Here is a 144,179-nt window from a genome sequence, read left to right on the forward strand (position 1 = left end):
CCTACCATCAGTTCTTCCCAACTGAAATCGGGGCTCTTCTGACCAGGTCAAATTTTTGCAGTCATCTATGGTACAACCAATAAGTTTATGAGCCTGAGAGGAGTGCTGCAGCCAATGTCATGCTGTCAGCAAAGGCACTCACTTTGGTTTTTGCTGACATAGCCCATTAACACGAAATTTCCTAGTGAGTATGTTTGCCCTACATCCCACACTGATTTCGGCAGTTATTTCAAGCAGTGTCGGTTGTCCGTTAGCTCTGACAACTCTATGAAAATGCCGCTGCTCTTGGCCATTAAATGAATGCCAATGGCCGCTGTGTTGCTCATGGTGCGAGGTAATGCCTCTAATTTGGCTCTTGGCCCTGTAGATCTTGGAATATTGAATTCCCTAACCATTTATTAAATGCAATGTCCCATGCATCTAGCTCCAACTATCATTCCACGTACAGAGTCATGCGGACCGAGCGAGGTGGCGCAGTGGTTAGCACACTGGACTCGCATTTGGGAGGACAATGGTTCAATTCCGTCTCCAGCCATCCTGATTTAGGTTTTCCGTGATTTCCCTAAATCGTTTTAGGCAAATGCCAGGATGGTTCCTTTGAAAGGGCATGGCCGATTTCCTTCCCAATCCTTCCCTAACCCGAGCTTGCGCTCCGTCTCTAATGACCTCGTTGTCGACGTGACGTTAAGCACTAACCATCACCACCACCACCACCACCGTCATGCGGCCACAATCACATCAGGAACCTTTTCACATGAATCACCTGAGGACAAATGTCACCTCCACCAATGCTCTGCCCTTTTGTACTTTGTGTTTGCGATAATACCGTTATTATTACTTATGCATATCATTGTCCCACGACTTTTGTCACCTTATTACATTGCCACATATTGGAGCACAGATTGCATCATACAGTAGAGTGATGATTCTTCCAATGGATTACGAGTTTGCTGAGCCAACTCTATCAGATTAGTCCACATTTTCTCATAGAATCTGTACACATCTGATTGTAAGTTTGCGTGTCTCCCAACAACATGCAGGATTGTGTAACTGATGTAGTTAAGTTTCTAAATGTCTGCTCCTGTAGATTATTTACTCTTTCTCGGTATAAATTTTAATTGTGCCTGTGAAGTTCCTTATGGTAACTGTATGGTCGCCTAGTATCACTGAGGGAACTTGACCAGTTCCATTGAGCATAGCAATAATCTGTATAGAAGTTTCACACAGGCGAATCCGCTCATCTACGGATATTATGACTTTGGTATCACTATATCAAGGATCTTTGAAAACCAGCAGTGGCTAAAACTTGCAATCTGAGATCATCCTCATACTAACGTCTGTGCTATTACTCATGTATTCTAATGTATTATAGCATCACCTCGTCTGCAGGAAGACAGAAATATGTTAGATGCACACATGTATGGGCACATTCTTTTTACTAACTCTGTCAGGCTAATACTTACCTGCCATCTGCTTTGAGGAGGAGGAGGACAGTTGCAATCTTTTAAGGATTCTTATTCGACTGATGTGCTATTTTAAACTGCCATTAATCTGTAGCAGTCGCAGCAGTGTATGAAATATTTAAAAAATGACAAAGTACACTGGTGTCCAAAATTAAAGTAATAAACCACTATTTCCCCTTCCTGTGTCTAATTCATGTTATACCCGTACAAATTGTCAACTATATGTCGATAAGATCGTGTTCTGCATAAAAGATGGTATTCTGGTCAATGGGCAACCACGCCAACGATGACATCAGGGCACCTATGAAATTAGGTAATGTTTGCCGCATAGCCCCACACCCGCAATCGCTGTGTGCACAGTCACAGACAGTGCAGTATGGCACAGAGAAGATGCCTACCAGACTCTCTGCTGTGTAGAGCCACAGAAACAAAGGAAGCAGGACTGTCGAAAACTAATTTGGTCAGATTGCTTAATGTGAATCATTCTGTTGTTTCTCAGATGTAGTGTCAGTTTATAGAGACTGAAATTGTATCCCAAAGACCAGAGCTGAGCCGACCATGTTTGACTTCAGAAGAGAGGACCGTTATTTGGCTGTAAGGACACGACATTGCCGCCTTAGTACTGCATCCACAGGACGTCTTGTATCTAGGCAAACAGTGCGCAGAAGGCTTCAGCAGAGTGGCCTTTACTGTCAGAGACATGCTGTATGTCTACCTCTGACGCATCTTCACAGAAGGGAACGTCTAGAGTGGAGTCATCAAGATGCCACCTGGACAGTAGAAGAGTAGCCCAATATTGTTTTCACAGATAAGTCCCAATTTAATCTGGAAAGTGATCCTCGATGGATTCGTATCTGGAGGGAACGTGGAACACGATTTCGGGACACAAACATTATGGATAGATCGAGTGGGATCCCTAATGGCCTCTGCAGTGATTATGTTTACGACTCAGACCCCTCTTCATGAAACTGTATGAGTGAATCGGCAAGGATTAACTGCTGTCAGGTATCGTGACGAGTTCTTGCGACCTAATACGTGGTTGTTGCGATAGTGCTTGACCTCATAGAGCATGGGTGGTTGATGTTATCTTGGAAACGGAAAGTATTGTGTGCGTGGTGTCACCTGCTCGCTCTCCCAGTTTGAATCTCATAGAGCGTGTCTGGGATGCACTACGGAGATGGCTTGCATCACGTCAGTATCCACCAACCAGTCTCCAAAACTGCCAGCAGCTCTGCAGGAAGAATGGGCATTACTGCCTCAACATGAGACTGATGACATCATTCAAAGCATGCCCCATCGTTGTCAGGCCTGTATTCTGCCAGGGATAGTCACACCACATACTGAGCACATTAACCAGTTGTCAGAATGTGTGTGCAAATCCGTTAAGTTGGAAAAGAAAGAAGAATATTTTTGTCTACCATTATGCACGTTGCAGTCGTTTCCATTCCGTATTATTTACATTGTTTATACTTAACTGTCACATGTTTACACTGTTGTGTGACAAAATAAACGCAACCTAGCAAAATTTCCATTTATTGAGTTCATTTTGGACACTAATGTATATGTATTACATATCATCTTTGGCTTAAGGTCTATAAGAAGAAGCATGCAGAGAGCTCCACAGTCAGTTCATTGCATGACATACAATGGATAAAGTCCTGTTACTAGACACTAAATGCAATAAGAAGAGAGTAATGGTATTAGTCGTTAATTTGCATGCAGGCAGACAGTGTAGGTTGTACTGCAAGTTCTCAGCACCGATGCATCTTTCAACACTCTGCCATCTACCATTAAGACACTGTTAACAGAGAATGACAATTGCAGGACATTTGTGTTTTTGAGGCTCTACTAAGTCCAATCATCCTGAATATTCTAGGACAAATTGTACCAGAATTCATGAAATAATGCAACTAGAAGACTACAGACTCCACCAGATGGAGCGTGTTGACATATTACATATTCAGATGACTCCAAGATAAAACTGTGGGTAATGTGATTTTTGAAATTAATAAAAACAGCTTATGGAATGCAGAAGATAATTATGTTTCCTAAAGAACTGTCGTTTACTTTGTGTAATATTGCATAGAAATTTCACAACCCACCACTGGTGTTTCAGAGTGATGAGTTTATTTCCAAGTATGACTCTTGTGGAAGTGTTTCAGTTGCACAGAGATTGCATGATTGATGGCCCAACCATTAAACTGTGGTATGGATGTTGTAGAAAAGGGTCAAATAAAAAATAAATATTTTTTTAAACAAGTCCTCTTATACTTTTTTCACATAACATGTGTGACTGATTAGCACAACCAGTTGGTAATGGGGGCCACTCTCTGTCCTCTATTGATAGGCACCATACTGATCGTATGGACGTCTGTCAGTCCTTTGAATAAGATGCAGATCATGCAGTGGCGCCATGTGTTTGTGTGTTTACTCAAGGGCAGGGTGAGGAGAAGGGATTGAGAGCCAGCGGTCTGCTTGCTTGCATCAGCAACCACTGCTCACACTACATCCACAGGTCCACAAAATACCTCAGCACTGAGTAGAGCTACCCCACCTGCTCTCATTGCCCCTGGTGGGTAGCCGAACCAGTGTGTGGAAGACAGATAATAAAGTGCGTAGCTAACCTATCTCCCTGTTATTTACTATAACATTAGAGTAACAAATTGTATTTTTAGTGCAATGTGATGTTAGTTAAAGATTTTTAAGCATAACTGCAGGTTACACACTGTGATGCTAGTTGTTAGGTGCAGGAATGTTATTTACTCTCATATTAGAGTAGCAAAAGTGTATTTTCTATGCAGTTTGGTATTAAGTTCCTTATTTACCACTCTATTCTTTTAAAAAAATGGTAAATAGGCGGTGTTGTGGTGATGATGTTGCCCACGCAGTGTACTGACTATGAATGACTGTCTCACGACATTGGAGACACTAGGGATGGGGCAGTGGTGGAGGAAGGATCAATAGGAGAACACTGCAACAATAGAGAATGGGAGATGCCATTTTTAGGGTCCTAAATTACCATTATGATAACAAATATTACTAAGCATTTGACATGAATGCAAATGCCCTATTCGGCCGCCAAATTGTCGCACAATTATGGTAATTATACTGACAGTTGTTGACCATTAAATGCTGTTATAATGACAGTTATTGCCAATTAATTATGTGCTAAATAAACAAGACATGGACTGTGACAACAAGCTGGTTTGTTTATGTAAGTTGTACAATGGGGCCTCTGTCACAGAAATCACATTCGCACACTACTTACAAATCTTACATTCCAAGTTCGAACATATAAAGCCAACTTACACTTCATCTTTCCTTTTCTTCTCTTTCCATTTTTTGGTTCTTTACTGTTAGTTTTTTATGACAATTATATTATCATTAATAATTCTGGAGTTCTTTTGTTGAAGTTTTGGAAGGGATGTTTCTTTTTGGAGCAAGTTCTCAGCCCTACATCCACCCTCTGCCAGAGGGTGGGTGGTTTTTAATCAGGGTTTTCTCCCCTTCCTGTTTGGAGAACCAACTCCATCAGCTGCATAGCAGCAGCTTCTCTTTTTATTGACTCCAAGAGAAATGATGCCTCTTCTGGCAACTATGCCATTTTATAGGATTCCTTTTCCACTATAGATTCTGCTGGAGTCTTCGCTGTATCCCTGGCTAGAGACCCTTACAAGATACAATTATTAATGATGTACTTAGTTACGCTAAACTTTTATGGAAGAATTCTCATAATCAGAAAATTGAGAACTTAATTTGTTGGTGCGAAATCTCATTCATTTAATGTGGATTACATTGCAGTAAAACTACTGATCAGTGAAGTCTAACCATTAGCTGCGTTAGTTCATGGTACAAGATCCTTCTGGTCATTTCACTGACAACATAAACGATTTTCAATTTGTCATCAATGAAATGGAGCCATTAAGAACGTCTGTATCATTCTACACCGGTACCAATTTCGTTTGACAATTATGCACAATCAGGAACATACACTGTGCAAAAAGTATCACATTTTCAAAGCCCCATAATTGTCTCCCGTGGCCACGCAGAAATCTGTAATTTGGCTCAAAGGTGTCTACATCCTTCTTCTGTACTGATGCAAAAGCGTAGCGTCCTGCGACGTCACACTTGCATTCGGCGACACTTAAAACAGCAAGATGCCAACAAGTGTGAAAACATGTTCACAGCTCAGAAATTCATGTGAGGTGTAAGATGGGTTAATGATGTCACGTTGGCACCAAATTGCACCACAATTCTGCCCAACGCCATCGTCAACGCGTCACATGATGAGATCATCGTTATACCCCTTCTTACTGGCATTTTCCCCTCCTTACGATGCTTCAGAGAAGGAGATAGAACCTCGACACCCAGCACTGAAGTCACACTGTTTTCTTATGGGTGACAGAGGAAAATATTTCAGACACATCGTCGCTCATAATAGACTCGACAAACCTTCGGGAAGTGCCATGAAGGGCATCAATTAAACCGCCCATTACCTTGGGTCGTAGATTCCCACACATTTCGCGGTCGAAAATGACAGTTCGCAGTGTGATGAGCAGGTTGACATTCCTGAGATCGTTCGATATTGTTGACATCCTTTTAAGCACAGTAATACTCTCTTTCTCTAGGTAGTTTTTCTGCTGCGATCCCTTGAAAATGTTTGTCAAACTAGTACTACGCTTCTTTAGACGACGCCTGCCAAAGAGGTTTCATTTTTCTTCTTCTTTTGCATATTTGCCTCTGACACACAGTTTTGACTTTCGCTTGATGCAAGCAAAATAGTCATAAGTGTTGAGTCTGGGTTCAGAGGCACATCATTTGATGCATAAAATTACTAAAGCAGTATGCCACAAACGTTGATATACAGAAATTATTACTAATTTCAGGAGCAGTGATTCTCAACCTATACTTCACAGATACGGAAGGATTCTGTGAGCTCCTCCCAGAATTTCAACTACTACTGTAAAATAAGTAAAAACTGAATGTCTTCTTCCCTCTCTTCTTTGTAACACTATTATTAAATACAACTAACAAGTGAGAAATAAAGCAGACTGAAGTGGTTTTGCTACAGAAAATAGTTGTAAAAAGAACTCCACTGCCGAAGAAAAAGTTCCGAACCAGAGCACAATATGCTTGAAGCTAAACGTTAGCTTTACCTTCTTGGGAACGTGATGGCTCGTTATCCTGTTCATTACACCTCACAGATGTCATTTCAGGTGTTTATTTCTTCAAAATAACACCTCCGTATGGGAACCTGCAACATTATAATGCTTGTTCAGAATGCAGCATATGCTATACAGTCTTCTAGTCTGACTAGAAGTAAATAACGGAATACTACTTCAATTCTGCATAAACAGCCAGATTTAGCTGTGTTACACCCTATCACTTCTGCTTATATAGGTACATACATTATACAACCAACTGATATGTAAAGGGCTTTCACGAAATTTGCCCACATATATATTAGCACAGAACACAACAATGACATACAAACAAGAAAATCGTATGTTGAAAAACAGGAGATAAAAGTTCCTTCCTGAATTAGGTAAAGACTCTAGCATTAAGAGAAAACATTCAGTGCACTCATATCTGCTGCCATCGCTAAAGAAGACAAGTCTACTATCACCAAATTTCATCCAATTCATGAAACACTGAACTATTACAATAATTTAAAAAGCATCTAGTACTGGTACAACATACACTCTGCAAGTATGAAGGAAACAATGGAAAAATGAAAGACATGGCACCTTCTCTTATCCGACCACATTACAACAATCTTCGATCAATATCGACTTCGAGGAAATGATGAAGACATATTCTGCTTCAATTTGATGCTTGCCAGTCTTCACATTGCACCATCTTTGTCCATAATCTTCTCAGTGTGGTGTCCTTCAGGATCCTATACATCACAAAAACGACAATAGACGATGATGAGTCATAAATAAACGCTAAGAAAAGTCATTATTTAAGCCATAAGTATTATTTTGCTTGCAATATTTACCTGTAAGAAGTAGCAGCTAACTTTCCGGTTATAGTTGTGCATATGTAGGTAATGCCGTCAACCATTGTTTTCGGAAATCAGTATTAATACACTTTCGACACCGAATGTTGTGACTCTACATATGGTGGCGTGTAGGCAGTGGTGTCTTCTATGGTATAAAGCTGGGTTCCCACAGGCAAATAATGTAACTCAACAGCTCATGTTACCACAAGCTACCGTTCACACAGAATGCCACAAGTTCTATGTAGTTATAGAGCTTTCAGTATAGTGTCAACTGAAATCATATGGATGGGTTTAAATGTTTTGGCATTAGTGCTGTGGTAAAGTTAAATACAAGGAAGACGAAACCCAAATGTTGGATTTAAAAATAGATTATGCATAGGGAAAATGAGAGGCCAAAAACATATTTATAACATAAATAGTACTCGGAGAGGAAACTGCTGTTTGCTATGGCGTAGTAACCAAAAGTTGGCATGTAAATATTATCTGCAGACACAATACTCTTCGAAGATTTTGGAACCTTATTGTATTCGGTGATGTAGACATTTGAATAACTTGTTTATACTTTAACAGCTGTCACATCACACTTGGGTACTATTTCTCACATGCTATCCAAAATCTCTACAGTGCTTTGTCTCACGAATCACGAAGTTTATAGCCCAATTAACAATATCCATCATATCACATCACATCCCATCAAAACATTCTGCAATGCCTTTTAAGTGGCGCAATCCACACATGATGTCCCATTGTATCACATCATGTCATGGCACCACAAGATGTCTTGGGAAGAAAGTTTTGATGGCTGAAGTTGTAATATAGTGTGGTGAATATGTTTTTGGGTGGTGAAGTTTGGAATGTGTATCGTTGCTTAACATAAGAAAATCAGAATACCACATCAGATTACAGATATCCTCCACCAAATAAATAATATGTATATAGTGTAATCCGGGGTGCTGCTTCTTAATGCTGCCATAGGTTCATCTTTATGTTACTGTATTGTCACTCAGGAATCATGCAATGGCAGAAATAAGCTCCAGGAATTCGTGTTCACAAAGAGTTTTATTTCATGTGCTAGATGTACTGTGGCGTTCTACATGCACAAAATTGACTTAACACTGTCTCATGACTGATGTAAGATTGACTTAGACTGACCTCAAACTGCACTGAACTGAACTGAACTTATGACAGTATACAAATTGCCTCTATTTACATGATTTTAAACAATTACTAACATTGTCACATATTATATTTGCATACTTTACAATTAAAAATTTTCATACATCTCCCAAATCACATTTAATTTTACATGAAATAAAAGTGAATAATTTCATACAAAGACAGTATAGAATGTGTTTCTATAAAGATTATGAATTAAATGTTTTAATATATTTCGTTAATTTGCATATATCATTTTATTTACCAAAAGTATAATCACCCTATCATTTTCAGGTGAACAGGGGGATTAATTTTAGTGAATGAAAGGCTTAGATTCAGTTAATTAAATTTTGTATGAGTAAAACTTTACGTTTTTATGTAGTTATAATTACATTTCCATTAACTAACACCAATTAAAACATGAATATTCTTAATTCTATCTGAAAAATTGTTATGTCATATTTCTATTAGGAATACAATTTGTTTTTAGCTTGAATACAAAAAAATAGCTGTCTTTTGGTAATTAGAAGGTCAGAACTATAATCGTTAATCACTCCATAATTACAATAGTAAAATTATTCTTACCCTGTGCCTGAAGGTTGTATAATGTACAAAGTGTGATGGCATATCAGCCTTTAATCCAACATATTTCCTTGATTCTGCATATTGACGAGGCCCAACGTAAACAATGTCAAAACAATAGCTTAAATTCGTGCAAATTACTAATTTGCTGGAAAAGAAAATCTTCAGTGTATTCGAATCTAGGTAATCAGAAAAGACAAAATCAAAGCAGCGGTTTAAATTGGTGTAAATTACTGATATGATACATATGCCCCCTTTGGGAGGGTTTGGATGACGCTGGAAAAGGGTACAGGATCCCAAAAGGGTTGAGGTATTACAAAGTCATCTATCTGATGTTGATAACGTGACCGCCAAAGCACATTTCCAACCGATACACAGCCATGTCCAGGTCCCCATATTTCATTTCGTCGCGATTTTTGATGTTGATATCAGTTGTTTGTTGTTCATTATTTGTTATAATTTCTTTCAATTCATTATTTCTTTCGTTAAACTTTATAATAAATTATGACAGATTAATTCAAACAGAGAGGTGCAATCTGAATTGACCAATATAATGTACTAAATTACTTCCCAACCACTATATTTATGAAATGGAATTTTGTACACACTGGTGCTGTATTTAATATTTCACAATGAAATGGATTGTAGTATGGCTGCAACTTGAAGTAAAAAAGTACTGTGTGCAGAATCAGACTGATTGGTAAGTTGAATTTATTTGTATTTCATCAGGCATTTGTAATATTTGATAGAGACATTGACTGATATCTTGAGACACTGCAACAGTGTCTACATTCTCCTTTTGTCAAGCATGCATTAAGTAATATATTAGTGTTGTTTGTTTAGATATGTGTTTATAGCAGGCTTGTTTGTTATTAGGTAGCTCTCTGGATTGTTTGTGAAACAGTTTTGCAAACATTATATTTACATGGTTTCGCTAGCTAACCCCCAAACAAATAAAGCACTTGAACTATTAAGAACAAAACACAAGATGTAAACAAAACCTATAAATCCTCAAAGGAAAAATATTGAGGGACATGTGACTATTGCACAAAATTTTCATTGGTCTTTCTACTGAACTTAACATTAAACAAACTACTTCTTCACAGGGTGTGATGGCATCTTGTAACACTGTGTTCCCTTAAGTAATTCTGGGCACAGTCTGAATAAAAAACATGTAAAATAATTGATACTTTGACCTCCGGAAACACTTATAAAATGCAGATCCTCTTCCTAGATCTCCTTGTGTAGTGTGTGAAATTCCCCTTCTGCAGCATTTAATATCAGTCTTTGGATTCATACACTTTCTTTTGCCTTCTTTTGCACTTCTGTCTCCTTTCTTTAATATCGGAAGCTATCCTTGCAAGGTGCAAACCGTTTAGTTTCAATAAGTGTCAGCTCCTGCATCCGCTTACATAAGCTACCGTATTGTGTATGTGCATTTCACTCGTAAACATAGTTGAAAATTATACTGTGAAGATCTCAATACCCACTAAAAAAAGCATTAAGGGCCGCCATGCGAGCTGAGGTTACATGACTTGAACTGCTTTGTGTGCCTTGATGTGACAGAAGTGTGATTACAACTTGACATGGTGGTGTCATGAGGTGGTGGTGCTGTGATGGACTATGTGAACTGGCCTTAAGGCAAATTTTACACAACCAATTTAACATATAAAAAAGAGTATGAAATAGGTGTCGAAAATTTTCATACTCAAACAAAAAGAATGAATTTCTTTTATTTCCTCTAATATCACAAAACTTTTAATCCTTAGACTACCAGTTTTGTTCACCAATGACGATCTTCAGATCTATTTTATAACATGTCCTAATATAATGAAGCCATCATGGCAAAGCCACAAAATATACACAAAATCAGCATAGCATCACCACACATATTTAAAATATGATGTGTATACTTTGTGATGATACAACTCTGCCTGTATTATATTAGGACATGTCATGAAATAGGTCTGAAGATGCTCATTGCTGACCAAAACAGGAAGTCTAAGAACCAAACGTTTTGTGATCATCGGCAGAAACAAAAGAAATTCATTCTACACTCTCTGGATCACTGTTTCAATCAACAACTTTGTGAACAAAAAGGAGGCTGCTGAAAATAGTTGTACTGACACTTTGATAACCAATGAGAGTGATCTGAATTTCTTGGAAAGAGTGATAACATGTAACAAATCTTTGTTTTCCCCTAATGATCCAGAAACTAATCGCCAGTCAATACATTGGAAAGGCTCATTTTCACTGGGAGTGAAAAAAGCTCGAATAAGTAAATGAAGATTCAAAATTATGCTGATTTTTTCGATATTCATGGAATTATACGTCTTCAATGGGTTCCTGAAGGTCAAGCTATTAATCAGCAATACTATATTGCGGTTCTTGCTCAACGCCTTGAGAAAATAAGAAATAAATGACCTGAATTGTGGAAGAACATGTCATGGTCCTGCATCAAGATAATGTAACTGCTCATACAATATTGTTTCTTAAGAGATTTCTAGTGAAGTACAGCAGCCCTCGTTATTCACCTGACCTAGCACCATGTGACTTTTATGTATTCCACAAGGTGAAATCTGCATTGAGTATAATTTCAGTCCCTTGAAGCAGTGAAGGAAAAAGTGGCAAACGTCATCAAGGAGTTGACAGAGGAAGACTTCCATTGCTGTTTCCATCTATGGAAAATTAGCATGGATTGTTGCACGTATAGAGGAGGGGAGTACATTGAGGGTGACATTAACTAAATATGAATGTTTTTGAAATAAGATGTTTTACTGTATTTGTTCTGTTATTTTATAGCCACATATCCTACAGCAAAACATACTTTAACCACATTTGGATTTTCCACCTTCATTATTGTATAGAACTTCCATGCTGGCGTTTTGTGCAACCTGTGGTTCATTATTAATTTATTATTTTTATCCAAATCTTGTTTGTTTTGAGTGCCTATCTGTGAACATCCTTGATGTTGCTTTAAATGTTGCAGCACTTCTGGGTACTGTGTGGTCATTTTTTCCTAATGCTGTACTTTATCAAAACAGTATTCTTCCTTTTTGCTTTTTTCTTGATGTTTCTTCTCCCATACAAAGCTGGCTTGAACAGAGCAATAATAGTTAATGTTGTTGTGTGAACCACAAATTTATTTCTTCTGTTGGTTCTGGTGGCAAGTGCTTTCGTACAGTTTATGTCCTTTTTCTTTGCTGAAAACTCTCTCACATTATCATTGACAAAGAAATCCTTCGGTGTTATTCTCACTTTAGGTCTCTCAAAAACAAAGCGTAATTTGCATTTATCGACTTTTGCTTCAACTGGCTACGAGTAAATATCGACTTTTGCAAAAACAAATACTTTTCAACACTCTATCACAACAGCAAATATTGGCTTTTGACCAAATTATTTTAACAAAGTGCATGGCAAATTTTACTTTTGAACTACCAAGCTTTTATCAACCCTTGAAAACCCTTGACATAAAGAGCACACCAGAGAAAGTGAAAACAACCCATCTACATTTTTTCAACATTTACAAGCTGAGAAACACTATGTAAAACCCATAAACGAAGCACTTGAAACCCTACATATCACGCAAAAGGGAACTCTGTTGAACATCCTGGAGGAAATAGAGATATATTCACATGCATACAGCAACCCAACAAATTTACTGAAAGAACAAACCGACCTAAAGCACAAAAATTATATAGAAAACTTTATTCACATTATAAATCGGGAAAACGGGTAAATTTAATATCAGCGACTCTAAACAACACATATCCATAGCAACAGCGATAACATGAGTAGTGCAAAACAGAGACAGAACACCAACATAAATCATAGATGACAATTATTACGAAAAATTAAAAACGTAAAATAAAACTAAAACTAACTTTAGGCAAAAACGTAATCAGAAACAAACCTACATGAAAAGTAGTTATAATAAACAACTGACTTTCATACAACCTTTGTTTATAATGGTAACTATGTAAACATATGACATCGCTGACCCACTGTCATCTAACTGTCAGAAAAGCAACGTAGTAACATCTGATTTATATGTCCACTCTACACCTGGAAGAATCAATAATTACAAAACAGACAGGACATGACAGCAACGATGTCACATGTAAGGTAAAACACCTAAGAATATATTATAAATTCTCAGTTCGTAGTTACAAAACCATTATAATAAGACCATCACTTATCCATGTATTTACAGAGCACCTGACGATGGCAAGTTGCCGAAATGGGCTCATTGTGAATAAAATAAAACACAAACAACTTACATAACAGTGCACCTGGATATTTCATAAATAATTATGTCTCTATTGCGTCTGTGTCAAGAAAATCACCAGGCAGGTGCAACATCGCACCATAAACCAATTCTGCGGCTGACTATCCATTGTCGGAGTTGAGTAGTGTTACCAAGCGAAGTAGTATTACTGGCAGTGCCACCAACCAGGTCGCTTCATGGCACATTAATGCTGCTGTTAGCAACAGTGTCAGCATTTGATCACCCTTTTGCACGCCAGGTGGTATTTAGTGGTCTTATGGTGTATATAACCACAAAACTTCGCCATCTAAACGAACATGTCTGATTCAAAATGACGCCCATGGTCCGTGGTAGTATGCAGCAGACATATGAATCTCGCCAATCATGTCGAAGCAGAGATGGACACTAATGTCTTGGCAGTGATTATATATCAATACTTATTCAGGCCAACATATACGATGGTCAATCGTTATTAATACGTACCTCTGCATGTTTGATGATAAGGGAAGTGGTCAACAACATCCAAATTTACATGGGCGAGGTGAATGGTGGCATTTGGTAAGTCGGCAATAGCAGGTAGCTCTGCAGTGTTGACACTTGAGACAAGGTTTGACCCACTCCTTGCCGGCCGTGGTGGTCTCGCGGTTCTAGGCGCGCAGTCCGGAACCGTGCGACTGCTACGGTCGCAGGTTCGAATCCTGCCTCGGGCATGGATGTGTGTGATGTCCTTAGGTTAGTTAGGTTTAAGTAGTTCTAAGTTCTAGGGGACTAATGACCACAGCAGTTGAGTCCCATAGTGCTCAGAGCCATTTGAACCATTTTTTTGACCCACTCCCGACAATATTTCTGCATTCGTGGTCACACAGAACACTGAGACACTAGGAAAAATGTTGGACACAACCATGGGTGAGACAACTCACGGACAGTGTTACAAGCTAGCCCTTCTGAAGATTGGCAGTAGGAAAGGATGAGGTCGGCCATACAAGACATAACAGTACAGATGTGTAACTTTTCCTGATACATCCATGAGTTGTATTTTCCTTGCTGATGCAGTGTCGTTGACATACATACTGAGCTCCTTACCTTCCTGTTGCACTTCTGCAAGTACGAAGAAATCTGTTGGACTTGAAACACTGCTGACCTGTTACAGTCTGCAATGACATTGTTAACACCAGACATGTGTCTAATAATTGTCATGAATTGGGCCAAAATTCGAGATTATTAAATTGCCTGGGTAACCAGTTGGCACTGATCCGCCTTAATGCAAATGGCAATGGTTTGTGGTCCATATAGACTGTAATGATTCGAGCTTCAACTTGCAGATGGAAATGTCTAACCGCCTGGTACATAGTTAAGAACTCATGATCGTATATACTCCATTTCCTTTGTGAAGGCGAAAGTTTGTGGGAGTAATGCGCTAGTGGGTGCCAGGTTTTATCCACCCACTGCTGGAATACGCACCAGTGGCTGTCTGGCTCTCATCCATGACAATAAATAGTGGTGTGTCAAGCTTTGGGTGTGCTGAAAGTGCTGCATCAGCCATGCTATTCTCTGCAAACTCAAATGCAGAGCATATATTATCTGTCCAGTGCACTAGAGATTTACTATTAACATTAGGACCCGATAATGCTGCTGTCAAAAGTTCCTGTAACTCTGCTGCATGGGAAAGGGGCCTCAAATACATCATGCAGGTGTTGACGATGCAATTTCAGTGTAGCAGAGAACACCAGGATATCATCAAAGTAATCAAAGCTGAACAGTAGTCTTTGAAGAACAGATTCTCAAATCTCTGCCATGCTTGAGCTGCGTTGCATAAGCCAAAGGTCCTAACCATGCTCTCATATAAACCAAAAGATGTGATTATGATAGTCTTGAGTATGTCTTCTGTGGCTCCTGGTATCTGAGTATATGCCTTCGCACATTCCAGGATGGTGAACGCAGTGGCACCAGCACTCCGTCATCAGGCCATAAGTGGCCCATCGGGACCATCGGACCGCCGCGACATCCTCAGGTGAGGATGCAGATAGGAGGGGCGTGTCGTCAGCACACTGCTCCCCAGGTCGTTACGATGGTTTTCTTTGACAGAAACCGCTACTATTCGGTCGAGTAGCTCCTCAATTGGCATCACGAGGCTGAATTCACCCCTAAAAATGACAACAGCCCATGTCGGCATGGATGGTCACCCATTCAAGTGCCGGCCACCCCCGACAGCGCTTAACTTCGGTGATCTGACGGAAACCGGTGTATCTGGTGCCCATGTAGTGTGTAATTATAATCCCTCAAAAGGGAATCTGTCAGAAACTATTCGAGATTTAAACATGTGATAGTGGCTGCATGGGTGCCAGGCTCCACCTTTCCTAGGCACCAAGTGCAATGCCAAGGATCACAGGCTTTTAGACAACCGCATTATGCCTTCATGTATCATAATCAAATTTGGCCTTTCCTACCAGTAAGCAATCGGGATCCAAACATCTTGGCTGACAGGTGGTCCATTTCTCAAATTCATGTACCTATGTCCTCAACTCAAGAAGCCTGCATCATCTGTTAACAGCAGCGCTGTGGTGGAAACTGGTAACTGCTAAGCTGGTGACACCACCACCAAACGAGCTTTCTTGACATGTGTAACTTGTGCTGCAGTACAAGTTTGAGCTCTATCTGCTGAATACCATACATAATGACTGAGGAGTTGCTGGGGGCTGTCAGACGGAAGTTAGTTGATGGCCAACAACGATGCATGGACGCTCAAGGCAGGATGCGCCGATCTGACCTGGTATCTATTAACAATGTCATGCAGGAAGCTCTATCAGTGACAAACAAGCAGTTGAAAGACGTCTGGCAATCAGCTGAACCTGTTAACCTACCGACACTTGCATCTGAGTGAGAGCACGGCGATGAAAATTTCTTTGTCTGATCACCAAATCGAGGATGGCACATCTCTGCATTACTTTGTGGATTCGTGGCACCACCAGAAGATGGACTGTTTGAACATCGTTAGTATCGGCCTCTATCGTTGCTGGTACTGTCTCGTGACAACAGTGCACTGTCCTGGGTGCACAGCAGTTTGACCTTTGCTGCGAGTGGTTCGTGATCAGCCCAAGATACTGTTGCTGAAGTAGTTGCACTGTTGTAATGTGCTTTGTGCACTGATCTGTGAATTCACAACTGCGTCTTCTTTTCGACTGGCCAGCTGCGCAACAGTGTCCAGAGTTATGTCAATCTGCAAGGCAACTATGGCTTTTTTCTGCAGGGCCAAGTGACTACTCCATAGCGGGTGCAGCAAGTTATCTGGTACAGTGACTGTGTCAATCTCTCTGCGTAGGTCTTGCAGGTACTGGGATGGCTTTCTGTCGCCAATCTCTCCTTAAGTATGAACTTGCTGTATGTGATTCTTTCGGGAGGCGTCCACTTGCTATATCAATTCTAAATTGAGCTTGGTGTACATCTCTTACACCTTCTTTTGGGAGGTGTCCACTTATTACTTCAATTCTAAATTGAGCTTGGTGTACATCTCTTACACCTCAATGGCGAATCGATGGTCGAGGTGACTTACTGTGAGTGAAAACTTAGTCGTCTCTGCTGTTATTCCTCTGCAACAAAAACTCGCTTCTGGTTGCGTGAATCAAAGGATGGGATTATCCGACGAGAGCAGCAGCAGCCAAACTGCCATTCTTGATGCTGTTGGTTCTTCGGTCTTCGCGCTATTAGGCTGAGATACCGCTGGTCACATCGGCTCTACTTTTGGCTAACCGACTTTTGCTTGACGTGTTCATAGCGACTAAGCGAACGACACTTGCACTGATTCTTTGTAACTTGATCAACTCTTATAAGTAGGCAGGACAGAAATGTCGTAATTCGAGCTCTAATCCTTGTCATAACAAGGTGTTGATTACAAGCTACAACTCGGTAACAGCAGATAACAGAAAGTTGGCAAGGAGCATATATTACCAACAAAATTCACAAAACAACGAATATACAGAACACTTAGAAAACATATGTTGTTGTTGTTGTATTCAGTCCTGAGACTGGTTTAATGCAGCTCTCCATGCTACTCTATCCTGTGCAAGCTTCTTCATCTCCCAATACCTACTGCAGCCTACATGCTTCTGAATCTGCTGAGTGTATTCATCTCTTGGTCTCCGTCTACAATTTTTACCCTCCACGCTGCCCTCTAATACTAAATTTGTGATTCCTGGATGCCTCGGAACATGTCCTACCAACCAGTCCCTTCTTCTTGTCAAGTTGTGCCACAAACTCCTATTCTCCCCAAACCTTTCAATACGTCCTCATTAGTTATGTGATCTACCCATCTAATCTTCAGCATTCTTCTGTAGCACCACATTTCGAAAGCTTCTATTCTCTTCTTGTCCAAACTATTTATCATCCACGTTTCACTTCCATACATGGCTACACTCCACACAAATACTTTCAGAAACGGCTTCCTGACACTTAAATCTATACTCGATGTTAACAAATTTCTCTTCTTCAGAAACGCTTTCCTTGCCATTGCCAGTCTACATTTTATATCCTCTCTACTTCGACCATCATAAGTTATTTTGCTCCCCAAATAGCAAAAGTCATTTACTACTTTATGGGTCTCATTTCCTAATCTAATTCCCTCAGCATCACCCGACTTAATTCGACTACATTCCATTATCCTCGTTTTGCTTTTGTTGATGTTCATCTTATATCCTCATTTCAAGACACTATCCATTCCGCTCAACTGCTCTTCCAACTCCTTTCCTGTCTCTGACATTTTCACTTCAGTCTTCAAGTGCTTTCTTTGGAATTGGGGTTATAATATTCTTCTTGAAGTCTGAGGGTATTTCGCCTGTCTCATACATCTTGCTTACCAGATGGTAGAGTTTTGTCAGGACTGGCTTTCCCAAGGCCGTCAGTAGTTCCAATGGAATGCTGTCTACTCTGGGGGCATTGTTTCGACTCAGGTCTTTCAGAGCTCTGTCAAACCCTTTACGCAGTATCATATCTCCCATTTCATCTTCATCTACATCCTCTTCCATTTCCATAATATTGTCCTCAAGTACATCACCCTTGGATAGACCCTATATATATTCCTTCCACCTTTCTGCTTTACCTTCTTTGCTTACAACTGGGTGTCCATCAAAGCGCTTGATATTCATGCAAGTGGTTCTCCTTTCTCTAAAGGTCTCTTTAATTTTCCTGTAGGCAGTATCTATCTTACCCCTAGTGAGATAAGCCTCTACATTCTTACATTTGTCATCTAGCCATCCCTGCTTAGCTATTTTACACTTCCTGTCGATATCATTTTTGAGACGTTTGTATTCCTTTTCGCCTGCTTCATTTACTGCATTTTTATATTTTCTCCTTTCATCAGTTAAATTCAATATTTCTTCTGTTACGCAAGGGTTTCTACTAGCCCTCGTCTTTTTGCCTATTTGATCCTCTGCTGCCTTCACTACTTCATCCCTCAAAGCTACCCACTCTTCTTCTACTGTATTTCTTCCCCCATTCCTGTCAATTGCTCCCTTATGCTCTCCCTGAAACTCTGTACAACCTCTGGTTCTTTCAGTTTATCCAGGTCCCATCTCCTTAATTTCCCACCTTTTTGCAGTTTCTTTAGTTTTAATCTACAGGTCATAACCAATAGATTGTGATCAGAGTCCACATCTGCCCCTGGAAATGTCTTACAATTTAAAACCTGGTTCCTAAATCTCTGTCTTACCATTAAATAATCTGTCTGATAGATTTTAGTATCTCCAGGGTTCTTCCATGTATACAACCTTCTTTCATTATTCTTAAACCAAGTGTTAGCTATGATTAAGTTGTGCTCTGTGCAAAATTCTACCAGGTGGTTTCCTCTTTTATTTCTTAGCCCCAATCCATAATCACCTACTATGTTTCCTTCTCTCCCTTTTCCAAGTCTTGAGAAAACATATAAAAGCATAAAAAACAGACATAGCGCACCTGGGGTCTGCTCGCCGGCAGCCTTGTCGCATGTACGCTGCAGGCACCTCGCTGCTCGCCATGTGTATTCATCCTTCAGCTATTACATTAGAGGAAAGTGCACAACTCCAGTGGCGTCAAGCGCAAAACATGTTCTCCACATCGTCTGACGACAGTGACACTGATTCTTTCGCTACAAAAATTTGGTTGTTGGAAAGGAGAAGGAAGAGGAAATACGGAGTGCACCCTTTGAATGCTGAACATCCTCAATACAGATACTTTCACAAGCATTACCAATAGCTCAAAAACTATCCAGATCTCTTTTTCAGACATTTACGAATGTCGCAAGAAACTTTCCAGTACATTCGAAATCTCGTCGAACCAGGAATAGCTAAACAGATGAAGATTCGGCCGAAAATTGTTAATGAAATTTCTGTGGAGGAGCGCCTGGTACTCACTCTGAGGTAATATTAGTCAGATTTTATTTGTGGCTACTTTATCTACTGCATCTGCCATCTGCTTAGGGTTGTCCTAATAGTAAAATTTATAACTTAGATGTAACTATAACTTTAAAAAATATTACAACTAATTACTAATAACAGATTGTATACAATATTTTTCTGTTGCATGATTCTGAATTACAGGGATATGAAAGACTAACACGATAGCTACGAATAAAAACAATAATAAATAAATTTCTGATAGTTTTATTTTATTTTAACCAATTCTAACTACATTTCAAAAATGCTTTATGATGTTTATTTAGTCCCCTTTTTAAGCTCCGTTGTAATGCGGTTCCATCACATTCACAAAACTTACTTCCACTTCAGCTGGGCGATCGTAGTCTGTACCACCAGTTATCTTCTCACCTGGGCTTGATGTTTGTACACCATTAACTGTGCAATGTTGGTTACTAAATGCTGTTCCCGGTGCAAATCCGATGGATCCGTTCTCAGTGCTAATATTTGAAGTAGATGGATGAGTATGTATATACTGTTGCGAAGCTTCATCGTATCCTCTGTAACTTTGATCTGAAGATCTGTATACTCTTTCCATAACTAGTTTGTGCACATCTATTCTGAACGACATTTTGTCTCACGTGAGGAAGAAGAGACATGAAGAAAGCTACATCTTCATCGTTTTTTTCTGACAATACCGGCTCTTTGTCTTTGAGCATACGCAATTTCTCTTTTTCAGTTTCTATCAGCTGATTTGCTATTGGGTCTACAGGTGGTGGTCTCTTCCTATAAGCCCCATGTTCAGCAGGTGTAGAGTTTGGTGGTGTCTCAGCGTGATCAGAATACACTGGTGAAAATAGTGATGCTTAAGATGTTGTTGGTTGGCTATGAGCTTCATCAAAATGAGAACTATACTCGATGTTGTGTTCAGTCGTATCGCTGATTTCCACAGGATCCAAATTCTCACTAGTCGCTCTAGGTTCAAAATTATCTCGTAAGATCATCATAGCCTCGAAATACGGCCACTGTACTGGAGCTGTGTGAGCACCACCGACTGAGGCGTGTGTAGGAAGTGTGTTCAGCCTTTCTTTGAACTGCTGTCGAAGACTTTTCCATTTTTTTAACATCGCAGACTGCTGAAATAAGAGGAAAAATATCTTTGCAGAAACATTAAAGAATAACCAATTCCATTAAGTACACAATGTAGTTACATAAATACACAGTGGAACGTAACACACCTTTTTTTTTTTAATTTCAAGTTCTTGGCGACAGGGAACTCGAATGCAAGCCTAGCAGGAGAGTTTAGATTAGGAATAACTACTGTTTCTCAAATTGTAAAACAGGTTTTATCAGTGTCGTGACAAACACTACAACCATTGCATATGAAGCCACCAACGGAAGAAGAATTCAGAGAAATAGCTGAGATGTTTTGCAAGAAGTGGGGGTTTTCAAATTGTCTAGGTTCTACTGATGGGAAGCATATACAAATTGTAAGCCCTAAATGGTCTGGTTCTATGTTTTTCAATTATAAAAAATACTTTTCAATAGTTCTACAGGCTGTGTGTGATGCAGACTGTAAATTTACTTTTATTAAAGTTGGAGCATTTCGAAAACAGAGTGACAGAAGCACTTTTAGGATGTCTTGTTTTGTACGATAAAATGGTGAAATGCATGCTTCACATTTCTGAATACCACTTTCTACCAGGTATTGCTGTTAAAGCCCCCTTTGTCTTCATAAGAGATGAAGCGTACCCCCTTCTCAGACACCTGATGAAACCTTTTGCCAGGAGTAATCTTGATTACTCAAACGAAAAGTTCAACAAAGTTCTTTCACGAACTGGAAAAACTGTTGAATGTGCCTTTGGAATTGCAGCTGAAAAGTGGTGATTACTAAACAAACCAATTGAAATGAAAGTAGAAACTGTAGAACTGATTGTGAAAGCTGTTTGCGTTTTACATAATGTGATTGTGGACAAAGAAAATGTACTGAACAATGTGGAGTACAGAGATGTACTTCCTGGAGTTCAGCCATCAAGAAGAAACAATGCAGCTCCTGCTGAAACTATCGAGAAAAGGAATCTGTTTAAGCGTTTCTTTAATGAATAAAATATTGGGTAATGCAACAGACAATATGCCGCTTATGTTTCACATAAATAAGTAATCTGTTTCATTGTTCGTTTAATGAAGAAAGTATTGTGTGATGAAGTCAAATTTACATGCAACTTACGTGTTCCACATTTTATTGCAACATCTTTCCACAGTTTATCCAGTATGATGATCCGGATGCCTCTGGTCCCAGATGGCGTTCCGTTCAAAAAAGGCTGAAATAATCATTTGCTTCAAATCTTCACTCATTGTTTGTGGCCTGTACTGAAACTGCATCCAACAAACAGTATTGTGCGCGATGGGACACAAAAGTACCACGTGCGCAACAAGCAGCTAAACAGCGCTGTGCTAGAGTGACCTTGAAGCAGCCAATCACAGTACAAGTCGCAGGCCGGGCGGCGATGGCCGTAGCGCGAAACGCAAACCAGCTTGATATCATCACCTGGCGAGGATCGTAGCGAGTAGCGAGCGGCGAGGTGGTGCACGCTAAATGGGGCGGTAGGATTCTGTGGGTCTGATTCATCATCGCCGTGCAGCGAGGTGGCAGCATGAACGCGCCCTAAGACCACTTCACTTGACAGTACACTGCACAAGACTGAACTTTGCGTTAGCGCATACAAGGGTATCACACTGGTGCTGAAAGACCTGAACTGGCAGACGCTTGAAGGTAAATGCGAACTATCCTGTGAAAATCAACTTAAAATATTTCTAGATGCTACTTTAAGTAGATATATTACAACCCCATACGAATGCTCCCATACAGATCGCAAAGACAACATTAGAACAATTACAGTACAGAGACATTAAAACATTAATTCATCGCGCGATTCCTACGGGGATAGCACGAGAGAAAACCCTAACTACTGGTACAATGGGACACTCCCTCTGCTATGAACTTCACAGTGGTTTGCAGGGTATAGATTTAGATCAAGGAGACGTAGATGTTGAACATGTACACCTCCTTAAAATATAGAATGGTTTGTGTTAAAATAGTTTCAAGTGAATTTAACAGCACTAAAATGGTGCGTGTACAAAACTGTGTTAACTTTGAAAAGTCTACCTGATACAGATAGACGACGATTTCGCCGCACTGAAATATACACTACCGCACAAAACCAATGAAACTACAAAACAAGATCCTAAAAGGAAGGTAAGGAAATCTTTAAGTGAGAGCCGTCATAAAATGGATTTATAATATATAGCAAACGAGTAATGATTCGCCCGAAAGAAAATTAATTCATACTGGTGGCTGGTTGCTATTTTATATAGCCCTTATAATTTCACTACAGTCACTGTTCTCAGAATCTCTAGTTTCTACAAGATAACGTCTACCATTTTACAATGCACTGTGTAGATATGCAAAGGCGAGAAACACTAGGCTGGACAAATAGCTGATTCATACACATTACGTGCGTCAGAATTGCGGCAATATCGTACCCACACGGTACAATTTGTCTGCGCGGAGTTGGTTTGTGCTCATATATTTGAGCAATTTTACTAAAAACTCCAACACACCTATCTCGTATCTGCGCAAATCTTCACTCCATTCGCTAACCTACGCAAATTTAATGTGCGCAGGCTTTTGCGTGTGGACCGCCCTTTATCTCTGGGTGTACCTTTGTGCTTTCACCGACCATAGTGCCCTTTTTTGTTGTTCTGCTTTCCTTGTGTTTCTGATTCTTTGAATTGAACTCTCGCGTGCTGCTTTTAAAAATACGCCCCGTAGTATAGCTAACCGGATACACGGAAATCTAGTTGTTTTTTAATGGCTGTAAATCTGGATGCGTAATATCTGTGTGTTGGTGTCATAGAGATCATCTTTGCTATTTCGCAATCGTTCGTAAATATTACAAAAAAAAGTAGTAGTAGTTCTTGTGTTCGCACTGGCTGGAATGTTTACGATTTTAGTACTGTCACGCCGAGACAAATGCGTGGTGAATCCCGGTGTGTATGTTGCTTGAATAATACTGAACGGGATATGTTAAATGCTTGTATAATCTAGTAGTCGTAGTATCATACGAATTCTATCCGTAAAGAATTTGTGATACGTCGCCAACATGGGCGTGTTACGCTTTTTACGTCGTGTGAAAGAATGAACTTGTGAGCGCGATTACCGCAAGTAATTCAACTGCAAGACCTGTCAGAGTTTTACAATTATTCAGGAGCAACATCTCGTATGTTGCGTGGTACAGGTTGGGATCTTCATTTACTTGTGGTGCGTATAGGTGTTGGGTTGAGAATCACTGTTAACCGACGACCAGCAGTCGGTTATCGTCAAAATGTCAAAAAATAAGTTAAATCTGACGTTGCCATCAGGCGCAATAGAAGCATCGCAGACAACACCGACCTCTCAGCCTACAGTGGACCCACCTGTTGTGCCAGAGTAAGTATAGTGTAATATAATAATTTTAATGGTGAATTTGTATTCCCAGCAAATTTATTGCCCAAACTAAAAGGTCGACAGCCACCTGCTTGAACTAAAGTAGTGCTGCTACTATTTTCTTCAGCCCCAATGCATTTCGTAGTTTGTCAAATAAAGAACATGTAAAAACTCAACATTAAAATAGGATGTGTATAGAACCCAAGAAACACTTTCGTCTGCAAGATTATAATTTTAATCTTCCATATCTAGCTTTGTGTATCAGGACATAGTCTAACTGATCAAAAAGTGAGAAGAAATATTTTCGTTCGAAAATTTTGACCCCCTAAGCTCGATAAGTTCCCGTTTTAAATCTATTTTTAAGCCATTTATTGAACATCATGGTTGTATGCTACACAAAGTATATTGTGAAAATACACAAATGCCTGAAGATGAAATTCGTCAAAAAATTACACTGACATCATAATAATGTTGTAAATATTGAATGGGATTTTCGGATCCAGATTTACAGACATGTAAAGAAGCAAAGTTGTAGATTCAATTGAAATGTTGTGTAATGAAATGAGCTGACAGTATGAAAGACTTTTATACTATAGTGCTAATGCTAGTAATAAAATAAGATTATATACGTGCAAAGTTAGACAGACCTTGAGTTTATGACAAAGAGGAATTGGGCAGAACCAGATTCAAAGGAAAAGAAATGTAGAGTATTCACAACCAATGGCTCTGTAATAAATTAAATACAGCATTCCCTAGTGGAAGTTGTTCAAAGCTATTGAATTTACACAGAGAATGTTTTTGTATGGTTTCTGGCATATCAGGCACACTTCACCAAGTGTAATGAATGTACATAAACTTACTGTAGATTTCTGGATGGGAGATACTGTTTCATCAAATACTATTATTAGAGATAAGAAGTGCACACTCTAGAATGTTTGTGGGTAGTATGTATGTCTGCAATGATGGTATGAAAAGTGTAATGCACATTTATTTTATTTCATGTTACTGTTGTGTTAGTGAAGTAACGATACTTGGTGGGTTTCATGTTGATTTGTAGAACACACACACAGATTGAGGTTCCTGAATGTGCATAATTATAGACAGTTGGAGAGATATAAAATCTGTGCCAAGTCCTGGAATAGACAAGTAGGAGATTGGGGATACCTCTGAATATTGCGGCATCAAATTTAGTTAAAATACTGTTACTTCATCAGAACAAGTCGTGGACTAAGTATATTACAAATTTTAAGTCAGAAACAAATTGCATTGTACTGTAGTCAGGCTTTGTTACTGAAATTATGTAGGGAATCTGTAGAGAAGCTTAGCCACTCATATGTCGTACTGACAATGCAGTAGAATTGGTTAGAACTTCTAGGTAGAATAATTCCCAGAAGAATAACTGGAAGGCTTCAAGATATTTTTCAGCCATTTACATCAGTCAAAGTTGAAAGGGTATAGAAGAATTACACACACACACACACACACACACACACACACACAGTGTGCGCGTGCACTACCACTCTTGGCCGCTCCAACCAGAATGCAGCTTAAACATGTCAAATGGGAGCAACAGTCTGGAGTAGGGTGGGGGAAGAGGGGTGTATCAGGGTGTAGGTGGGGTAGAGGAATTGAAGCTGCCTAGAAGAACATGCAGCTGGAGGTGGTAGGACAAGGCTGCCATGTGCAATGTCGGGAAGCTTTGGGGTGGGAGGGGGGAAGGCTAAGAACCTAGCAAGTGGATTGGCAGAGTGCAGATCATGCTGAGGGTGAGTGGACATGTACTGGAAGGAGGTGATAGTACAGAGAGGGCACCAACAATTGGGTGCAGGGTGTGGGGATGATAGGTTACCATAGGATGAGGCTGGAGGAGTGATTTTGGCAGTGGAAAATATGTTGTAAAAATAGCTCCCATCTGAGCAGTTAAGAAAAGGTGGTAATAGAGGAAAGAGTCCAGATGGTTTAGGTCGCAAAACAGCCATAGAAGTTTATCATGTTATGTACAGCTGAATGTTGTACCACAGTATGGCCCACTCTTCTCTTGGGCACTGTTTGGCGGAGGGCATTCGTTCTGGTGGACAGCTGGTTGGTAGCCATACCAATATAAAATGCTGAGCAATGATTACAGTAGCGATGCTATACGACATGGCTTGCTCAACATCTGATGGGGTAGAATAAGAGTAAGACCCTGACAGAACTGGAGCAGGAAGTGTTGGGCGAGTGGATTTGGCCAGGTCTTGTTTTTGCGAGGAGTTGTGATTGATTGGGAATGGCATAGGGATGGACTAGGATGTTGTGGAAGTTGAGTGGATGATGAAACATCACATTAGGAGGGGTGGGAAGGGTTTTGGGTAGGCTGTGATTATCTATCATGTTGCCCTGTAATTAAGATCACCTTATCCAGTCTGTACTGTTGCTGCCATTTGACATGTTTCAGCTGCATTCTGGTCAGAGTGGCCAGAGATATTGGTTGTATGTGCAAGTTGTGCTTTCTTGTGTGAATGTATGTAACAGTCTTTTCACTATGCCTTTGTGAAGCTCAACATGCCATATTTACAGTGAGTAGCTACCCTTTTCTTAATGTTGGTGTTATTCCAACTTATACTTTTCATTGTTTAATTCAGTTTGTATAACAGTGGGAATGTCAGAGCAAATAAAAGGTTTAGGCTTGAAACATAGTAGGTTATTGACTGTTCAGCCGAGAGGAGAGAGGTGGAGGACCTCTGCTGTAACTATTGATTGATATGTGGACACTATTGTTATGTACAGTAAGCATTACAAACAAGAAAAGAATGTGAGCTTTCGAAATTTGATTTACAGAAGAATGCTGATGGTTGGGTAGATATATTTGACAACAAATCAGGGAGGAAGTAGCCTTATGGCGCAACTTGACTAAAAGAACATGTTTAAAGGATATGTCCTTAGCTATCAAAGAGGAGATAGTTTGGTAATGGAGATGAATAAAGAAAATATAGGACTTCAATACAGTAAGCATGTTCAAATTTATGTAGGTTTTACTAGCATGGAGAGCTGCATCAAACTAGTCTTTGGACTGGAGACTACAATAACGACAAAATGCAAACACAATACTACAGGTATCATGCAGTGGCAAAATTTCATCTCTTATCACTGCTTCTGAAGTTTTACAAAATCGTAATATCCAGAAGATGATCTTATGTGGTCAGTCTACAATTTCAGTTACCGAAACCAAATACTGAATCCAGATTAAGACAATTACAATTATATGAACTTGTAAGTAGTTTATTTTGTGTCAATACACAGTACTGATACATGACATAATAGTGTTTAATGAGTTAAGTAAGTGTAAAAATATTTTTGATTTGTCATGCTGATGAAATGTGTGATATTCTTTTGTCTTTTAGGAAAAAAGTAACAATTTCTGGATCAGGATGTTCAAACAGGTACACACTTCCAGAGTATAACCTGTCATATACTGTCATACTATTATATTTGCCATCTCTTTTTGCAGCATTTCTCTTTCAGCATGAGTACAATCTAGTAGAGTTGAATTCAGCTTCTGTAATGAATGAGTAATTATTTTTAAGTATACCCCACGTATTTTAAAACACTTATTTTGCTTCAGTACTTTCCCTTTGGTGACTTTTACTGTGTGTGCACTTTTTCTTGTCATTTTAGATCTGCAGGGTTCTGAAGACATCGGGTTTCTAGTTCATTTATCTCTGTTTGGTTATAAACTTAATGATTAAACAATATTCTGTATGACAACATTGTAACAGACATTGTTGAATATTTACAATGTAGGAAAAGATAGATGGTTACTTACCATAAAGTTGCAGACTGGCACAATTAAGACACTTTTTCAGCCATAGCCTTCATTGGAAATAGAGAAACACACCATTCACACTAGCAAGCAGACCTCACACATATATGACACCAACTTGGACAACTCAGGCCAGATTGCATTCTGGCCCGAGCTACCATAGTTGGCAGTCATGTGTGCATGAGGTCTGCTTGATAGTGTGAATGAATGATGTGTGTTTCTCTTTTTTTGAAGAAAGCTGTGGGTGAAAGCTTAAGTGTAAGTGTCTTTTAATTTTGCAGTCTACTACTTAGTATGTTATCTTTATAGTAAGTAGCAATCTATCTTTTCCTACATTGTTCATATTCCTGCATGGAGTTTCCATTGCTGAATATTAGTTCATTTCTCTGTACTGTATCCAGTTGCTTTATCATCGTGTGAATGATTAAATTCCTAAACACCTCGGTAAAGGAATAGACGGCCTGTACTGAGGGCTACTTGTATAGATGCCCAGTATGAAGTACAAACCATTTCCATTTGGACCTTGTTTGAAAGACACGAAACTTGATTCCTGTATACTCTTTGCCCACATCAAAATTTGTATCTAAGAAAAAGTGCATATACTCCGTGTAAATATTATTTTAAATATATTTAACACCAGACCTTTTGTTCTTCTATAAACTTGTTTCTTCATTATATAGGATGATGATTTGCATGATGTTTTGCTGCAAACTGATCTTGAATTTATTTTTGTCAGCCCTACTTTTGATAACAGAAGTTGTGTGACAACAATATTGAAGCATTATTTTGCATAAGGTGCAGTATAAAAGTGCTGAGAGTACTCATAGTGCAGTTTTTATTTGTTGTTTAGCCATTTTGCACTGTGGTATGACATAAGGCACTTCATTAAATCATAAATAGTCTTGCACATTATACGGAAGTAAGCTACTTATATGGAGAAAAAAGATGTATGTCTTAAATATGCATACAGACAATGAAACCCAATCTTCTGATGTTACATGGCTAATTACTTCTAGTTGTATATACATGTATACACTAGAAGTCACTTCTGTAACTTCACTCACATCATCAATTCTTTGCTATGCTCAGTTCTGATTATGTTGAGACAATTGAAACAGCTCAAGGAACATCCATTCATATAAGTAGGCTATATTCTTTTAAGAGGCTCATTTTTCGTCATTTTCATTTCTATTAGCAAAGTACCTTTTTTTTTTTTTTTTTTTTTTTTTTTTTTTTTTTTTTTTTAGGTTGGTATTAAGTACGTGTTTGATGCATGGCCTTTCTACACACTTACATATGAAATCATACTTATTTAAAGTTTTATAATTATAGTTTTAGCAATACTGTGACTTCCCATTTTATATTTGCTTGCACACACTGCTGTCTCAGTGGTGATCCTTTCTTTGTGTACTATTTAAAAATGTTGTTGTTGTTGTTCTTTATTACATTCAAACAGTGGCATTTTAGACAGTGCTGTAGATGAAATTTCAGACTTACGAAAAAAAGATTAGTGTGAAGGATTTTACATATCAGTAAAAAAATTCCCTGTGTACAAGGTGACATGAGGTGTACATCACTTCTCATTAGCACCACAGCTCTAAATTTGTGCATCACCAGTTACTGGTGTACACATTTCAGTAGGACCTTATCTAGTAAAGTACCACAGTGTACTAAACGAACTTGGGATTGAGATCAGCTTTACTTGTGCATATGAATGTATTAAGCATGACTGATTATGTTCTGAACTGCTGTTGAAGGATATTGCTTCAGAAAAAAGAAGTCATGTAATTTAGCAGATCATTGCTGCATTTAATAATGGAACATATTGAACTTTACAATATCTGGAAAACATACCGAACTTTACAATATCTGGAAAATTTGTTCAAAACAAAGTTTTCAAGTATTGCTCATCCAACAGTAAAAACATATGTAAAACTTTTGATTATGTGGCATTCTAACTGTTTAAATTTAAGAGTCCAAAAAATGAGTGTTAATGATTACATTTTGTAGACCTGTCTCAAAAACATACATTAGACAGTTATGATCATGTTGTCTTTCCAAGAGAATTGAAATCATTTTAAGTTCTTAGATTTTCATCTCATGAATTCATCAAAATAATGCAGTGTTTCAACGAATGTAACACCTATCATCTTCCGTTGACTAATCTTATAACTTTTTTATATTAGGTAGGTAATTTAATCAAAATAAATTTACGTTAAGAGAATACAAGAAAAATCAGGAGATGTAGCATAAAAATTAAGCACAACTTCTGTGCTTATGAAGATGATTATAGACCTACTGGCACCAAAGAAGAAACAATTATTTAAGCACAATTCTCAAGCAAACGGTGGATTATGGTATAGGTGTGACAAAGACAAATTAAAAGAAAATCTGAAAATAAAACAAGGCAACTATGTAAGTGAAGGCAAGAGTTTTAAGAAAATTATAATAAAGACAGAATAGAGACCTGTTAATTAAACAAATTGATTTGGAAATATCTTTGAGGAAATGTGAAAAGAAGCAAGAAAATTGGTTATAGAACTGATGGAAAACAGTGAACATATGAAGAAAACAAATTTAAGATGAGAGGTGACACATCATCTAAAAGTGCACAGAAAATTGTTCATGCAGTCCAAGATTTCTTTAAACGTTTCTTTAGTTGAAGAGGTAACTCAAAAAAACAGTTAGCGAACATTGACAATAATGGAAGTCTGAACGTTAGGCCATATAAGATGTATGAAGCCCTGTGAGGTACGTAGAATGGGAAGGTGTGTGGAAGGGTTGCTGCATTTAAGATGGTTAAAATTCAAGGTGAAGAGCTGCAAAAGGAACTTGCAAAGTTAAATGCAGATTTTTAATGTAAGTGGTATGTTACTCAGCTTTGGATGTTCAGCACATTGAATCTTAATTTGCAGATTTTCTGTGAAGGAAGACAATTTTCAAAACCTAGATCAGTACTGTACTTGTTCAATTTCACAAGAAAGGGCACTAACAAGAGAGGAAAAAAAAAAGAATATCCATAGACATATCTTCTCACTCCCCCTAATGTAAAAGATTCCACCAAATTTATCACCTAATGTACAGTAAAAGAAAATTAGCTTTTACTTAAACAAAAGAAAACCATGTTTATAATAATAAGTTGTACAGTGGTCCATTTGCAATGATGGAGTAGAATAATGAAAATTAATTAACACTTTGTGTGGAATTCACTTTTAACTAAATTTCAAAAAAATCTGTGCTAACAGCTCATGAGAAATAAGGTCTTACTGTAAGTTTTGATAGTATATTGAAGAATTTATGTATCAGTGCTGTTGATTTTATTGAATTTCATTGGGTAGAACGAATTAAGAAAAGGAAGATGTTTTAGGCAAGGAGATCCAATTTCACCAACACTGGTCTTGACCATCGTAGAGGAAGTCTTCAGATCCATAATCTAAAAATGTGAACAAGCAGAATACACTAATGGAACATACCTGAACCACTTTCATATTGTTTATGATATTGTAGTATTTGCCTCTAGTGCCGGTAAATAACAACTAATGGAAAAACTTTGAACAAGTTTGATGTGAGGTATGAAACTCAGTCACAGTCAGGTTAAAATAATGTATTATCACACCATCAAAAAGAAAATAGTATATATTAACAATTATGAACCAGTTGGTGAGATTTTGTATTAGGGCAATGGGCACAAAAAAGAGAGAGAGTAAATGTTCTGAAATGCTGTGTGTCTGCAACAGTGTGTTATCAGTTTCTATTTATAGCAGCAATACATGCAATTGTATGTGAAAACCATTGAAAACTAAGACTTGCATGGAAGAAGTGATTATGGCTGTAATGAATATAAAGATGGGGGGGGGCGGGGGGGGGGGGGGCAGGACATGAAGCCAGATTAATGAATGCTCGATGGAACAAGGAAATACTTTACTATATTACAAAAGATAGAACAAGTGAGGTGATGCAGTGGTAAACACACTGGCAGTTCAAGTCCCATCCAGCCTTTCTAATTTGGGTTTTCTGTGTTTTCCCTAAATTGTTGGAAGAATTTATTTGAAAGGCCACTGCCAGTGTCGTTCCACAATCCTAGCTAGTGATCTTAATGTTGGCAGGGTGAAAAACCCTTATTTATCTTCCTGTTTCCTTCCCACGAGATAAGAAAAGACTGATACAGTGACCTTATGAATGGTGGGCAATTTTATTTTCAGAGCTCCATTTAGTCATATTTGGTTAGATGAAAACAGAAAACAGGATGATGTAACTGGTACTGTAATCTGTTCAAGCATAAGCTTCCATATCTTAATTCTGAGTTTGTGAGGATGTTGTTTTGCAACAGGAGCCAAAAGTTAGTCTATAAAACAAGTTGATGTGGTCATATATGAGGAAAAGTTTTATTGCAGATAGCTTTGAACTAGTTGACACAGTCTTAATAAGGATACAGTGGAGTATTAATAAAAGTGCCAAAATGATTAAACTGAGTTGGAGGACCTGGTCAATTGGCATGAGTTAAGCTGGTTGCAGATGGGCTGGGAGTACTTTCACTTCTGGTATAAGAGAGCTTTACATAGAGCTGGATCTCCATTCTTGTTTGACTCTACTGTTGTAACTAATATTGTTAAGAGTTCTCAAATCTGATATATCCTGGTAGTATAGGAGATTGACCAAAGTCATTATGAAATATATTTTATTTGGTTGCTGCATGAGCTCATAGCCTTTTTCCATAAGTTTAATAAACATAGCAGAGCATTAAGTCATTAATAATAGATATTACTTCACCATTTACCACAGTCTACCAATGCTGGGATAACTTTTTGATTCTGTGACTGTAGAAATCATGTTGTTTTGAGGTGAAGAACTTGTTAGTCAGTGCTCGAAGGGGACATTCATCCAGAAGGAGACCTCTTGAAGAGAGTGGAAACGGTGAAAATCTGAGGGTGCAAGATCAGATGAATAAGGTGGGTATGGAATGCCTTCCCAGCTCAACTCCTGTATAGTATTTTTTGTCATTCTGGCAGAATGAGGGTGGGTGTTATTGTGGAGTAGCGTTTCTTCACACAATCTTCTTGAGCATTATTCTTGGATTGTGCCTACAGAATGTCTCAGTTGCTGACAATAAATTCGGCAGTGATGCTTACACCTCCTGGAAGCAATTCATAGTGCTCCGCATAATTACTATTCCACCAGATGCATAACATTATCTTTTCTGGGTGCATACAGGTTTGGTTGGGCTTCAGTCATTTGTTTCATTTTGTTATATTAGCATAAATACACAATTTCTCATCACCAGTAATGATACAAGATAGGTATGGTTGGAGTTGTTCACAAGGCAGTTGATTACAAGCAAGCAACGATACGCACTGATATTTGTGATTTTGGCTTGGAACATGTGGTAATAAAACACCTGATTTTTGAACCATCCCCATTGCATGCAAATATCGCACAATAGTGGAGTGGTCACAGTTCATCATACCTTCCAGCTATCGAGTTCACTAGCATGGATCATTGTGAATGAATGCGTTTAAATGATCTTCATTAAACCCCGAAGGTCTTCTTGAGTCACAATGCTTCTTGAAATGAGAAAACAATTTTCTTGCTGTGATCTGTTCAGTGCATAAACTCGATACATGGCACAAATGTTCTTAATTGCCTCTGCAGCTGTCACCCCTCTTCTGAAGTCAGCAGATGGATATATCAGAAATGTTCAGATTTCTCCACTTGTCACTCCATGTTCTAATGTCCACAGCTCCACTCACCATCTCCAAATGATAAAACGACTGTATTTAAAATCAAATAAAAAATTGCAATCAATAAATAAACCCAAAGCAACCAGAATACCATCATGTGAAACAAAGACACTACAAACTTATGCACTAATCTAATATTTGGCATTTCAGTGGGAAAACCAATATCCCAATACATAGTGAACCTCCACAGACTGTATTTTATTGGCAGATCACTTGGAGGGTGTAGCATGTCTACTGAAGACAAAGTGCACACTACACTTGTCTGTCCTCTGATGGAATAGTTCTATACAGTAGGGGATACTTACCAAATTCGATTGACAGAGGACATAAAAATTTTTTTAAAGGAAGACAGCTCATTTTGTATTATCTCAAAATAGGGGAGGGAGTATCATGGATATGATACACAAGTGGGGGTGGCAATCAATAAAACAAAGGTGCTTTTTGTTGCATCAAGATGTTTATCATGACATTTCAATCCCCATAGTTCTCGTCCAAAAGTAAAAATATTTTGTTGACACCTGTGTACATAGTTTGTTTTTGCTGTACGCTATTTGAGAGAGGAATGATAAAGAAATAATTTGAAAGCGCTTCGATGAACTCGCTATTAGGCACTGAAGTGTGAACTGCAGTGCTGTCGTGCAGATGTAGATTCTGTACGCCATAACTATTTTCTTCTGTGATGCAAGAAAGGTTCTTACATAGCAAGGTTAACATAGAGCTAAACTGTTCTGCTCGTCAGCCAAGTGATAGCAACTGTTGCATTGCTCCAGCTCATTTCATGCAAAGAGAAGATCTGAACTGTTTGGGCAGCTCATGCAGTTTGTAGGAGCATCTGGTTTACTACAGGTATCTGTTTGCTCACTTTAACTTGATAAGGAGTGATGGATACAGTAACTGAAATTATATTTGGAAGAAGCAGGGTTCACATCATCGTCATCATCACCATCTGACCATCCAGATTTAGGTTTTCTGTGTGTTCCTGTTATGACGTTGGGCAAATTTCCTCAAGGTATTTGGCCAGTCTTGGCTGGTTAGTAGTTTATTAACTAACAAAGGTTATCAGTAGTGCTTACACAACTATTGTTTATTGGCTGATAACCTTTATAGTCGTTGATGGTCTGCACCATTGACGCGGAAAATATGAACAAGTTTCACGTGCACATGGTGAACATCGAAATCGAGGATAGGTGCACTGAATTAGGATGTGAGAGTGTTAAAGTAAAACATTTAGTCCAGTCAACAAAGGAAAGTTAGTAATACAAAATTGTGTAGTCGCAATTTACTTATTATTTGTTTATTTATTTGTTTACAATTGTAGGAGGGAATGTCATGAACAACATACTAAAAGTCCCCACCAATGGGATGTGAGTCTGGGAATGGGAGAGGAGTTTAAAGGTCACTATTTTATGTTTCTCGTGAATAACTTGAAAACCACCATTTCTAGCAGAAATATTTTCTTGTGCTATATTAAACTACATTCAATTTCCGACAAGAATAGGGCAATTCATTTTTCCTGTAGCAGTAATAGTTTCAACATGCAATGGATGTAAAAATTTCAGATGATTAGATACAGTGCTTATGGCACAAAATTCGTATTAATTGTTAAATGAAATTTGTTGAGAACAAATATTAAATGTGTGAACCATGTCAAAGTGCATAGAGCTATATTAAGGCATAAATTGTGTTGCGGTCGTGTAATAGGGTGGAGGGTCAGGGGTGGAGGTTAGAAGTGCGAGAGGAGGTAGGTCACCAGATTGTGGTTATGCAATTCCCTCTTTTATAGGTCTGAAAACTGAAGAGCAAGCACTCTCTCAACTCCACTACATTACAAGAAAAAATTGCAGGGTGTTTTAAACAGTTATTCCAAGTCTCTGCAGCATACCTTATGTCTCACTGGTGACAGTGTGCAAACATGCCGAAGTCATGTTTATTTGCCAGAAAGTGTAACAACACTATGTGGAACACAGATGTCACTAATAATGCCTACTCAAGAAACACACGTGGACAGAACCTCTCTAAATCAGTGTATGCTGTACTACACTGTTAGAGAGTAAATTGATTTGTAATTATTCTGTATGGCAGTTGTAGCATTCTTCCATGAAATGCAACTTCCCCTATTATGAGTGCTGATTGCTTTTCATTTTACCTCCCCAGCATTTCATGTCCAGTTCTTGTACTTGAGTAGACAAAATAATTTTACTGAACTTGTGGTTATGTAGTGGAATTACTTTCAGTTTGTAAAATGAGCACTTTTTTGCACTTGTCAAGTGAGCTTATAAGTAAAATGTGTTTGTAGAAACGATGACTGAAAAGTGTATAATTTAATACGTGTGATATTGTCAGCGACTTTTGTAGCGTTGGGTGGTGGTGTCGCTTGATGTGTATCAATGAATGACCAGAAAGTTACTCCACTTCTCTCACCATTATTTGTGTTACTAGTAGACTGCATAAATCTCTTAAACTCAGGAGTTGCTGGCACTTGTAGAGTGGGCTGCACTGAGTGGAGCAACTTAGCTCACATCCACAGTGTACATTCCAATTTGAGTGTGAATACTTCTAAGGCAATGGGACTCATGATGTTCAAATCTAGAACAGCAATTGAGGTACATCTGTGCTTGATTTATGTTGAAGTATCTGAAGTTCCAGGTCACCTACTTCTGTTGCAGAGGGAAACAATTTAAGTCTCAGGGACTCTTCAGATGTTGGGAGAGCTAAGGCTGGGGTGATGCATTTGATACCCTACATTCTGTGAAAAGTATTCCAACCAGTGTGATAGTGGAGACGGTGATATCTATTTACAGCATGTTATATTTCGGACAGGCTCTTCAGTATGGTAGACAGTTGACAGCTCCAGCTGTTGAATTTTTACGTAATAGCACATTTATCAACTGCAAATAAGTACTAATTTAATAAATAACTCCACTATTTAAATACAAGCTTAATGAGGTTAGTTTGTCTACACACAGAAGAGAACTGGATGGGAAATGCTGGGGGAGGTATGATCAGTCAGCAAAATGAAAAATGAGGGTACTCGTATTTGTTGGAAGTTTCCTTGCCCAGAGAAATGCTGTAGCTGCCATACTGGAAGACTAAGAATCAATAGACCCCTTAGCAGTGCATCACCGTGTGCAGAGATTTATATAGATTCTGTCCATATGGATTTCTTGTGTTAGGATTATTAGTAAATCATATCTGTAGTTCATTCAGTGTTAATGTACTTTGTGCAAAATAAACACTCGTGGCATTTCTGTGCACAGCATTACCAGCAATTCATAAGGCGTGCCGCAGAGGGTCAACATAAATTCATGGAACTCCAACTAGTTGCTTCTTGTGGCGTAGTGGGATAGGTAGAGTGGGGAATCACTGGCTCGTTCTTCAGTTTACACACCTGGGGAATTGTATGATCACATTCCAGTGACCTACTTTCCCTTGCACTTCTACCCTCCATGAGATCCCCATTCCACCCTGTGACATTCCCAGAATATGATTTATCCCTTACCTTCAAGAGGGCATGCCGTTTTTCATAATACAAGCAAGCACACGGTGTACTTTATACACATTTAAAGAACAGCTGCCTTTATGTTACCAAGGTAAACACAAATGAGCAAAATCGGAGTTTGATTTTAGTTTAATTAAACAATGATAAAACAAACTTACATTACATGACCTAAGTCAATATTTAACTAAACAATAATAAAATAAGCTTTCATTAGGTCACTGTGTTGCCATGTGTAAGTGTTACCCAACACTAATGGAACCTCCCCCCCCCCCCCCCCCCCCCCAGTGGGTTCGGTGGTAAGAATAGGCCCCTGGTATTCCTGCCTGTCGTAAGAAGCGACTAAAAGGAGTCTAAACTGTTTCGGCCTTTAATGTGATGGTCCCCTTAGGGGTTTGACCACGACCTTTCCAAATTTTCCGTTAGTGCGTACCATTTGGGAAGGACGCCTGATGTGGTGTATCTTAAATTCATTTTGCCCTAAGATCTGGCACACTCGATATTGTCATCGAATTGGACTTACACTGAGCTTCTGGCCACATCAGCTGCAGTGTGTTCCGGGTAGCATACATTCCCTCCATTGTGCACTTCCATTTTCGCCCTCGTGATGTACATGGATATTCGATACCCAACATCCAGCATGGTAGCCAGTCTGTTGTAGTGGGGTCATCATGTACCCTCTTGGTGGTAGCCCCCTGACTACACAGGGATCGCACTGCTGATGCCTAAGCTGCTACCTCCCCACGTATGCCGAGGAGTAGATGCCTATCCCTCTGGGGCATCAGGACTCCCGGCAAAGGCCATCCTGCCAGGTGGTCTTTGCTGTGGCTGGGTGGCACCCGTAGGAAGAGCCCCTGGTTGGAGTGGGTGGCATCAGGGCGGATGACCCGCAATGAAGTGTGGTACATCATCTCTCGCTGGTGGGCCTCCACCAGCAGTCTCTAAGCAATCCAGGTCTAACCTCAACGGGAAGAAATATGATCAGAGATCATTTCCCTCGGTGGACACTCCATGGGAGGAACGTATGGCTAAAGAAGGCAGTGGAGATTATTCACCCGGTACCTCATCTGTACACGAGTTGATGGTGAATCATTTGTGTCGACCAAGACCCAGTTTTTTGTGGAGCATTTAGAGGACAAGTTCGGGGAGGTGGAGGGTTTGCCCAAAATGCGCTCTGGGTCAGTTCTGATCCAAACAGCATCCTCTTCCCAGTCACGGAGGTTGCTCACTTGCGATAAGTTGGGGGATGTTTCCGTTACCATCACGCCCCATAAGAGTTTAAACATGATCCGGGGTATTATATTCCACAGGGATCTTGTTCTGCAGTTGGACGATGAACTGCGCACCAACCTAGAACGATGAGGTGTTCACTTCGTCCAGCATGTCCATCGCGGTCCGAGGGATAATCAGGTGGCCTCCGGTGCCTTCATCTTGGCCTTTGAGGGTGACGTCTTGCCCGAAGAGGTCAAGGTGACGATTTACCACTGTGATGTGAAACCATATATCCCTCCTCCGATGCGGTGTTTTAAATGCTGTAAGTTTGGGCATATGTCATCCCAATGTACTTCTGGCATCATGTGTTGAGATTGTGAGCGTCCTTCGCGTCAATACTCCATGTGCCCTGCCTCCCATCTGTGTTAACTGAGGAGAACATCATTCCCCCTGCTTGCCGGACTGTAGGATATTCCAGAAAGAAAGGAAGATAGTGGAATATAAGACCCTGGACCGCCTGACCTATACCGAGGCCAGGCGGAAATATGAACGGCTACGTCCTGTGCCAATGCCATCAACCTATGCCGCTGCTGCAACACCGGTTCAATCCTCTACCGTGTCGTCATGTACAGTTGGCTCTCAGCTAAGTCAGAATTCACCGGCCCCCTTGATTGTGGGGGGCACTTCATTCCCTGTTGCTCCTGCTCCATCTACTTCAGGAGCAATACCATCCCAACCATTGGGGAAATTAGTTCCCACTTTCCAGCTGGAAAGTGTGAGACTTCTTCAGCTACTCTCGCCAGGAAGGGATCCCTTGGGGCCCTCCCATCCCAGGCTTTACCCAGTGCCAAAGCGGACACCCGCAAGTTTCTGAAGCAACCACCGGTCGTAGGGCCTCACAGTCATTGTCCGTCCCTGTGACTGACCCAGTGAGGCCCTCCCAGCCAGATCCACCAAAGGCACAGCGTGCAAAGCAGACAAAGAAAAAGGATCCCAAGCATCCTGACATTACAGTGGCACCCGTCCCACCACAGCCTTCCAACTCTGCGTCTGAGGATGAGATGGAGATTCTGGCATCCGCTGAGGACCTGGATCTTGCTGGTCCCTCAGACGCGATGGATAGCTGTTGCACAGGTAGTCAATCGGTGGCAGCAGGGGCCCAGGAGGCGAAATCTGCCTCCCCAGTCCCTTCCTGCCTTTCTCAGCCATGGACAATGTGGACTGACTGGGACAATGTGGAACTGCGGCAGTTTCTTCCACCATCTTGCTGAGCTCCAACAACTTCTCAGCTTTCACCTTATCTTCTGCATTGTTCTTCAAGAAACTTGGTTTCCGGCAATGTGAACCTCCACCCTCCATGGCTATCGCGGTTATTATAAGAACCGGGCAGCTTATGAAAGGGTGTCTCGTGGCGTCTGCATCTATGTCCTTCACTCTCTTGACAGCGAGTCTGTCCCTCTACACACACCTTTAGAGGCTGTTGCTGTTCGGGTGTGGATGCCACAGGCTGTTACTGTCTGCAGTCTCTATCTTCCACCGGATGATGATGATGATCCGCAGCATGTCCTAGCACTGCTGATAACCCAGTTGCCGTCACCATTCCTGTTACTGGGCGACTTCAAAGCCCATAACACTCTGTGGAGTGTGTCAGTGGCAATAGGTCAAGGTGCCACCGTTGAGAATGTATTGGCACAGCTCGACCTCTCCCTTTTAAATGGTACCTTCACACATTTCAGTGTGGCACATGGCACGTACTCCGCCATCGACCTTTCGATCTGCAGCCCTAGCCTCTTACCTCTGTTCTATGGAGTGTGCATGACAACCTGTGTGGTAGTGACCACTTTCCGATCTTTCTGTCACTGCGGGGCATCAGTTTTCTGGGTGCCCTTGCAGGTGAGCTATGAATAAGGCTGACTGGGACTTGTTCTCCTCCACTGCCACTATTGAACCTGTTTCTCAAGAAGCCAATGATGCGGTGGTTCACTCAGTCACCACCGGCATCATTACTGCTGCAGAATCTGTCATTCCCAGTTCTTCTGGTTCCCCTCGGCGGAGTACTGTGCCTTGGTGGTCGCCTGCGATCGCCGAGGTGATTAACGATTGCCGGCAGGCACTCCAGCGTCACAAACGGCATCCATCTTTAGAAAACCTCGTCGCCTTTTATACGGCTTCGTGTGCGGGCCTGCTGCATCATTCGCCAACACAAGCAGGAGTGCTGGGAACGGTATGTCTCCACCATTGGCCTCCATGTCTCTCCATCACAGATCTGGGCCAAGATTATACGCCTCTATGGCTATTGGACCCCTGTCAGCGTCCCTGCGCTCTCACTGAATGGAGAAGTTTGTACCTACTCCGACGTAATTGCAAACCGCTTGGCAGAGCATTTTTCTCTGAGTTCCGCTTCTGTGAATTACCCACTGGTCTTCCGCTCCATTAAAGAGCGGATGGACCGTCAGAGCCCTTCATTTCGCACCTACCATTCTGAATCCTACAATGTTCCATTCAGTGAGTGGAAATTTCACAGTGCCCTAGCCGCTTGCCCTGACACAGCTCCTGGGCAAGATCACATCCACTGTCAGATGCTGAAGCACCTTTCAGAGGACTGCCAACGACGTCACCTCGACCTTTACAACCATCTCTGGTTCGAGGGTGAGTTTCCGTCGCAATGGTGGGAAAGCATTGTTATCCCCATTTTGAAACCTGGCAAGAACTCTTTGGAGGTGGATAGCTACCGCCCCATTAGCCTCACCAACGTTCTTTGCAAGTTGCTCGAATGGATGGTGAGCCGGTGATTGAGTTGGGTACTCGAGTCTTGGGGTCTCCTGGCTCCGTCTCCGCTCTGCCGCCAACAATCTGGTGAGCCTGGAGTCAGCCATCCGTATGGCCTTTGCCCACCGCCAGCACCTCATCGCTGTCTTTTTTGACATACGGAAGGTGTACGATACGAGATGGCGCCATCACGTCCTCTCTACACTTCATGATTGGGGTCTTTGGGGTCCACTGCTGATTTTCATACAAATTTTCTGTCGCATCATACCTGCCTCGTGCAAATCGCGGCCTCACATAGTTCCTCCAAAGTTCAGGAGAACGGGGTACCACAGGGATCAGTCTTAAGTATCTGCCTGTTTTTAATTACAATTAACGGGCTCGCTGCGGCAGTGGGAACGTCTGTCTCCGCTTCATTGTATGCTGACGACTTCTGCCTCTACTACAACTCCATTGGCATTGCCGCTGCTGAACGTCAGCTGCAGGGTGCTATCTGCAAGGCGCAGTATTGGGATGTAGCGCATGCCTTCCAGTTTTCGGCTGCCAAGACTTGGGTTATGCATTTCTGCCGGCGATAAACAGTTCTCTCTGAGCCGCGGCTTTATCTTGCCGGTTAACTACTTGCTGGGGTGGAGACACATCGGTTTTTGGGTGTGCTTTTTGATGCCCGGTTGACTTGGCTCCCACATATTCGGCAGCTTAAGCAGATGTTAGCGGCATCTTAATGCTCTGCGGTGCTTGAGCCACACCAGCTGCGGAGCCGACCGATCTACCCTCTTACGGCTCTACCAGGCGTTAACCCAGTCTGAATTATGGGAGCCTGGCTTATGGTTCAGCATCCCCATCTGCGTTGTGGGTGCTGGACCCAATCCTTCACTGCAGGATCCGACTTGCCACTGGTGCTTTCCGGACCAGCCCTGTGGACAGCATACTTGTGGAGGCAGGTGTCCCTCCACTGCAGTTACAGCGCCAACTTTTCCTGGCCGCATATGCTACTCATGTTTGTAGCTTGCCTGGGTATCCTAATTAATGTCTCCTGTTTCCGCAGTCGATCATCCAACTCCCAGAACGTCAGCCTCGGTCGGGTTGTACGATCGCGGTCCACGTCGGAGAGCTTCTCTCCAGGCTTGGGGTTTTCCCTCTTCCACCTCCTTCCTGGGCCCCTCTGCGTACACCCCCATGGTGGGTGCCTAGCCCTTGCATTTGGCTTGAATTGGCACAGGGCCCGAAGGACTCCGTCCCACCGGAGGCCTTCCACTGCCACTTTCTTTCCATCCTTGCCATGTATCTGGGCTCTGGCGTTGTTTACACTGACGGTTCGATGGTCGCTGGTCGTGTTGGTTATGCTCTGACTCTGGGGGACCACTACCAAGAACATTCATTGCCGGCTGGCTGCAGTGTTTTCACTGCTGAGCTGGTCGCCATCTTTCGTGCCCTAGAGTATATCCACTCCTGCTCAGGCGAGTCCTTCGTTATCTGTAGTGACTCCCTGAGCAGTTTACGAGCTATCGACCAGTGCTTCCCTCGCTCTCGTCTGGTGATGGCTGTCCAGGAGTTCCTCCATACTCTTGCCCATTGCGGCCGCTCTGTGGTCTTTGTTTGGACCCCAGGCCATGTTGGGATACCAGGCAATGAAAATGTTGACCGCCTGGCGAAAGAGGCCACTAGTAAACCATTTCTGGTCATTGGCCTCCCGGCGACTGATTTGCAAGCAATCTTATGCCGCAAAAATTTTGATCTTTGGGGCACTGAATGGCACAACCTGACTGCACCAAACAAACTCAGTCTTATCAAGGAGACGACAGATGTGTGGCGGTCATCCATGCGGGTCTCTCGCAAGGAGTCTGTTGTCGTATGCCGGCTGTGTATTGGGCACACATGGATGACGCTTGGCGACTTATTGTACCGTTAGGACCCACCTCTATGTCTCTGCGGATCCATTTTGACGGTGGTCCACATTTTGTTGGAGTGTCCCCTTTTAGCTGTGCTCAGGCAGACGTTCGAGCTGCCTGACATGCACCTTGCCCTTTTAACAAATGACACTGCTATGGCATGCTTAGTTTTGCGTTTTATTTGGGCAGGTTTTTTTTATCACGTAATCTGAGTGTTAGTAATGTCTTTTTTGTTTTGAGTCTGGCCTTTGGCCTACGATTTTAGACAGAGCTTTAGTGTGTTTCTCGGTGGTTGGCTTTTCCTTTCTTATCTCTATGGTCAGCCAACCATTGTCACACTCTGTGTGATTTTAATTCGTTTTGTCTGATCTCTGTCTGCATCTTTCTCGTCCTGTCGTCTGTCGTTTTTTCCATTGTTCGTTTTTATTCTGTGTGGGTGTTTTTAAGTTTTGGAACAAGGGACCAATGATTGTAGCAGTCTTGTCCCTTTAATTCCCACAACCAACCAACCAACCAACACTAATGACCCACTCGAAGCATTGAACAGTGCAGCTGCAGCATATCCCTGCAAACTGCATGTCTTGTAGATGACTGCCTTAGCGTGAGATTATGCTGCTAACTTGGAACCTGGGTCATTTTCTTGCTCAGATCGTAAATTTTTCTTCATCTAGCTTGCTGTCTATATTACTGCTGCTCACTTGGATGTACGAGTACACAATTTGTTGCTGTGTTAACTGAATCAGTAATGAAGAAATAGGTAAAGGCTTGCAATTGTAGAACAACAGTGGAATGGTGCAAAGCAATGTTTTCTGTGACTTGGCACTTTATATGCAGGCCTGCTTGACCGTTAATATGGCTTTACTGCACTTAGATGTGCTATGTATGTTCAGTATTTGTTCCTAACCCACTTCAACAGTAAACATTAATGTTATACTGTTAAACACTATTTTTAATAAACTGTGATTTTTTTTTCATCCCCTGCAATGTGGATCTATTAGTCTCAGAGAAAAAATAAGACTTTTTTGTAGTAAATTTAATGTGTAATTTAATGCTTGGAAACACTTTTGCTGGTAGCCACAGTTGTTAAGTTATTCAAGAGGAACCTAAAGAAGTGGCCTTTAAACATGACGCCAGGTGGATACCCACACCCTATGTGTGGAGATTTTTAGTGTGTTTCTCATGACACTTCTTCCTACCATTGTACAGAAATTTACTACTACACTGGGGTAATTCATCGGCAGGCAATTTCTGAGATACTTGCTGTACCCCAGCAGTATTAGACTTGTTCAACTCTGCAAGGTTCTTTCTGCATTAACTGTTATTTCACTGACATAATGTGGGAGCATGTGAATCCTAATAATTCTTATTTATTTACTCATCCATAGATAATCTCTCAATGATACAGGACTTGTCATCGTAATACAGAGCAAATAGATAATTCATAATAAGTGTACAGATCAATATGGTTTTTATGAAGATAGGAGAGGGGTTGGCCATGGCCTTACTGAAGGACCCATTCCAACCTTGTCCTGAAATGGTTTAGGAATACCTAAGTTGGAATTCCCAGACAGAGCAAACTCCATCCTTCCGAATATGAAGCCAGCGTCTTAACAGTTTCACTGCCTCATTTGGTTGATTCCTGTTGTACAATGTTATTTTGACTATACAGAGTTCACAGTAGGTAACTTACAATATAAAACATTGTGTGTCACTGTGCACAGTGTGGACACCGGCTTATGACTCCAGGACAATGAACATGCTGCTATGCACTTCCTCCAGTTTGATCAGAAAATTCATTACAGGCATTTAAACATGCTACTGTATCCTAAGCACATTTTTTGGTCATTTCTTCTCTTAAAAACTTGAGGCTGCATCCCCCATGATGCATGAGATGCTGAGCTCATGAGAATGAAAAGATGTTGCTGTTGTGCACTATAGATCTTGGCAAATGATTTTCTTACAAAAGCATTCCATTGTGATCATGTATTGCAAGGTGACAGTATGTTGATGTTGTTGTTCCCTCCCTTTAATAGCCACTACTCGGAGTCGTCAAAATAGTTTTTAATTCTGTAGTATGCATTACTTATGAAGTATGCTTTAGCTGCCTTTCTGAACAATTGTACTTTCACTACTTCACTACTAAATTCAAGGAAGGAAGAAAGATCAGTTTTAGTGTCCAGTCAATATTGAGCTCATTAGAGATGGAGCACAACCTGGGACTGCGTGAAGGATGGGGAAGGAAATTGGCCATGTCCTTTCAGAGGAACCATCCCAGCATTCACGTGGAGCAATTTAGGGAAATCACAGAAAACCAAAATCTGGATGGCTGAAGTGTCATCCTTCCGAATGCGAGTCCAATATGCTAATTACTGCAACACCTCTTTCGGGCAAATGTACTTTAGAAGTCTTTTCATCTCCTTGGACATTTTATTATACAATTTTAATTCCTTGTATTCCCGGGACTGGATCAGACTCTGAATGTGGCTCTCCAGCAGGGATACGACTTCCTAAAATCCTGCCCCGAAATGAGATCCATCCTTCATGAAATCCTCCCCACTCCACCAAGAGTGTCTTTCCGCCGTCCACCTAACCTTCGTAACCTCTTGGTTCATCCCTATGAAATCCCCAAAGCACCTTCCCTACCCTCTGGCTCCTACCCTTGCAACCGCCCCAGGTGTAAAACCTGTCCTATGCACCCTCCCACCACCACCTACTCCAGTCCTGTAACCCGCAATGTGTACACGATCAAAGGGAGAGCCACGTGTGAAAGCACCCACGTGATTTACCAACTGACATGCCTACACTGTGATGCTTTCTATGTGGGAATGACCAGCAACAAACTGTCCATTTGCATGAATGGACACAGGCAGACAGTGTTTGTTGGTAATGAGGATCACCCTGTGGCTAAACATGCCTTGGTGCACGGCCAGCACATCTTGGCACAGTGTTACACCATCCGGGTTATCTGGATACTTCCCACCAACACCAACCTATCCAAACTCTGGAGATGGGAACTCGCCCTTCAGTATATCCTCTCTTCTCGTTATCCACCAGGCCTCAATCTCCGCTAATTTCAAGTTGCCGCCGCTCATACCTCACCTGTCTTTCAACAACTTCTTTGCCTCTGTACTTCCACCTCGACTGACATCTCTGGCCAAACTCTTTGCCTTTAAATGTGTCTGCTTGTGTCTGTGTATGTGCGGATGGATATGTGTGTGTGTGCGAGTGTACACCTGTCCTTTTTCTCCCCCTAAGGGAAGTCTTTCCGCTCCCGGGATTGGAATGACTCCTTACCCTCTCCCTTAAAACCCACATCCTTTCGTCTTTCCCTCTCCTTCCCTCTTTCCTGAAGAAGCAATGATCGGTTGCGAAAGCTAGTAATTCTGTGTGTGTGTTTGTGTGTTTTGTTCATTGTGCCTGTCTGCCGGCACTTTCCCGCTTGGTAAGTTTTGGAATCTTTGTTTTTAATATATTTTTCCCATGTGGAAGTTTCTTTCTATTTTATTTATAATCTCTTCAGGTTGATAGATGTACTCACTTGGTGCAGGAAGGATATCCAGTTTTTAAATAGATCCTTTTAATGAGACCAACAAATAATTTTAGTTGTTATTCTCACTGACATATCCTGCAGTTTAAAAACTGTGTGAACGTTTTGTGCCTTTGATCCCCAGAAAAAGAGTCCCCTAATTAAGAACTGATTGTACGTAGGAGTAGTATCTCACCACAAGTCACTGGCTGTTACAATTTGATCATAAAACCCCAAGAACATAACATGCTGATAACATTCTTCTTTCCAATTTTTGTGTGTTCAATCCATGTTCATTTAGAGTCAGTATTCATCCCTAAAGACTTTCTGTTTGTTACTTAAGCCATAGATTGATCACCTACGTTTAATGCAACAGAGTTGATTTCCCTCTTTATGCAGAAGTGCATGTTTTATTACATGCTGCCCAAATGTAATCATTCTTGAAGATTTCATTTGCGTTCTCTGCTAAAAGCTGTGGTGTTTTATCAGTGACTTTTATACTTCTGTCATCAACAAAGAGAACTTTTTCTCTATGTCTTACACAATGTGGAAAGTCACAGATATATATTAAAACTTGACCAAATGCATTATGCTGAGAAACATCTATATTTACGTTTCTTGTCTGACAGTTGTTTTACTAAAAAAAATTAACAGCAACAGACATGTGAACTCTGCCTTTTTCATCCTGTTTTGCAGGTACAAGGAACTCCTTTCTTGTTATTCCTTTTGCACGTAGTGCATCTAGCGTGTTTAGTAGTTCACAGTAAATGATAACAGCCAAACAGTTGCAGGATAAAGATTTATTAAAATCCTTGACCATGGTATATCTAAATATACCTTCATCAGAAATAAAATACACTAAAATCACATCCTGTAGTGGAGATACGTAAAATAATCGTTCCAAAGGAATGCAAAAGGAATGGCAAGAAAGTAGTTCCTTGTACCTGCAAAACAGGATGAAAAAAGGCAGAGTGTGTTCACATGTCTGTTGCTGTTAATGTTTTTAAGTAAAACAACTGTTTCTCAGCATAATGCATTTGGTCCAGTTTTACTCTTAATATATATCTGTGTCTGTTCACATTGTGTAAGACATAGAGAAAAAGTTCTCTTTGTTGATGACAGCAGTATCAAAGTACTGACAATGTCTTTGGCATGATTATTTTATGTATCTCAACTGCAGAATGTGATTTTAGTGTATTTTACTTCTGATGAAGGTATATTTAGATATACCGAAACTGTGGTCAAGGATTTTAATAAATCTTTATCCTGCGACTGTTTACCTGTTATCATTTACCATGACGAATTTCAACAGTTGCTGTTTAAGCCACCAAAGTCTGGTCAAGTGTAAGAATATGTCTGTAACACTGTTACCCTTGTTAAGAGTTTCAAGTACCACTTTTGTAAACTTCATAATGGCGTATATTGTACTTCCCTAGCTTTGGAAATCAAACCGCACCTCATTGAATTAGTTGTATTTTTTCATGTAACTCGTTAATCAACATTTCATTATTGATTCAGTCATTTTTGAGACCACTGACACTAGTGAAACAGTCCTGTTGTTAAATGTACTCTTCGCATTATCTATCTTTAGTAGGAATACAACTTGTGCATGCGTTACTTTGGAAAAACACCTGAACTAAAGCATTCAGTTATTAACTTTGCTAATGGTTTTTGAGGTGTGTGTGTGTGTGTGTGTGTGTGTGTGTGTGTGTGTGTGTGTGTGTGTGTGTGTGTGTGTGTATTTTTCCCATTTCTGCATTGTCTTTCCTTAAGCTCTGCTGTGGGAGACAGCATCATTTGCTTGTGCTGTGTAATTCTGTCTGTGTGTGCTACATGTGACTTAACAAAATTTTGTTGCAATATCCTACAATACCAGAGAAACAGTCATTTACAAAATTGGCTGATTCCTGAGGATTTTGTATTAGTCTACTCCTATCTTTGATTTACATGTTGTTATATTTGCCTGCCTTTTCAATTTTCAAGTTTTATAGCATCCTAAACCACTTTACTTTTGTATTCAGCTTAGTATTTTGTCACTGAACAATCTTTTGCAGCAAGCAGTGACCTCCTGTGCATCTATTTGCACTTCTGATAGTGATCTAGGAATTGTAGATAAATGTAATGCATTTGTAATGAACTGAGAGGACTTCGTAACACCAGCTGTTACCCATCTACTTTCCTTAATTGGTGCTGTTGAAGTGGCTACTTTTTGAAATGTCTCTTCAAAAATTATTTTGTGCAAAATTTAGATAGCAAAATATCTACATAGGTTTCCACATATACTTCATCTCAAGTTTTATTTGTCACTGGCCTAGAAAAAAATATTGCTTTTACATTTCAAGAAGATTTTTTTTTTTTTTTTTGTAAGTCTGCAGTTTTATGAGTTTTACTAAGCCTATTTTAGCTTTATTATCTGACAGTTATGACCAGAGAAGGCAATATTTATTATGAATACTGTACAGTTTTTCCTGTCACTGTTTGTAAGTAATGATGTAATACTTATGCTGAACTTTTTGAGACCCTGCTAGTAGTGTTTACCATTTGTGCCATACCCAAAGAGTTCAAAATGTTTAGGAAGTTAACACTAGTTTCACCCTCAACATGTGTGTTAATATCCACTTTTCCACATGTCATTATGTTTGTTTTGGTAGCTGAGATTCTTTCCAGGACTTTGTTGAAGAAGGTATCAACATTGCCACTAGGTGAGCAGTATACACACAGAATGATTAACTTCTAATGAATGAATAGCTTTGTTAGTTCAATATATGCCAGTCCAAAATGCGTGTGTAAAGTTGTGGTCATACCTTCCCTAACTTTAAAGTGAGTGCCACTTCTGATATCAATACGATACATTGTCCTGTTTTATAAATCAACAGCGGCAACTTGCACAGTCATGTGACGATAACACTGTAATGCATACCATCTAGCAGGCATATTTCATCATACAGGAAACATTTATGCAGGAAATTTCACAATGACAACTATGTAATCATAAAGGTGGTTACCGTCATTTTCCAATTTGTATTTCCTGTCGTGGATTTTCTGTGTAAGTGTTTCTTGTAATTATGAAATGTATATGTTGGATGGCAGTTGCTTAACAAAATTAGTAGTTAATAAACAGTTTCACCCAGACAACAGCTTTTGGGTGTTCATGAGAGTTTTGAAGATACAGTCAAGCTGTGGAGCACCGTCTTCATAAAATCTTATTGAAATTATGCTCTCAGATATTTAACAGCAAACATCTCAGTGATAGGATACATCTCTCTTGTTTTGTCTGCCACAGGAGTTGAATGAGTACCTCAATAACACTGTCCTGTTTGCTAAACCAACCTTTGACAGAGTTTGATACTCTTCTTTTGATATCCTCCATTGACTCTCCTGTTTGGGATTCCAGACTAGCAGGCTACACTTAAGAATCAATTGAACAGTAGTTTTAGAAGGGACCGATGGCCTTTGTAGTCTGGGCCCTTCAATCCCACAAACCAACCAACCAATAGTTTTAGATGCCGCCTTCTTGCAAGAATTAGATTCCCTTTGAATTCTTGCAATGAACGTATCTGGCATAAGTCTTACCTGCAAGTTGTTTTGTGTATTCATTCTACTTCAGATCACTCTGAATGTGCACTTCTGGATATTGTATGATAATGACTTTTCAGGAATGTATTGTCAGTTGTGTAATGGGACAATAGTGAGCTGTTCTGTCAATTTATCTGTAATACTTGAACTCGTGTTGAGCCTCTTAACAAAACTTTGCAGGCTGTTTTCCTTTTTCCTATAATCTTCTGACATTGAGACGTCTATGACCCATTGTTATACACTCTATGTGATATGCAGCATTTATCTAGTGAAGGCAGCACATCAAGTGGCAAGAACAGTGACACAAATCAGAAATGCAATACTTGAGAAAACTTGACTTAAAGAATTAATTCTATAAAACTTATATTGAAAAAAATGTAAACTACCTTTAAATTTAAAGTAATTATTGTTGATAGTAAATTCCGTTATATTTTTTTCATGCACATTGGATAGTTCACAGGTATTTTTCAGTGAGACACTACAGATTGCTGGTTTCCGGCTAATGCCTGTTTTCTTGCTGGGGTACGATATACCATTAAACCCAAGTGTTCAGTAGAATTTTACTTTGGTTAATTTAGTGGCACTTAGAATAAAGAATTTATACTACTTTCTTTGTATGATATCTTCAGAGGGTGTACTTGGTTACTACACTGAAGTGCCAAAGAAATGGTATAGGCATGCGTATTCAAATACATATGTAAACAGGCAGAATATGGTGCTGCAATCAGCAATGTCAATATAAGACAAGAAGTGTGCGGCCCAGTATTTAGATCAGTTACTGCTGCTAGAATGGCAGGTTATGAAGCTTTTAATTGAGTTTTTACATGGTGTTACGGTCGGCACACGAGTGATGGGACACAGCATCTTTGAGGTAGTGATTAAGTGTGGATTTTCCCATATGACCATTTCACAAGTGTCCCTTGAATACCAGGAATCTGGTAAAACATCAAATCTCTGACATCGTTGTGGCTAGAAAAACATCCTGCAAGAATGGGACCAACGAAGACTGAAAAAAATCCTTCAACGTGACAGAAGTGCAACCCTTCTGCAGATTGCTGCAGATTTCAGTGTTGGGACATCAGTGTGTGTCAGCATGCAAACCATTCAATGAAACATCATCAATATGGGCTTTTGGCATTGAAGGCTCACTAGTGTACCCTTGATGACTGCACTTCACAAAGCTTTACACCTCGCCTGGGCCCGTCAGCACCGACATCGGACTCTTGATGACTGGAAACATGTTGCCTGGTCAGAGGAGTTTAGTTTCAAATTGTATTAAGTGGATGGACATGTACAGATACAGAGACATCATGGATCCATGGACCCTACATGTCAACAGGGGACTGTTCAAGCTGGTGGAGGCTCTGTAATGGTGTGAGGTGTGTGCAGTTGGACTGATATCCCTGATTATCTAGATAAGACTGTGATAGGTGACATGTACATAAGCATCTTGTCTGATCACCTGCATTCATTCATGTCCATTGTGCATTCCAATGGAGTTGCGCAATTCCAACAGGACAGTGCGACACCCCACACATCAGGAGTTGCTACAGAGTGGCTCCAGAAACACTCTTATGAGTTTAAACATTTCCACTTTAAACACTTCTGCTGGCCACCAAACTCCCCAGGCATGAACATTATTGAGCATATCTGGGATGCATTGCAAAGTGCTGCTCAGAAGAAATTTCCACTCTCTCATGCTTTTACGTATTTATGGACACCCCTGCAGGATTCATGGTGTCACTTCCCTCCAGCACTACTTCAGACATTAGTCGAGACCATGCCACGTCATATTTTGACAATTCTGTGAATTCACGGGGGCAATACATATTAGGCAGGCGTACCATTTTCTTTCCCTCTTCATTGTACATGCGTTGGTGTCCTGAAGGAAGTGATGGTACACTCTGTATAATTGCTAACACTGATTGACATTGTACTTGATGGGGCCAATACCGCGTGTGTATCAAAATCAAAATTCGCTCAAGAAAATAATAAAATAATGAGGTAGAATTCTTGTTGAGTACTTACCCACAGGAGGCGAAATTTCAGTACTGCAGATACACACACATAAAAGCAAAACACTAAACTAGATTTTGGAACTAGAAAATGAGAAGTGGATAACTTCTGTTAGTTTAAAAAGGAAGATAGGTAACTGAGATAACAGGATGAGTAGGATGTGAGTAACCTGCCCTACCTTTTGAAGCTTCCCGATTCTCGTCCTTCTCTCCTTACCAATACTGAACTATTGGCTCCAAAACTAGGATAGCAATGATGAGCCAAAACATTATGACCAATTGCTTTATACAGTATTGGTCCATCTACGGAATGCAGTACAGCAGGGACTATGCATAGCTTGGATTCAACAAGGTCTTGGTACATTTTCAGAGATCAGAGACATGTATATTCAAATATCACAGAGTTCCCATAAGCTACAGGCCAGTGTTTTGTGGGCATGGACATTGCATGTGACCAGTCCAATTGCCGTGTATTGTTGGATTGCCCATCATTGTGTGAGTGCTGAAGAGGTCTATGTAATTCAGTAATCACCTATTGAATCCCTGTAGTGCCACATTGAGTGTCCTATTCATATTTGGTTGTACATATGGTCCCTTTCATTTTTGTTTGTTCTCATAGCTGCGTTGCCCATTCGATTACTGAATTCTTGAAGTAACCTATAAACTATCTTTATACCATCCTTGCAAATTACTATAGTTACTGTCAAAGCTTATTTATATGCTGTATGGAACAGAATCGAGACCTCTTGTTTCTCATTAGTAGGCATGTGCTTATCATAAGATTAGTTTCTTTCTAGTCTCCCTCAGTTTTGTGGGCCTGTGTAACACAAAAATTTTAAATGTCAGGAGTTCAATCCTGTTTAACCATAAGATTATTTGTTGCCTCCCACTTACGAGCATTTCAACTCCAATAAGGTTTTGTGTATATTGTTAGTGGCAAGTGCTCACAGTCGAGATGCTGTGTTAAATTGGAAGTTCCTTGTTTTGTTAAGTCCTGGGTGGATTTCTTTTCAGCTCAGAGGAGCATAAGGCTACGTTATTTTCAGTAGTAGCCTACCCAGTAAAGCACTAAAGCTCTGTTACATTCATACTGTGCTTCAGTTTAAAGACTGTTTATTTTGTAAGGCTCCAAGAGCCAAAATTCCTTTCAAATATGTTTGACATTTCAGCAGATTGCTTATGTTTTAACTTCAAGGTATATTTTGTGTAGGTATTACCTGATACTCAGGATCTAAGATCTACCTTATTTTAAATATGTTGTACTGTCATTGAGTCATTGAAGTGTTAAAAGATCACATTTTCACTGTTGCTGTATTTGTTTATAGGCGTAGCACATTGACGGGGAAAACAAGCATTGAAGTTTTGCAAGAGAGACTGGAAGAATTGGAAATGGATGACACTCAGAGGAAACGAATGGAATACTTCCTTGTTCAGAAAGAAAAGATTGGTGAATTATCAGATGATGACTTTGAGAAACTGGGAGAACTTGGAGCTGGAAATGGAGGTGTGGTGATGAAGGTCAGACACCGATCCAGTGGTCTCATTATGGCTCGTAAGGTGAGAATAAAACTGAAAGCAATAAATTTTAGTATAGCTTGCATACTGAACGGTTTCCTCAGATATTCATATGAATCTCATAATACTATTGACATGGCCAGTGTTCAGGTATTTCTTCAGTTCCACTGATTCTGAGTGACTGATTAAAGTAAATTTTCTATTTACTTTTCTTTTTTTTTCCCTTTATAGTCTCTTTTAGTATATTTCTGTTGGAATTTTAGTAAATTCAGAGTGCATTTCTATAGGCTTCAGATAGAATCTCCCGAAGGGTTTATAGGGCTCACCAATTTGTATCAGGAGATTAGAAAACTAGACCCGGTTCAGAATAACAAAGTTGATTGACATCTAGCTGTTTACAGGGCTACTACCATAGCAATAGCCAATCGAAGAACACACTTGTCTGTGTCTCCTGTTCCATTCATGTTGTCAAAACTCTCCCCTACTGCAGGTAGAAGCTGTAGTTGCCAGCTGTAGATGACAGTCGTGATTGGTAATGCAAACAGTCGTGGTTCATTTCAATTTATGCTTTATTTCATTCTGCAGCGAGTTTACTTTGCGCTACAGAATATCTGAAGCCTGTAGTGGAAGTGTGCAAAAAAAGTGTGGTTGCTAAATTGAAAGTTCATCAGTCTGCTCTTGTTTTGTGTGGTCAGACACCTGAGTTTGTGTGCGAGTATTCTGAGAAGGAGAGAGAGAATGATGTGACTGTATTGCCTCTAACAAAGATAGCTGAAAGAACTTGTAATGTTCGCCTGCTTTATTTCTTCGTTGATAGTCCTCAGTGTCAATGTACTGCGTTGTTATACTGGCTGAAAAATGGGAGGTGGAAGTTCAACACTGATTACTGTAAATGATATAGCCAACAGTTGCATAGTTGCTTTTCACAGATCTTTACTTTCACTGTTCACAACCTCGCAGTATTACACAGTTACATGGCCAGTTCACTATTGGTTAACTTTTGACCAGCCTCATTAATAGTTTGAATACAAATGTCAGCATACTGCTACAATAGTTCACTGTCGAACTTCTACGAGCAGTAAAAACATAACCATACAGTTATTGTAGAATAATATGATACATGCGACACTATTGAACACACACTCCAATTATTTTAACACCCTGCCTCTTTGTGTTACACCTATTTCACAGTTAAGTTGATGCATTGTTGCTGATCTAACGAATACAGGTTTCTCATTTGAAAATCGGCTGTGGACTGACTGTCTCAGGACTAAAAATCTGGCCTTTACATATCCTCATAATAATAAGCACTGAAACTAATTAACATACAAATAACTGAATATACAGAAAAATTCCTTCTTTGTAACAGTTTCTTCTACATGGGTTAGGCCAAATTATTTGTTTAAATGATGAAATTAACAGATATAGTTATACAAACAATACTTTTGACAGACCTGGTAATTATTTTGGAATTAATTAAGGGCCAGTTTTGCTAACTTGACTTCGAAAAGAGCCAAATAAATACTTAAAGAATGCTAGTGGTTCGTCTTCCAAATGTTTATAATTAGTACAGAATTTATATTGTTTGTAAGTCAACAATAGAATATAAGTCATGAAACAATTACTGATTTCACCCTATAACAAAACATATTAACTATGAATTGTCAAAATAAATTAGGAAATTGATTACATACACAAAACTAAGCACAAAATTAGATCTATTGCTATATTTATTAAGACTGATGGCCAACCTTTCTCTTTTATGGAAATGCAGATTATACTCATGTATGCTAATGGTAATTAGTCAAAAGTGAAAAAAAATGACTTTAAGGAGGTAGATGGCAAAACAAGAGAAGTAGTAAAGAGATCCCAGCTTGCTTCATCACAAACTGCAGATGCTTTGAGATATATAAAAATAAAAATACGGTCCTCGAGGTTTGTAAGGAGAAGTACAGTACAGAAGATGAAGAACCTGGTTCATCTAAACAGCGAATACCCAGCAAAAAGGAAAAGACAGAACCTCAAGTAACAGAATAATTATTTTTTCAGAAAGATGCTGTTCCTCATTTGCATGCATGGATGTTATAAGAGAAAAGAACATCCAACTATAAAAAAAGGCTGTGTGGTGCTCTTCATGAGGCAGAGTTATTCAGTGGCAGCAAGACTTCCTTGTTAACACTTGTCAGACCTTGTGGTTTTCACTATAAAAAAAATTAATGGGTGAAAAATTATAATAGAGGAAGGTCACATTGTAGTGTGAAGTTGTCAATTTTTAAGAAATATCCTTAAAGTGCTGTTTGAAGTTGTCGTGTGGCTCGATGAAACCTGGATAAATGCTGAGCATTCTTTCAGAAAAGATGGACACATGATAGCATATGTGGAAGTTCTGCTGTTCCTGTGGGAGTGTGTGCAAGAATTATTGTCTTGCATGCTAGAACTGTTCCTGGTTTCGTACTTAACTGTCTCCACATTTACAGATCGAGAAAAACAAGCGACTGCAGTGACGAGAAGTGGTTCAAGAGGCAGTTATTGGAAAATGTAAATCAGCTATCTGCCATTGTAATGCATAATTCCCCATGCCATCCAGTTATTAAAGGTAAAACTACCAATGATTTGAATGAAAGAAGCCGACATTGTTGACTGATTGAAATGCCATGATGTGAAAATTCAGGATGGTTTATGTAAGGCGGAGCTCATGGAAGTAGTGGGGGGAAGGGGGGAACCTCATTTTCAATAGTACATTGTCGACATGATAGCTAAAGAACATGGGCACAGGTTTCTTAGGTTTCCACCATACCATTGCTACTCCAATGCCATAGAAATGATTTGGAAACAGACTAAATATTACATGGCAACAAATAATGAAAGCTCAGTTGTGACAGAAATTAAAGGACTGTTAGAGGAAGCAGTGGCACAAATAATCCCAGAGAAGTGGAGTAATGTTGTACACGACACAGAAACAGTTGTTAAGAAAGCATGGAAAAGTGGAGTGAGTGAGTGTAGAAATTAATATTGAAAACATAATTATGTCTTTGGGCAATTCCAGTCAGGTTCATGGACCAGAGATCAGATAACGACAGTGTTGAGGAAGAAGCTGATTATGAACTAAGTGGCATTTACCCTTTGACATAATTTGTCTTTATTTTTGTGTTTCACATTTTTGACTGGATGGTGTGTACTGCATTTGCACCATAAATTTAATCTCATTATTAAGGAATACTCCTCTGCACAAGTATGATACTCTTCATGCTACAGTGATTGGTATGTGCTCAAGTAGTTTATATTATTTTAATGTTGTTAATTATTGTATTTACATGAACAATTTAGATCCATTTTAGCACCCCTTTTGTATTGAATATGATGCTGTGCATGATTCATTCCGATTGTTGTAAAAGACAGTGCTCTTCATTTTGCTTTGTTGAGATATACAAATAATAGGAACACGGTATCATTTTATACACAGGAGGGCATTTGTTAAGCCATAAGGATATATGATCCTGTAAAGTGAACTCAACACCATACGTTAAAAGGTGCTGTGAGAAGGTAGTCCAGTAAGGAACTGCACAGCTGTTGCTGCTACAGCCATACTATGTGTGTGCACACACACACAGTTGAGTTGACAACGTCACCCCCATCCGTGCTCGTCCGTAGAGTGTTACTTGTTACAGCAACTTACAGACATGCATTTAACCCAGAAGTGTTAAGTTAAATTTTTCTGCTTAAAAATAGTTGTAGGTCATTGTTTTGTAACAGGTTTACATGAAAAACATAATTTCAGTTTAATTTTCACTTATAATAATCATGAACATTGATGGCAACTAAAGTTGCCAATGGGCACTTAACGTAACAAATGAAACACTTTCCAGATTTATAACAATTTTTATTTTTTGAACTGTTTTTTATTACACATTCTCACTGTATTTTTTCAAAGAAAGCTATTTAAACAATGAAAACAGTTGTGAATCATTTGAAGAATTCTCATCTGAATCTTAGCTTAGAGGTAGTTCAAAGTTTATGAAACCCTCAAAACATCATGGATGAAGTGGTACTTGGCATTTCACACAGTTCAAGTCTTGCATACCTGGCATCTGTCCTTTGATGATGAGATGATCTTTTCCATCCTGCCTTACATCATTACTCATTTTTGTCGTGTATAGAGCTGTGAATTGATTATTGAGATCAACCCCTTCCATATGCAGATTATGTTGTTTCACAGCATCAGTAGTCTTTATTGTTATTCTCTTTCTTTCTGTTCTGCTAAATCTTTCCTCATTTCTACATAACCACAGTTGGAAAAAACTGTCACTACTTCATTGTCATTTCATCTCATTGCTGTCATTTGGCCGTTAGATACTGAAACAGGGTCTCCTCTTTCTTGTTTTCCAGATTCATTCTTTGATGGCGAGTTCAGTTGTTTTCCAACTCTGTTGTCTTGCATTGTTCTTGCATTGTCCCTAGGCCACCCAGGTTTCTTCTAAATGGTTCTTCCGGCAACAGAACTGACGTAAACAAATTGTCAGAGTAGATTTTTGTTCCACCTGGAATATTTCTGTGCTGAATCAAACCAGTCACTACATCTCCACCTTGACCAAGATGAATTTTAGGTAGTTTCGTATGTGTGCCACAGTAAGGTTCTGCACATATAATGTAGCCATCAGGATTTGCCAAAACCCATAGTTTGAAACCCAATCTAATTGACTTGCCTTTGATAAACTGTTTAGCCCCATGCCTCCCCTACTCCACCTGCTCCCTTGATGGTGGGGGGAATTTCCCTCCCTTTAACTCTGCACAACCTACTTTAGGAGCAACTCCTCTCCCCCCCCCCTCCCCCCAACAATCGAGGACTTCAGTCCCCACTTGTTAGCCAGAGAACTGTATGTTTTCTTAGGATCCTCTTGCCAGGGAGGGATCCCTTGGGTCACTCCTTTCGCAGGTTTCTACCAGTCACAAAGCTGACACCAACCATTGACTGAAGCGACCATAGGTAGCTGGTCATAGAGCTTTGTGGTCCTCCTCAGTCCCTAAGACTGAATCAGTGAGGCCCTCCCAGCCGGACAAATCTAAGGAGCAGTGAGAGAAACCTAAAAAGAAAAGGCCCCAAGAATCAAGGCACTGTGATGGCACACACACCACCACTACCTACAAGCTCTGTGTCTGAGGATGAGGTGGAGATTCTGGCATCTGCTGAGGACCTAGATCTCGCTGGGCCCTCAATCGCACAGGTACTCATCTGGTGGCAGCAGATGACCTGAGGTGTAGACTCCCTCATTGAATGTTTTATGCCTTCCCAGTCTCATGATCATGTAATCCTCCAGTTGAATTGCAGTGGTTTTTTCCACCACCTGGTGGACCTACAGCAACTGTTAAGCTTTACACCTGCTTTCTGCTTTGCTCACCAGTAAACCTGGTTCCCAGTAACGTGGACCCCTGGGTGTCACAGCTGTCAGGGATATTACAGGAACCGTAGCAACGATAATAGAGTGTTGGGTGGAATTTACGTCAATGTCCTGAACTCATTATGTAGTTAACTTGTGCTCCTTCAAACCCCTCTTGAAGCTGTGGCTGTCAGGATAAGGTCGATGCAGGAAATAATTGACTGCAATGTATATCTTCCTCCAGATGGTGCAGTACTCCTGAACGTATTGGCTGCATTGATTGATCATCTCCCTAAACCTTTCCTACTTTTGGGAGATTTTAACGTGCTTAACCCCTTGTGGGGTGGCGCCATGCTTACTGACCGAGGTAGGAAGGACGAAAATTTACTGTCACAACTCTGCGTCTGCCTCTTAAATACAGGTGCCCCCACACATTTCAGTGTGGCACATTGCACATATTCGGCCATCGATCTTTCGGTTTGCAGTCCTGGCCTTCTCCCATCTATCCACTGGAGAGCACGTGACTACCTGTGTGGTAGTAACCACTTCCCCACCTTCCTGTCGCTCCCCCAGTGTCGTGCCCATGAACACCTACACAGATGGGCTTTAAACAAGGCAGACTGTGAAGCTTTCACCTCTGCTGTCATCGCTGAATTTCCCCCACATGGTTCCATTGATGTTATCATTGAGCAGGTCATTAGAATGATTGTTTCTGTGGCAGAAAATGCGATCTCTCGTTCTTTTGTGTGCCCCCAGTGAAGGAAAGTCCCTTGGTGGTCACCAGAAGTCATTGAGGCAATTAAAGAGTGTCGGCGAGCTTAACAGTACATAAGCGACACTCTTACCCAGAGCACCTAATAGCCTTTAAGCGGCTCCATGCCCGTGTTCGCCAGCTTATAAGGGAGAGGTACGTGTCGACCATTGTGTGCCATACGTCACCTTCCTAAGTCTGGACAAAAATCAGACGTCTGTCTGGGTACCAGACCCCAACAGGTATTACTGACACTAACATCAATGGCGTTTTATCTACCAATGCAAACATGATTGCCGAGCACTTTGCCGAGCCTCTGAGTTGGAGAACTACCCCCTGGCCTTTCGCACCCTCAAATGGTGGATGGAAAGGAAAGTGCTCTCATTCACTACACGTCACTGTGAACCTTATAACGCCCCATTTACAGAGCGGGAGCTCCTCAGTGCCCTTGCACATTGCCCCGACACAGCTCTTGGGCCGAATCAGATCCACAGTCAGATGATTTAACATCTCTTGTCTGACTATAAGCGATATCTTGTCGTATTCAACCGGATCTGGTGTGATGGCATCTTTCCAATTGCAGTGGCGGGAGAGCACCATTATTCTGGTGCTCAAACCCAGTCAAAACTCGCTTGATGTGGATAGCTACCTGCCCATCAGCCTCACCAACTTCCTTGTAAGCTGCTGGAACATATGGTGTGTCGGCAGTTGGGTTGGGTCCTGGAGCCACATGGCCTACTGGCTCTGTCTTCCTCCAGGGTCGCTCTACTACTACTAATCTTGTGTCCCTCAAGTCTGCCATCCGGACAGCCTTTTCCAGATGCCAACATCAGTTTGCTGTCTTTTTTGACTTAAGTAAAGCATACAACATGACCTGGCGACATCATACCCTTGCCGCATTGTATGAGTGGGGTCTCGGGGGCCCACTCCCAATTTTTATCCAAAGCTTCCTGTCACTCCATACTTTCTGTGCCCAAGTCAGTGCCTCCCATAGTTCCCTCCCTTATTCAGGAGAATGGCATTCCACAGGGCTCTGTATCAAGTCTCTCTGTATTTTTAGTGGCTATTCACGGTCTAGCGGCAGCTGTAGGGCCGTCGGTCTCACCTTCTCTGTATGCGGGTGACTTCTTCATTTCGTACTGCTCTTTTAGTATTGGTGTTGCTGAGTGGTGGCTACATGGAGCCATTGACAACCCACAGTCATGGGCTTTAGCCCACGGCTTCCAGTTTTCAGCCGCAAAGTTGTGTGTTGTGCATTTCTGTCGGCGTCACACATTCATCCAAAATCAGAACTTTACCTTAATGATGATCCACTCACTGTAGTGGAGAGATATCGATTCTTAGGACCGGTTTTCGATGCCCGATTGACTTGGCTACCTCAACTTCATCAGCTTAAGTGGCAGTGCTGGCAGCAGCTCAATGCCCTCCAGTGCCTGAGCAACACCAACTGGGATGCAGATTGCTCTACACTACACTACACTACAGAGCCTTTATTCAATCCCGCCTTGACTATGGGAGTCTGATTTACAGTTTGCCGGTGCCCTCAGCATTGCGTTTACTTGACCCAGTGCACCACTGTGACGTTTGCCTAGTGATGGGAGCTTTTAGAACGAATCCGGTGACCAGTGTCTTGGTGGAGGCCAGAGTCCCTCCATTGAAGGTTAGGTGTGCACAACGGCTTGCCAGTTACATTGCACAAGTTCGTAGTTCTCCTGCGCATCTGCATTACTGTCTCCTTTTCCAACGAGATTGTTTCGTCTCCCGCATCGGCGGCCCAGGTTAGGGCTTATGTTTGTGGTTCATGTCCGGTCCCTTCTGTCTGAACTGGAGTCCTTCCCATTACCACCTCTCCTTGAGGTTCATTCACATACACCTCCATGGTGTAAACCTAGGCCTTAGCTTCTCTGGGGCCTTTAGCATGGCCCTAACGATTCCCTTAACCCTGTGGCTCTCCGCTGTCACTTCCTCTCGATTCTCGACATGTACCGGGGCCATGAAGTGGTTTACACCGACAGCTCATTGCCTGATGGTCACATTAACTTTGTGTATGTTCATGGAGCACATATTGAACAGCACTCCTTTCCAGATGGCTGCAGTGTTTTCACTGCAGAGCTGGCAGCCTTATCTCGCGATCTTGAGCACATCCACTCATGCCCTGGTGAGTCATTTCTCCTGTGTACTGACTCCTTGAGCAGCCTACAAGCTATCGACCAGTGCTACCCTCCCCATCCTCTGGTAGTGTCCATTAAGGAGCCTATCTATGCCCTGGAATGGTCCTGTCATACAGTGGTGTTTGTGTGGACCCCAGGACATGTTGGAATACCAGGCAACAAACTTGCCAACAGGCTGGCCACACAGGCTACATGGAAACCACTTCTGAAGATGGGCATATCCAAAACTGACCTGCATTCTGTCTTACGCTGCAGGATTTTTCAGCTTTGGAAGACGGAATGGCATTATGCACAACAAACTGCGTGTCATTAAGGAGACTACAAATGTGTGGAAGTCTTCCATGCGGTACTCTTGCAGTTGTCCTCTGGTGGCTCCACATTGGACATACGTGGCTAACGCATGGTTACCTCCTCTGTCGCGAGGACCCACCTTGGTTTTGCTGTGGCTCATAAATGACTATCATCCATCACTTGCTGGACTGCCCACTTTTTAGCCACTCTGCAGTGGACTTTTAACATTCCCAACTCTCTACCTTCGGTGTTGGATGACAATGCCTAACAACAGCTGTAGTTTACACTTTATTCCCGAGGGTGGGTTTTATTATTTGAGCTAAGTTTTAGCGCATGTCCTTTGTCCCCCAGTGTCCTCCACCAGGGTGCTTTCAGGGTGGAGGTTTTAATGTGTTGCAGAATGACTGTCTTCTTTTTATTTTCATGGTCAGCCAGTCATAGTAATCTGCTCTCTTGTTTGATTTCTTCTACATGTTTCTTGCATCTCTCTGTGGTTTTCTTGTCTGATTTTGTACATTTTAGTGTTTGTTGCCCTTCTGTCATTCTTGTGGTTTTCTCCTTTCTCCCAGCTGTGTTTTGTATGTTTTAATTATTTTACTCTCACCCTTGTGGAATTATTTTAATCGGAACAAGGGACTGATGACCTAGCAGTTTGGTCCCTCCCCCCCATCTTTTAAACCAACCAACCAACCAACCTTGAACTTCATCATCTAATGAATCAGAATCTTCATTAGTATCTCAACCTTGTACTTCATAAGAAGGGATGATGCCAACTAATTGTATTCTTCTGTTTGATCTGCTTCAAGAAAATTTATTATTTTGTCCAAAGTCTATAAATAATTATCACACCTGAAAGGCAACACAAGTACCCAGTGGCAACTAAAGATACCAGACATAATTTACCCATCATAAATCTTCCAAAGAAATCCTGTGTGTAATTTAGACTATTTATTACAAGACAGCAAAGAAAATTTACTTCCAGTATTCATATATTGTCCTGTGCTTACATTTTCCATCAAAGCGGTGTTTAACAATCGTACCCACCAGCAAATTTAACATTTGTAAGCAACAATGATGGACTTAATACTGAAACTTCAAATATTAAACAAGAAAGAAAAGTGTCCAAAACTGCTTCCAGCAGTTAAATAGTGTACAGTATTATCATTGTTGCCAATATTAATTTTTAAATTAATTGGCAACTTTAGTTGCCACTGGGCGTTAATGGGTTAATGTATGGTGCCACAGGATACTGTGGCCTGAAAACCAGTCACTGTGGAGAGCAACTTTTGAGAAACTGGTTCATTCAAGCCACAGAGAGCTGCACAAGTTTCTTGATGAAGAATTATTTGCACAATAGAACTAGATGAGATTGCGGTGGATCACACGGGATAAGTTTTCTCAGAAAAAAAACCCATTAACTAACCTTTGAAATGCCCACCTTGAATATTATGGTATGGAGAGTACTGTTAGAGCTGTAATTAGACTCCCATAATAAACAATGAATGTAATAAGTTCAGCCAAATGATTTTGGGCTCATAGTTCAGTTTTGTCAATGTATTATCCAATGAAGTACTCCAATGCAAAACTTTCTACAGTTTGTATTCTTCATGGACTATGCCTTTTTGAACAGTGATATTGTATTCAGATGCTCTTTTAGGCATTTTTGGAGTCATAAAAATCCATCCACTACACTTACCTCAGTTGACAAGCAACAGTTCTCATCAACTTGTGGACTTGTATTGTCAAAGATCAAACAATATGATCTTACTTGCTGTTACTCCATGTCACTGGTGCACATTACATTGTGTCAGTTCGAGATCTGCTGCCTCACTTGTTCGGGCTTGTACTTTGGTTGTCCCTGAGAGGATGTGGTTTCAGCATGAGGCGGCACCAGTGCACTTTGATATTAATACCTGTAAGTGCTGAACAACAGAATTCATCATCATTTGACTGTAAGGTCCTGTTTCATTCCCTGTGTGATCTCCAGATGGATATTTTCGTATTGTGTGTCTTGAATTCATTAGTGTGTGTAGCCTAAACTGAAGTTGAACAGAAAATGGTTGTTAATGCCTTATTTGCTCTTCTCATTATTAGAGCAATATTTTAGAGTGTGTGCAAAACTTTGTGTGCCATTGTAATAGATGCATTGGGACTCCTGTTGGTCACTTTAAGCAGTTGTTTATCTCTACAAGAAACTAAGTAGTCATTTTTGACTATTAGTTCCTTATCTAATAGTACCTCATTCAGGATACTTTTCCCACATCCATGTATTACATATGTCAGTTTCACACATTTATTTCTAAAATATTTTGGGGTTATAACTGAAAATTTAACCGCCCAATTGTTATGTATTTAAACTTTGACTTAAGTCTTTGGTTATAATGTTTTACTTCACTCGCTGTTATTTCTTGAAGTTGCAGCCTGTCTCCTCCATCTGACTGCAGCGCTAGCGGACAGCAGTCACTGCATGTACTGTTTCATTTGAGCACAACAGCACATGAAAAGCAAATAAACTATACATTAGAAAAGCATGTGGAATTTATTGCGTCCCCGTGTTCCACAGCACGATTTAGCACTATAAAAGTATTCTTGTATCATGACATTGAAAATACATCTGTCCTGTGTTATAAATAAATGTAACAGGGCTGTGTACATAGATTATTACTAAGTTTGTAAAACAGCTTTCCTTGTGTACTTGCTTTGAAGTGTGTTAGTTATATCACCAAAGTTTAATTCATAAGCCAATCTACAATGCCAAGTCTTCTTAAATCTAATAATCTATTTTCCAAGTGGCGGCAGAACGCACACCTAAAAGACGGTTGTAATTGGCAAGCTTTCAGAGCCAGTGGCTACTTCTTCAGGATGGCACGTGTGGTGAAACAGTTGCCAAGGTTATGATTGTCATGTTGTAGAGCATGCTCTGCAACAGGATATTATGAGTTGCCAGTATACACCCTCTGCCCATGCCCATTCATCCTAAATGGTAATTTGGTGGTTATCATTGCAATGTAGAAGGCCAAACAGTGTTTACATAACATCTGGCATATGATGTGTGTCATTTCACAGATGGCTCTCCCTTTGATAGTGTATGTGTGGTGTCACCGACAGACACCACACTTCCTAGGTAGTAGCCTTTAAACCGGCCGCGGTCCGGTAGTATATGTCGGACCGGCGCGTCGCCACTATCAATGATTGCAGACCGAGCGCCGCCACACGGCAGGTCTAGAGAGACTTCCTAGCACTCGCCCCAGTCGTACAGCCGACTTTGCTAGCGATGGTTCACTGACTTCTACGCTCTCATTTGCCGAGACGATAGATAGCATAGCCTTCAGCTACGTTATTTGCTACGACCTAGCAAGGCGCCAGTATTCGTACTATTGATTGTATCATGTACCATAAAGAGCAACGTTCTCCATGAATGTATTAAAGCTAAGTATTCCACCAGCTACGTCTGTTTTTTTTTTTTTTTTTTTTTTTTTTTTTTTTTTTTTTTTTTTTTTTCAATTCTAATTCCCTTGTCATGTTCCAGACCTCACGCCAGCCAGTGTGAGCTAAAACGCGTGCATTTCGGCCTCCTTTAACCATACGGTTGGCTCTCCTGCCAACCAAAACAGTATGTTTTGCCTGTTACAGGGCTGCTATAGGTGGTAGTAGGAGGGTGCATAGGTCAAGTGTTGCAGCAGGAGCAGTCACAGGGATAGGAGCCATAGGGTAGGGAGATGGGTGCAGAAGGAGCATCAGGTCTGACAAGAATATTGTGGAGATTGAGAGGGCCACGGAAAGCTATTCTAGGTTTGGTTGGCAAAATTTCGGACTGAATATATCTCTTTTCAGCGCATGATTTTAGGAAGTTACGGCCCTGCCGAAGTAGTCGATAACACATTTCAGACACAGGCTAATACTGTGTCACCAGTGGTGTGCTCTGAATTTGCTTATTGGAGGGATCATCAGTACCAGGATTGTTACTTCACCTTTGAGGGGCAGACAATCAAATAGATCAGGGGAACAGCCATGGGAAAAATGATGGCTCCTTCCTATGCCAACCTTTTCATGGGTCTCTTGGAGTGCACTTTCTTGGATTCCGTAAGTCTTCAGCCCCAGGTTTGGTTTAGATACATTGATGACATCTTTACCATATGGACTTATGGTGAGGCTGACGTGCTAAAATTCCTGGAATCTATGAATACCTTCTCCCAATTAAATATCACATGGTCATATTCAAAATCCCATGCCACTTTCCTTGATGTTGATCTCGTTCTCACTGAAGGCCAGCTACACACTTCTGTCCAAATTAAACCTACCGACAAAAAACAGTACTTACATTTTGACAGTTGCCATCCTTTCTATGTCAAACATTCCATTCAATACAACCTTGGCATCCCAGGCAAATGTATTTCATCTACATCTACATACATACTCCGCAATCCACCATACGGTGCATGGCCGAGGGTACCTCGTACCATGACTAGCATCATCTCTCCCTGTTCCACTCCCAAACAGAACGAGGGAAAAATGACTGCCTATAAGCCTCTGTACGAGCCCTAATCTCTCTTATCTTATCTTTGTGGTCTTTCCACGAAATACACTCCTGGAAATTGAAATAAGAACACCGTGAATTCATTGTCCCAGGAAGGGGAAACTTTATTGACACATTCCTGGGGTCAGATACATCACATGATCACACTGACAGAACCACAGGCACATAGACACAGGCAACAGAGCATGCACAATGTCGGCACTAGTACAGTGTATATCCACCTTTCGCAGCAATGCAGGCTGCTATTCTCCCATAGAGACGATCGTAGAGATGCTGGATGTAGTCCTGTGGAACGGCTTGCCATGCCATTTCCACCTGGCGCCTCAGTTGGACCAGCGTTCGAGCTGGACGTGCAGACCGCGTGAGACTACGCTTCATCCAGTCCGAAACATGCTCAATGGGGGACAGATCCAGAGATCTTGCTGGCCAGGGTAGTTGACTTACACTTTCTAGAGCACGTTGGGTGGCACGGGATACATGCGGACGTGCATTGTCCTGTTGGAACAGCAAGTTCCCTTGCCGGTCTAGGAATGGTAGAACGATGGGTTCGATGACGGTTTGGATTTACCGTGAACTATTCAGTGTCCCCTCGATGATCACCAGAGGTGTACGGCCAGTGTAGGAGATTGCTCCCCACACCATGATGCCGGGTGTTGGCCCTGTGTGCCTCAGTCGTATGCAGTCCTGATTGTGGCGCTCACCTGCACGGCGCCAAACACGCATACGACCATCATTGGCACCAAGGCAGAAGCGACTCTCATCGCTGAAGACGACACGTCTCCATTCGTCCCTCCATTCACGCCTGTCGCGACACCACTGGAGGCGGGCTGCACGATGTTGGGCGTGAGCGGAAGACGGCCTAACGGTGTGCAGGACCGTAGCCCAGCTTCATGGAGACGGTTGCGAATGGTCCTCGCCGATACCCCAGGAGCAACAGTGTCCCTAATTTGCTGGGAAGTGGCGGTGCGGTCCGGTCCCAGGTCGACGGGCACGTGCACCTTCCGCCGACCACTGGCGACAACATCGATGTACTGTGGAGACCTCACACCCCACGTGTTGAGCAATTCGGCGGTACGTCCACCCGGCCTTCCGCATGCCCACTATACGCCCTCGCTCAAAGTCCGGCAACTGCACATACGGTTCACGTCCACGCTGTCGCGGCATGCTACCAGTGTTAAAGACTGCGATGGAGCTCCGTATGCCACGGCAAACTGGCTGACACTGACAGCGGCGGTGCACAAATGCTGCGCAGCTAGCGCCATTGGACGGCCAACACCGCAGTTCCTGGTGTGTCTGCTGTGCCGTGCGTGTGATCATTGCTTGTACAGCCCTCTCGCAGTGTCCGGAGCAAGTATGGTGGGTCTGACACACCGGTGTCAATGTATTCTTTTTTCCATTTCCAGGAGTGTATATGTTGGTGGCAGTAAAATTGTACTGCAGCCAGCCTCAAATGCTAGTTCTCTAAATTTCCTCAGTAATGGTTCACGAAAAGAACACCTTGTTTCTTCCAGAGACTCCCACCCAAGTTCCTGAAGCATTTCCGTAACACTTGCATGATGATCGAACCTACCAGTAACAAATCTAGCAGCCCGCCTCTGAATTGCTTCTATATCCACACTCAATCCGAGCTGATAGGGATCCCAAACGCTCGAGCAGTATTCAAGAATAGGTCGTATTAGTGTTTTATAAGTGGTCTCTTACAGATGAACCACATCTTCCCAAAATTCTACCTATGAATCGAAGACGACTATCCACCTTCCCCACAACTGCCATGCTTGTTCCACTTCATATCGCTCTGCAGTGTTACGCCCAAATATTTAATCGACGTGAATGTGTCAAGCGCTACACTTCTAATGGAGTATTCAAACATTATGGGATTCTTTTTCCTATTCATCTGCATTAATTTACATTTATCTATATTTAGAGTTAGCTGCCATTCTGTACATCAATCACAAACCCTGTCCAAGTCATCTTGTATCCTCCTACAGTCACTCAACGACGACACCTTCCCGAACACCACAGCATCATCAGCAAACAGCCGCATATTGCTATCCAAAAGACCATTTATGTAGATAGAAAACAACAGACCTACCACACTTCCCTGGGGCACACCAGATGATACCCTCACCTCTGATGAACACTCACCTTCGAGGACAACGTACTGGGTTCTATTACTTAAGAAGTCTTCGAGCCACTTGGGAACCAATCCCATATACTTATACCTTAGTTAGGAGTCTGCAGTGGGGCACCAAGTCAAACACTTTCTGCTAGTCAAGGAATATGGCATTAGTCTGATACCCTTCCATGGTTTGCAAGATACGTGAAAAAGGGCGAGTTGCGTTTCGCAGGAGCGATGGTTTCTATAGCTGTGCTGATGCATTGACAGCAACTTGTCTGTCTCAAGGAAATTCATTATATTCGAACTGAGAATATGTTCGAGAATCCTGCAACAAACCAATGTTACGGATATTGGGCTGTAATTTTTAGGATCAGTACTTCTACCCTTCTTATATACAGGCGTCACCTGTGTTTTTTTTCCAGTCGCTTGGGACTTTACGTTGGGCAAGAGATTCGCGATAAATGCAAGCTAAGTAAGGAGCCAATGCAGTAGATTACTCTCTGTAAAACCGAATTGGAATCCCGTCAGGACCTGGCGATTTATTTATTTTCAACCCATTCAGCTGCTTCACAACCCCAGGGATGTCTATCACTATGTCCTCCATACGGGAATCTGTAGGAGACTTAAACGGTGGTATGTTTCTACGATCCTTCTGCGTGAAAGATTTCTCAGATGCTAAATTTAAAATTTCAGCTTTCGTTTTGTTGTCTTCCGGATTTGTTCAGATGCAGACACTCTACAGCAATACACCACCATTCTCATTTCAGCTTTCACTGCATGTAATTACCCCACCAGCCTAGTTAAAAAGCAGATTTCCAATCCTGGTACTGCTGATCCGTCCAAAAAACAACTTTGGAGCACTCCACTGGTGACACAGTATTAGCCTGGTGTGGAATGTGTTAATCAATTACTTTGGCAGGGCTGTGTCTTCCTAAAATCATGTGCTAAAAAGAGATATATTTAGTCCGAAATTTTGTCCAGCACACACAGAATAGCTTTCCATTGACCTCCCAATCTCCACAATATTCTTGTCAGACCTGATGTTCCTTCTGCACCCATCTCCCTACCCTATGGCTCCTACCCTTGTGACCACTCCTGCTGCAACACTTGACCTATGCGCCTTCCTACCACCACCTATAGCAGCCCTGTAACAGGCAAAACATATACTATCAAAGGGAGTCATCTGTGAAATGACACAAGTCATATACCAACTGTTATGTAGACACTTTTTGGCCTTCTACATCGGAATGACTACCACCAAATTACCATTTCGGATGAATGGGCATAGGCATAGGGTGTATACTGGCAACTCGCAATATCGTGTTGCAGAGCATGTTCTGCAACATAACAAACATGACCTCGGCACCTGTTTCACCATAAGTGCCATCCAGATTCTTCCCCCAGACACCAGTTTCTCAGAACTATGAAGGTGGGAACTAGTACTGTAGCATGTCCTAGCTTCTCGCCACCCACCTGTCCCTAATTTACATTAATGTCTTTGATCTACTCATTTTTTCACAGTAACTACTTTTTGCTTCACTCTGTTTTAGTTTTCTTCATCTTTTATTGTCCTTCCAATCTATTTTTCACTGCCCCCCTCCCACCTCTGTTACATGCAATGCACTTACCTTCTCTACCTTAACTCATGCATGATGTTTAAGCAGTAATGTCTGTCTACATATTACCCTGTCTTCCAGCTTTTAAGCTCTCAGGTGTTCAGATCTCGTTTGATGCAGTCCCAAACTGTCAGTCCTTCTTTCTCATTCTGTATGGTAAATCTCCCCTGACCTGCAGTTCTGGGTGACTTTCCTGAAATCTACCCCTTTTCCTAGAACTGTCCAGTCCTTCTCTATCACCCCTCTTCCTTCCCCTTCACCCCTTCTGCCTGAAGATGGATCCACTGGCTCAGAAAGCTTGCGAATTACAACCGTCTTTTATATGTGTGTTCTGCCACCGCTTGATGAGTAGATTTTTTTAATCATCCAATTAAATTATTTTGTCAATAATTAATTGCTTTTATGATAATCTATTTTGCATCATTGTGGTTCATATGATATTCTTTATCCTTTCCCACACACTAAATATTCTTTCAGGCTAACAGTCACAGATACTGGAAGTAAACAATATTTTTTTGGAGCAGCAGATGTTTGGGAAACTGTTCCTCAGCTGTTGTTCAAGAATTCTATTTCAGAGTTGAGGTGGAAGAGACATTAGCTGAAATTGGCTCCCTGAATTCCTTTCATATGATTCCTTTCTTGTGTGATATCAGCTGCCAAGTCAGTGTTCCATATTTCATGAACAAACTTTCCAGGCTTAACTTAAGGATTGGCCATGTGCCATCCCTGTCACCACTATTAACACTTGAGATGGAATTTGTGAACTCCAAATCTCTGTATGCAGTATTTTTCATGTAAAAGTGAGCGTAAGTTTTCCAAATGTTCATGAATCTTGTAACTGAGGTGGGACTTGGGGTACCAGTTCAGTAACGCATAGTGGGATGTGGGAAACAAAATTCATCGTTAATCTTCTAGGGGTGAATTCAGTCTGGGGTCGACACACCTCCTCAGCCCAGAAGCAGTGCTTTAGCTCACATAGTTAACCAGGCAGGTTCACTGTTATATATTTCATACTGTACTTCTGCATTTCATCAGCTTTCAGATACGTAAATAAACATGGCAGCTCATAGTTTTGCTTCCTTTGGTCACATGAGTTATGCTACAGATCAGGCTGTCACCACAGAATAATTTTGATTTAATATTGTGATAAACATTCTTTGAGTTCTGTTCTACCACCAAAAACACATTGGCATGTTGTCATGTGCCCTGTGTTATGATTGCTTGAGAGAAGCAAACCGAGCAGGTGGCATGTTGATTTGCACATTTTTTAAAGCTGTAATGCTTTATTTGGCAGTTTTTTGTTCACATTTATGTGCAATTTAATTGATATTTTCTGATTTAAAAATCTCTTCAAAATGCATTGTGCTTTTCTCTTCCCTACCCCCCCCCCCCTCTCTCTCTGTCTCTCTCTCTCTCTCTCTCTCTCTCTCTCTCTCTCTCTCTCTCACACACACACACACACACACACACACACACACACACACACACACACACACACACACACACTGAAACGTTTTGGAGTGTGATTCCATGACTTCTATTTCAAGGAAAAACAATTTGCAGATGCATTCATTAAAATGAGAAAAGTAACTTTTATGATGAAACTAACAAACTGATGAAAAACACACAGAGAAATATTTCAGGCAGAGATGAAGGAAACAGTGAAACACACTGAGTTGCACCTGTCAGATAACCTGCAAATTCTTTTGGTCACCTTTATATGCAAGTTTGTGTTGACAGCAGTAGGTTCTTATTTCAACAATAGGATTATAATGATGAGCTCTGTTAATGAAGAAATGCAAAAAGCCTATTATGTGTACTTGTAATGGTAGGTCTCTGCAATGTACATAGTCTGAAGGGATACAAATACCTTCAAAATGTACTGAAACAACTACTTTTCATGCCAGTAGAAAATATAGAAATTGTCGAAAGTCTGCTGTTGTTCTGAAGGCAGTTTTATGGCTTCCAACTTCAAATATGGAATCTGAGTGGCAGTTTTCACACAATATAGGGTGTCCCATTGTTTATCTTGACTACCACAAACGTCTTTGTATAGACACAGAAAAAAAAGAGTAAGTATCAAGCAGATGATGATTAGCTACCAGGAGGATATTAACCAGCATGAGTGCCTTTCCTGTAGCTTTTGGATTACAGCAGGTCACTAACTGAAAAGCAGAACCATTGAGTTGTTGATAATCACACATTGAAGAAAGAACACTTGCTAGCTTTCAGAGTTATTCTTTGATGATAATCTGTAGTAAAACACACACACACACACACACACACACACACACACACACACACACACACACACACACACACACACACACACACACACCCTACACCTATTGTCCTACATAGTACTGGGTGGACTGATAGTGCCAGTGGATGACTGGCTGTGAAGGCTGGAGGGAGGTAGTTGGTTTTTCGGCTAGGAATGTGGGATGGCAGAAAAAAGGGCCAGACATGTAATGCTTGATTGTAGGGACTGGTGGGGAGCAATGCATGTTGAAGGCGATGTGGGGATGTGAATTGGGAGGTGGTGACAGGATAGAGGAAGGGGAAACTGTTGGATGGAGGGGGCGGGGATAGTGAGGTTTACAACAGGATGATTATGAGAGCAGGGGACGTGTTGTAATCATAATTCCCATTTGCATAGTTCAGAAAAGCTGGTGGTGGAGGGAAGGATTCAGACCACTCGGGGTGTGAAGCAGCCATTGAAATTGAGCATTTTGTGCTCTGCTGCATATTGTTTTCAATGAGTGGTCTCCTTTAATCCAAAAGTATTTATATTCTACAAGAACCTTATGAAAGATATGATCAACAGTAAATCTTTTTAAACAGCACCATCTGTTTTTCATTTGGTAATCTACTTCCATTCCTCAATAGCTGCTCATAAGTGTATTACAGTGTACTACTCATTAAATGCGACATTATTAAAAATGTAACACAATATTGTATTTAACTTTTCCACATACTGGAGAGGACAGTAAACAAATGAAAATGTGGACAATGACAACTAGTCATTCAGTCAACTATGTTCAGTTAAAGCTTTATGCGAGTACAGTGTACACCAACAGGGGGGGGGGGGGGGGGGGGGGGTAGAAATGCTGCTCATCTGTGGAGAATGTAAGTTAGTAGAACAGGAATTGCAATATTGTTTTGTTATTTATGATACAACTAAATGTAGCACTGTTCTATAGTACCTTTAAATGATATGTTGTGTACAGGAAAGGCAATTCTTGATTAAAAATTGCACTATCATTACTTTAATTGTTGTTGATGATAGGCATAATGCTATGCGGGCAGAGGAACTCTACAGAGAGTGATATCCTGACAAGGCTTCACTTCCCCACCATATTGCAATTACTGTTCTGCTAAATTTACATTCTCCATAGAGAAGCAGCACTTCTACTTTCCGTTTGTTGCTGTACGATGTACTTATACCAAACTTCAAATGTAGCTGGTTGATTGTATGACTGGCATGCATTTTCCTTGTATTTTCATTTGTTTACTGTCACCTCAAGCAAGTGGATGAGTTAAGTTATCCTGGGTGCCTACACTGTGTACTCATACCGGAAAGTCAGTTAGTTTTGTATTAGGTTTTTAACAGTGTCACGTCATGTTAATGGTACACTGTGAAACATTTTTGAACAGGTCTTTAAGAGAGGAAATGGAGTAGTGAATAAAAAATAATAGTATACTACTTAAAAAATGGACAGCAGTTCAGATCTTCATAACGAACAAAATCATAAGTAATATGAAAGGGATAGATTGCTACTCGCCATATAGCAGAGATATTGAGTCTCAGACAGGCACAACAAAAAGACTACTAAACACACAAACTTTTTCCAAAAGGCCTTCTTCTGAAGTAGACAACATACACGCGCACATTCACTCAAACACAGCTCTCACACATGATCACTGTCTGTGGCTGCCAAGGTCAGACAGAGGCAGTGGTCATGTGTGTATGAGCTGCGTTTACTTGAATGAGTGTGTGTATGTTGTCTATTGGATAAGATGGCTACCTGGCGAAAACTTAGGGGTTTAGTAGCATCTTTGTTTGGTTGTCTGCGACTCAACATCTCTGCTATATGGTGAGTAGCAATCTATCATTTTCATATTGCCGTTACTCCATCCTGGATTTTCCATTGTTTAAAATTACAAGTAAGGAAATTATGATCACTAATATCCACCTGATAGTTACACAAAATTTGACTCGTACATTTTTAATTTTGCTTCTGGACAAAATTTGTTCAGTATGGTCAGGATAAAGAGAATACCCTGTATTAAAGTGATGATAGCGTATTGTCACTGAATAGAAATTTGAAGTTACGAAAATGCTTTCTTTTGAAACACTTTCAACCTTGTTTGGATGCAGAATTATTTATTCTTTAATGAGTTAGTCTTAATAGGTTTTGAGAATTTTTTTAAGAATAATGGAACAAAATGAGGTGTGTGAAGTCAGTGAACATAATTGATAAATGTATGTAATTACGATTTCAAAAACATTGCTAAGTCAGATAACTGTATTGCTACAATTGGCCTGTTTCAGCAAATAGCCATCATGTTACATAATTTTGCTACAATATTTATAATATTATACATAAGTATTAATTAGAAAAATTATAAAATTTGTTACACACATCAGATGGGTTCAATATCCATTGTTATGATGGTTCTGTTGCTATCTCCTTGTTCTAATTATACTCCATTAGTGTTCTAGGAGTAATAACAATTGGTTATACTAGATATGGCTTGATGCTGTTGTTGTGGTCTTCAGTCCTAAGACTGGTTTAATGCAGCAGCTATCTGTGCTACTCTATCTTGTGCTAGCATCTTCATTCCGAATAACCAGTGCAATCGATATCTCTCTGAAACTGCTTACTGTACTCATCTCTCTGTGTCCATCTACTAATTCCTCCCCCCCCCCCCTCTCTCTCTCTCTCTCTCTCTCTCTCTCTCTCTCTCTCTCTCTCTCTCTCTCTCTCCTCTCCTCCCCCCTCCCCCTCCAGTACTAAACTGGTAATCCTTTGATGTGTTAGACTGTGTCTTATCAACCTATCCCTTCTTCTGTCAAGTTGTGCCACAAATATTGTGTCTTCCCAACTCGATTCAGTACCTCCTCATAAGTTATGTGATCAATGCACCTGATCTTCAGCATTCTTCTGTAGCACCACATTTCTAAAACGTCTAATTATCTTCTTGTCGAAACTGTTTATTGCCAGTGTTTCACTTCCGTACATGGCTACACTCCAGATAGATAGCCATACACTTAAATCTGTATTCAGTGTTAATAAATTACTCTCCTTCAGGCATGCTTTTCTTGTCTTGCCAGTCATTTTAGACTCTCTCTATTTCGGCCATGATCAGTATTGGTGTCTGAGTAACAAAATTTATCTGCTGTGTTAAGTGTTTCACTTGCTAATAAATTTTGCTCAGTATCACCAGATTTAATTTGACGTCATTCCATTATCATTGTTTTGCTTTCATTGATGTTCATCTCATATTGTCCTTTTCAGGACATTGTCCATTCTATTCATCTGCTCTTCCAAGTCCTTTACTGTCTGTGATGGAACCACAATGTTGTCGGCAAACTTCAGAGTATTTATTTATTTTCCCTGAACTATAATTACTACTCCAAATTTTTGATTGGTTTCCTTTACTGCTTGCGTAATATACAGGTTGAATAACATAGGGGATAGGCCACAGCCCTGTCTCACTCCCTTCTTAACCACTGCTTCACTTCAATGCCTCTTGACCCTTATAACTGCCATCTGGTATCTGTACTAGGTGTAAATTGTCCAGAGCTTTCTTAAAGTCCACAAATGCTATAAATGTAGGTTTACCTTTCCTTAACTAATCTTCTAAGATTAGTTGTAGGGTCAGTATTGCCTCTCTGGAATTCAAACTGGTCTTTCCTGAGGTCGGCTTCTACAACTTTTTCCATCCTTCAGTAAGGAATGTGTGTTAGCATTTTGCAACCATGACTCACTAAACTGATAGTTTCGTGATATTCAAACTTGTCAGCACCTGCTTTCTTTGGAATTGGTATTATTATATTCTTTGTGAAGTCTGAGGGTATTTTGCCTGTCTCGTTCATCTTTTACACCAGATGGAAGAGTTTTGCCATGGCTGACTCTCCCAAGATTATCTGTAGTTCTGACAGAATGTCGTCTGCTCTGAGGGCCTTGTTTTGACTTAGATCATTCAGAGCTTTGTAAAATTCTGCTGACAGTATCATATATCCCGTCTCATCTTCATCAACGTCCTCTTCCATTTCTGTAATGCTGCCTTCAGGTTCATCTCTCTCTGTGTATTCTTTCCAACTTTTAGCTGTTTCTTGTTTGCTAAGGATGGGCTTTCCATCTTGAGTACATGATATTCCTACAACTTCATCTCTTTTCCCTAAAGGCCTCTTTATTTTTCTGTAGGTGGTATCTATCTTTCCCCCAGTGATACATGTTTCTAAATCCTTACATTTGCCCTCTAGCCATTCCTTCTTAGCCAGTTTGCACTTCCTATCAACCTCGTTTTTTAGACGTTTGTATTCCCTGTTGCGTGCTTCATTTGCTACATTTTTAAAATTTTGTCCTTTCATCGGTTAAATTCAATATCTCTTGTGTTATCCAAAGATTTCTACTAGGTCTTGTCTTTTTACCCATTTGATTCTGTGCTACCTTGACTTGTTATCCCACTTAATTTTAAGATTGTCTTCCTTTTCTGTAGAACAGTAATTATGTACAGCTTATTTGACCAATGCGTACTAACAATATTGTATGGTTATAATCAGTTTTGTGTATCATGCTGTATTTCAGTAATCTTTCCTTTTGATTTCACTGGTGGTCTTACTTAATATCTGGTTTGGTGGTCCGGTGTAACCTCTGGCCAGGTGTCAACCTTCATTGGTCACTGTCCTCACCCATTCATCCCCCTCCCTGTTCCCATTCCAGCACTACACAGCCATCATTTCTTTTTATTTCTTTTTATTTCTCTCCTTTCTGCTCCCCCCCCCCCCCCCCCAAAAAAAAAAAAAAAAATCTTCTCTCCTGACCTTCCATCTAAACTGCAGTACTTCACTATCTGCCACCCCCACCATAGTATCCCTCCCCCTCCACACCCCAGCCTCCTTCTCACCCCCACCTAGTCCCCACTCCCATCATGCACTGTTGCTGCTGCTTGTAGTGTGGTTTCAGTTGTCTGAAGACTGCAGACTCTAAAAATACTTCATGAGCACATTGTCCTAAGTCACAAAAAATACACAAAAAGCTTTATTGAAATCAATAATAAAGAAAATTGATAGACACACAAAATATTACAAAACAACCACAGATTACACTAGATCACCAGTGATACCACTAGCAAAGATTGCTGAAATTACAGCATGTCCAACAAAACTGAAGGTAACCATACAATATCACTGGTATATCTGTCAAATAGTATAACCAATTGTTACTACTTGAACACTAAAAAGTAATGGAATGAAATTAAAACAAAGGGATAGAATCACAATAACGTGTGGATGTTAAAACCATTTTCTTACAGCATTTGAAATATTGTACCAAAATTATGTACCATTTACTTGATGAAGGTAACTTGATGAAGGCTGTTTGCCAAAATAGGCCTATTGTAATGGATAAAATGATCTGATTTACCACCGTTTTGGTGTTGTAATTACACAATGCCATTAAATGACTTATATAATTACAAACTGATAGGTGTTTGTTCATTTTCAGCATAACTCTTCAAAACAGTAAAATACAACAAAAATAAAGAAAATAATTAAAAAATAAACCATCAGAAAATAACACCAAAAACTGCAAAAAAATAACACTGAAGTTTGCCAAAAAATAAAAGATTGTTTCCTATTGCTACTGATAATTGTAGTGACCCTTGTCATATGCACATTTTCACTCGTATATTGCTTTCCCTAGAGTGGTGTTCCAGAATGGAAATGCTCATTGTACACTCTTAACACAATGACATGTAAAAAGCTTTGTGCCTATGTTAATTTGAATCTGCTGTATACTTTTGGTCACTCATGGTAAGACAATACTCAAATGCACCAATATTTCACTAACCCTTCCTGTAGTTAGGCATCGGAATCATTGATTGGTATGATGCCTAATGATATTCTGTACACCAATAGCTATTGGTAGTTTAGTTACTTGTGAGAGTACACACCATAAGAATAGTGGTACTTTTACAATTCACATTGCTACTTGTCAAGCAGTTAATGGTCTAAGCTAGATGGTAAGGTAATTTCTTGGAATAACAACTGGTAAGGTGTAATTTCCTTCAAATTTGAAGATATTTTCAGTTTTATGCATTGTCAGATGAAACTGGATTATTATTCAACCTCAGTGTCTTGAAGATTTTATTTGCATAATGACACTGATTTAGTCACATATTGTGTCCCATACATCACAGTATGAAAGGGGGGGAGGGGGGAGCTCTTCAGGGATGTAGAACAAATAAAGTTATACATTAACAGGTAGTTGTAATCACAACAGGGTACTTAAGTTTATTAACAATCAATGATAGTGGTGCTAATCTACTCAAATTGTTAACTATGAGATCTATTTCTGGATCACTCTGAATTACTTGATAAGCCACAACTGTTAAAACAAAAGTAGCTTTCAATCATTCATATAGCATTATTGGTTTCAGAGAACAGTACCAACTGTCTGTATACTGGAAAAGTTAAAAATCTATGTAATATTAACATTAGTGTGTGGTACCCGTTTACTTTGTTTACGAATATCTGAGTCTCATGTCTTGTTGCTGAAGGCTCTTGAATCCTATTCTGCATAAAGACAGTCGGACTTAACTGAAAATTAAAAGTTGTATCTTTTGTGTCATTGTCACTTTCTTCTTAGCTGAAAATATCTGGTCTGGCTCTGATCTTTACTGATGTTATAACTTTAAGAATACAGAATTTCATTTAGAACATGATGTACCATAGTTGTGATTAATAAATAAAATAAGGACAACAAGTACTTTTTCACAATAATAATGTGTCCTCTAGTGCTGCTTATTAAATTGACCAGCAAGGTCAATATCAATAGCCTTCAAGCTGCGATAGACAGGTACACTGCGCCGCCAGCGACGACGCCATGCACGTCGCAGAGGCATTGCTGTGGCACGTTAACACAAGTGAACGTAGCAAGCCAACGCCCAGCGAGACACCCAGAGCTAAGCGTCCGCACTCCTCGACGTTCGCAGAGCGAATGACGCTCCGTGCTGCGGCGCAGTGTAAGCGAGCACGCCTTATCGAACAACTTCCGGCCGCCGCGCAGCGAGCGAGCGGCCTTATCAGCGCCGTTGCGCAACCGGAACTGAATTTTTCTGCAACACGGGCCTAGCAATACTAGGGCCCGTGTTGCGCCCCACAGCCTCGCCAGCGGCTAATCACCCTGTGTACCTGTCTATCGCAGCTTGAAGGCTATTGATATTGACCTTGCTGGTCAATTTAATAAGCAGCAGTTAATTGGAGGTCCTAATGTATTTCGTGGCCTTCATCTGAACTTTACCTGTGATGTACAGGCAGTGTTTGGAGGTAGTACTTGGCTCACACTTGCTGTTGTGTGGGGCAATCAAGCAGATCATGGTGGCCTTGAAGCTTTTCCTGATGCTAATATTCTCACTTGGAAGACATGGAGTATTTTGGAGACTACAGGACTGTTGGCTCAACAGCCTTATGGTACTCTAGTTCCAAGCATGCCATTTGTTTTGAGTACTAAGAAGAAGAAGAAATTAAATGCTGATGAGTACTTGTTTATATGGGCCAAAGTTGGTAATGGCAATTGTAAAATAAAGATCAACGGTGATTGTATGAACATGTGTTCATCTACTACCACAACTAGGGTGTCAGAGTGAGATATATTAGTCTGTAAGAATCCTCATTTATGTAGAAAAAAAAAGAAAAAAACTAAGTGAGAAATCTTTAAACATTGTTGAAAATAATGAGGCGTGTTTTTTAATTAAGTATTGTTTTGAAATAAAAATAAAACAAGTAGACTTTTATTAGCAATTTTGTTTTTACATCAAAGCCTGTACTGTAATCTATTTTTTTATGTAATTCCCACCAACATTCAGCATTTTTTGTAAGATTTGAAATGCTTCCTCTGATAATTCCTCTGATAATCCAAAATAATATTATGTGCTAAAGGTGTGAAAGGGGTTGAAATGCATCTTCAGATTAATGAATTGTATGGAGACAACATTGTGAGCAATGGGATAGTACAGAAGTGGGTGAGACCTTTTATAGATGGCCATACAAATGGGCATGAGGAGGTTGATGAAAAAGTGAGAGAGAACAGATGCTTTATGATTTTGACATTACGTGGTGAGTTTCTTAAACTGTTAAGAGATGCAATTGTTGCCAAATCACATAAGGTATCAGATTCCTGCAAGAATGGTTTTCAAAAATCTGGTTGTATAATACAATAAGTGCCTTAATATTGGTGAGAATTATGTAAAAAAACTAGTTAAAAATACAGGCTTTCATGTAAAATAAAATTGTTAAGAAGAGTCAGTGAATTTTTATATTATTTCAAAATGGTATTTAAAAAACAAGCCTTGAATTAATATCACAACTAAAGGGTCCCCCACTCATTTTGTTCACTGCCTGGGAACATTGCCTGATGTCTAGCAGCAAACTGTTACACAGTTTTACACCAAAACCCCATTCTGAATCATTGATGGAGATGTATAACCTACATGGAAACTGTTTTTACCTCTAGTATTGTTGTTGTGAATTTCACACTTTTTCCTAAAGTCACTCTTGTTACTAATAAGCACAAAAACCAGTAGGGAAAAAGTGTATTGGCACATCAGTGATAGATTCCTAAGGTTCCTGAAGAATCTTCTACAAGATGCCCTGTTGTCAACTCTACATAATATGTTGACTTCATTTTAGCTTGTTATCCAGCTGAACCCCAAGGAATTTTACAAATACTGTGGAAGTTTAGATACAATTGGAGGTAGTCAGTTTGTCCCGGTTTCTTTTACGTTTTTCTGGTATCGTATATGGAAGAATGATGTACATGTCTCATATGTCACAACAGTATTTTACTATTCTTCACCACATCACTAATTTATTAGTTGTTCCATTTTGAAAGGATGTGTGTTTGATTTATAACCTGTCCACTAAAGTGTACAGTTTTCTTATTGTAAATGTGACTTCTGCAGGATTGGTTACTATTGTTCATAAAAATTATGTTGTGTTAAAAATATGTTCATTGCAATTAAACAGGTATTTTTTGTACTCATCATTTCATGTTAAATATACAGATTCTGGCATTACATTTTCTTTTGCAGCTAATTCATCTTGAAGTGAAACCTGCTATTAAGAAGCAAATTATTAGAGAGCTGAAGGTTCTCCACGAGTGCAATTTTGCTCACATTGTTGGGTTTTATGGAGCATTTTACAGGTACTGTGGTGTTCATCAAGTTATGTGACTGTGACATATTTTGCATGTTCTTGATACATTATGACCATAATACACTCTTAAGACAAAAATAAAGAGAGATAGAGAGAGAGAGATTGAGATTGAGAGAGGGGGGGGGGGGGGGGGGTGAGGTGACATGCCATGAAGGAATTATTTGAATAGGATGAAAATTGTTGGATGTGCACAAACAAATGACTAAAATTTCAGAAAAATTGGATGATTTATTCAAGAGAAAGAGCTTCACAAATTGAGCAAGCCGAGAAAACATTTGTCCATCTCTGGCCTTTATGAAAACAGTTGTTCTGCTTTGCACAGAGTTATAGAGTTTTTGGATGACAGCCTGACAGCCATGAGCAATGGGTCTGGGTTGCCTTTTCTTTTCATAGTAGGTCCCATTAGCTTATATCTGTGGCATCCTTACAGCACAGCGGTGCATCAAATATTCTACGCCCCATTTTGTTGCCCATTATAGCAATCCATCCTGTGCTTAAATTTCAGCAGTATAGTGCCACCTAAACACGGTAAGAGAACCTAAAGTAAGGATCATTATGAGTAGAAACTTCGACCAGCTTGGGGTTTTGACAGTCTAACATACCAATTGGACAGAATTCTGCACGATATCCCTCAGGAGGACATCCAGCAACTCTACCAGTCAACGCCAAGGCAAGTAACTGCTTGCATATGGGCCAGAGGTGGACCAATGTACTATTGACTTTCTCAATTTGTGAATCTCTCTCTCTTGAATAAATCATCCAATTTTTCTGAAATTGTAATCATTTATCTGTTTGTACATGCACATCACATCTGCTGATTTCTGTCCCACTCAGATAATTCCTTTGTGGTGCATTGTTTCTTTTGTCTTCAAGTGTATTTGCTGGCAATTCTGTTTTGGACCTATTTTGTGCTAGCATAATTGTATTTCACTTTTTTTAAAACTATCATTACAGTGGACAAAACTGTGTACATTCATGTGCCTTTCATTTTATAGCGATGGCGAGATTAGTATTTGTATGGAGTACATGGATGGTGGTTCACTGGATTTGATATTGAAAAAAGCAGGCAAGATCCCAGAACCCATTCTTGGAAAAATTACGTCTGCTGTGAGTGTTCAGAAAGTGTTATGTGCTTCCATTTGGTATAAATATCTCTGTATATTATCAGATGTTGAACAATGAATTGTCTCTGATTGAAATTTCAGGTGTTAAAAGGATTGAGCTATTTGAGAGACAAGCATGCCATAATGCACAGAGATGTGAAACCAAGTAATATCCTTGTAAACAGTGGTGGAGAGATTAAGATATGTGACTTTGGAGTGTCTGGTCAGTTAATAGATTCTATGGCCAATTCATTTGTAGGAACAAGGAGCTACATGTCGGTAAGCTTCAACATGGTTGTGCTGTTTGTGTCACTGGCAGTCTTTTTCTTACTTTTAATGCATTTTGTGTGTTGAACAGCCTGAACGTCTTCAAGGAACACATTACTCAGTCCAAAGTGATATCTGGTCATTGGGCTTGTCATTGGTAGAGATGGCAATAGGAATGTATCCTATTCCACCACCAGATGCTAAAACACTTGCCGCCATCTTTGGACCAAAAAGAATTGAGAATGGTGATGCACCTCCACAGTCTCCCACCCACAGTGAGTTTACTGTACTCTTTACATTTGATAACAGAAATCAACTAATCTTAGTTACAACATTAGTAAAAGAATTTCTAAGATGGTCGTACACTCCTGACAGAACTGCTAAAGCTGATTGCTTTTCCCTATAAAACTACACTTTTTTTTGTCTTTCACGGATTTAGCAATTTTATGATTTTGTTAATAGATTTAATAGAAATGCAGCACTATTGAAAACCATAACTTAAATGAACTATGTTTATGAAAAATATTGCACACTACAAATTAAATGCTTCACTGTAGTAACTAAATTACTAATTGTATAAACTATCGAAAAACTGAAAGTAAAACAGCATCTCTTCCATATTATTTGTAGAAGCAATTATACATTGGTTTTTAGTAAGATTCATAAATAAGAACACTTCATTTACTCGTCATAAATTGTTAATGGTGCATGAATTATAAATTAAAACTGAAAGTAAAAGGTCAATGATTAAAAGTTGAGAAAAATCTGTTTTGGGGAAATCTGTATTTACTAGTGATTTTCAAGTTCCATTTGTCATTTGCGTGATAGATTATAATGATGTGAAATGAGTCATTTTGCATTTACATCAGAAATTAATTTGTAAATATGACTACATGCTGTACATTTACAAGGATATTATTATTATTATTATTAAGTAAACAGATGTGAGCTAGTATTTCCTACCCACTACATTTTACACTTTACAATAATAGATTTTCTTCTGTGGATTATGGGAGTTGTCAGGGAGAAACTTTTTCAGTTTGTTTTCAAATTCTACTTTGCTTTTTATCAGAGATTTTATATCATTGGGTAAGTGATCAAAAATTTTAGTTGCAGCATTGTGCACCCATTTTTGTGCTAAAGGCAACCTTAATGTGGAGTAATGGATGACATTTTTTTCTTCTGGTATTATAATTGTGCCCATCGTTATTCCTTTGGAACTGTAGTGGATTATTTATAACAAACTGAATAAATATATATCGAAATACTAGTCAAGATGCCCAACTCGGCAAACAGATGTGTTTAAGATGATAATGACTGTGAACCACATATTAGTCTTACAGCAAGTTTTTGAGCAGTGAAGACTTTCTTCTTCAAATATGAGTTAGCCGCAGAACTTTATTATAATTTTACTTTTCATTTCCTTGCTTTCAGCATTCATTCAGTCATGAAGTCAAGTTTATCAGCTGTGTCACAGATGTTGGTTACTCGTTTTCATTCAAAAAGTGTTTACAAAAATTATTCAGGTCTGGGCTATCTAATTCTGAATCAGTAGAAGTCGTTAAAAGTTTGGGCAATTCGTGTGTCTACTGATTTGTATCTCATCTCTGACAATCTAACTATGATTGTACTCTGAGTAGCGTTCTTCATAGTTTTATTATTGAGCAGTGTGTTCTGTTGGGCTATAACTTACTCTGAATGAAAAGAAATCTGGCAACCGTAAACATGGACTATGGTAGTGCCTGTTCTGGTTAATATACAAACTACCTTCAAATTTGTCACATATGTGGTGCCTATTATGACAAAAGTATGAACTGCATAGGAATTTTTGGCATATTATTTTGGGGGGTGAGACAGACAGAGAGAGAGAGAGAGAGAGAGAGAGAGAGAGAGAGAGAGATTAATATGCAGTGAGACATCAAGTGGAGTGTGGAATGTGTAGCAATTTCTGAAGTGGTAACTACATTGTGAACTAATAGCAAAGCCTAAACAATTTAAATGAAAATATAATTCCACATACTTTTGACACTTTTTGTGAAATACGTCTGTTTTTGAGGTGTTAAGATTGAGTCAACAGCACAGTTAAAATTTGACTGCACATTTCACATTTCAGTATCTAAGTTTTGTAAACATCTTTGGACTTCTGCTAAATTTTTGATGTAAACATAACAACTCTCAAATGTATTTATGACCTAGAACACCAGATAGGAAAGAAATTCACCAGAAGAAATTTAAACAAACTATAATCCTTTATTTTTCATCAAAAATATGGAATACGGAAGTATTTATGAAATGTAAAATTTGTGTATGTAATTCCAAACTTTACATTTTCCTGCTACTTAAAACATTCTTTAAAAGTTTGCCAAAAAGTACAAAAGAGCACTTCCACTGTAGAATCACAAACATACAGGGTGTTCCACACAAACCCCCCTGATTTCAAAGACCCAGGGAAAAAAAAAAAAAAAAAAAAAAAAACACAGCAGATACGGCAGTGAAAAATCCATTGTATTGTAGACCATCTCAAAGAATTTTTTTATTTATCATCAATACACCTCTACTTGCAAACCATTTCTAGCACGAAGAATATCGAGTCTATATTCAATTGCTTGGCAATTTCTTTGTAACATTTTCTCTGTTAGTGTTGCAATCACATTTGTGATATGATTTCGCTACATAGGAGTATCGTCCACTTAGGTTGCATACACGTCGTCCTTCACGAATCCCCACATGAAAAAATCAAGTGGCGTAATGTCGGGTGAATGTGGTGGCCAGGCAGTGCGTCCTCTGTATCCGATCCAACGATTGGGAGAGTTCCTATCCAGGAAGTTGCGAACATCTGTTGACCAATGTGACGGAGCTCTGTCTTGTTGAAAAATGATGCTGGGTTGCAAGTCTTGTTTGAGCAGTTTGTGTACCCTCAGCTACATGTCTAGATACACTGACCCATTCACTGTTTGTTCCACAAAGAAGAACGGTCCTGTTGTGCATTAGCCTGCACCAGAAGTTTAGTTTAGGGCTATCATGAATATGTTCAATGACAGTGTGCAGATTTTGCGGACCCCAAATCCAAACATTATGCCTATTAACCCTTCCTGATAGATGAAAGGGTGCCTCATCTGATGATAAACATCTTTCCAGGAAGCTGGCATCCACATCAATACACTGCAGCATATCCGCAACAAATTGTTGTCGGCGTGGTTTGTTGTTCAGCAACAGATGTTCCAGACTTTGCGCTTAGTAAGCATTCATACGAAGATACTGGTGAACTACACAATGCAATGTTGATTGAAGTACATCAAGTTCCCTAGATGCTTGACGAATTGACTTATGTGGGCTTCTGAGAAATGTTTGTCTGATGTTCTCCACTGTCTCTTTTGAAACTCCATAACATGCACCACCAGAATGTTTCACAACACTTCCTGTTGCCAGAAACTTCCTATACCATTCCTTAATTTTTTTCATATCAGGTGGATCACATTCATACACACGATGATAATTTCTTTGCACAGTAATTGGTGATTTTGTTTCTGCAAACCACATTACTGCTTGCGCATGCTGCTATGGAGTCACCATTTTCACTTCATGCGACCATGCCGCACTCTGTCATTGATACTTGGTACTTCTGATGTGGGAATATAAATTCTTTGAGGTGCTCTACAATGTGATGCATTTTACATTGCCATATCTACTGTGGTTTTTCTCTCCTGGGTCCTTGAAATCAGGAAGGTTTGACTGAGACTCCCTGTATTTGGGTTTGGCTACAAAAAAAAAAAAAAAAAAAGCCATTAGAAAGTCCTTAAAGCAAAGAAGTTTTTCGTCGCGATGAGATCTATTTACGAAATTTCAGTCACCAACTTTCTCTTCCGAATGCGAAAATATTTTGTTGAGCCCAGCCTACATAGGTAGGAATGATCATCAAAATAAAATAAGAGAAATCAGAGCTCGAACAGAAAGGTTTAGGTGTTCATTTTTCGTGCTCGCTGTTCGGGAGTGGAATAGTAGAGAGAGAGTGATTGTGGTTCGATGAACCCTCTGCCAAGCACTAAAATGTGAATTGCAGAGTAATCATGTAGATGTAGATGTAGACACTGTTACGGCATGCAGGCTGACAGGATTTAGATTGTGTCCTGCATAAAGCACAGTTAATAAGGCTGGTTGTTGCCATTCGTGTCACATGTTTTGATTCTCGCAAACTCCCTCATCAAAACCGATAGGATATTTGCCACTGGCACAGAATTATTAAATGTGACAAGAAGCTAGGTTTCACAATATAAATAAAGCAAAAAATTCAAACATTGTCAGTGTGTAGTTACACCAAGTGAATATTTTTTTTATTTATTGCTGTCGGTCTGTCTGTCTATCCGTTTGCTAAAAATCCATTTTCTCAGCAAAAGGTTTGAGGTAACAAGTTGTGGTCCCTTGGGGGTGCAAAAATTTAAGCATTTAAGTCAATGCAATCAAAAGATATGACCATATGTGTCATATATTGTGATAACATCAAATGAGTTGAAGCTGACAGAAGAGTTCAAAAAACATTTTATGTTAAATAACTACACATTAATGGCAAAAATTCTTTTATTTTGGTTGTTATGTTTACTGTTTGAAAGTTCTTAGTTTTTGGCTATGGCTAAATATACAGTATTCTTAGTCTCTGTCTGAATACTAATTGTTTTTGGAAGGATGTACTTTTCAACTTTTTTTAATTAGCTAAAACTTGTATTTGTGTGACTGGCATAAAACAACTTGTGTATCTCGATCTTCACAATGACACCTGGAGCAACAATGAAAGTTAATATTTTTTTTTTTAGTGAGTGATTCATGAACAAACAGTGTGAATCTAACTTAATGAATAATGAATGCAGCAACAATGTGAGACAGTGACTGCAGAAACAATTGTTGGTAACAGTCAAGTGGTAGAGTAGGAAGTCATTGTTGCAAGTGTCTGTATATTATCTAATGAACTTGTTTTGTAGATTGCAGTTCTGTTTATTGTCTCATACAGTTGAATTGTTAGTGTGAAAATGCTGTGTGTACACAAATGTAAATCAGATGAATTGAAGAAATATAGCCTGGCAGTTTTAGAATTGTCTCACAGTAACTTTAAATGGAAAAATAAGCATTAACCAGAGTAGCCAGATATATAAATTCCCCAAAGGAATTTGTGATCACAGTTTTTTATCCTTAAACTTTCTTTATATGCTACTCTGAAATTAGTATTGAAATTTTAAATATTGTGCTGGATTTATTTGTAAATTATTGATAAAGTTTCAGAATAGTCAGTCATCCTAAATTCACTCACCAATACAAGTAGATGAACTATCTATGTATGTGTTGGGCCTGGTGGTCTAGCAGTAAAGCATGTGTCTGGAAACAGAGTGGTTGCAGAATCAAATCACAGTTGGATAACAGTTTTCAGTCTCTGCTTTAACCTAGCTTGCAAACTTACGTTTAGGGGGGAGCGCGCAGTTTATGCACTAAAAGCACCACGGCCGCATTAAACCTTTCGCCACTACAGAGATGTGCTCCCCGCATTCCGCGATGTGCGCGATTTTGTCAGCATTGCATTGCTTGACTGTGCATACGCATGGTGTTTTGACTGCTTTGACACACTTTATCATTCGATTTCATAAAAACTATTTGGCCCAAAAATTTGATTTTTACACATCTTCTTGACTGATACCTTCCCCCCATAAATGACTTAATTTTGTTTCGATGTTCAACGCAGTTAATGTGCAGCATTAGATGTAGTAAACCATTGCACGAAATTTTGAAGAGTTTGCAGAGGTAAAAGTCCGTAGGGTATACTTTCCATATGGTCGATTTTAGTTGCCACTAGAAATTTGAAAAAAATTACATTCAAACGAATAAAATTCATGAAGTAAGACACTTCGATATTGTTTTTAAATAAAGAAAATATTAAGCACTGAAGGAGGTTTGAACTTAGAACCTTTCACTTAGCAGCTGTACACTTTAACCATTAATCTAACATAGCTCGTCATTCAACACATCTCCTGGAAGACATTAAAATATCATGCAAAATACCGACAAACACTGTTGGTATGACTATAAATTACTCACGTTTTGTCGAAGTACAATAGGAAATAACAATTACCGCTGTTCTTTATTGCGAAAAAGCGGTTAGTGAGAATGATACAAACACCTTTCCTTGCTATCGCCTGAATTAGGAGGCTTATTGCTTGTTTGGTTTAATTAATTAATAGAATGTGAAGCAGTTGGTATAAAGAATGCTTTTTCGAGACTTTCTATGAAAGAAGACTGCTATCAAGACATTGCTTTTGTTTAATTACTATATTTATGACTGAATGTTTCTAAAACTGAAGACACTCGTCCGTGCTCTGCACTGCAGTCGAGCTCTGGCAACGTCGTTCTCTGTTCATTGGCTGACCGTTTTTTGTGACGTCAGATGCGCAGAATGAACCAAACTCAGCTGCCGTCATAATGATTCGCGCTTTAGAAACAACATGTGGTCTACATTCTATACTGCACATTTTTTTCACCTGGTTAGTTAAATGGGGTAGGTTAGTGACATTGCAGGAGGCCATTGAACTACGTGGAATTGTCATTGTTCTTGTTGTTATTGTTATTGTTATTATTATTATTATTATTATTATTTAATGTATGTATCTTTACACATTCATATTTTCCTGCTAACTTTGAGCCACTATCGAAGCCTTTGCCATGACCATTGTGAATGCCCAAGCTGTCAGCTTCTGCAGTTTTTCTTCTGGTAATCCCCTTCTGATTTTTTGATGACTTACGATGAAGTCAGCAAAACTGTACAGAACACTCTCCATACTTGGTGTAGAACTACATAATGATTTAAATCATCTGTTCTAAATGTGCCTTATGCATAGTGTAGTCAAACATAATAGAGAAGTATAATTTACCTTGCGCAGTATTTCAGATTGTACCTTATTTCCCAAAATTTCTACAAACTTGTTTGGAATTTTTGAAGAAAAATAGCTTGGAATGTGTTTTCCAGTTCTTACATTTTCTATATTCTCAAACAGTTGTAAGAATTATTGTAGCTAACAGTCTTGAAAGTTTTCAAAAATGCACCAGAGTTGTTGTCACAGATGAAATATGAACCACCTTGTAATGGTAAATTGTTCCTGGCATAATCAGGAATTATGCCTACAGTACATCTGAGACCACTCTTTCACTTTTCTTTTTACCTTTATCACAATTTCTTCAGGCACATAGCTTTTATAAATTTTATCTTAAGAAATTGAACTTCATGACATTGCTTTGTTTTTTACATGTAAACTATCTTAGCTTATGTAATTCTGAACATTTAGAATACATAAAAAGGTATGTTAATTTGCCCTGGTTGTATCCTAACAGGCAACTTCCAGCAAGGTACCAATGGCCCTCGTCCGATGGCAATATTTGAACTTCTCGATTATATTGTGAATGAGCCACCTCCAAAGTTACCATCAGGGATATTCTCTGATGCCTTCAAAGACTTCGTTGACAGCTGTTTGAAAAAGAATCCGTCAGAAAGAGCAGATCTCAAGACACTTATGGTGAGAGCTAAGTAGAACAGTATCTTATTACTCTTAGCAAAATAGTATATTAGGTTCTATATGTATTTTTGTCAGTTTAATCAACTACATTTTTGTAATTCCTGTTGAAATAATCATAGCTCCATGTAAATCGCTGATTTACTGTTTTCAGAGACAAATTTAAAAATATTGTATCACTGTCATTTTAGGTATTGGTACTAAGTCCTTTAACTTTCCACAGCGTTCATGTAACCAAATTATTACTAATGAAGTCTTCTGTATAAGCAGTCTTCATTAATAAAGAGTTTTAAAACTGCTATAAATTAAAATTATGAGACAGAATTGCAGGCCAATATTTACTTGAAGAGGAGAAATACTTAGTAGTATTGACAGACCTATGTAAAAGTAAAATGAACTCCCCTAGCTTTTAGAATCATAACTTTTTTCTTCAGGCAGGAAAGAGGGATGAATTTGGGGAGGTTAAAAAGAAAGGGCAAATTACTTATATCCCTGTAGATAATACCCGTTCAGTGTCTGTTGCCTCCCCTTTCATATTTGTCACCCCTTACCCTAACTACTCTCTCTCATCCTGGGGTCGGAGTGCCTTGCTTTCCTTTTCAGTCTTCCCCAACCTATTCCCTAATTCCTCTGTGAGGAAGGAACTGATAACTCTAAAAGCTGGGACTTTTTAAAAAACTTGTGTAAGTGTCTGTCAGCATTACTAAGTATTTTGCCTCCTGAAGGTAATGGTGGCCAGCTTCCTAAACCTTTTTCAAAATCCAGATTGTTTGATTACAAAAAAAGAGGGGGGTGGGGGGCAGGAACCGCTCATCTATAAATGAATGGCGGGTGCCACATGCACAACTGAAAAGATAATACCATCACACTAGCTTTTGAGATAACTCTGTTCTTTTAGCATCATTTTTTAGTCTTTGAAACACAAATGAAGGAGATAGTTTGAAAAATGTTGTGAAGTATTGCTTTCAACAAAAATGCAGACCCCGTTATTGTAATATGAAATATTTGTAGACTTTAGTTTCTCTATATGCTTGCTAGTTCCTTCTGTTATTGACACTTGAGGAACAGTTGTTCAATACAAGTTCCCTTAAAAGAAGACCTACTTCTTCTGGAATGTTACATGAGTTTGAAACTGACAGTGTTGCTCAATTTCAAATGTCAATGAGTTAGTACGACGAGTTTCCTTTGGACATTATGAATCACTATGCTGCATCATGTTACTAATTTTAATGTCAGTTATGTATCAGTTGCTGCGAGACTATATTCCTAAGAAGTCTAGCGGTGTGCCGATTTCTTAATTACTTTCGTAGAGTTGCCCTTTTTTGTTTTCTTGCTTTATTTAGTACATGAAATAAAGCTTCATCCAGTTTCTTGAGCCCACAGCTGAAACCTAATGGCGATACAAAAAAAAAAAAAAAAAAAAAAAAAAAAAAAACATTGTATTTAATGTACAAATAAATTCAAATGAAATTGGAGTTTGAAAGTCTTCAATACACCTCTTCAGCTCATTTGCTCCTCTTGAGGCTAAAATAAGTAGTCTTTGTTCCTTCTCTATTTACTCACAGTAACGTTCATTAGACTTCTGCGTTGTCTGCACTGTTTTGGCCCTGCATGATATCTTTTATCATCCATGTCTCCGTAAAATTAAAATATTCTGCAAATATTACTTCTACTCTGATTATTCTTTTTTATACTTGGTATCCTGCCGTATCCTTCAGTCATGTGGGTTTTAAGAGAGAGGGTAAGGAGTCATTCCAATCCTGGGAGCGGAAAGACTTACCTTAGGGGGGAAAAAAGGATAGGTATATACTCGCATGCACACACACACACACACACACACACACACACACACACACACACACAAGCAGACATATTTAAAGGCAAAGAGTTTGGGCAGAGATGTCAGTCGAGGCGGAAGTGCAGAGGCAAAGATGATGTTGAATGACAGGTGAGGTATGAGTGGTGGCAACTTGAAATTAGCGGAGATTGAGGCCTGGTGGATAACGAGAAGAGAGGATATATTGAAGGGCAAGTTCCCATCTCTGGAGTTTGGATAGGTTGGTGTTGGTGGGAAGTATCCAGATAACCTGGACGGTGTAACACTGTGCCAAGATGTGCTGGCCGTGCACCAAGGCATGTTTAGCCAAAGGGTGATCCTCATTACCAACAAACACTGTCTGCCTGTGTCCATTCATGCGAATGGACAGTTTGTTGCTGGTCATTCCCACATAGAAATCGTCACAGTGTAGGCAGGTCAGTTGGTAGATCACGTGGGTGCTTTCACACGTGGCTCTGCCTTTGATCGTGTACACCTTCCGAGTTACAGGACTGGAGTAGGTGGTGGTGGGAGGGTGCATAGGACAGGTTTTACACCGGGGGCAGTTACAAGGGTAGGAGCCAGAAGGTAGGGAAGATGGTTTGGGGATTTCATAGGGATAAACCAAGAGGTTGCGAAGGTTAGGTGGACGGCGGAAAGACACTCTTGGTGGAATGGGGAGGATTTAATGAAGGATGGATCTCATTTTGGGGCAGGATTTTAGGAAGTTGTATCCCTGCTGGAGAGCCACATTCAGAGTCTGATCCAGTCCCGGGAAGTATCCTGTCACAAGTGGGGCACTTTTGGGGTTCTTCTGTGAGAGGTTCTGGGTTTGAGGGGATGAGGAAGTGGCTCGGGTTATTTGCTTCTGTACCAGGTCGGGAGGGTAGTTGCGGGATGCGAAAGCTGTTTTCAGGTTGTTGGTGTAATGGTTCAGGGATTCAGGACTGGAGCAGATTAGTTTGCCACGAAGGCCTAGGCTGTAGGGCAGAGACCGTTTGATATGGAATGGGTGGCAGCTGTCATAATGGAGGTACTGTTCTTGTTGGTGGGTTTGATGTGGACGGATGTGTGAAGCTGGGCATTGGACAGATGGAGGTCAACGTCAAGGAAAGTGGCATGGGATTTGGAGTAGGACCAGGTGAATCTGATGGAACCAAGGGAGTTGAGGTTGGAGAGGAAATTCTGGAGTTGTTCTTCACTGTGAGTCCAGATCATGAAGATGTCATCAATAAATCTGTACCAAACTTTGGGTTGGCAGGCTTGGGTAACCAAGAAGGCTTCCTCTAAGCAACCCATAAATAGGTTGGCATACGAGGGGGCCATCCTGGTACCCATGGCTGTTCCCTTAATTGTTGGTATGTCTGACCTTCAAAAGTGAAGAAGTTATGGGTCAGGATGAAGCTGGCTAAGGTTATGAGGAAAGAGGTTTTAGCTAGGGTGGCAGGGACCGGCGTGAAAGGAAGTGCTCCATTGCAGCGAGGCCCTGGACGTGCGGGATATTTGTGTATGGGGAAGTGGCTTCAGTGGTTACAAGGATGGTTTCCGGGGGTAACAGACTGGGTAAGGATTCTAGGCGTTCGAGAAAGTGGTTGGTGTCTTTGATGAAGGATGGGAGACTGCATGTAATGGGTTGAAGGTGTAGATCTACGTAGGCAGAGATACGTTCTGTGGGGGCTTGGTAACCAGCTACAATGGGGCGGCCGGGTTGCTTGGGTTTGTGAATTTTAGGAACCTCAACTCCTTTGGTTCCATCAGATTCACCTGGTCCTACTCCAAATCCCATGCCATTTTCCTTGACATTGACCTCCATCTGCCCAATGGCCAGCTTCACACATCCGTCCACATCAAACCCACCAACAAGCAACAGTACCTCCATTATGACAGCTGCCACCCATTCCATATCAAACGGTCCCTTCCCTACAGCCTAGGCCTTCGTGTCAAACGAATCTGCTCCAGTCCTGAATCCGTGAACCATTACACCAACAACCTGAAAACAGATTTCGCATCCCGCAACTACCCTCTCGACCTGGTACAGAAGCAAATAACCAGAGCCACATTCTCATCTCCTCAAACCTAGAACCTCTCACAGAAGAACCCGATAAGTGCACCACTTGTGACAGGATACTTCCCGGGACTGGATCAGACTCTGAATGTGGCTCTCCAGCATGGATACGACTTCCTAAAATCCTGCCCCGAAATGAGATCCATCCTTCATTAAATCCTCCCCATTCCACCAAGAGTGTCTTTCCGCCGTCCACCTAACCTTCGCAACCTCTTGGTTTATCCCTATGAAATCCCCAAACCATCTTCCCTACCCTCTGGCTCCTACCCTTGTAACTGCCCCCGGTGTAAAACCTGTCCTATGCACCCTCCCACCACCACCTACTCCAGTCCTGTAACTCGGAAGGTGTACTCGATCAAAGGCAGAGCCACGTGTGAAAGCACCCACGTGATTTACCAACTGACATGCCTACACTGTGATGCTTTCTATGTGGGAATGACCAGCAACAAACTGTCCATTTGCATGAATGGACACAGGCAGACAGTGTTTGTTGGTAATGAGTATCACCCTGTGGCTAAACATGCCTTGGTGCACGGCCAGCACATCTTGGCACAGTGTTACACCGTCCGGGTTATCTGGATACTTCCCACCAACACCAACCATCCGAACTCCGTAGATGGGAACTTGCCCTTCAATATATCCTCTCTTCTCGATATCTGCCAGGCCTCAACCTCCGCTAATTTCAAGTTGCCGCCACTCATACCTCACCTGTCTTTCAACAACTTCTTTGCCTCTGTACTTCCGCCTTGACTGACATCTCTGCCCGAACTCTTTGCCTTTACAAATGTCTGCTTGTGTCTGTGTATGTGCGGATGGATATATATGTGTGTGTGTGTGTGTGTGTGTGTGTGTGTGTGTGTGTGCACGCGTGAGTGTACACCTGTCCTTTTTTCCCCCTAAGGTAAGTCTTTCCGCTCTCAGGATTGGAATGACTCCTTACCCTCTCCCTTAAAACCCACATCCTTTCGTCTTTCCCTCTCCTTCCCTCTTCCCTGAAGAAGCAACCGTTGGTTGCAAAAGCTAGAAATTTTGTGTGTGTGTTTGTGTGTTGTTTTATTGTGCCTGTCTACCGGCGCTTTCCCGCTTGGTAAGTCTTGGAATCTTTAACATATATATAGGTAATCCATCTTTCTGCCATCTTCAGGAGAGAAGCTGCTGCTGCTGCTGCTGTTGAGTCATCTGAAAAGTGATGCCAAGGCCAAGACTGCAAACCATTATTCAATATAGGCCACCACACCATACTTGGTGCATGTGTCATCAATCACTGGTACTGCTCCCATCACTGGGCTTATGGCACCACTCGTAGTTGATGTCTAGCGATTTATCATCACAATCCTTTAAAAATAATGCAAATTGCATGAGAGAAGGATGACAAGTCTCACTATCTACTATACGCTCACATAATTGACTGGTGCAACAAATTTTTTGTGGAACATTACATCATCATGCAGAAAGAATTTTAAATAGCTAAACTGATTATGAAAGAGCAAAAAATTAAAATGATTGGCAGACAGTTTGTACAGGATTCATTGTTCTGTATGTCAAGATGCACTTCAGCTATGTTTGCTGGCATAGAGCATGTGGTGAAACTGGGGGTACACATTATTACAGTTAGTTGTGACAATTTTTGATGAAACTGAACGAAGATTATGGAGGCTATATAAATTACTGCAAAGTACATTGGTTAAGTCAAGGGGTGTGCTTGGAATGATTTTTTGGTTCACAACCCGCTATTGTTGATTAATTTAGGGAGGAAGAAGGAATGCAGGAATGAAAGTTAGAACATCTGGAATTGATTGTAGACCTGGCATGTTAACTGCACACTGCCACAGTAAACTGCTGCAAGGTGTGAGACAACATATTTCTGGTTTGTTGAGGATGCATTTAAAAAGAAATTCTTGTTATGGAAGGGACAAATTCTGACAAAAATACGCTGTCAGTTTTCCTAAGCTCACTGATGCTATTAAAAAAATACAAGTATAGTCTTCTAAACATTTTAAGGATGCTCCCAATCTTACATACTTTTTGAGCTATTTTTGAGATACTTTGCCTCTTCAATTGAAAGCACTCCTGTACACATACAGGAAGAATTGATCGATCTGCAGTGTAATTCCTGTTTAAAAGACAAAATCTTTTATGTGTTAACTCTCCAGTAGTTATTTGGGAAGAGTTTCCTTGTGTCTGTTATGAGGTTGCAAACATTATACAATATTCTGATCAATTTATGTGTGTGGAAGTCTTTTTTCCATTATGGTTATGATTACATGGAAAACTGAATGACGAAAATATGTGAAATTGAGTGCTTCTGTACATATGCTGACAGTATGTGGCAGATGAAAAGTTTGACGTAATCGGCCCACCAAAAGTAATTAAATAATATTGAAAATTTGTTTTACAAAGAAATATAAAACCAAGTTGTATGCAGTTTGTTCAGTGTTCCTTGTGAGAGTGAATTGCCATCTATACATGGCGCATTTGCAGTTTCCCCTCTTCTCCCTCCTCGTGTTCAGACAACATGACTTGGTAGTGGGGGAAGTGTGCAGCAAGGCGACAGTGCTCAGTACACATAAGAATGCACTGCACATGTACAGAATTCGTGGATGTCCCTGTTTTATGTGATACATACCACCCTTCAGTTTTCCCCTTTACCACCAAGATGCAAGTAATGGCTGTCACAGTATACCAGCAACATTTTGCTATTTGTCCCCTGTATATGCCCCGTCAGCAGTCGATCAGGATTACGTCATCAAAACCTCATCACACAGCTTCCTTGCCCATTCCTCTTATGTGTGGATGTGAATCCACACAGTGTGCTATGGGTATCCATGCAGTTTTTCTCCAGGATAGAGCTGTTGAAGAACTCTCATTGACGCAGGATCTTTGCCTTACGAACATTGGGCTGAGTTCACATTTCACTACTGTCATAGGGCTGTTTGCTGCCATGAGTCTTTTGATATGATATCAAGACCTCACAAACAGTACACATTGGAAAGTTGTTGGTGACTTGCATTCTAGTGATCATTTCCTGATCAGGATTCACTTGACAGACAGAGCAGTGCCCAGAAGTATACCATCACAATAGGTGCTCATTAAGCTGAACAGGTTGCTGTTTTGAGTGCTGTGACAGTGTCCAGGGCTGGATGGGTCTAATCACAAAGGCAATTCACAATGCCACTGAAGCAACAATTCCACAGTCTTTAGGCCAACCTTAAAGACAGCCTATCACCTGGTGGACTGGCGAGTGTGTCTCAGCTATTGGAGAGATGTGGGTTGCCCTTCGTAGGATCAAATATCAACCAACAGCAGAGAACCCCACTGTCTTTTGTGAAGTGAGGGCCAAACCCTGCCAAATTAAAAAAAGCAGAGTAAACAAATGTATTGGCAATAGTTCCTGAAGACTGTAAACCATTGCACCAACTGTGCAGTTGTATGGAAGTTCATTGCAATTTCTGTGATAGGTGAGAAGATCCCCATTCCTGATGTAATGATAAATGGAAGCCTCAATATGAACCTAAGTAACATAGCCCAGACATTGGTATAACATTTTGCTATAGTAACTGCCAGGTTTCCTGTGGTCCTTTCTTTCTCCTCATTATTTTAAATGTAGAGTCTGCAATATCTTGTCTGATCATTTTGAACAAAAGAACAGTGTCCCTCACTGTTGTGTCTTAAGAGTGACAGTGTTTGGAATTACTATTAACAGTACTACATTCAAGGTGAGGGATCCTATCCAGTGTTCCCTGTTCGTGAGAGACTTCTTTGTTGGAAGCTCATCTTCCAGCATTGCAAGTAACACGTGCCAATCAGGAGGTTGGAGAAATGGGCAGATGAAAGTGATTTTTCTTTTTTAACTGAGAAGTATTTATTTGTTCTTTTTAACCATTTGCATTCTATTTTTAATTTGCCTGAACCGAGAGTGATGGACACTATTTTAAACTTTAAAAAAATTTTAAGTGTTTTGAACCTCACTTTTGATAAAAAATTTGCTTGGCTGCCACACCTCAAAAATCTGAAGGCAAGAAGACTCGGAGCAGGTAATATTTTAAAATGTTTTAGTCACAGGGCTTGGAGAGCAGACAGAACTTATTTGCTTCAGTTTCATCAACTCTTTATAGGTTTCTGCCTTGATCTTGGATGTGTGGTGTTATGGTCAGGTACTTAGAATTAAAAATATTGGGTGTCATCCACCAGAGGGAATGGGGCTGGTCATGGGTGCATTTAGGACCACCCCATTCCCAGGCTATATATCGAGGTGGGTGAGTTGCTACTTCACTCCAGGTGATGACTCCTCATTTAGTAGCAGGTGTACAAGACGTATTTGTCTCCCCTCAGAGCTGCATACCATTCTATTGCTTGCTTTTCTTTTGAATGAGTCTGTAACATCCATTGGTGAGCAGAAAAACATTTTATGATACATGGAAAGGATTTACTTTTAGAACTTTGGAGTGAAAATCCCTGCTAGCTTAAGAGGCCCAGAATTATTTTAGAACTGACCGTGTTAAAGAAACAGTGCACTCAAATGTAATTTTGAAATCTGGCTATATAACACTTTAGGTAAGCACAGTAATTTTACTGATTTGTTTACAGCTGGCTCAAAAAAAGAGATAACTTGGATGCTCTGTTATCTTTCCTGACTGCGTCTTATGATGTTGACTACCTGGTCAATTAACAATCTGCAGTGCTGTGTACTGCACACAGTCCTGAAGGCAATGGAGCAAATGAGATATGTTTGAAGAAAAAGTTCTTTATCTGATCCAGTTCCCTTAGTGCTGTACAAGCATTGCAACAAATGTATCCAGTAGAGAAAATTATGAAATTAATAGAGGGTAAACTACTTCTCCAACTGCAGGAGAACAGGTATCATTGTGCTGAGTACCAGGGCATGTGGGAATGTGGGGAAATGAGCTAGCATGTATAGCAGGGCTTAAAGTAACATGCCCCTGAAAGCTGCCATCTCACTGTTGAGTCGAAGAACTATATATCTGTGGGAGGAAGAGTGGCAAGGCCTGAGGGGCAACAAACTGTGGTCAGTGAAGCCAAATATCTGTCTTTGGCATGCCTTACACCAATCACTCCTACAGGATGAGGCCAACCTGACCTGCCTCCTAATAGGACTCTGTCTCTTAATGCATGGCCATGCACTCTGGCAAGAAGATCCCCCATTTTGTGATGCCTGTGATGTACAGCTTGCCATACACAATGTTTTACAGTGCATTTTTCAGACCAGAGTGTAACAGCTCATGTAAATGAGGCCTGCCCTCTGTTTCAGCTAATGGTAAGTTGAATAAGAATATGGGACTGTGGGTCCACCTTGATGCAAAATACTTTGTTTTATTTCTTTTCTTTCCCAAACTGGTCTCAGTGACAATATAGCCATCATCATCGAGTTTTTTGTTATTCTGAAACTTGGAAAATTAACATAGTTCTAAACACGAAACTTTATTACATGTGTACTGTTTGTTTCCAAATATCGTATTCTGTGAATAGTTTTATAATATCTTATTTACTTTAAGAACTAACACATCAGATTTAAGCTCATTTCTAACAAGAGATCTACTGACAGATGAAATGAAGCATATAATCAGTAAGAACAAACCATCCATAAATACAAATACAAAAATTTGATGAGAAAATCATAAACTAAAACAATATAATTAATTCATAACCAAGGTGGACAAAGGAAACTCTCTGGTCTTAATAACAGAGACAAAATGCAGAATACATTGAGAAAACAGGTAAAGTGTCAAAATAAAATAAAATAATATAAACCAGTGACCAACACAGAGATACCAAAGGAACATAAAGACGCTCTTACTTACTAGGGAGACACATGCACACATTACTATAGAAAATATACACATACATAAATGAAAAAAGCCTCAAAAACATGGGAGGCATAATACAGAAAAGTAAGAATATCGGGATCCTTCAACAACAAAACTGCTATCTCGTGACATTACATCTGTATACTCTGAGGTGACTTAGTCACAGTATAGCTATGTGTGTATATATACAGATTGCAATATTGTTGCATACACAAGGTGCAAAAGGGCAGTGTATTGGTGAAGCTGTCATTTGTACTCAGGTGATTCATAGAAGATGGTTTCTGATGTGATTATGACCACACAGTAGGAGTTAACAGACTTTGAACATGGAATGGTAGTTGGAGGTAGATGCGTGAGACATTCCATTTTAGAAATTACTAAGGAATTCAGTATTCGGAGATCCACACTGTCAAGAGCGTGCCGAGAATACCAAATTTCAGGCATTTCCTCTCACCACGGACAACGCAATGGCCAACGGCCTTCACCTAATGACCGAAAGCAATGGTGTTTGTGTAGAGTTGTCAATGCTAACATACAAGCAACACAGCATGAAATAACCTCAGAAATCAGTGTATGACATGCAATGAATGAATCTGTCATTAATGAGCTGTGGTAACAAACGGCTGAGAACAGTATGATGTTGCCTACAGTGCCTCTCCTGGGCTTGTGATCGTATTGGTTGTACCCTAAATGACTGGAAAACTGTAGCTTGGTCAGATGAATCCTGATTTCAGCTGGTAAGAACCGATTTTACAGTTTGCGTGTGGCTTAGACCCCACAAAGCCATGGATCCAAGCTGCCAACAATGCATTGTGCAAGCTGGTGGTGACCACTAATGGTGTGGGCTGTGTTTACATGGAATGGACTTGATCTTCTGGTCAAACTAAACCGAACATTGACTGGAAATGGTTATGTTCGGTTACTTGGGAGGACAGTTGCAGCCGTTCATTGACTTCATGTTCCTGAACAGCAGTGGAATTTTTTTACGGATGACAATGCACCATGTCACTGGGCAACAGTTGTTCACAATTGGTTTGAAGAATATTCTGGATAATTCAAGCAAATGATTTTGTCATCCAGATTGCCCAACATGTATCCCATAGGAACTTTTACGGCTTATAATTGAAACATCATTTCTTACATAAAATCCTACACTGCCAACACTTTTGCAATTATGGAAGGCAGCATAGCTCAGTAGTTCTGCAGGGGACTTCCAGTGACTTGTTGAGTCCATGCCACTCTACTCTGTGCAATAGGAGGTCTGACATGGTATTAGGAAGTATCCCACGACTTTTGTCACCTCAGTGTATACCCACAAAAGAAACTATAAACATCATAGAACAACAGTTGAAAAACAGGAAATTTCCAGAGGTACAAATAAACAATATCTCATCTATCCTTAGACTAATTGCAGAACAAATTATTTCACTTTCAACAACTTTTATTTACAACAAGAGTGTCTACCCATGGACTCTACCATCAGTGGAACTTGAGCCAACATTTTCTTGAATCAATCAGGGAACATAATGTTCAACAACATTGTGAAACAAGAAGGGCACAAAATAATATACTGGTGCAGATAATCTGTCTCATAGATGAAACACAGAATGGAAGAGCTACACAGTAACATCAACACAGTACACCCCTAAACCCACTTCATAAAGGAAACTGAAGAAAAGTAGAAACTTAATTTCCAGGATCATAAAATTACAAGAAACAACAACCAATGTGAATTTTCCCTTTACAGAAAACCCATATCCAAAAGCACTGCTATCCATAGCTCTTTCGACCACCTGACAGCTCAGTTCCACACATTATCCACGGGATAGACAGAATATCTCTCAAGTCAGATGAAAATTAATACAAAACAGGCATCATAAAAAAGCTCAACAATAAGATAAAACTGGAAAATAATGGTAGTGGCCACCTACTCAATAGTGCAGCCAAAGTGTCTGAAAACACAGAAGCAGAAACACAGACAATAAAGCAGACCACATCAGGTGGGGAAAAAAATCAGATGGTACACAGTAACATACAATAATGTAATAGCACTTAGAAATGGATACATATTGAAAAAATAAGGGATCCCAATAACATTTATAACAAACAACACAGTTCGGGGAAGGCTAAGTTCAGATGAAAATCCTCAGGCAAATTCAGCAGTGCAGGAATATACCAACTCACATGTAGCTCCTATCCAACCCAATACATAGGACAAAGAAGCAGAAACTTTTGAACTAGGTACACAGACTGGACAAGAGCTCTGAAGAGTGACAGCATACATTCCACTTTTGTGGAACACCTGATAATGGAACCCATCGCTCCACTAATTTTGAAGCTGATTAACACATCCTGAAACACAGCAACTGTTTGCACCGAAAATTAACAATGAAAGAAAGTTATTACACACGAAAGCCTATAGCAGAAGGGAAAAGCATAAGAAATGAAAATTCAACGCTTTGCAACAACACACTATTTATGGCTGTAAGAGAAAATGCTATGGTCGCAGGTTCGAATCCTGCCTCGGGCATGGATGTGTGTGATGTCCTTAGGTTAGTTAGGTTTAAGTAGTTCTAAGTTCTAGGGGACTGATGACCACAGCAGTTGAGTCCCATAGTGCTCAGAGCCATTTTGTAAGAGACACACACACACACACACACACACACACACACACACACACACACACACACAAATCACTCCTCCATCACATACAGATGTGTAAATAAGAAACCCAGTCGTCAGAACTCCTGCTACAGTTTTCAAAATCTTCTCACAATATGCGATACATTCTCACGACACACATGAATTGTGAGATGGTGTAATTTTTGAATTATGATCAAGATGTAAAACTTATGTTTTTCTGTGTTTAAAAGCAACTGCTAGCCAACCAATTAATGTGAGTGCATGACAAATTACATAACAATCTAGTGTACACCAAAACTGTATCTACACCTTTACCATGATTCCCAGTAGTATAAGTTCAATTATTCATATTTGTTTCAACAGCCTTTTTATGCAATTACAGATAACATGCTGTGAGCCAAAGAAACTGCAACAAAATGCAGAAAATATGCTGGAAATAAAGGCAACTATTATACACACAGTGTTGTGACTTAAAGTAAATAAGAATACAATATTTGGATCCAATCAGTACTTATGTAATAATATTTTTTTTAATTTTTATAATGATGCCAATTTTGAATAAAATTCATTTAGAATAAAGAAAAACTCACTGAAGAGGGCGATATTGTTGCTGAAAATAGTTTGAGAAATTAGGTTGGAGGCTTTAGTGTGTTGCAGAGTTGCTGGCTCATCCTTCTTTGTCTAGTGGTCAGCCAGCCACATACATATATTTGCCATGGACTTTACCAGTTTTTTGTGTGCCTTTCTATATTTTCAGCTAATCTTATAAGGAGAGACACGTAAAGAAGTTTTGGTGTCTGTGTGTGCATGTGCATCTGCAAAAATGACTTTCTAGTAACTTTCATTTTTTTTAACTGAACTATGTCTATGGTGACAAAATAACCAATAATTGTGTAGACAATATCAGTATTACTTAGTAGATGTCTTTACCTGCATGTAGTGTAAACAAACATAGCAAAATGAACTAAAAAAATCATTTGTTGCTCAGTTAATATTTACCTGTGAAACATTTATCTAAGTGGTTTCACAATTGTGAAATAATAAGAAGAATTAGTTGTTTACACTTAACGTAATTGCATTGTTAATAATGTTTTCTACATCTACAACATAGATGGTCAGTTAATGTGTGTAAATTGTTAGCAAAACTTTTTCTTTTCATTTTAATGAGCAAATATCCATAATTCCTTCTCTTAAGTCTGCAGACATCTTCTTGAAGACCTTTTCACTAGAAGAAATATCACCATTATTAACCCTATACAGTGAGGCAGTCTTCAAGGAATTCTGTTTTCTCTTGTGTACTATTTTTATTATTAGCCACAAATATCCTTGAAGAGTACTGAGAAATGAGATAATTCAAAGATCTTTGAAGACCAAGGGCTTTCTTTCCACAGTAGTCTTTTTGCTCACTTTTGTTGAGTAAATTCTGTATATTAACCCTAGTCATGTTAATCCAGAAAATAATTCTGTAAGAAAACAGATTGTGTGGCCATATTTCTTCCTTTGAGGTATTATTTTGGTATATGGTAATTTCCTTCCTGCTGAGGGCTTTGTTTGTTGTTGGAGACAATTATTTGTGCCAAATTACATGTTTTCCACATGGTCTTACTTGCATGTTTGAATATTTATATTGATATATTTATATTGATTTGTGTTGCCTGAAATATTAACTGTCCGTATTTGAAATCCATCTCTCCTCTAGCTTTCTCTAAAAGTGTAGTGACATATGTTGTGAAAAAATCCTACCTCATTATGAAATGAGTGCTGTTGTTGCTGTTACCTGTTTCATTGATGAGCAAAAACATTATAATCACTACCTCAAATGCATTATACCCCCCTCCCCATTGGCCTGTCTCTGTGATAAAGTGTGTGTTATGAGCATTGAGCTGTTTGAACTAAAAATGTTATTCATCCAACCAGTAGACACATTTTCACTGATACACTATTCAGTCTCTGTCATCCTATGCCAATATAATTGAGGGTGACATTGGATCAGTGCGGGATCATGTAGGGTCATCTCCATCAGAGCTCCATGTTGGACAGTGTGCACTTAAATGCGTGCTCTGAAACACTTGTGCCTCCACCAGCACTGCACTGTCACCAGATCTGCCACGGATCACTGCTTATCCTGTTTTACAGGGTGGGCAATATATTAGAGGCATCGGTGTTCAACAACTTCTTGCCTACTCGAGTTTTCACTGTCTTTCATATACTTTCCATAGATGTCACAGCAGTATCGTGTGAGCAGCTGACGAGCTTTGCTGCTTTTGCAAGATGCTTGTTCCCAAGCACTGGGCCGTAACAATCTGCCCTTTGTCACAGTCGCTCAAGTCAACCTATATTGATATTGTCACTAGGTTGATTCCCTATTTGCCTCTGTTCCACTTGTTTATTCCTTACCATATCACATGCCCACAATGCCACCGGACAGCATTCCGTTGTGTGATATGCATCTTTGTATTTGCACTTGGTGTAACAATGTAATTTTTTTTAAGTCCAAGTAATTGTGTACCCTTGTCTTTTTCCACAGAACCATGAATGGATTCGTAAGGCTGAATCAGAGAATGTTGACATTGCTGGATGGGTGTGTAAAACTATGGATCTGGTTCCTCCAAGCACACCATTACATTCTGCTGCTCCAAATTTTGGTGGTGCTTCTGGCAAGTGAGAGCATCTCATCACTTGCTTTGTTTCCTTTTCTTCATTGTAGACCTACCTGTACATCAGTATGCTATGAATATAAGCTGCAAGTCTTTTTATAAACATATAGATGTATAAACATACAAGTACATTGCTGTAGAAGTTAAACAAATTTTTTGTGTGAAACTCTGTATCATTTGTGAGAGACCCAGAGCCTTTACCTCTTCAAAGCAGAGATTACATTTCAAGGGAAAATATTATGTAGATGCCAAATAATATTAAGCTTGAAGACTCGAAATCTACCTTATGTATTGACCTGCAGAGGTTTTGGTCAATATTGAGAGAAACAGATAACAATATGTTGTCTGCTTGTGATGTATATTTGTTGAATACTATTTAGTTCACTGATATAAAGTAATTTATTTTTATTAGTGTTAATACTTTTAATATGTGTGAGAAACCATTCCATTAATTAGAGTTTTGTCAATTACTGTCATAGATACTGTGTATATTTATGCATGTGATACTTCTGTTTGTGCACTGTTTACCACTGTATATTTATGTTGTTTCACAGAATAAGAATAAGCAAGTGTAATTCAATTTAACTATATGTACATACATACATCAGATATTATTGCAGTGATAATAAAACCTGCACCAAGATAATTAATTTAATTATTGTTGTGGCTGTGACATGCAGTGGAGTTGACAACACTATTGCTTTTATACTATCTCAAACTCAGTTCTGTAATTATTTTGTTCAGTAAAAGAATGAAGAACTCAATTGCACATGTTGGACCATAGTTTAGTATTTATTCCTTTGCACTGAGTACCCAGGAAACAGTTTTTAATGTCTTTTAAATATTTTGGGATGCTACAAAAAGAATCTGGCTTTATGGTCACAACTCGGCAAAGATGCCAATTTATGACTGTGATGCAACTGTTACTGGTTAATGGTGAACATCATTTTATTGGGATTCCATATGATTGTTGTCTATTTAATGAAGTTAAAATTGGAATTGAGGCAGAAAATGAAACTATTGTATTATTTTAAAAACTAAAATTTTAATGCAGTCACCAGAGAAGTAGTTAAAAATGTTGACTAATGTGCTACAGATGTCCTTGTAATTGTGTGTTTATTTTGAAGTTGGTAAATGTGTAAGACTGCTGGTTAAGAAGTGGCAACAAAATAATACAAGGAACTGGTGAACTGCTCTATCTTGTTATTTCCCTGTTATCTTTACTGCCATAATAAAAACAAAGGAAATGAAATTTTCCTGTAAAAATATGACTGTTTTGCGCTGTTATGTTTCAGGCTTCACTCTTTTCTTTTGTATGTTTATTATGAAAGGGAGGGGGGGGAAGTAACTTTTAGTAAAATGTCTTGGAAGAAGGAGGTGTGTATAGAGTAACGATTTTATTATATTACCATGATATGTAAATAGTACCAGGAACTGTAGATTTATTTATATTTTGGGCATTATGTTCCTCTGGCGATAACAAAAGAAATTCTACAAGATTTTCCTGAGCCTCTTCAGTCCTTTCTCCTATCACATATTTGTAGACCGTCCCATCACTGGTGTCATAAAGACATATGTCGCAATAAAATAATTTGGTTCCATTGCAGTCCCTTAGACAGACATTAAATGATCATGAAGAAGCATTATGTATGAGAAGTTCATAATGTCATCTGGTAAGTTCCTCATTCAGCATTAGCAGACATTTTACAACTGTAGTATACATTAATGACACATCAGTGTATAAATATTCATCTTCTTGGTATGTTAAATTGTTCTGTAAAAGTTTATAATGATTCAATAGCTCAGATTTGTATCCAGTCATTATAATTAACCTTTTCCCGTTGTTTTAGCTCTTTAAACTTCGAGTCTTGGCCCACGCTGTACTTTTACCAATTATCTAGGCACGATTCATCTTACAGCTACGATCTGCCACTGTCTCTGTTTTAATTTTTTCTTTGTCATGATTTTGCACACCTGGATAAACTCCGCTGCACATCAAGATTTCTCCCTTACCCCCAATTACCCATTGTCCTATTGTTTGGAAATAAATGTAAAAAATGAAGAAATTGTAATTAAATTCGTCTGTTCGCATTGCAACGTAGGTCCTTCCCTCACTTTGTTTTGTTGTTAAACATATTTTACATTTTATAAGAATGTTTTTGCTCACCCGTAATGTATTGTAAAGTTTGTTCCTTTTGATGTAGCAGTTGCTGCTGAAGTGGATAATTGACAAGCCCTGTTTTAGATGTTTTGTATGCAGTTGAAGTATCCACACCAGTTTATAAACAAGATTAGTTACAGCCAGTTGGAGAATAATGCATGTCACTTTGCATCTATTTAGTTTAGGTTCTATTCACCCCAATTTCTTAATACTCTGTTAGTGATTGATATTCATATTATATTGTGTCAGGTATTTTTGCTCAACATTTCATTTAGTTGAAATATAAATTTCCCTAATGTAATGCACTTTTACTTCAGTGATGTTATTAATGTGTGACCATCCAAAATATTTTCTGATAGTTAGCTAAAGGCTAGTATGCATACAATTTATTGTGTTCATTTCTCCAGGCACTGTATAATTTCATTAGTGACCTTAACATCAGCCATTTTCGTTTGTTGAACTGACACATTAATTAATTGTTAATAAAAATCACCTCTTGTATTGTTAAACATTTATTGTGTTACAACTGGTTTTGTTCCTTGAACGTCTTCAGATTGACAAGTTGTGCTAAAGTCATGACATAAATGGTCTGCTTGTCATAGGTAATGTTAAAGACCAAATCAAAAAACACCAATCATAAACATTCTACTGACATTCCAGTGGAAATACAGCAGTCAGACATGGTATGCTGTGTACAATAAACTGGCCCGGCCCTTAGTGACAAGTTTACTTTACACAGAATCCCGTGTCTGCCCACCATACTCAGTCAGGTGGTTGGCAGAATGCTTTAAGATCAGTGTTTTTGATTTGGTCTGTAACATTATGTACGACAACCTGACCATTGGTGTCACGACTTTAGCACAGCTCAGCAACCTGAAAGTGTTCATCAAACAAAAGTGGTCGTTACACAATAAATTTGTAATAATTCAGTTGAGTTGGTTTTTAGTAGTCTTTAACATTGTCAACATGATCAAAATAACCCATTAATATTAATGAATTATGGTTTACATTTCTGTAGTTTTTAGTGACATCTTCACAACTGACTGTAATAGTAAAGTACTTTTTTTGCCATAATTCAGCAGCATACCTTGAGCACACTGTTTATTTCTTCCACATTTTGAGTTGCCTTTTCATAACCCTGAGTCACAAAGCATGTAGGAAGAAGTTGATGTTATATGAATTATTCTGTTCACACAAATATATGTAATTTTTGTTGCAGCCACAGTGCAGTTGTTTCCTTTATATTTAATTGACATAATTTCATGTTTTTGCCATGTGACACTAAACATGAAAATGTTGCTGCCTTTGCTGGCCTGTTTCAAAAATTCTCTTGGGATCATGTCGTAAAAGGCCTAATAGGGATCAGTAAACATAAAAATTGTCAAAGATGCACTACTACTAACAGTGCAAGCAATATAATATACTACTTGTTTGAAAAACAAGCTTTGTTTACAACCACACAGACATATTTCTGATGCAAGTGCCAAGTTTTATTCTTCCCTTTGGCTATAAACATGGAGTCAAGAGTAAATAGTTAGTTGCTGCAGTTATATTTGAACTGTTCATTACGTTAAAAGTTTGGGGTATGGAGGTAAGTCATATTGATCATAAAGATTGAAAACTTTAAGTGATTGAGTCAGTTTGAGGGGCAATATCACTTTCCCTTTGTAGCACAAAATGAATGTTATGTCAGTGTCAGAAACTGAAAAGTTCACAAATCTGTGATTCATTTTAAAAGCCACTGATAACATGTTGTGAAAGTACCTACCTCTCTACCTGTAAGTATGCGTTTAAAAGCTGTTGCAAAGCATGGAAAGAAAGACACAAAAGTTACATTCGTTTTGGTTGTCCACTGTAAATGTACTGTAGAGACTCTAGATTCCCTTTCATTAATATTCTTCTGATCTGTAGATTACTCCATGGTGTGTTTGAAAGTGAAAGATTCTGAAATCAGCTGACAACACAGAGATTTGCAGTTTATGTTCTCATTATAAAAACTGTGTAATCTAATGGCCACTTTGTATGGCTTATATAGTTTAAAAGTACCTCATTTGAGAAAGCAATGTCTTGTGATAGTTATGTATATTATTTATAAACAAATTTTCTCACTAAATATGACATTGTTGTTAGAGTACTGATGATGAACCCAAAGAATACCTTTATGCCTGTTGCAACATTGTTACATTTGCCATATTATTAAAAATGTAAGACAGTAAGTACAAGCTTCTTCATTTTAATAGTTTTACACGTAACTTTCCCAGATACTCCCTTCAACTATAGTTACATGTTTCTGCTAATTGTATCACAAATTTACCACATAGTCATCTCAAATGAAATGGTTTGGAGCGTGTACCATAATATTTCTCAGTGTGACTTTAGTGCTGTGCTGTTGAGTACATTGCGCATATGAATTACACTTCTTGAACAGAGCTGTATATCAGGCATCTTTTGTTTATTAAATTATAGCTACTTCTGTTGACAGAACAAAAGTTTCATTTGAAATTTTGGCATGGCAAAGGATTAATTTTAAAACACAAGCAGAAATGTGAAAGAAAAGTAATACCATTTCCCAAAATGTTTATATTCATTCGCCATAAACGGTTTTTGTAGGCCACCTTTAACAGCTGTGGATGAGTTAACTTGAGGTGCTCTGCCTCTTCCCAGGTTGCGAGGACATGTTTAAATAAGAGCCCTGGGTTTCCCTGAAGTGCTATTAACGTGTTTGTGTCCCATTCCACCAACCTCTCACTGCTGTGAATGAGTTACTTCCATACCTCAGAGAATAAAAAAAGTTTTAGAATATTTATTGCGCAAAATATGTTCCTCGTTACAGGCTATCATTTGCAAAAAACTTTGATATCTCGAACCATTTATAAAACATTAGAACCACATGATTCCTTATTTACAGGGACAGAAATGGGCATGGGACTTGCTACCATCTACTAGATATAACTTGAGAACGAAATGAGATATTATTTTGCTCTCAAATTCAAATAAAATTGCAAGATCTTGTCTACATTTCATACATGACAAAGTATAAGGCAAAATCAACCACGCGCAAAGTTTACACAGTGTGTCATTATTTCTGCAAACTCTTTAAAATTTTGTGCAGTGTTTTACTTTGTTTGATGCAGCACAGTAACTATGATGAATAACAAAAATAAATTCAGTCTTTTATTGAGTGAAGATAAGGGGCTGTAATATGCGTGAAAATAAAATTTTTTTACCAAATAGTTTTCTTAAAAATGGATCATGTGTATTTGAGAGTCGTCTGAATGCTGTTTCTCAACACAAGTAGTAACATATGGTGAGCAGTACAATCACAAAAAAGCCACACTCAGCATGGAATGCAGAGAGCACATCTGTAACAGCGAAAAGGTTAAGGGATTGATGATGTAGCTCATCGTGTGTAGTCTAATTTTAATTAATTTATGCCAGATTTGTTAACATTTGGCTTTCACTTTCATGGTCTTCCCTCCTATTGGTAATGTGCAATTTAAATATTTGTTACTTCAGTTATATATTTTGTTCCTTTCCTAAACAGTGACACTCTAAATTTTGGGTGTAAAGCGACTTTTCTTTATTTATCCTGCATGTTGTCTCGGCTTTCTAATTTTCCTCATTTCTTCCTAACAATAAACTGTGTTCCAAGAGTCAAGTTCTCTAATTTTTTGTGCAGGCAGGTCATCTACACAAGGGAACTGGCCACGACTATGACTTCCATGTGGCATTCATGTGATAATACTACTCAAAGAAAACATAAATTGGAATTGGATTTTAAGTTGGTGTGTTCCAAATACAAACTTTTATGTAACCTAACAAATTGATGAAATGATTAATTTTATCTAAATATTAATGTGGCAAGACAGGAATGTCCCAAAGTGAAAAATCTTCTATTTATTGTCTCCTATGGAACAGAGTTTAAATTGTGTTTGCTTGGGAGAGATTTGCAGATAAGACTACAATTAGTGATACATTTTGTCCAGAGATGATGTGTACATTTCCGAAGCCTCTTGAAAATAATTGCTGATGAAGTTATGATGGCATATTGAGATTACATTCCTACTAAACTGGCCATATACTTCAGCTGGTATGAGAGGATTTTGTTACTCACAGAATAAGAGTAAAATTTTGTGATTCGTAGTTCTAAAATTCACTCGGTGAGAGTGCATAGAGGAAAGATTACATTGCATTAACATATGAACCCACTACATTGTGTAAAGATCTAAAACACTGGTTGTCGAACCATGGGCCGCAAGTTACCCAAATCAAATATTTGTGTGACCTGCAGTTCTCATCTTATTTTATGACATACATCTAGAATAGTGAGCACTAACAGCTTTTTTGTTTGATATTACACAAAAATTCAACAGGCTTAATGTGGGATTGCAAGGACCAAACAAGGTAATTGGACAAATAACTAATAAAATGTCTGCACTTGAAGCAAAACAGCAATTTTATAAAAATGAACATGAAGAAATAGATTTGTCCAGCTATTGCTATGCTCCGATCAGATTTATCTATCGCTGAAAGTATTTACCAAGATGTGGCATCCTATTTCGAAGAATATTTGGAGGAAATAAAAAAACATTCACTGAAGTGACAAAATTCAACTGCAAAAATGTGGGAAATTAAGGAGATGGGACCTGGATAAACTGAAAGAACCAGAGGTTGTACAGAGTTTCAGGGAGAGCATAAGGGAACAATTGACAGGAATAGGGGAAAGAAATACAGTAGAAGAAGAATGGGTAGCTCTGAGGGATGAAGTAGTGAAGGCAGCAGAGGATAAAGTAGGTAAAAAGACGAGGGCTGCTAGAAATCCTTGGGTAACAGAAGAAATATTGAATTTAATTGATGAAAGGAGAAAATATAAAAATGCAGTAAATGAAGCAGGCAAAAAGGAATACAAACGTCTCAAAAATGAGATCGAGAGGAAGTGCAAAATGGCTAAACAGGGATGGCTAGAGGATAAATGTAAGGATGTAGAGGCTTATCTCACTAGGGGTAAGATAGATACTGCCTACAGGAAAATTAAAGAGACCTTTGGAGAGAAGAGAACCACGTGTATGAATATCAAGAGCTCAGATGGCAACCCAGTTCTAAGCAAAGAAGGGAAGGCAGAAAGGTGGAAGGAGTATATAGAAGGTTTATACAAGGGTGATGTACTTGAGGACAATATTATGGAAATGGAAGAGGATGTAGATGAAGACGAAATGGGTGATACGATATTGCGTGAAGAGTTTGACAGAGCACTGAAAGACCTGAGTCGGAACAAGGCCCCCGGAGTAGACAACATTCCATTAGAACTACTGATGGCCTTGGGAGAGCCAGTCATGACAAAACTCTACCAGCTGGTGAGCAAGATGTATGAGACAGGCCAAATACCCTCAGACTTCAAGAAGAATATAATAATTCCAATCCCAAAGAAAGCAGGTGCTGACAGATGTGAAAATTACCGAACTATCAGTTTAATAAGTCACAGCTGCAAAATACTAACGCGAATTCTTTACAGACGAATGGAAAAACTGATAGATGCGGACCTCGGGGAGGATCAGTTTGGATTCCGTCGAAATGTTGGAACACGTGAGGCAATACTGACCTTACGACTTATCTTAGAAGAAAGATTAAGAAAAGGCAAACCTACGTTTCTAGCATTTGTAGACTTAGAGAAAGCTTTTGACAATGTTGACTGGAATACTCTTTTTCAAATTCTAAAGGTGGCAGGGGTAAAATACAGGGAGCGAAAGGCTATTTACAATTTGTACAGAAACCAGATGGCAGTCATAAGAGTCGAGGGGCATGAAAGGGAAGCAGTGGTTGGGAAAGGAGTGAGACAGGGTTGTAGCCTCTCCCCGATGTTATTCAATCTGTATATTGAGCAAGCAGTAAAGGAAACAAAAGAAAAATTTGGAGTAGGTATTAAAATTCATGGAGACGAAGTAAAAACTTTGAGGTTCGCCGATGACATTCTAATTCTGTCACAGACGGCAAAGGACTTGGAAGAGCAGTTGAACGGAATGGACAGTGTCTTGAAAGGAGGATATAAGATGAACATTAACAAAAGCAAAACGAGGATAATGGAATGTAGTCAAATTAAATCGGGTGATGCTGAGGGAATTAGATTAGAAAATGAGACACTTAAAGTAGTAAAGGAGTTTTGCTATTTGGGGAGCAAAATAACTGATGATGGCCGAAGTAGAGAGGATATAAAATGTAGACTGGCAATGGCAAGGAAAGCGTTTCTGAAGAAGAGAAATTTGTTAACATCGAATATAGATTTAAGTGTCAGGAAGTCATTTCTGAAAATATTTGTTTGGAGTGTAGCCATTTATGGAAGTGAAACATGGACGATAACTAGTTTGGACAAGAAGAGAATAGAAGCTTTCGAAATGTGGTGCTACAGAAGAATACTGAAGATAAGGTGGATAGATCACGTAACTAATGAGGAGGTATTGAATAGGATTGGGGAGAAGAGAAGTTTGTGGCACAACTTGACTAGAAGAAGGGATCGGTTGGTAGGACATGTTTTGAGGCATCAAGGGATCACAAATTTAGCATTGGAGGGCAGTGTGGAGGGTAAAAATCGTAGAGGGAGACCGGGAGATGAGTACACTAAGCAGATTCAGAAGGATGTAGGTTGCAGTAGGTACTGGGAGATGAAGAAGCTTGCACAGGATAGAGTAGCATGGAGAGCTGCATCAAACCAGTCTCAGGACTGAAGACCACAACAACAACAACCTCCTAATATTATGTTGGATTTTCTTTTTCCTGGCATAGTGCAGCAACTCAACGTGGCATGGAGCCAACAAGTCATTAGAAGTCCCTGGCAAAAGTATTGAGCCATGCTGCCTCTATAGCTGTCCATAATTGCGAAAGTGTTGCCATTGCAGGATTTTGTGCACAAACTGATCTCTCAGTTATGTCCCATAAATGTTCAATGGAATTTGTTCCAGGTGAGCTGGGCTGGGTGGCCAAACCATTCTCTCGAATTGTCCAGAATTTTCTTCAAATCAACAATTGTGGCATGGTGACATCGTAAGTTGCCATCTATAAAAATTCCATCATTGTTTAGGAACATGAAGTCCATGAACAGCCAAATGGTCTCCAAGTAGCCAGTGGACTGGAGGACCCAGTCCATTCCATGTCAACACAGCCCACATCTTTATGGAGCCTCACCAGTGTTCAGAGTACCTTTTTCACAATCTGGGCCTGTGGCTTTGTGTGGCACACTTGATCCCTACTAACTGAAATCAGGACTCATCTGACTGGGCCACAGTTCTCCAGTCGTCTAGGGGCCAATCAACATAGTCATGAGCCCAGGAGAGGTGCTGCAGGCGATGTCGTGCTATTAACAAAGGCACTCACATTGGTCGTCTACTTCAATAGCCCATTAACACCAAATTTTGTGACACTGTCCCAATGGATATGTTCGTCATATGTCCCACATTGATTTCTGCAGTTAGTTCACTCAGTGTTGCTTGTTTGTTAGCTCTGGCAACTCTGCGCAGACACTGCAGCTCTTCGTCACCAATTGAAGAATATCGGCAACAATACTGTCCGCGGTGAGAGGTAATGCCTGAAATGTGGTAGCCTCGGCATGCTTTTGACATTGTGGATCGCTGACTGTTGAATTCCATAATGATTCCTGTAATGGGATGTCCCATGCGTCTAGCTGCAACTACCATTTTGTGTTCCTGTCGTGCAGCCATAATCACCTTGAAAACCTTTTCACACGAATCACTTGTATAAAAATCACAGCTCCACCAATGCAGTGCACTTTAATATCTTATATATGCAATACTACTGCCATCTGTAGATGTGCACAATGCTATCGTAGGACTTTTGTCACTTCAAACATAAAGATCTCAAGTTATCTTGCCAATATAGGCTTCATAAAACTCGTTTGATAAATGAAAGAATTGAATTTCAACACATCACACAGCTTAACACTTTCGCCAGCCAGTGCGGCTGATGCTTATAAGCATCCGCACTCACTGTTGGATTACAAGTCTAGTCTAGTTGCAGCGTCTAAGCTAGCATCAAAGTTTTGTGTGGTCAGTTATCGAAGGTATATTGTTTGTAATGGCAGCTAATGAACTGACACCTGGACCTTCCAATGAGAAAAGGAGCAGCAAAAGTGTTAAATTGACAGAGGAACAGTTACTTAGTGTAATAGATGACAGTGGTTTTCTGTGTAGTGAGGACGAAGCATACCACAGAGATTGTCATTTAGAGGCTGCAGAAGAATTGCAGAGTGATGATAGCGTGGAGCACAGCTTTTGACTCGGTTTCGTGACAGTTCCAAATCTGACGATACGGATCATGACTGTGTGGAAATCGACGATGAAAAAGAGCCCGACCTGTCACATGTTGATAATCCAAGTGAGTCCTGGCATAAAGAGCCACATACTATGCAATATCACCCATGTACGAAGGAAGAAGTTTTGGCTGTCTGCGGTGGCCGAGCGGTTCTAGGCGCTCAGTCTGGAACCGCGTAACTGCTATGGTAGCAGGTTTGAATCCTGCTTCGGGCATGGATGTGTGTGATGTCCTTAGGTTAGTTAGGTTTAAGTAGTTCCAAGTTCTAGGGGACTGATGACCACAGATGTTGAGTCCCATAGTGCTCAGAGCCATTTGAAGATGTTTTGCAGAGTCATCCTGCTGGCAATTCTCCTGTGGATTTCTTCAGATTATTGGTAACAGGCGAATTGTTGCACTTTGTAGTTGATGAAACAAACGATAACGCAGTCAACATATTTCTGATCGAAAATACAAAAGAGGGATCTAGGATCTGTAAATGGAAACCTCTAAGCATAGGTGAATTACTAGTTTTCCTTGTTGTTTTGTTACATATGGGTAACGATAAATATCGGCAATTACAAGACTACTGGAAGAAAGAACTGCTGTTAGAGAATAGAGGAATAGCAATGAGTATAAGCAGAGACCAATAGTTGATCATATTACGCTCTCAGAGTTTTACAAAAAATCTGCTTCCAGGAAACCCGAAACTAGACTATCATTTATATAAGATACGACCTATATTGGATTATATTAACATGAGAATGTCTCAAGTGTATTACCCTGGCTGAGATTTATCAATGATTCTTTGGAGGGGAAGATTGTCAATTAGACAATACATAAAAAAGCAAACGTAATAAATAAGGCATTGTGCCTATCTACCGGCGCTTTCCCGCTTGGTAAGTCTTTGAATCTTTGTTTTTAATACAAATAAGGCATTAAGATATACATGCTCAACAATCCAGATGGTTTCATAAATAAGTGCGCTGGGTACACGGGAAGTAGTCAAACAAAAGTTTTCAGAGTCCAAAAGCGTGTAATACGTATTAATTGTGGAGTAAAATCACGGACATCCTGTAGAAACCTCTTCAAAGAACTGAGTATACTAACTACTGCCTCTCAGTATATTTACTCCTTAATGAAATTTGTCCTAGATAATATATCTTTTTTCCAACAAACAGCGCAGTTCATACATACAATACCAGGAACAAAAATGATCTACACAAGGACTTAAAAGCACTTGCTTTAGTTCAAAAAGGGGTCCACTACTCAGGAACATTCATATTCAATAATTTGCCAGCAAACATAAAAAATTTAGTTACAAATAAAGATCAGTTCAAAAGGAGCCTGAGAGACTTACTAGTGGCCAACTCCTTCTTCTCCATTGATGAACTTTTTAATAGAAACAAATGATGTATTGTATATATTCATACTATTAGTATTGTTATTCCAGACTTAAAAAAAGATTGCCCTAATCTAATCTATGTCTGGGACTGATAAGCGAGATCAGATGTTATCGTACATTATGATTTATGTGAACGAAAGACTATCCACGGGCCGAAAAAACTATTCTTTCATGTCAGTGACATGCTAGTTTTGAATTCTCTATATCTGTACAACAAATACTCAGGAAATAAAATGACGTTGTGCGATTGCAGAATGAACATTATAAAGGGCTTCTTTCCGCCAATGGACGTTTCACAAAATGTGAGCAAGAAACATCACAAGCAAACACACGTTGTGCTAAAGTGGGAAGCTACTGCAGGGAAGAAGCAAGTTATGAGGAAACGGTGTAAGAAGTGCGCGGAACAAGGCAAGTGCCCTGATACGCCATACGAGTGTACAACGTGCCCAGACAAACCTGGATACTGCTTGAACAGCTGTATAATTTCCCAGTTTTTTGCGAAAGAATTTGTTGTGCTAAATTTGTTTTAATAGCACTGCAGTTGAAGTGATGGGGAACATGAGAGAAGCCTCCATGTAGGGTGTGTTTTGCTTACTAGTTTCTACACATCCAGGTGTCTCCTGGACATCTATGATAAATGTAGACGACTAATTCTCTCATACCAGGAGCAAACATGCTACTAAACTGACAACCTCTGTCAGAGTCAATCTTAAAAATGTGCATTTGAAGTAAATATAATTTCAAATGAATCCAGTTTCCTTTTTCCTTTTTTTTCCCTTCTCAAGAATTTGCGTTTTGGAATCCAAATTTTACCTGAATGCAATGGATTTGTTGCTCGTTTGAATTGTATTTTTGTTACATTATCAACAAATCAGAACATTTGAACAATGCCTGTGACCCCTATAGGTGTCAGACAGAAAACAGACTTTAAAACATGACCACAATACAGTCGAAGCTTATTTGAAGTAATGGATCTAAGATGTCATCATTAAGTCAGTATAGAACATGATCCTTTACGTCAGCCTGTAGCTCAGGTGTGCTTAGGAGTGTCGGCTCCAAGCGGTACCTGCCATTTCAGTGTGTTACTGTAAAGGGAGGTAGCATCAGTAGTGACAAGCAGGATTGCACGTGGTAACGGAACATAACTGTGGAGAGTCAGTGGAGGAAATGGTTTATGTAGGAGGGTATGTTGTGGGTAATAGGCTGAAGGTGTTGGTCTATGAGAGCAGAGATTCTCTGATTTGGAGCACAGTAACTGGCTACAATGGGTGTCCTAAGTAGTTGGGTTTATGGACATTGGGAAGCAAATAGAAAGTAGGAATGCAGGGAGTGATATGGGTGAAGAGAGAGGTATATACCATGGAGAGGTTCTGTGATGGGCCAAAGGATTTGAGGAGGGAAAAGATCCTGTTGGATTTCTGGAATGGGATCAATGTAGCAGGTTTCGTAGGTGGATGAATCTGACAGCTGGTGGATCCTTCCATCAGATAATCCTTGTGGTACAAAGCTACAGAGTTGGAGCCTTGGTCTGCTGGTAGGATTATAAGGTTGAGATCAGTTTTCAGATGGTGGATTGCAGTTCTTCCTGTGGATCTAATGTTAGCTTTCATGTGGAGGGATTTGGGGAAAGATGGTGGGGACAAGTTTCGAGTTTAAGAAATCCTGGAAAGTTTTAGGAGGTGATATGGAGGCAATGGGTGTGGACAACAGTTGGATGCAGGTGTGAACTGAGTCAAGCAGGGTTCACCACTGGTTTTGGATTGAGTCTGATTACTAAGGTTGGTTGAGAAAAGTATTTCCACTACAGGGACCAGGAGAAGGAGAGATGGTCTTTAACAAATCCAGCATGATTGAATTTGAGAATGGGGCAAAAGGTGAGGCTTTTGGAAAGGACTGATACTTCTGTGGGGATAAGGCTTTTGGAGGAAATATTCATTACTGTATTTTGGACCTGTACAGGTTCCGGACTCTGTATGGTGCTGGGAAGGATTTTTTGATGGTGTAGTAAATATAGTAGATCTGCAAGGCAGGGTTTTTCAACTAAGAGGAGATGGGAAGGAGCAGGTTTGGTGGTTGTTGTAGAAATGGTCGATAGTGGTAATCCCAGACGGGAGTTCAAGGTGAACAGTTTGGAGCCTCTTTTGAGATGGTGTAGTGCATGCTGCTATAGTTCCTGGAGAACGAGAAATGGTGGGATACAGGAATTAGCGGTTGCACAATAGGAGATGTTTATGGATGGGGAGAACATGTGTCAAGGTTTGGGCCTGAGTTACATGGCTTTGCAAGAAAAGGTTGGTGAGGGTTAGTGACTGGTGCAATCTGAACACATGGAGGTTATTGTGGAAGGAGGGGTGACAGCAATACTTCATTGTTAATTATTCTTGCTGTCCATGGTATTTTAAGCATTCAACAGTAAACCCACATTACAAAAGCCTCAATCTTTCTCAATGTTGGCATATTTAATGTCCATCCTTAAGAACTATATGTAAGTACAGACCAGATGTAGCAGCTTAGAAATTCGACTCAAAGATTTGGGTGTAACATGTATTCATGAAAATTTTCTTGAATTTCATAAAAGCATTATCGTACTTCTCTCTGTAACATTTTACCTCCATGTATGATCTCCAGTCTTCACAGAGCCACATTCCAAGGTACTTAAACAGGCCTACTGTGTGTATTAATGAGCCACTGAATTGTAGATTTGCATTTATACAAGAGTCAGGCTGTTGTGTGCCAGTCATACATCCTTTTAGTCTCTATGTCCAGATTTGGGTTACTGCCCCTCCCAATGAACCATGGACCTTGTCATTGGTGGGGTGCCTTGTGTACTTCAACAGTACAGATAGCAGCACCTAAGGTGCAATCACAACAGAGGGGTATCTGTTGAGAGCCAGACAAACCTTTGCTTCCTGAAGATGAGCAACAGCCTTTTCAGTAGCTGCAGGAACCACAGTCTGGATGATTGACTGATCTGGCCTTGTAAATCAACCAAAATTGCCTTGATGTGCTGGTACTGTGAAAGGCTGAAAGTAAGTGGAAACAGCAGCTGTAATTTTTCCCAGGGGCATGCAGCTCTACTGTGTGGTTAAATGATGATGGAATCCTCTTGAGTAAAATGTTCCAGAGGTAAAATAGTCCCCAGTCTGGATCTCTGGGTGGGAACTACTCACGGATATCAGGAGAAACAGAACTGGCATTGTACAGGTTGAGTGTGGAATGTTAGATCCTTTAATTGAGTGGGTATGTTAGAAAATTTAAAAAGAGAAATGGATAGGTTGAAGTTATATATTTTGGAAATTAGTGAAGTTCAGTGGCAGGATGAACAGGACTTCTAGTCAGGTGAATACAGGGCTCAAATATAAAATGAAGTATGGACAGTGCAGGAGCAGGTTTAATAATGAATAAGAAAATAGGAAAGCAGGTAAGATGTCATGAACAGCATAATGACTGCATTATTGTAGCCAAGACTGACATGAAGCCCACATCTACCAAAGTAGTACAAGTTTATATTCCAACTAGCTTTGCAGATGATGAAGAGATTGAAGAAATGTATGATGAAAGAAAAGAAATTATTCAGGTAGGCAAGGCAGATGAAAACTCAATTGTGATGGAGAACTGAAATTCGATGGCAGGAAAAGAAAGAGAAGGAAAAACAGTAGGTGAATATGGACTGAGGTCAAAGGAATCAAAGAGGAAACTGCCTGCTAGAATTTTGCACAGAGCATAATTTAATCATTGTTAATTGTTGGTTTAAGAACCGTGAAAGAAGGGTGTTTATGTGAAAGAGACCTGGAGATCTGGGAAGGTTTCAGATTGATTATATAACAGTAAGACAGGGATTTCAGAACCATATTCTAAATTGTAAGACATTTCCAGGGGCAAATGTGAACTCTGACCATAATTTCCTTGTTACGAACTGCAGATTAAAATAGAAGAAACTGCAAAAAGTTAGGAATTTAATGAGATCAACCTGGAAAAGTTGAAAGAACACAAGATTGGTTGGTTGGTTTGGGGAGGGGACCAAAAGTGAGGTCATCAGTCCCATTGGGTTGGGGAAAGGAAGTCAGTCATGTCCTTTCAAAGGAACCATTCCAGCATTTGCCTGAAAAGATTTAGCCAAACCACGGAAAACCTAAATCAGGATAGCTGTATGTGGGTTTGAACCATCATCCTTGTGAATGCAAGTGCTAATCACTAAGCCACTAAGCCACCTCGCTCAGGAAAAAATGCAAGGTTGTGAGAATTTCAGAGGGAGCATTAGGCAACAGTTGACTAGAAAGGGGAAGGGAATACAGTAGAAGATGAAAAGGTAGCTTTGAGAGATGAAATAGTGAAGGCAGCAGAGAATCAAACAGGTAAAACAACAATGCTTTTTAGAAATCCGTGGGTACTACAGGAGATACTGAATTTAATTGACAAGAGGCGAAAACATCAAAAGGCAGTAAATGAAGCAAGCAAAAGGGAACAAAAATGAGGAAATGCAAAACAACTAAATCAGGAATGGCTAGAGGACAAATGTTAGGATTTAGAAGTATATTTCACTAGGGTAAAGATAGATACTCCCTACAGGAAAATTAAAGAAGCCTTTGGAGAAAAGAGAAGCAGCTGTGTGATTATCAAGTGCTCAGGTGGAGAACCAGTACTAAGCAATGACATTCCATCAGAGCTGCTGATAGTCTTGGGAGAGACAGTCATGACAAAACTATTTCATCTGGTGTGCAAGATGTACGAGACAGGCCAAATACCCTCAAACATCAAGAAGAATTTAAGAATTTCAGTTGCAAAGAAAGCAGGTGCTGACAGATGTGAATATTACCAAACTACCAGTTTAATGAGTCAAGGTTGCAAAATACTGACAGAAATTCTTTACAGGAGGATGGAGAAACTGGTAGAAGCTGACCTTGGGGAAGATCAGTTTGTATTTTGAAGAAATGTAAGAACACATGACGCAATACTGAGCTTACTACTTCTCTTTGAAGATAGGTTAAGTAAAGGCAAAACTAGGTTTATATCATTTATAAACTTAGAGAAAGCTTCTGACAATGCTGTGAGCACTCTGTTTGAAATTCTAAAGGTAGCAGGGGTAAAATACAGGGAGTGAAAAGCTATTTACAACTTGTACAGAAACGAGATGGAAGTAAAGAGAGTCAAGGGCCTTGAAAAATAAGTAGTGGTTGTGAGAAGGGAATGAGCCAGGGTTGCAGCTTATCCTTGATGACTCAGTCTATACATTGAGCAAGCAGTAAAGTAAACCAAAGAAAAATTTGGTGTAGTAATTAAAGTTCAGTGAGAAGAAATTAAAATTTTGAGCTGTGATGATGACGTAATTCTGTCTTGGAAGAGCAGTTGAATGGAATGGACACCATCTTCAACGGGTGATATAAGATGAACATCAATAAGCAAAACAAGGATAATGGAATGTAATCAAATTAAATCAGGTGGTGCTGAGGCTATTAGATTAGGAAACAAGGCATTTAAAGTAGTAGATGAGTTTTGCTATTTGGGCAACAAAATAAGTGATGATGGCTGAAGTAGAGAGAATATAATATGTAGACTGGCAATGGCAAGAAAAATGTTTCAGAACGGTGTTAAAAGCCTTCTGGAAATAAAAAAAATATGGTTTTAATTTGACATCCTCTGTCGATAGCACTCTTAACTTTGTGAGAATAAAGAGCTAGTTGTGTTTCACAAAAGCAATAATTTCTGAATCTGTTTTGACTCTGTGTTAATAGGTCATTTTCCTTTTTTCATTGCTTCTGCAACTATGTTCTGACCAGTTTTGTGTAGAGGATGATTACCATATCTCATTAATTTATTTGGTATCGATCTATCGATTGCACTCAATACTATTTCTTTGATTTTAAACCACATCTGGTCTATGCTTACACGGACACACTAAAAGGAGTGGAGACTGCTTCTTGGGAAGGCGTCATGCAAATTTTTATCTGCTTTTTTAAACAACCTGCCAGCACTTTCGTTTAGTACGTCATATCATATTTGTTTTTAATATTTGGTTATTTTTACTGACCCCTTGACTCAGATGATACAGCTGCTGAACAGCTTAAAGAAAACTTGAGTCTCATTTCAAATAGGTACCTCACTCACATATTTACAGTTGGCAGTGACTTCAGTCTGCCCTCGATATGTTGGTGAAAATACATGTTTAAATTTGGTATCTATCAACCTGCCAGCACTTTCGTTTGGTAAGTCACATCACCTTTGTTTTTAGATATATTTTTCCCACGTGGAATGTTTCCCTCTATTATAACCAAATATTAATTTATTCTGATTGTCAAGTATAACCTGTACCCACACTAACTCATAGGAACAGTTTCACTACAAGGTACATTTGCAGCAATAAAAAGCCCATCACCAATTGTTCGTGGTACACTGACAACAATAAACAGTCCACCACCAACTGTATTTAAACTATCCTTTCTGAACATGGCTAGGAACTTCGTAAAAATTTTGGCTGGAGTTATATCTGGCTTTAGCCAACTTTCCATACCTGTAACGATTCGAGCTACAGTGGTTTCTGTTAGCACTTGGAGCTCTGGTTCTTTCCCAGCAAAGCTACTCTCTAAACTTTTATCAAGAAAAAAAAATCCAGGCCTCTCCACACAGCACCAGCTACCCATGTAGCCACTTGTTGTGGACCCCTGGCCTATTAAGCAGAACTTGAAAACCCACCACCCTATGGCACAAGTCAAGGAATCTGCAACCTATTGTTAGTACCAACATGAGCCACTGTCTGCAATTGGCTTCATCCTGTGCTCTTCATGGTATCTGGAAAAACCCATTCCACGTCAGGAATGACTCTTGTTAGTATACATACAGAGTGTACACTGGCTTTGTTCCCCTCCTTTGTAGCCATATCCCTATGGGGGCCCAATATGCACCTAACAGAGCTCCCAACTACCAGTAATCCTACTCTCTGTGACTGTACATATCTTGCAGGCCAAGAGGCAATCTCTGGAACAGAGAAAGGGACTGCATCTGCCTCAGGATGTTTATCACATGCAGACAGAACCTGAAACCTGTTTGTTGGATGAATTAAGGTGGCCCTCCAAGTCTTTCACAGCCTGCCAGTTCTTGGAGTGACCTCCCACTCAACCACGGATGAGGTGTCATCCTCAGTGCAGCCAGTACCTGGGGTGGCCATGGTAGTGGACCAATTTGGGGGACACACAGGATGTGCTGGAGATCCCTTGGATCCCCATGTCTGGCCACCCAGAGTGATGCCCACTACCAATAACCTCAAGCTGTGTAACCAAAGCCAGCACCACCTGGAGCCATGAGTTAAGGGTTATGAACTCAGCTCACATCTGAACACAGAAGCACAGTTCCTACCCACACTAAAGAAGCTGGAAGTATACACTAGATGTTTATTAAAATACAGAACTGTGCCTCAAAGTTTAGAAGTTTAAACTAAAGAGTAGAGAGCAAATTCAAAATAAGTCACTTCTTATGAGATGCTGTGTCATACCACGAATGAAACATTGTACTTAATGGTGCACTTCACTGCACTACTCCTGTAATGAAAGCTACCATAAACTTGTTTTATATCCTATTTTATCTTGAGCAGTGATTATCATAATGTTTTTCATTGCTTTCCATACTTTGGTGCACTTTTATCATTCAATGAGAGGTGTCATACAGGTCTTTACTTTACTGTTGATATCCATGACTACTTCACTTCTCAATCCAGAATGATTGAGTTTTTGATAAGCCACCCTCATTTGTTGAGGTGTTTTTTAAAAATGTTTAATGAGTTTGGTTTTAGACAAGCTACAAGCAGTACATGATCAGGTTGTGGATCTGCTCCAGGATAAGTGGATGCTATTGTGACTGGAGTTCCAAAACTTATTGATTAGAATATAGTCTATATACTTATAAACTATATTGTCTTCTTTGTTGGCTGGAGAGTTCCATGTATGCAGTCACTGGGGTGTAATTTGAACCTAGTATTAGTGGTTTTCTTATTGGCAGAGTCATAGTCGGTTATCACATCTCTTGTTCCATGCTCCAAAATCAGACAGCCTACCCAAATCTTCACATTAGCCATTTCCCTGTTTGACACTGAAGTCTTCCATTATTATATTAACCTTGAGATATTTTGTGAGGTTAAGAATTTTCTTGATTTGCTTATACAAGGAGTCCACTTCTTGCACATATGTAGCTGCAATTGGCACTTACACTTAAATGATACTGATGCTTTACTGGCTCAAAACTCAGCTTTAAATGAGCAAATTTATTAAGATAGAGGATATGGGACAAAATCTGCAACACACTTGGATACGCTCTGACACTGTAATTCCCACTCTTCTATGATTTCCATCCAAGTTCTCAAAATAAAAGAGTGTACTTGCTATACATAGTATACCAATACTCAAACATCCCATTCTTGGATCATATTTGCTGTTTCCTGCAATATCCAACAATGATTTTCTTCCTTACATTCATCTTTAATATGGATCCACTCAAAACTACTTATATGGCTGAAGAAATTTATTGGAAATGTGTGTGGCCTATCAAGACACAAATTATTTAAAATACAAACTGTTCAGTGGTTTTACACTTCACAGCAAAAAAAGTGGAGCCACTATAGACAAAATCACTGGAAATTTGGACAATTCCACAATAACGGCACAAAAACCTGCCCAGGGTATGATGTCAGACAGAGGAAGTGAGGTACTGATTCAGGAATATCTGATGCTTACTCTGTTACTGCTTATGCCCTATGTGCTAGGATTGCTTATTTGACTTTATGGAAGATGGTACTCCTAAATGGCTCCTGGCTACAAGACAGGTTGTGGACCTGACAATGTTCAAAAAGCAGCAGCAGCAATTGGATGCCAACATATGAGACATGGAGGCCAAAAAACTTTTAAGAATCAGTTTGTGAGTGTGCACTATCTACCACTCAGGCTTAATTGTTTAATTGGAAATAACTAAAAATGAAAGTCTTATTACACATGTGTGTTTGTTGCTAAAATTGCCAATCTTCAGCTTTTGAAAACTGAAATTATAGCTCTGGCTGTTTTGGAATTCAACTCAATGCCATTTATTTATTTATTTATCTCTTGTTCCAGTGATCCAAGTTGTGACACTATCACAGGATATGGAACGTGTCAATTTTAGAAGCTTTTGGCCAGAATTTGTGGTAATACATAAAACAAAACAAAAACAGTAAACAGTGACTTAGGTCACTACAAAAAATACATTTTAAAGATAGATAGAGATTACAAAGCAAAAAACAGTAAACAGTAACTTAGGTCCCACTACAAAAAATACATTTTAGAGATAGATAAAGATTAAAAAATAATAAGTGTTACAGAGAAATAAATATTGCAAAATATATGTTTACAATAAAAATATTCAGTATTACAAATACAAATTTGGGCATACATTTGCAATTTACAATACAAGAAATGTTAAACACTGTAGTTCAGTAACTCTTCTATTGTATAAAATGATCCTTGCAATAAGAACTGCCTTAAGGTCTTTTTAAAGAAGAGATCATCATCTACCAAACACTTAATTCTTGAAGGGAGGGCATTAAAAATCTTACAGCCACTGAAATGGACTCCTTTCCGTACCATACTTAGATTTGGCTGTTCATAGTGGATATCATGTTTCGTTCTAGTATTGTGACTGTGATATGCACTATTCAGCTTAAAGATGGATTTTTCTTTCCTTATGAAGCACATCAACGAGAAAATATATTGCGCAGTGGATGTAAGAATTTCAAGCTTCTTAAAAAGATTTCTGCATGTGGCTCTAGGATGGACTCCACACATGATCCTTATGGCTCTTTTTTGTACACACAGTACTTTTTTAGCCAGTGGCTGATTTCCCCAAAATATAATTCCAAATGCCATAATTTCATGAAAGTAACCATAATACACTGACTTCATGGTTTCCATATTTCTATAAGAAGAAACAATGCCAATGCGTATTTTGCTGAACTTAGTCTTTTGGATAGATCCACGATGTGGTTTGACCAGTTCAGTTTGCTATCAATATGCAAGCCTAGTTATTTTGAGGAGTCTAGCCTGGTTATTGTCTGCTCGCCTATTTTTATTACTATTTCCTCATCTTTGGATGTTTTGTGGAACTGAATGTAGTTTGTTTTACAGTAATTTAAAGAAAGACCATTAATGTTGAACCAGTTCACCATTTCATTTATGTTACCTCAAGTTTATCTATTGAATTACCAATAAGTAGTGTAGTGTCATCCACGAAAATGGTGAATCCACAATATTCCATAGAGAGAGGGAAATTATTTATAAATATAATAAAAAGAAGGGGGCCCAGAATTGAGCCCTGCGGCACTCACCGTGTGATGATACCCCATTCTGAAGATACTGGGACACCATCTTGACTATCTACTACAACGTTTTGTTTCCTGTTTGACAGATATGAGCCAAGCCATTTCCCTGCTGCACCACTTATACCGAGATGTGCAGCTTTTTGTAAAATAATTTTGAGATTTACACAGTTAAATGCTTTTGTTAGGTCACAAAATATGCCAATCACTTTTAGTTTTTTGTTGATAGATTCCAAGAGTTTGCCAGTGAATGCAAATATTGCATCTTCTGTTGACAAACCTTTCTGAAATCCAAACTGACTTTTGCTGAAGCTATTGTGTTCACTGAGGTGCTTAAAATCCTGGCATGCATTTGTTTCTCTAAAACCTTTGTAAAGCTTGTCAGTAGTGATATTGGCCTATAGTTAGTATACATCTTATCCCCCATCTTATTCAGCGGTTTTACAACTGCATACTTAAGCCTCTCAGGAACTATTCCTTGCTTAAGTGACGCATCAAAAATGTGGCAAAGGACTTTACTTACATGGCTGGAGCAGTATTTTAATAATTTGTTAGAAATGTCATCAATTCCTGCAGTTTTTACTTTTCAGGGATTTAATAACTTTTTCAATTTCTTGAACAGTGACTGTTTTTACCTTCATGTGTTGTACTGAACCAGGTACTCTAGCTTTCAAAAGATTGATGGCTTGCTTCATGGGCCCTTGTAAACATATTTTTTCTGTTGCTGTTAAAAAATTGTTGTTGAATGTGTCTGCAAATGTTTTTGGATCGCTAACAAGATTACCTAACAAGATTACCCTCAATCAAAGATTTGGATATTTTCACTACGAACTGCATTTTTCCCCATTTCCTTCTTTACAAATTTCCAGATAGCTTTTACTTTATTGCTCGAGTTGACAATTTCTGCCTTCAAGCACATGTTCTTTTCTGCCTGAATGGTCTTATTCAGAACTTTATTGTAGACTTTATTGTGTGTAATCCTACTGTTATCATTTGAACTCATGCCTGCAGCATATAGTTCTCTTATGGTTTTACAAGAGATTTTGATGCCTTTAGTAATCCAAGGCTTGTTTCCAGATTTGAACAGGTTTTCTCTCACTGTTTTTTTAGGAAATGCTTCCTCAAAAGGCTTGTAACTTCATTGATAAATATATTAAATTTTGAAGTAACATCAACTGTAGCATATACAGGAGACCAGTCCACAAGCCGTAATTGCTGATTAAAGGTGTCTGATTAAAGGTTTCAGTGGTGTGTCTGTTTATAATCCTAAATGTTTTACAAATGAAATTTTCTTTTCTTTGTACATTCATTTGGCTTAGAGTGAGGAATTGCCCTTCATGATCAGAGAGACCATTTATAATATTTTTCATGGTTAAATTATTGCAAATATCCTTATCTACAAATACATTATCTATTAAAGTGCTAGAGCTCACAGTTACTCTAGTTGGAGCGTCCACCATTGGTACTAAATTGTAGCAGTACATTAACTGTTCAAAGTCTGTCTTGTTTCTATTTTCTGTTAAAAGGTCCACATTGAAGTCACCCGTAACAATGATAGATTTAGTTTTCCTACATAGGTGGGCCAGAAGTGATTCAGTTTGTCTTAGAAATACATTTACGGTAGATTTCCAACAGGTGCTCTGTAGACAGCCAGAACAATAACAGTTGCACAGTCTGCTGTTAACTCAATGCCACACACCTCAAAATGTTGTTCATCACAGTATTTGCTTAAATCTAGCAATGTATATACTATATTATTTTTTATAAATATTGCAACACCACCTTTTCCCATAACAAATCTGCAGTAATGAGTAGCTAAACTAAAATTCTCAATCTGTAGCATGTGTATCCCACTCATAACCTGATGTTCTGAGAAACACAGTATATCAGGCTCACTTTCACACTCGTCTTTTAAATTTTTTAGCAACTGGTCTATTTTATTCTTGAGGCTACATATATTTTGGTGGAATAAAGACAAAGTTTGATTTTTCCTCACCTCTGCATTTGCTTGATGTTTGCTAGGAGCGGCTTTTTTCAGTACATTAGTTGATGGTATTACTTGAGGTGTGGAAAACTCATATTGAACACAGGAGAGAGATGCTTCACACCACTTTGAATCCTCATCTCTCATGTTACTCACCATAAACAATGCTGAGTTTGTTTTCTGTTGCGTGTAGCATGGGCAATAGTTACCGCTGAATATGTTGTTTTAGCTGCTGGTTCTGCTACTGACGATTCTACTGCTTTTGAGGATGCTTCTTTTTCTTTTTCTGAGACTGGTCCCATACCGGTACATGGAATTTTTCTATTCGTTCTCTGTCTCTGTTTGCAATGATTTCATGTATCATTTTACATACAAAGTTTTTCTTTCATAATTTAGATGCATTCCGTGTTTGGTATGCCGGCATCTGTCCAATTTGCCTATATCAAGAACGCTACATTTTCCAAACAAAGAACACATCTGCTTCGTTTTAATGTTAGTTTTTAAATTTCTTTGTTTACACACTAGTGACACATTAGATCATATCTGTGTGGTAATCTTGCAACTATTGTATGTTTTTGTTTACTGCATTCCAGGAATTTCTTTAGTTCAGTGAGACAGTTATTTGCTTCATTTTTTGCAACATCATTTGCACCCACTATACACACAACATAGTCATTTTTTCCCGACATTTTGTGTTTTAAATCAACACCAATAATGTTTTTTGTTGTTGCTCCTGGCTTCACAAAACCTGTTGCGAAAAAATTGCTTACCATGAGTGTTATGTTATTGTGAATAACACTCTGCATGTCAATTTTCTCATGATGTAGTGGTTTGTGGAATGGAGTGCTGATCTAATAATGCATAGTATTTTTGTTCATGTCAATGAATGAGTTTACTAGAAAGAAAACAACCACAAAATTTAGGAGAATGTTTACCAAACTGTTTAATCAAGTGCATGAGTTACTAGTTCTTGACTTTACTGCATATAAGGTACACTGCAATTCACTTCAGATTTATGAGGTACTGAACCGGTTTTGTGAGGAGAATTACAATGTAGAGGTTTTCCTAAATTTCGCTGCTGATTTTTTGTCTGACAGTTTCAAGAAGAATAAAAAGACAGGTGTAATAAATTAGTCCTCCAGACACATTTGACCCACAGCTAATACAGTCATTGCTTCTGAAGACACTCACATTACCACTGAGCCAGTGAGCTACTATTGTGATCTTTACTCTATCACTGCCATAGCGATGGCTAGGAAGGATAATATGCAACACTGATGATGAGATCAGTTATATTTTCTATGTGGAATGACCTTTCTTGACTCAAAGCTATAAATTTTATAGTCCAATGTCACACCTTTTGTAAAAATTGCTCAGATAACAAGAAAACATTAGGTGAATTTACCAGGGTAATTCTATACGTCTAGGAAGTAACTTGGTGATTGTAGAGTTGTCAAACATGTTCTGCAATGTTGTCAGCTATACTAGTCAGAGGCAGAATACATCTGCACTGCTGATAGTTTTTCTGAGCATTCTTGGGAGTGAGGATTGTAGCTCTTTCCCCAGAGATGCGAGCACCTAATTGACCCTGGGTCAAAACACTGAACACATTTCTGTAACTAGGCTTGGGAGCTAGAGTGCAGATGATGATGATGATGAGGATGATGATGATGATGATGATGTGATGTGATGATGATGATGATGATAAATAATAATAATAAAACTGTAGTACAAGCTGAACCTCATAAATCAATGGCTGCTGCAATTATTATTGTTTTCCTTTCTTAAGCATACTGGAGACTGAAAAGTTCAGTCATCAGGTGTGGTTCACTGTTTTGGAGTATCTGTCGTGGTTATAGTGCAAGGATTATGTGCAGGTAACATCTTTTGATCATTAAAGACTTCTACTAAACAATGCTGTCATTCGCATTATCCTTCCCCTCACTCCCCAACCCCCATCCTCCTCCCTCTCCACAGAAGAACGTAAAAAGGACAACAACAGAGCATTTACACTGAAGACCCAAAGCTACTGGTACACCTGCCTAATATTGTGTAGGGACTCCATGAGCATGTACTAGTGCCGCAACATTACGTGGCATGGACTCGACTTATGTCTGAAGTAGTGGGACAGAATTGACACCATGAATCCAGCAGGGCTGTCCATAAATCTGTAAGAGTATGAGCTGGTGGAGATCTCTTCTGAACATCACCTTGCAAGGCATCCCAAATATGCTCAATAATGTTCATGTCTGGAGAGTTAGTTGGGCAGTGGAAGTGTTTAAGTGTTCCCGGAGACACCATGTAACAATTCTGGACATGTGAGATGATGCATTGTCCTGCTGGAATTGTTCAAGGTCATTGGAGTGCACAATGGACATGAATGGGTGCAGATGATCGGACAGGATGCTTACGTACTTCTCACCTGTTAGAGTTGTATCTTGATGTATCAGGGGTCCCATATCACTTCAGCTGCACATGCCTCACACCATTACAGAGCCTCCACCAGCTTGAACAGTATCCTGCTGACATACATTGTCCATGTATTCATGAGATTGTCTTCATACCCGTACATGTCCATCTGATCGATACAATTTGAAACGAGACTCATCCGACCAGGCAACATGTTTCCAGTCATCAGCAGTACAATGTCAGTGTTGACAGGATCAGGCAAGGCATAGAGCTTTGTGTCTTGCAGTCATCAAAGGTACACAAGTGGGCCTTCAGCTCCAAAAGCCCATATTGATGATGTTTTGTTGAATGGTTCATGCGCTGACATTTGTTGATGGCTCAGCACTGAAATATGCAGCAGTCCGTGGAAGGGTTGCAGTTCTGTCACATGTAACAATTCTCTTGTCATTGGTCCCATTCTTGCAGGATATTTTCCCGGCCACAGTGATGTCGGAGATTTGATGTTTTACTGGATTTCTTATATTCATGGTACACTCGTGAAATGGTCGTACGGGAAAATCTCCACTTCATCGCTACCTCAGAGATGCTGTGTCCCATCGCTCATGCACCATCTATAGCACCACATTCAAACTCACTTAAATCTTGATGACCTGCCATTGCACCAGCAGTAACTGATCTAATAACTGCGCTAGACCCTTGTGTTATATACGCATTGCCAACTGCAATGCCACATTCTGCATGTTTATATATCTCTGTATTTGAATACACATGCCTATACCAGTTTCCTTAGCAATTCAGTGTAGTATGAAATGCACAGAGAAATTCAGTAAGGTGCAAGTAATATAAACCTTATATCATTCAACTGAATTGTGCAGAGAAACAATGCAGTCACTGGAAATTGCACTGCAAAGGCATAAAGAATGAAAGCATGGAATGTAAAATTAAACACAATATGCTGACAGTAAAGTCTTTAATACATCATTCTTAAGTAAAACTGTCATTCAGTCTATAATAATCAGAAAAAGAAAAATAACTTCTGCCAAATGATGACAAAAAAGCTATTGTTGATACGTTTGTTCACATATGCAAAAACCTTCTGATAAGTAAGCTGTCCAGTTTGCAGAATGCAAATGATAGGAGAGATGGAAAGAGTAAGAGTTTCACCTAGCTGAGCATGCAGCACATTTGCAATGCATTGCTTTGCAGCCAGTGCTGTTTTTTTCTTAATGTCTTACCTGATAGCTTCATGTTAATGACACATCTAGGTCATCACAATAATTATATGAAAATCTTTGAGGAGTGATTGCTAGAGTAGACTGAAATAAGGTAGTGTGCATTACCTTCAAGTTCATTTCCTTGTATAGCCATTCTACACATTTCTTCAAACATTTTCTTCTTTGCTTAGTTGGCCTAGTGGCTTGCCATCTGAGCTCTTGATAGTCACTTTGGTGCTTTTCTTTTCTCCAAAGGTCTCTCTAATTTTCCTAGAGGTGGTGTTGATCTTTCTCCTAGTGATGCATACTTGTACAGAATTGTATTTGTCCTCTAGCCAATTTACATAGTCTATCAATGTCATTTTTGGATGTCTGTATTTCCTTTTATCATCTGTGTTTTGTTTTCTTTGTCATCAATTACATTTAATTTCTCCTGTGTCAACAAGGATTTCTACTAGCTTTGTATTTCTGCCTATTTATTCTCTGTTGCCTTCAATAATTCATCCCTCAAGCCTACCCATTCACCTTAAATTGTATTTCTTTCCCATTTCAGATGATTGTTGACTAATGCTCTCACTGAAACTCTGAAGAGTCTCAGGATCTTTCACTTTATGCAGGCCCCATATCCTTAATTTACTATCTTCTTGCAGCCTCTTCAGTTTTACTCTGCTGTTTCTAACCAATAAATCATTGTCAGATTCTACAACTGCTCCTGCAAATGTTTTACAACTCATAATCGGGTTCTGAAAACTTTGTCTTGCCATTATATAATCTATCTAAAACCATGCAGCTGTGACATCATATGAGAGGTGAGTCTGCTGTGCAAGGCAATTAAAAATTTCAGAGTTTGGCTGAGAATAATATAGTTGGCAAGTTTCCATGAACTGACTGGATCAGGTAGGCAAGCAAGCACTGAGGAGTGCTCAGAGTCACTGCAATAAGCCTTGGAAGGCAATGGGAGTTGCTGTCCAGCAGGTCACTGTGTGGGAAATCCCATGATGGTTGGGGCAAACTGTACTGCCATGTGCTTGTGAATGCTGAGTAGTATGGTCAGGCTCTGACTGTTCGAAAGCTAAAAGCTTTGAATATCCATTAAAAACACAAATACCACTTCCAGACATACAACAGAAAGTCTGATGAAAGTGATGAAATCTCAGAAGATTAATTCACTGATGTTATTACCTTCCTTACAAAGTATGAGTAAATATGAACAAAGTTATTGGCATTTATATGCAAAATTGTTTACTAAAGCAATAATGAGCTGCAGATACACTACTTGTGTGTAAGGCATGTGGCTGGATAGGTCTTGATGCAAGCTATAAAAGGGCCATATTTATTTTAACTTTGAAGAGATACAGCTGTTATAAATAAAGTAATTTATTATTTCAGAAAGTAGTGCCAAAAGCACAGTTCTCCACAGATGCACTGTAGATTGGCATCAGCATGAATAATTAATCCTTTTACTACATTTTTTTTCTACCTGCTTAACAAATACTTTAGTAAGTTAATATGGCTACAAAGTTCTTCATGGCAGACTCCTTTCATAAAAAACAAAGAGAATACTTACTGCAGTTCAACACCTGATGTGACGGATGGCGCTGCATGCAACGCTAGATAGAGTGCACAAGCAAAATCTATGAACATAGAGTGCACCATCTCTGCATGTGCACTCATGACATAATCCAGTCAATTGGATGCCATTCTGGGGGTATAAAAGAGAGAACCTTGCCAGCTCATGAATTCAGTGTTAGTCCTTGACAAAGATGATGTTGGATATCATCAAAAGCTTGGAATTCTATCTGAATGTAGTATGTTAATGTTTGTAAGATGACTATTTCAATAGTGTAATATGGCAGTGGCAAGCTGAATAAAGACATGAGTTTGACTAGCTTTTGTTGTTCCTTTTGTGATGTATATAATGCAAATCAAAGTTAACTGTTCTGTGATGCTTAGTATGTTATAATGTATCAGCCTACAAATTATTGTAAGTGTATATACTGAAATATGTTAAGAATATAAAATACACACTCTTTAGTACAGTGGTTAGATACAAGGTGCTCACTTGACTTTAGTGGTGGGTCATGTGATGAAAGTTTTAAATAGGCAGGATGAGCATGATTCATGTTCTTTTGATGTTCTGCATTGGTGGGTAAGGTTGTTTGTAAAGTTTGCATAGCCAGTTAGCTGTGTGACAAAGTATTAGTTGGAACACAATTATTTTGATGTGTATTTATTTGTCAGGACTTAGAAAATATTTGAACAATGAGTGCTAGTACAATTATCAGTAATTGAACTTTTGTGAAACTGATTTGGTTATTGTATTTGTCTTAACCCCCTCCCCCCCCCCCCTCTCCCCCAATGAACCACATAAACATTCCTGTCGGTGGGGAGGCTTGCGTATCTCAGCTCTACAGATAGCCCTACCATAGGTGCAACCACAACGGAGGGGTATCTGTTAGAGGCCAGTCAAATGTGTGGTTTCTCAAGAGGGGCAGCAGCCTTTTCAGTAGTTGCAGGGGCAACAGTCTGGATGATTGACTGATCTGGCTTTCTAACATTAACCAAAACAGCTTGCTGTGTTGGTTCTGCGAACGGCTGAAAGAAAAGTGAAACTACAGTAGTAATTTTTACATAGGGCATGCAGTTTTACTGTATGGTTAAATGATGATGGTTCCCTCTTGGATAAAATATTCTGGAGGTAAAATAGTCCTCCATTTGGATCTCTGGGCAGTGACTACTCAGGAAGACATTGCCATCAGAAGAAAGGAAATTGGCATTCTATGGATTGGAGCGTGAAATGTCAGATCCCTTAATCGGGCAGGTAGGTTAGAAAATTTAAAAAGGGAAATAGATAGGTTAAAGTTAGATATAGTGAGAACTAGTGAAGTTTGGTGGCAGGAGGAACAGGACTTCTGGTCAGGTGAACACAGGGTTATAAATACAAAATCAAATAGGGGTAGGTTTAATAATCAATAAAGAAACTGGAATGTGGATAAGTTAATATGAATAGCATAGTGAACACATTATTGTTGCCAAGATGGACATGGAGCCCACATCAATCACAGTAGTATAAGTTTATATGCGAAATAGCTCTGCAGAAGAGGAGGAGATTAAAGAAATGTATGATGAAATAAAAGAAAGTATTCAGATAGTTAAGGGAGACAAATATTTAACAGTCCTGCAGGAATGGAATTCAATAGAAGGAAAAAGAATAGAAGGAAAACTAGTTGGTGAATATGGACCGGGGGGGGGGGGGGGGGGGGAGGAATGAAAGAGGAAGGCACCTTGTAGAATTCTGCACAGAGCATAATTTAATCATAGCTAATACTGGTTTAAGAATCATGGACGATGTATATGTGGAAGAGACCTGGAGACACCAGAATGCTTCAGATTGATTACCTAACGGTAAGACAGAGATTTCAGAACCAGGTTTTAAATTGTAAGATATTTCCAGGGACAGATATAGGCTCTGACCACAATTTATTGCTTATGAACTGCAGATTAAAACTGAAGAAACTGCAAAAAGGCAGGAATTTAAGGAGATGGGACCTGAATGAACTGAAAGAACCAGAGGTCATAGAGAGTTTCAGCAGGAGCATTAGGGAATGACTGAGAAGAACGGGAGAGAGAAATACAGCAGAAGAAGAATGGGTAACTTTGAAAGATGAAATAGTGAAGGCAGCAGAAGATGAAGTAGGTAAAAAGATGAGGGCTCATAGAAATCCTTGGTTAACACAAGAGATACCAAATTTAATCAATGAAAGGATAAAACATAAAAGATAAAACATAAAAATGCACTAAATGAAGCAGGCGAAAAGGAATACAAACGTCTAAAAAATGAGATCAACATGAAGTGCAAAATGGCTTACCAGGAATGTCTACAGGACAAACATAAGGATATAGAAGCATATATCACTAGGGGTAAGATAGATGCTGCCTACAGGAAAATTAAAGAGACTTTTGAAAAAAGAGAACCACTTGTATGAATATAAGAGCTCAGTTGTAGTGCAGCTACTGGCATGGTCTCCTACGCCAAACAAGTCTCACTGGATGAGCCAGAAGATGTGTGTTCCACAATGCCCCATCATCTCTCTCACATCCATTCCCATAGTCCTTCCTCAGTTCCACAGATGCCCCTGTCATGATGGGATCCATGCTAAAGGGTGCATGGCACATGGGAAGATGTGAACAGGGCCTCATGACTGCTGGGCGACCTCCATCCTCCGTGACTAATTAGCCTTTCACTGCATGCGACTTTGTTGTGATATATCCTTAATTCTGGTGGGACATCCTTAGACACATGCTGAAAGCCCCTGTTTGGTGCTTGGTGGAGGGTTTCTTTTACCACTGCTAGTCATTTCCCTTCCTGTTCTATTTGCAATCAGAGCTGGGGAAAAATGACTGTCAGTAAGCCTCCACATGAGCCTCCTATGTTCATGGTCCTGACGTGAACTGTACACTGGTGGCAGCAGGATCATTGCATTCACTCTCAAATGCCATTTCACTAAATTTTCTCAATAGTGTTCCCCAAAAATATGTCATCTTCTCTCCAGGGATTCCCATTTGAGCTCACAAAGCATCTCCGCAACACTCAATTGTTGACTGAACATACAGGTAAAAAAATCAAGAATTCTGTAGCAAACCTTTGTTAAAGATATTGGTCTTTATTTTTGAGGGTTTGATCTTTTACCTACTTGTATACAAAAGCCATCTGCACTTTTTTTCCATTGGGACTTTGGTCTGGGTGACAGATACACAATAAACGCAAGAAAAGTAAGGGGTCAGTGCCATGGAGTAACCATCTGTAAAACTGAACTGGGATCCCACCCAGACCTGGTGACTTATTCATATTCCAATTTTTCAGTTGCTACTCTTTGCCAGCGATGCCTATTATTCATATGTCCTCCATGTGTGAGTCTCTGTAATGGTTAGACAATAGAATGTTTGAACAATCTTCCAGTGTGAATGATTTCTTAAATGTAAAATTTAAAACTACAACTACCTTTTTGCTGTCTTCTGTTACTACATCAGACTGATCAGTGAATGACTGCACAGAAACCTTCAAGCCACTTAACAGTTTTATGTAAGAACAAAATTTTTTCAGTTTCTTGGCAAGATCTTTTCTTAAGCTATGATAGTGGTAATTGTTGACTGCTTCATGCTTCAATCTTTTTACATATGCATGAACCTTACTAACATTTTTCTGCCATCAGTTGCATATTCTTTTTTGAACCAGGAGTCCAGCAGTCTATGCCTACTCAACAATTTCCAAATTTTGTTATTAAGCCATGGTCGGTACTTATCTGGGGGCTCTGAGGAGAAACATTCTCAGAGAACAAAAAGAAAAGAAAGGCAAAGACTGGCCCCCTAAACGTAAATTGAGGGAATTCAAAGGTCTTGAACATAAGACACTTTTTTTTAAAAAAAAAAAAAAAAAGACCATCTCAGAGTGAAGGATGAATGCAGCTCCATTTCACTCCCAATGCAGGGAACAAAAGAGGAGACTAATGCCCCCACCTTTCAAAATAAATGGAACCAGAAAAAGCTGAGACAAGAAATAGGAAAAACTCATAGTACTGCAGTCTCAGTTCTTAGGGTGGCAGTTATTCAACAGGAATATCCTATCTGTATGTCCATCTTTTCAGATGGTTCCCATGGTACCTCTGTGTTATGAGGGTAATATGCTGGTCAAGAAAGCAGCTGAAGTATTCAGGACCACAGAGTTATTAATTTCGGTTCTGAAACTTCTTAAGGATGCTCATCCAAAGACTCTGTCTGAGAAAGTATAGAAGCAAAACCAGAAGATCTTGACAGAGGACCAGAGGGTAGTCAATAGGATAGCTGTAGCTGATGGCCGAACACTTTTGGTGGAAGTCAGTAAAGAATTGCTAAAGGCAGTGCAAGAAGAGAACACAAAATTATATTTAGGGTTTTCACAGTTTACCATCAGCATAATTAAAGACATCAGAAGTGACCACGGTGGCACGTTGGTGGCTGCAAGTGTTGCAGATAAACGTGCAACTTACTAAGGAGGCAAGTGATAATCTTAGTTGTCTCCTGGAAAGACAGGAGGTGGACATGGCCATGATCCAGGAACCGTATTTATTGTACAGGAACCACAGTATGGAGGGGATAGTGACAATAAATTTTAAAAACTTTATTAAGCATTTACATTATTTTGCTATAAGCTGAGGTGCTGTGCAAACTGCTCACAGTACACCCATAGCTTCAGCAAATGCTGCTGACCTATTATTGTTCACACATTAAGGATTGCTGAATGAGGGATGCCTTCAGTGGAGTTCACTCAAATCCCTAGTCAGTGAGGGTGTGGGAGAGGATCACATGGTGCAGAGACATGGGCATGCACAGGATGGAGTGCAGTTGCTTTGGTCTCTTGCATGCCGCCACCTGATCAGCTAACAGATCCTTCTTCCACGCTCACATGCTATTCTCAGGGCTTTGGTCATAATGGCCACCTTTCCAAGCAATTTGTTGCTTTCTTATGTCTCATATGTGCATCCTGTTTCATGGATAAGCCCTCCAAAATTCTTTTTGGAATATGTTATTTTATCATTTCAGTTGACCATTCTGATCTGGATCCTACAACAGAGCCTGCTCCTGCTGTGCTGGACCTTGTATAAAAGAGGTATATCAGGCCTCAGAGCAATTAGAGATAATCTGATTTATTCCAGAAACCTAAAAAATTCCAATTCATCCACTTATATCAAGAATGAAATTTCATTCATACTGATGGTGGAATTTTGTTCTTGAACTTAGTGACCATCAGGATGAAACAGTGTAACATAGGAAATAAGGGAAATTATATTGGCCTCAGCTTACATCCCTCACAAGGTCCTTGCTGCTCCCTCCCAGAAAGCAAGGAAACTGGTAGGCAGCTGCTCACAGCTGAATGAACAACTCTTGGTTGGTTGTGATGCCAATGCCCACAATCTGGTGTGGGAAAGCAGTGAGTCTGGTGCACACTAGATTGAAGATGGAATGCCCAGGGTCAGGTCTGACGGGTGCGCAGCGGGAACATCTAGAACTGTGGTGGACCGAAAATGGAATGGCAACCCTCCAGCAGATCACAGTGAACAGGAGAGGACCACAGGGGGAATGCCTGCTACTACAGACGGGATTCCAAACACACCAGACCGAAGATGGAACACCCAGGTGTGTGTTGGCGGGTGCGGACTGCAGTGGATGGAAAAGGAAATGGCAATGCTCCAGAAGATTGCAGCGAGTGGGCACAGACCGCAGAGGGAAAGTATGGTGAAGGGGGAAGGCCACAGGCATAAATACTGAACCAGGTCCACTCGAGGAGTAGTCTCAGATCGTACCTGATGAAGATAACGAGCTGCGGTTCCCAAGTATCATGCAAGTACGACGCTGATATCCGGCAGAACACCCGACAACCCAAGTAATGATACTGATATGAAAAAAAAAATGTTTGTTACTGTTTCTGTCAAGTTTAATGTTGTCTCCTTCAAAGTAGTTCCCTTCTGATTGCACACACATTTTCCAGCACTTCTGCCGTTGATGGTAACATTTCTGAACTCATCTTCTGTAATATCCTCCAAGATCCTCGTCAGAGCTTTTTGGACATCTTGTGCAGTTTGAAAATGGTGTCCCTTAACCGCTGTTTAGACTCTTGGAAATAGAAAAAAGTCACACGGAGCAATTGCTGTTCTGACAGAGCAGTATGGGATGGTGTATTATCGTGATGCAGAATCCAATTATCAGCAATGTTGGCACGAACATGAAGAACTCTTTTACGAAGTATTTCTAAGATTTCTTTGTAGAAATATTGATTAAGTGTTTGTCCAGTAGGCACCCACTCTTCTACATCTACATGACTACTCTGCAATTCACATTTAAGTGCTTGGCAGAGGGTTCATCGAACCACAATCATACTATCTCTCTACTATTCCACTCCCGAACAGCGAGCGGGAAAAACGAACACCTAAACCTTTCTGTTCGAGCTCTGATTTCTCTTATTTTATTTTGATGATCATTTCTACCTATGTAGGTTGGGCTCAAAAAAATATTTTCGCATTCGGAAGAGAAAGTTGGTGACTGAAATTTCATAAAAAGGTCTCGCCGCGACGAAAAACGTCTATGCTGTAATGACTTCCATCCCAACTCGTGTATCATATCTGCCACACTCTCTCCCCTATAACATGATAATACAAAACAAGCTGCCCTTTTTTGCACCCTTTCGATGTCCTCCGTCAATCCCACCTGGTAAGGATCCCACACCGCGCAGCAATATTCTAACAGAGGACGAACGAGTGTAGTGTAAGCTGTCTCTTTAGTGGACTTGTTGCATCTTCTAAGTGTCCTGTCAATGAAACGCAACCTTTAGCTCGCCTTCCCGACAATATTATCTATGTGGTCCTTCCAACTGAAGTTGTTCGTAATTTTAACACCCAGGTACTTAGTTGAATTGACAGCCTTGAGAATTGTACTATTTATCGAGTAATCGAATTCCAACGGATTTCTTTTGGAACTCATGTGGATCATCTCACACTTTTCGTTATTTAGCCACCTGACACACCATACAGCAATCTTTTCTAAATCGGTTTGCAACTGATACTGGTCTTCGGATGACCTTACTAGACGGTAAATTACAGCATCATCTGCGAACAGTCTAAGAGAACTGCTCAGATTGTCACCCAGGTCATTTATATAGAGCAGGAACAGTAGAGGTCCCAGGACGCTTCCCTGGGGGACACCTGATATCACTTCAGTTTTACTCGATGATTTGCCGTCTATTACTATGAACTGTGACCTTCCTGACAGGAAATCACGAATCCAGTTGCACAACTGAGACGATACCCCATAGCTCCGCAGCTTGATTAGAAGTTGCTTATGAGGAACGGTGTCAAAAGCTTTCCGGAAATCTAGAAATACGGAATCAACTTGAGATCCCCTGTCGATAGCGGCCATTACTTCGTGCAAATAAAGAGCTAGCTGCGTTGCACAAGAGCGATGTTTTCTGAAGCCATGCTGATTACGTGTCAATAGATCGTTCCCTTCGAGGTGATTCATAATGTTTGAATACAGTATATGCTCCAAAACCCTACTGCAAACCGACGTCAATGATATAGGTCTGTAGTTAAATGGATTACTCCTACTACCCTTCTTGAACACTGGTGCGACCTGCGCAATTTTCTTAATGAACAATTCCCTTGGAATCAAAGAGGTTGATGGTTCTCCACTGCAGTCTTCATCTTCAACATTCGTTCTGCGTTCACTAAACATATGGAAATATGCTATGTGACCAGAAGTATCTGGACACCCCCAAAAACATACATTTTTCATATTAGGTGCATTGTGCTGCCTCCTACTGCCAGGTACTTCATACCAGTGACCTCAGTAGTCATTAGACATCATGAGAGAGCAGAATAGGGCGCTCCGTGGAATTCATGGACTCCGAACGTGGTCAAGTGATTGGGTGCCACTTGTGTCATATATTTGTATGCGAGATTTCCACACTCCTAAACATCCCTACTCCACTGTTTTTTGATGTGATAGTGAAGTGAAGTGAAGAGGTGAAGGGACACGTACCCGATCCCATCTGTTGACTGACAGAGACCACCGTCAATTGAAGAGGGTCATAATGTGTAATAGGTAGACATCTATACAGACCATCACACAGGAATTCCAAACTGCATCATGATCCACTGCAAGTACTTTGACAGTTAGGCGGGAGGTGAGAAAATGGATTTCATGGTTGAGTGGCTGTCCATAAAGCACACATCACGTAGGTAAATGCCAAACGACACCTCGCTTGGTGTAAGTAGCGTAAAAATTGGACAATTGAACAATGGACAAAATGTTGTGTGGAGTGACGAATCATGGTACAAAATGTGGTGATCCAATGGCAGGGTGTGGGTGTGGCGAATGCCCGGTGAACGTCATCTGCCAGCGTGTTAGTGCCAACAGTAAAATTCAGTGGCAGAGGTGTTATGGTGTGGTTGTGTTTTTCATGGATGGTACTTGCACCCCTTGTTGTTTTGCATGGCACTATCACAGCGCAGGCCTATAATGACGTTTCATACACCTTCTTACTTCCCACTGTTGAAGAGTAATTTGGGTATGGCAGTTCCATTTTTCAACATGGGTGTCAAGCACCTGTTCATAATGTACGGTCTGTGGCGAGTGGTTACATGACAATAACATTCCTGTAATGGAATGGCCTGCACAGAGTCCTGACCTGAATCCTATAGAACATCTTTGGGATGTTTTGGAACGCCAACTTCATGCCAGGCCTCACC

The 144,179-nt window shown here is 39.7% G+C and overlaps 1 protein-coding gene across 2 annotated transcripts; it reads left to right on the forward strand.

Annotated features, from left to right (window-relative positions):
- Nucleotides 1–23,624: 23,624 nt before the first annotated feature.
- LOC126281223 (dual specificity mitogen-activated protein kinase kinase dSOR1) lies at nucleotides 23,625–108,164 on the forward strand. 2 transcript variants are annotated; one of them, XM_049979975.1, is made up of 9 exons: nucleotides 23,631–24,340; nucleotides 27,718–27,756; nucleotides 53,683–53,914; nucleotides 82,055–82,167; nucleotides 83,174–83,285; nucleotides 83,384–83,560; nucleotides 83,640–83,823; nucleotides 90,914–91,095; nucleotides 105,969–108,164. In XM_049979975.1, exons 1-9 carry the CDS (start codon nucleotides 24,237–24,239, stop codon nucleotides 106,104–106,106), a joined length of 1,281 nt encoding a protein of 426 aa, XP_049835932.1. In that variant the 5' UTR covers nucleotides 23,631–24,236; the 3' UTR covers nucleotides 106,107–108,164. The 2 variants fall into 2 exon arrangements, with proteins under 2 accessions (XP_049835933.1, XP_049835932.1); XM_049979976.1 differs by lacking the exon at nucleotides 27,718–27,756 and having other exon boundaries at nucleotides 23,625–24,340.
- Nucleotides 108,165–144,179: the final 36,015 nt, after the last annotated feature.

The sequence above is a fragment of the Schistocerca gregaria genome, chromosome 7 (genome assembly GCF_023897955.1).
Source record: "Schistocerca gregaria isolate iqSchGreg1 chromosome 7, iqSchGreg1.2, whole genome shotgun sequence".
Lineage (NCBI taxonomy): Eukaryota > Metazoa > Arthropoda > Insecta > Orthoptera > Acrididae > Schistocerca > Schistocerca gregaria.

Bases quoted from the DNA above. Each gene is read 5' to 3' on its own strand.
- LOC126281223 (XM_049979975.1), top strand. From the start codon at position 24,237: ATGTCAAAAAATAAGTTAAATCTGACGTTGCCATCAGGCGCAATAGAA. The intron at 53,915-82,054 runs GTGAGAATAAAA...TTTCTTTTGCAG, and splicing joins GTCTCATTATGGCTCGTAAG to CTAATTCATCTTGAAGTGAA. The intron at 82,168-83,173 runs GTACTGTGGTGT...TTCATTTTATAG, and splicing joins TTTTATGGAGCATTTTACAG to CGATGGCGAGATTAGTATTT.